The sequence below is a fragment of the Talpa occidentalis genome, unplaced genomic scaffold (assembly GCF_014898055.3).
Source record: "Talpa occidentalis isolate TD23 unplaced genomic scaffold, MPIMG_talOcc4v2.1 talOcc4.17, whole genome shotgun sequence".
NCBI classification, from domain to species: Eukaryota; Metazoa; Chordata; class Mammalia; order Eulipotyphla; family Talpidae; genus Talpa; species Talpa occidentalis.
Genome location: NW_023601754.1, coordinates 57865023 through 58001397, shown reverse-complemented (window position 1 = coordinate 58001397; position 136375 = coordinate 57865023). Strand labels below are relative to the sequence as shown.

The following is a 136375-nucleotide window of genomic DNA, read 5'->3' as shown; positions in this document are numbered from 1 at the left end:
CCTTCGCGGTGGAACTTGTATTTCCCCCTTGTATTTCCGTGGTAGCCCCTGGAAGGCTGTGTCCCCAGTGGCTCCTGCCCAGGAGGAGACATCCCTGTGACCTCAGCTGGACCCGTTCCCCGAGGCTGAAGCAGTTTAGACCCGTATGCGTGAGAATTCATGACTGTTTTCAAGCTACTGTGCTCATTTCATTGCAACATTCATTGCCTAACACCCCTTCAGAGCTGTGACAGAGCAGCCTCCAGCTCGAAGAGCTCCAGAGGACAGACACTAGGGGCCCAGCACAGTGGTGGGTGCTCTATGCAGAGAGCACTTCCCCTCCGGGACTCATGATAGCACCTGGTGTTTGGGAGGCGATGACCAGGTCTTCATCTAAACCCAGGTAGATTTGGGGGAAACCAGTCTGACGGCTGCATTTGAAACCCAGCCCCATCACTGACATGCTGTGTGACCTTGAACAGGTCACTTCACCTCTCTGGGCCTCAGGTTCCTTATCTGTGAGATGAAGATGATAATAATAGCACCTACCTCTGTCATGCAGATGAAACTAGTTTGTGTCAAATGTGTAAAGCCAAGCCTGGCAGTAGTCAACATTATGTAAGTGTGAGCTCCTATTATTAAGTTCGCTCCATGCATTTCTTTCTCAACAAAGCAACCAGAGAGCCTTATCACTGCTCCTCTTAACTGAGGTTAAGAGAAGTCAGCTGAGTTGCTCAAGGTCACACAACATGAGTCACTGAGTCAAGGTATGAAAACACTTCCGTTTGATTCCAAACCATTTTCTACTTCTCATCCCCCGCTTTCAGTGCCAACTTGGTGCTTATCCGGCAGCAATGAAGGCTGAAAAAGGAATGAATGAATGAATATGCATGAATGAATATTCCTCAGTGGAAAGCAGGCTGGACTAGAACTCCTTGTCCAGTGCTCTTTACTTCTCCTGGCTTTTAATTGGACTGGGGACTGGTTGACAAGTGGGGACCACCCCCAGGATGAGTTGGGGGTGGGGTGCAAAGGAAGCTGGGTTGAGAAGCTTTCAAGTCCTGCATTTGAGTTCTGGCTCTGCCACACCGGGCTGTGTGTTCCAGAGCCAGTTGCTTCCAAAACTCTGAGACTCGGTTTACTCCCAAGTGGAGCAGGATCCTGCAGTGAGGAGAGCCAGGGAGCGGCAGCCGCCAAAGCATCCGCCTTCCAAGCCCAAAGCCTCCCTCCCTTCCCCGAGAGAAACCCGAGCCCAGCTGAGCAGGCGTGTTCTGGGGTCTGGACAGCCCTGTCCCCTACACTGCAGCCCAGAGTGAATGTCTAGCCCTCCCAAGGCAAGGGCAGGTGCAGGGCCGCCTCAGGGCAGTGTGCCCAAAGCTTGGCGTAGGCTGGGCCCAGAGGACGCCGGGGCCAGATATGTGAGCCCCTCCTGATGGAGAAGGGCAGGCAGAGCCCGTGGCCTGGCATGGGGGAGAGTGAAAGGACCTGGAGGCAGCCACCAGGGGCCATTCCCCAGCCCTGGTCACCAGCCACGTGCAGCCTCAGCTTCCTTGAAATGGAACCATCAAGCCTGCATCTTGGCTGAGTAGAAGTTCCAAAGGTCGGGGGGTGAAGACCCTGGATGAAGACCCTCTGTAAACCACAAGGTTTACGCTCCAGGAGGCTGTTCTTTGGCCCTATTTCCATGTCTATACGATAGAGAAAGGAGCCGGGAGTGCTGCAGCTACACCTCCATGAAGGGGTGGTACCATTCCCCAGCCCCCCTTGCATACAGCCCCCTAGGGCCGTGGGTGCCAGTGCACCATGGGCTGGACTTCCTGTGGGGTGGGGGGACGGGGCTGTTAGAGCTAGGGCTGAGCTAAGCAGCCAGGTGATGCTACATACCACAGAATGCAGGTGGCCTCCCAGGCTCCTGCCTCTCCAGCTCTCACTTGCACCGGGGATTCGGGGGGACTTGGAAGGAGATGTATAGAGGAAAGATGTGTAGAGATACTTGGAAAGACATGGGTGGGTGAGAGGCAACAAGGGAACTGACAATGGCAGCTGTTATCTTGACGTATTTCCTTCCATCCTAGCTCTTTGGGACCTACTTTAGAACCCCTTTCTTCTTGTTCTCTGGCCAGAAGGGGCCTTAGACTTGTGGCAAGCTTTTGGGTCTCGGTGGCCCCACTACAGGCCAACCCTGTTTTGCTAGGCCTTTGCCCATGAGAGGATGGGTAATTTTCAGAGTTTTGTTAAGCCTTTCTTCTCTATGCATGTTAATTCTATTAAAGATCTGGCACACTGAGAGTCTGCTTCCTTTTGTCTTTATGCTCAGATGGTCAGATCCCTTCCAGAGCAGGTACCTCTTAAAGGTTTGGGGTCCCTTGGTACCCCTCAGTTGCACACTGCTAGAGGGTTCCTGCTAACTGCTAAGAAGCTTCAGCATTTCAGATGTAAGAAATCCACACCTACTGAGGGTCACTGAGAGATACTAATGTGACCACCCACAATGCAGCCTCAGCCCAGATGCCTCATAACGTGAGGCCAACAAATTTACTGGAGATTCAAGAGATGACAGGATGGACTTAGCCAGACCTGAGGGAAACAAGGAGACATCCTGAAGGGGGAGTATTCTGTTCACTCTTCCAAAGTCATTGTCACAAAAAGGGACCAACCAGATGGAGAGGTCCCAAGGGCATCCAACTGATGGGCTGGGAGGGAGGGAAGCCGCACACACAGCACAGATGCACGGACTCTGTGACTAATGATCTGTTTTGTTAAATTCTTTACTTTTTATTTTATTTGTTTAAGATTTATTTATGTATACAAGAACTGGGGTACAGGCCAGAGGTGCAGGGAGGTGAGAGGATTCACCAGAGACAGAGTGGGGAGCAGAATAGGTGGATCTACTGAAATACACTGCTGAGGGGAGCAGTGGGTGAGACAGGAGAGGTCTGCTGCGCCATGTGGGCTGGGGATCGAACTCATGCTGCAGTGGCTGCAGATAGCTTCATAATGCTGAGTCTTAACCCCTTGTGCCACCAAGGAGGCCTCTCAAACTCTTGCCTTAAACTGAGATTCCTGCCCTGATGATGCCTGAATGAGTGCCAGACACTGATGCCATCAGAAATGAACCAGAATCAGCAGATCAGGATATACCTGGGTCAGGTAACCAGGAGGCTGATAACAAACTCTGGGAACTGAATATGACTCACATCAGGAATGTCAGCTTCGATGGGCTGTTCTGATGGGGCTATTTGCTTGACTATTTTTGTTTAACTCAATATAGAAAGGGCAGCTTGAGATGAGACGTCAGAACGGCTTCTCCAGGGTGTCATACCCACCGTTCTCTCAGATCTCTGGCCAGGTGTCTGAAAATAAAAGCACTTCTTAGACATTCAACTCCTGCCTCTGCTCATTGGCTTTCTGTGGTGACAGCACCAAGAACTGGTCTATTCCAGTATCACAAGCAGAGGGTCCTGGCTGCCCCCTAGTTTGCACAAATCAGCATAAAGGACACTTGTGGAACAATGAAGGAACTTGAATATGAACTTCAGGTAGATAAGCTAAAGATGTGTTGACAGGGAGAGGTGGAGGTTATTAACTGGAAAAACAGATTACAACTGCAACAAGGACAGTATGATCTTGCTTTGATATGAGAAATTATGTATGCATAAAGAGATCTGAGAGGAGAGAGACAGCCAGGGTATGTGCAGGAATATTCCCCCAGTGGCGGGTTTTGTTTTCTTATTTTGCTGTGTGTACCAACTTTCCACGGTGTGCCTATACAGCATCGTTGAGCATCATTGTTGATAATTTTAAACTGGGGAGGTTCTCTGCACAGCCCCTAACTTGGGCAGTCCCCACTGGCCTCAGCCTCCTTTCCCAGCTCCTGCCCCATTTGGGACCCACCACCAAAGGGACCCCAGCCTCCCTCCCTACAAGAATCGCACCTGCTCCCCCACCATCATATTTCCTGGTCGGGGAGTGGTCTCTGGATTACAGCAACAGTCCAGCCTCTCCTTGCCCTCCTTCCTACTTTGTTCCTACAGAGAACTGACCTATGTGAAGGTCAAGTTTGGAAAGAGCTGCTGGGCACCCCAGGTCCAGCTCCACCTTTTTGGAAGCCCTTCTGGTCTGCTCTTGCCTGGTTGTCCGGAACCTCCTACATCCCCACTTGAGCTGGAGACTGGGTGGTTTCAGCGTGTAAATGTCAAGTTCAAGAGTAGGAGGGTATGAAGCAGCCTTGGCTACTGATCTGGAATCACAGAGAAATATTTTGATCTGCGTCTGGCTGGCTGTTAAGTGTCTCTTTCAGTCTATTAGTGAGTAGACTGAGGGGCACACTGGGACACCCCAGACTTGCACGCTCTAACGCAGTCATCCATGCACACAAAGACAAAGGAGACTTAGTGCAAAATGACTTTAATAGGATTAGTGTACATCGAGAGAGTGAAAAAGAAAGGATGATAGTTTACTGATGAAACACCCAAAGTTACCTGTCCTCTTTTGCGTAAATGCCCAGCCAAACAGCTTGGCCCAAAACGAGGCTAGTAAGGACAGAAAACTTGCCACGAGCCTAAGGCACCTCTGGAGGGGACCCAAAGGGAAGGGGCAGACAGGGCCAGGTAAGCCTGGAAAGAAAAGGGCAAAATCAAAATACAAGTCAAGATCCAGGCTGCCATTGTCAGCCCTCCCAAGACCTCAAGTCCTTGGTGCAAACCCAAAGCCAAGAACCGAGCGGCCTTTTTCTCCACGCGTCTCTCTGCCTCTCTCCCTCTGTCTCTCCTCTCTGTGTCTCTGTGTCTTACAGAGCTGCACCTGCCCGCTCCGCTCTGTCCAGCTCTAGATGGGGCAGGGAACATGGAAATTCCCCTTTTTATGGCGATGTCACTGTTGGAGATTTCTGTGGTTAAGAGCAGTGTCCTTGGAGTGGCAGGAGGACACGGAGCAGGATCTCTATGATCCGAGCAGACAGGGTAAGAAGAAGGCTTGGAGCCCTGGGTGGCTTTTGCAGGCTTTTATTGGGATTTACCAGGTACATCGCAGGCAGGAGTGCTGGGGGGGCGGGAGGCTGGCAGTTCTCCCAGCCCCCAGCAAGTCTCCACTCTGTCTCTGCTTCTCTGCTCTCCTGCTCATTCTGCTGGCGTCTCCATGACACCGCCCTCATAAGCCCAGTCTCTCAGCCCAGGTGTACCCGCTTACGCATGCGCACACCCCACTCCAGGCGCCCGCCGTCAGGCACGCGTTCGGGACCGCAGGGATCTATCACCAACCCTAACTGCGGGAGGGCAGAAAAGCCTGATACTTTTTCACTTACCCTACAGTCCTTCACTGAAACCTCCAAAACCCAACTTCTTGCTTTCCCTCCCCCAATGCCCACGTCCTCCCTGCTCAACACCAGGCCCAGGCGAAGTCGCTCTGTTAGAGCCATCCTCTGGAGATGGAAGTGTCTAATAACAAGGAAAAGAATAGGGAAGCCCTGGTGCCCGCAGTGGAGGTAGGGCGGGGGCAGAGGTTGGCCCTCAACAGAGGAGCAGCGTGGCAATAGCCCAGAGGTTGTATGACAGGATGGGAGGGCAGGAGTGGGCCGGGATGACCCGAGGGAGGCCCTGTGGACCAGACCGTGAGACTCACACTGGAGCCACGAGTGCTGTGGGGCCACAGAGGGTGGTAAGCTGAGTGTACGTTGGAAATATCTCTGGGGCTTCTGTGAAGACTGGCCAAGCGGGGAGAGGCTGGGGGCGAGGAGACCACAGTGGAAATGTTCACCCAGAACATTTATAGGGGAGAGAAAAGAGCTCTTTAAAAGACATTGGAGCCAGGGCCTCCCTGGTGGCGCAGGGGGTTAAGACACAACCTAGGAAGCTATCCACAGCCACTGCAGCACAAGTTTGATCCCCGGCCAGGGAGCCACCCACATGGCACAGCAGACCTCTCCTGCCGCCCGCTGCTCCCCTCAGCAGTGTATTTCAGTCAGTCTGCCTGTTCTGTTCCCCGCTCTGTCTCTGGTGAATCCTCTCACCCTTCACCCCTCTGCCCTGTACCCCAGGTCTTGTATGCATATATAAATAAATATTAAAAAAAAAAATACTTTGGAGCCAGCTGGGAACTTCGCTGTTCTGGCCAAAGCTCAGAAACAGGTTTCTCGAATTATGCAAGGGTGGGCCCATGAGAAGTGGCTCGAATTCTTGCCAGCCCCGGAGCCCCCTTGGATGACAAATATTTGGTGGAAATGAAATTCATAATTACACATGCTTTAAAAACATCAGCATAGTACTCTAACCAAGATATGAAGGAGAAATGTATAATAAAATTATTTCGGCATGGGGACACGCAGCTGACTGCAGCAGGGGCCGTGGTGACGTGGCCGACACCCGCTCCCCAAGGGGGGGACAGCCGGGATGGCGCAGCCACCGAGGCAGACGGACCCAGGTGGTCCCGCTGATGACTCAGACACCGCACGCAGCGTTGCTGCTGGTGATGAAATGGGCAGCGAGTCTTGGCAAGATTCCGAACCAGACAAAGTACAATCTTCCCTTTCCGCGTACATAATAGTCACATTCCTGGTAAATTCTGTGTGTATTGAAAGCAAGCAAAAATTACTTCGTGTTTATATATAAACAGGTTAGACACACACACAGTGACAAAGCGGCCTGGCCTGGCCTCATGGAGCCCTTTGTCGGCAGCTTCTTCTATAATGATAGCAATTCAGACCAAACTGTCGATGCTTTGCAGAATTGTCACTGTGAGGTCACGCAGAGACGCCAAGCCTTTTCGCAGGAAGGTGAGATTGAACTGTGGCCCCAGGCCTGGGCCAACTGGTTAATCCAAGGTGGTGGCCCAGCACCCTTCAGAGAAAAGGGACAGAGTACGCCATGCGTGGGGAGTCCTGCACCTGACCCTCCAGATTCCACCCTGAGTCTGTGAAGTACCAGTCCCCCAAAACAAAGTGTACCCCTCCCTGAAGCTTGGGGAGAGGGTGGTTTGAACTTTAACATGAGTTCTTCCTTCTTCATCGCTTGTCAGGCAATGAAGTTCTTGATCTGTTAAACTTGCTTTCTGAATCTTTTGCTTTCGGTCACCAATCAGGCAAAAGCGGACCTTCACCTTAACGTGGAGGTAGGTCGGGAACAAATTCAGTTTTGCATCTTGTCCCGGTGGCTGTGGAACTGGGGGCAGGTTCTCTGTGAGGGTCTGGTAAGCAGGACCGAGAATGGCATCTGGCTCAGCCAGAGGAGACAGCTGCTTGGTAAGACCTTTCCTGGGTTGGGGATGGACCAGAGATACCCAGTCATGGTGAGGCCCATGATGATTCAGTGGGAAGTTGTTTCAAGCTGGCCTATAACCCTCGTCTGCTCTCCCCCAGATTTCCATCACAGTCAATTATACCCAGTAGTGCTTGCTGGAGGGGTAAATAAAAACGGTGACTCCTCCCCCTAATGACCAGGCACGGCTGGTTTACTCACATCGATTTATATGACTCTGAACCTGCCCAGAGAAGAGGGGCCACACTCACCCCCATTTTATAAGGAGAAAACTCAAGCCCAGAGAGACAGAGGAGGTGAGTCAGCTCGACAGCAGTAGACTGGGCTTTGCACTCTGGCAATCTGGCCAGATCACCCATCAGCAAGGGCCGGGCCTGTGCTTGAGGGGCACAAGCAGGAGGTGGGAGCTGGGTGAGGGTGCAGAAATAAGAGGTAAGAGGGGGTCATAAGCCCCACAGGAGAGTCTCAGGGACAGAGAAGGAGGCTGGACCCCCAAGGCACAAAGAAGCGGGACTCAAGCCATTTCTAGGAGATCTAACAGGAAAGGGGGGGCTCCAGGGAGGTAGGAGACTTCAGGATTCTGTCCCCTCCATTTGGGGAACCCCGAAGTAGTCGTCCAGGCTTATACCCAGGGCCCAGCGCAACTCTTTGTTTTCTGAACTCTCATATTTCTACCATTTCCCCTGTTCTCTTTCCGTTTGTTAACGGCTGTATCTTTATGTATTCGTTGGCTGAGAAGCTATAACACAAAAGACTGCTGTGAGTTCAGAAAAGCTTTTAGTGAATTTGAATGTTATTAATCACAATGGCATCCACATACATTTGAAAAACATTACATATGCAGAAGCCAAATGCTTTCCAGCTACAATGCTTGAGGAAATTACACACAACGCAGGCTAAGGGCAGAGGTGGGACTAGGAAAAGGCGCAGAAGGGACAGCCACAATCCCCCAGGTCCCAGATGGCTCAGGGTCACCACCATAGTTCTGATCCAGGTCACCTGCTCCCTGCTGATATGTGTTCTGAAGAAAGTTTGTGATTGGTCCTAAAGTCACCCATTATGGAGCAACTCCAAGGGGTGATGTTTAGACCACACCCTGCCAGGGGTTAACTTTCTCCTGCTCAGCTCTGGTAGAGGTTCCTTCTGTTGGGGGCCAGCCCAGGGCAGTTGACCTGCTCAGAGGAGCCACTGCAGTGGATGCAGGGCAGGACCACATTCCATGAAAGGTGACTGGAGGGCCTCCCTGGTGGCGCAAGGGGTTAAGACACAACCGATGAAGCTATCTGCAGCCACTGCAGCATGAGTTTTATCCCTGGCCAGGGAGCGACCTACACGGTGCAGCAGACCTCTCCTGACTCCCCCGCTGCTCCCCTCAGTAGTGTACTTCAGTTAATCTGCCTATTCTGCTCCCTACTCTGTCTCTGGTGAATTCTCTCACCACCCCCCACCCCTCTGACCTGTACCCCAACTCTTGTATGCATAAATAAATAAATCTTTAAAAAAAATGGTTACTGGAAAATGGGCTAAAATTTTCAGGAACCATAGCAAATGTTGGCGAGGATATAGAGCAACTAGAATGCTCATACTTAGTTGGTGGGAGTGTAGATTGGCCAAGTCACTTTGGAAAACTGGAAGAACTGGCTAAGCATAACATTCATATATCCTATCACCCAGCAAATCTATTTCTAGGAATACACTCAACAGAAGTGGATGCATATGCTCACCAAGACATACACACAAATGCTCAGTTGCAAACATCCATCAACAACAGAATAGATATGTGTTTGGTTTGGCAGTACATATACTAACACAATAGAATAGATACATATTAAGTAGAATCTTAAGCAATGGTTGTTTGGGGGTAGATTAAAAAGGTTGAAAACTAGCAACTTCTTGCGAGTAAACCTAATAAAGTATAGTGTCACATAAGGACAGGGACCTTCTGGGAAATGCATCATTAGGTCATGGTCACTCTACTCAAATGTCATATTGTGTCATTATACAAATCTAGGTGGTAGGTAGAGCCTTCTATGCACTTAAGCTGCATAATACAGCCTGTTGGGACCATGGTCATATGTGAAGTCTTTTTTTTTTTTTTTTTACATTTTTAAAAGGAGAGGTTTATTAGGAAAAGGAAAAAAAGAGGCATCTGCATAGTCACAGGTGGCCAGGAGAGCTGTCTGTGAGGTCCATCATTGACTGAAATGTTGCTAAGCAACACCCGACTATATTCTTGGCAGTGGAATACAACACAGCAGTGGAAAAGAATGTTCAGTTGCTATATGGCATGATATGAATGAATCTCACAGATAAACAATGAGTGAAAAAAGCCAGTCACAAAAACAACCACCCTCTGTGATTCCATTTATTTGTATTCTAGAGCAGGTAGCATTATCTAAGGCCACAGAAGAAGAGAATGGTGCCTTTCTTCTGGGCATCAAGGACTCTTTCACGATGCAAGAATGTTCTAAATCTTAATCTGGATGATGGGTACCCAGTAGATTAGTAAATTAAAACCCTGCTTAAAAATGACCATTAGTCACACACTCAATATTAGTAACCATCAGACAAATCTAAACCAAAGCCACAATGAGATACCACCTCACATCCACTAGGATGGCAATTATAAAAAACAGAAAACAACAAATGTTGGCATGGAAGTGGAGAAAGTGGAATCCTGGTGGATTCCTGGTGGGAATGGGAAGTTTGCAATTGTTATGGGAAATAGTATGGCGTTTCCTCAAAAAAAAATTGCACACACAATTCTCAGAGGATCCAGCAATTCTGTTCGTGGATGTATACTCAAAAGAATTAAAATCAGGGCCTCCCTCGTGGCGCAGGCAGATGAGTGCCACACTGCAAAGCTGTCCGCAGCCTCTGCAGTGCCGCTTCTATCCCAACCGGCCGGCGAGAATCCCACATGGCGCGGCAGACCTCTCCTGTCTCCCCCGCTGCTCCCCTCAGCACTGTATTTCATTAGTCTGCCTGTTCTGTTCCCCAATCGGTCTCTGGTGAATCCTCTCACTGCACATGTGGCCTGTACCCCGGTTCTTGTATAAATAAATAAATCTTAAAAAAAAAAAGAATTAAAATCAGGGACTTGACATACTTCTCGATCATTCTTTTTAGTGTTTTCTTGGAGATATTATTTACACAGAGGGGTAAGTTGATACAACAGTCACACATTATAGCAGTTTCAGCTATGCCACGTGATGCTGTGACATGTGTATGTATTCCAACATGATCACCCCAATAAGTCAGTTAACATCCCTCACCACACAGTTACAATTTTTTTCTTGTGATGAGAGCTTTTAAGATCCATTCTTATTAGATAGTCACAACGTGCTTATCTTACAACTGGAAGTCTGTGCCTTACATGATTGTTTTAATAAACATTTTATGCACTCCCAAAAAAAAGTCAGGGACTTGACCAGATATTTGTAGCATTATTATTGTTTTTGTTATTATTGTTATTATTATAACTAAAAAGTGGAAATAACATTAATGTCCATTTTGCATGAAATGTGATATATACCTACAAAGGAATATTACTCAGCCTTCAAAAGGATTGAAATTGACACATACCACATAGATGAATCTTGAAGATCTGCTAAATGAATAAGTCAGACACAAAAGGACAAATATTGTATGAGTCCAACTATTTGAGATTGCTAAATTAAGCAAATTCATAGTGTCAGAAACTAGGGAGGTAGTTAAGAGGGTCTGAAAGAGAGGGGAATGGGGGGGGTGATTGTTTAATGGACCCAATTCCTGTGTGAGATGATGAAAATTTCTGGAGAGTTTACACAACAATGTGAATGTAGCCAATGCCATGGGACCGGACTTTTAAACTGGGTTTTGATGGCTTATTTCATGATACATATATTTTATCACAATAAATTAAAAAAAAAAAAAACCTGCTAAGCAAAAAGTGTCTGAGATCTGTCAGGGTGTGGGGAACCATTTTCCCAGCTCTCTGGGTTTTTCTCAGGTAAAATGAGCAAATTAACATCAGACAGAAAGTAGGAGAAAAAGACCAAATTGAATGACATCCATACGGGGAACAGACATGGCTAACCTCACATGGCTGTCAATTCTGGAGTAAACGGGCCAAATGGGGGCATCATGTCCTATGCTAAAGGGCTGGGTAGGGGCCTGGGGTGTCAAGGAGAGAGGAAGGAGTCTCATGGCACGAGGGGGAGTAGACATCATGTGACAAAACCTTGCCTCCAGGTGTGAGCCCCATGCCCAGACAGGCTGCTTTTGGAACCAACGCCGCAGCAGGGTAATCTGCCTGCTTTAAGGCTACAGTGACCGTTTCTCCCTGTGGGCATGGGACCTTACTTCCACATGCCAAGGTGATGTGCCTTAGAAAAAGCCAACTTGGAACATCTGGGAAAAGACTGAACATTTTTGGGGCAACCCATCCTGCAGCTCCAATGTGCCCTGCAGGTCCCTGGGCTCCCCCACTGGCTGTAGCCTGCCTGGTTCTGTCCTGTTTGAGACCTGCCCCCCAGGGAGGCCCACCACACCCCTGCCTCCAGGGCCCTGGGTGCCAGCTGTGCCCACCCTTCTTGATAGCAAGTTCAAAAGGCAGGGAAATTTGCAAGTTCTCTTTGGATCCATGAGGACGCCCTTGGCATTTGTGAATTTACCAAAAAGGCCACCTCCTGCCACACCCAGGAGGGAACCCACGTCATTAGCTTGCCCAATCAGCCGGGTCGAAGTGGAATTTCTGCTGATGACATCCAAGTTTCGCCTTAGAATATTGCCAAAACCCCAGGGTGGGGAGACCTACTATGCACCAAGTGCCATGCCTGGAATCCTTGTCACCACCAACCACGGGCAGCTCGCTAGACTCATTTTCCTGGTTAGGAAACTGAGTCTCCAAGAGGGTCTCATAGCTACAAAAGGGGGAGGGGGTTTTCAGCCTTGAGCATTAGCCCATTTGGCTCCAAATCCTGCTGGTGGCCTGCCCAGCTTCCTGCTGGCCTGGGGAAAAGCAGGCTTGTGAGTAGGTGGCAGCGCATGCCTTACTCAAAGATAAGAAGCTGGTAGAGATGGCAGAGTCCACTCCTGAAGCCTATCAAAATAGGAGTCCCTGCTCCCTCCCTGCCCGCAGGGTTCCTCACCCAGAAGGCTGTTTGATAGAGAGAGCAGGCTAGAGAGACTTATGGGGTCACCCACAGAATATAGCTCTCCTCCTGCCTCTGCCTGTCTCCCAAACCAAAGCCACATCACCCTGACCCTTCCCAGAAAGCAAAGCCTTGGAGAGATAAAGAACGTGTATATGGAGGAAGGGGCCGGGGGAGATAGGGGACAGTGGGAGGTGGGTTATTCTTGAATAGAAGAGAAACTGTTGGCTCAGAAGGACAGAGAAGGGTGGAGGGCGGGAATGGAGGTGGAGGTCCTCATGGGACTGAGGGGAAAGCCCTGGAATGGGAATCTGGGTATCAGCCTTGAGTTCCAGTCCTGACTCAGCCTCCACCATGCTGTGCAGGATGGGGTAGGTCCCTTTCCCCTCTGTGCCTATCTCCTTATCTGGGCAAGGGTGGGGCTGCAGTTCTTGGACTTGATTATGTAGCTACGCATTGACCCTGGGCTGCAAGCACCGGGGACACGGCGGCAGACCCGTCCCCTGCTCCCCGGAGTTGAGTCCAGTGGGGAAGCCTGACAAGTAATCATAAGGGTGTGGTATGCTCTGGGGAGAGGTACGGGGTGCTACAGAGACCCCCCAGAGATAGGTTCGGCCCCATCTCTAGGACTGGGCTGCAAGAACAAAGAAGCAGCTCAAAGAACAATCCTCTTTCTGCCTGGTCTTTACTCTGGACCCTCAGAGATCCAGAACCCCCTGGCCTGTGGGGCAGGAGGCACTGAGATCTCAAGGGCACAGAGATCCCAAGGGGGGGGGGTCCTCCCACCCCTGCTTCCTGATGAACCTGGGGACAGACAGGAACTATCATTTTCTGAATCCAAAACTCCTCAGAATCAACCACAAGGGCCGAGAAGAGCCAGGGCCAAAGGGATGCAGGGGGGTGGCTTGAAATGGGGAGCAGCTGAGCTGAGGAGCTTCCTTAGTCTCCTCCAGAAGCCAAAGCAGAGCGAATGGAATGTTCGAAGCAAACCCGCGCACCCCGCCAGCAAAGGATGCTCGAACCCAGCTGCCACCAGGCACTGAAAAAACCTGTGATGCCCAAGTCTGACCCTTGAGGGGTCTGCCTTTGCGACCCGGGGTGCCCCTGGGGGCATGCGAGGTACAGAGCCAGTGACCTGGCAGACTCAAGGAGGCTGAACAGGTGTGGGGGTGGGAGGACAGCTCTGCCCAGGGGACCAGGAAGCTGCATTCTGGCCAGCTGGGGACATGGGTGCCCAAGGACCTGCGTGCTAGTGAAGCAGGGGTAACCTCCCTCCCCCACAGCCTTTGCCCACCCCCCCCCAACTGGGATGGTCAGATAAAATTCCAATTTCAGAGGAGCAATGACAATTCCTTAGCCTAAGTACAGCCCACGGGATATTTGGATATACCAGCGTGCTAACGCACTCAGACTAAACGTTTGTTTGTTGTTCATCTGAAATTCAAGTGGAAGGAGGCATCGTGTTTTTCAAGAGCCCCAGTTTGCGGTCCCAACTCTGCTTCCAACATGCTGGGGCGCACTGGGCAACTCACGGCCCCTCACCTGCTGAAGGTCTCCCTCCTTCCTCCGGGCCAGGCGGGCTGTTTCCAAGGCAGTGAGCGTGAGTCACGGGTCCCTGGGAAGGCATCGCGCTGTCTGCACAGGATCACAGGCCTTTCGCTCAGAGATCAGCGTCTTCCTCCCGCGGCCTGCTCCTCGCGGATTTGCAAGAATCTTTTGCCCTGGAGATGCTGGTGAGATGAGACTGTAACCGAGGCAGAAAATGGGCCCTGGAGAGCACTGGGGTACAGGGCTCCCTCTCTGTCCCCTCTCCCATTCCTCTCCTCTCTGCACCCCGCCCCGCCTCTCCTCTCCTCCTCTTACTCCCGCAGGTACCCTCACCACATCCATGTGACACACCTCCCCCTACCAAACAGTGCAAGGAGCAGCTGGGTCTGACCGCACCAGGCACTGGGGTTGAGTGCTGGGGACACAGGGGGTGCCCCAAGGCCTGCACCAAAGGAGCTTCTAGTCTGGGGGTGTGGTGTGGAGGGATAACTCAGCCACTAACAGGACTATCGTGGCCAACCTCGACGTGTGCCCTGGAGGAAAAGAGGAGAGCGCTGGAGGAGCACACGGGTCACAGAACCTGCCTGAGGGTGGTCCTTGAACTGACACCTAAAGAGTGGGGGAGGGGAGTCACCCCGGAAGAGGAACCACACATACAAAGCCCTCTGAGACACAGCACGGCTGGCCTGGCTGGAGCACGCAGGGCAAAGCCCAGTGCCATGATGGGAGTGGGCGTGTTGGCAGGGCCAGACAAGTGAGGAACTGGAGACCACCAGACCTGGCGTCTTTAGCCCATCCTCTCACCCAGACATTCCGCTCCTAAGCATCTGCCTGTATCAGTTTCCAGCTGCTGCTGTAACAAATTGCCACAAACTTGGTGACCTAAAATCCAGGTGTCAGAAGGCTGCGCATCTCCTGGATGTTCATTGGGACCATCTGTTTCCCACCCTTTCCTGCCCTTACTGGCAGCCCGGGGTCCCCAGCTCGTCTTCAAAGCCAGCGATGGCTGGTTCAGGCTTTCTCACGCTGTCTTCTCTCTGGTTCTCTCCCTAGGTTTCCCTCTTCTCCTTTTGAAAACCCTTGCGATTCCACTGGACTCATCTAGATAATCCAAGATAGTCTCCCCATCTCCAGTTGAGTTGATCAGCCACATTAACTCCATCTGCAACTTTAATTCCCCTTTGCATGTGATCTAAGATAGTCACAGTTTCTGGGGATGAGGGTGTGGACATCACTGGAGAACCATTATTCTGCTCACTGTGCTGTTCAAGAGAAAAAAGCACAATGCCCACCAAAGGACTTGTACAAGAATGTTCAGGTCAGCCTCATCAGCAGATGTCAGGCTCCAGCCTGGAAAGAGACCACATATCTACCAACAGCACAAACCACAAAGAAATGGTATATTTATCTAACGAAATAGCACACAACAATAAAAAAGAATGACGTTCTGGCACACAGAATAACATGAATGAATCTTGTCAAGCAAAACAAGCCACATCAAATCAGAACATATTATATGATTCCCTTTATAGGACGTTTAAGAACAGACGAAATTAATGTAGGACATAAAAGCATGAATAGTTGTTACTTGTGGGGGGTGCGCATTGACTGTGAAAGGAGATAGAACTGGAAGCGTTCTCTATCTTCAATTGGGTGTAGTCCCAGATACATAGCTAGAAATTTTCAATCTGGACACTTTTACTGTCTGTAAATTATGCCTTTAAAAAATTGGGGGTCTGGGCCTCCCCGGTGGCGCAGCGGTTGAGCGCTGGGTTGCGAAGCTGCCCGCGGCCTCTGCGGCGCTGGTTCGATCCCCGGCTGCTCCCCAGCCACCAGAGGAGGGTCCCACATGGCGCGCAGACCTCTCCTGCCGCCCGCTGCTCCCCTCAGCAGTGTACTTCGGTCCTTCTGCCTGCTCTGCTCCCCGCTCTGGCTCTGGTGAATTCTCTCACCCTCCCGCGCTTCTGACTGTACCCAGTGCATGTAAAAACAAAACAAACAAACAAATAAAATAAATAAATAAAACATGCCTCTATAAAAAAAAAAAATTGGGGGTCTATATTTTAAGAGCAATAAGAAGCCACAGCAAGGTTTTAAGCAGTGACATGACATAATCTGATGTTCATTTATAAAGGTCACTACCAGTTGGGTAGAAAATAGATGAGAAGTGTGAGCAGTTAGGAGACTGCCTCAGTTGCTCTGGAGAGAGATGAAAGTTCTCTGGACTTGGGTGATACTTGTGCAAATAGACAAAAGTGGGTAGTTTCAAAGGCATCTTGGAGGAAGAAACCACAGGGTATGATACAGAGGATAATTGGCTGGATGGATGGGTGGATGGGTGGAAAAATTGATGGATAGGTGGGTGGATGGAAAGTTGGGTGGGTGGATGAGTGGATACGGGTGGGTGGGTGAGTAGGTGGAGGAGGGGTAGGTGGGTGAATAAATGGATGGGGGTGGGTAGGTGTGTAATGAACAGATTGGGTGAAAGGATGGGTGGGTGGATGGGTGGGTGGTGAAGAGGCAGGAGACTGAATGAGTGGGTGGGTGAATGGGTGAACACCTCAAGAGGACAGACTCTCAACTCTCCTTATGGGTGTCCACGAAGTGCAGATGGATGGCACTAGTCAGTAGCACGCAGGCTTTCCCCCGAGACATTTGTGTTTACACGCCTGCATCTCCCCAGTGCTCCGAGGAGAAAAACTAGTTACTACAATGCCCATCAGGGAGCAGACACTCACAAATAGGCTGGTTTAATGAGATGCAAGGATCCCCCAATCCTCTGGGCATGACAGCAAAAGCACTGGTGATACCCAAGTGATTGGAGGATGAGGCAAGAATGGAAAAACCTCCCAGAACTCCCCCTTGGAAGCCACTGGTCCTTCTCCTCCCTGTCATCACCTGCGCCTGAACCTCCTGCAACATCTCCACCATCATCACCCTCTGCCACAGGATCTGCCGGGACCCCCAATGCAAATGTCACTTACTCAGGTGAAAGGTATGGGCTGGGCTGGGGGGTTCCCCTCTGGTCAGAGGGAGCAACTTGGCTCTTGTCAGGACCTCAGCACGTTCCAGGGGTGGCTGATCTTTTAATCTCTGGGTGACGGAGTCCTACTACCAGGCTGTTTTACCCTCTCCCCCAGACCCCCTCCCCAGACCCATTCCTGTATCTCCTAGCAGGAAGAAGACGATGGCAGCAGTTTCTGGAAGGAACAGGGCTGGAACCTTGCTAGGAGATGCCCTGAGCGCCCCTGAGCTGCTCCAGGTGCCCCGAGTCACATGTATTTCCTAGACCCCCTTGCGACTGGCTAATTTCTCTCCCTGTGGGAGTCTGACAGCTCAGCCTCTGGAGCTTTGCTCTCGCCTCCCCAGGCAAACTGAGTGTGTGCTATTTGGGTAAACAACATTCTCCTCGGTTGTGAGAGGCAGACTTATTTACCTGGTGGGGGGACTGAGCAATTCCTTCCCACTCACCCCATCACGCTACCAGGACTCAAGGTGGGAGCCAGCACCTCATAACACTCAGGGGTAGGGGACCCAGCAACTGGAGGTGGGCAATGATCTCATACCAGCCACTGGGAAAGTCTCACTCACTGTCTAACTCAGGGGCCTCAAGGGCCTTTGTGCATCTGGGAACATGCTAAGCTCAGGTCCCCATGCCCCAAAGCGGTGACCTCATCCCGTTATCCTACACCCTGCACCCCAGCTAAAATAAAGTCATTGGATCTCCCTGGGCCTTAAGCAGATACTTTATACTTTAAAAACCCTGCATGCTTTGAATTCCCCCAGCCCTCAGCCAGGGTGCTGCCTGGCTGCCCCTCCCTCGGGCTGGAAAGAATGGTGACCGCTGGAAGGACAGGGGCCCACTCAGTTCTCAGGACCACGAGGCCGGGCCGCGCAGTCAGGGCTGGGTGCCCCACTCAGGAATTCAGCAACTGTCTTTCTGCAGGAAGCTCTGCCCTGATGCAATCACTGGCTAACCCGTCCCATTCTGCAGCTGCCGGGAGCCCAAGGCTGGGCAGGGCACAGCTGTGCCAGCTGTCGGAGACATTACGTTGTGAAGCTCAGCTCGGCCCGTGACTCACATCCCAGTTCAGGGGAAATGCGCAAAAGTTCTTCGCTCGCTGTCTTGGGGGTGCCAAAAATCATCTTGGTTTTGTCTTGCAAGATGTTCAGCTTGCAGAGTGTGGGGCAGACGGAGGGAGGGGGTGGGGAGGAGGCGAGGGGAGCAGATCTGTCTCCAGTCGCTCTGCCTGTCACACACCCTCCGTCGCTCTAATAACAACACTCAGCATTTAATCAGCCCCTTTGTGGAAGCAGCCGATGTCACACTCATTAATTAGTTAATCCGCACAGCTCCCCCTGGGAGGAGGAGCCATGTTATTATCCCCACTGAGACCCAGAGGGAAACTGAGGCCAGAGTGGGAATTTGGCAGTGAGCAGAGGGAACACAGCCCGGCTGCTGGACCAGGACCAGTCTGTGGTGTGTGCCCACTTGGTGCCCTTGCTTTTGCCCTTGTCCCAGCCCGGCGCTCACCACCCTGGAAGCTGCCTCCAAAGGCAACTGACCGAACTCCCAGACTGGGCCCGAAGGCATTCGGAGGGAAGCACCGGCATGGCTGGGGTGGAGGGGGTGTGCCCAGCAGAGGGGCAGGCCAGGCCCCCAAGGGAGAGGTGCTGTGCAGAGGGCATCTGCTATGGTGGTGTCCGCCGTAGGGTCTGGGAACCAGGCATGGAGGCGACGCTGGCGACTGGCACAGCATCAGTGTGTCTGCTGTCTGCTTCCTGTGCGGGCAACTCTGGGTCTGGATTGTCGGGTGGCTTTAGAATGGAGGGGGGCACATCCCCGCCAGCAGATGCAGTGGTGGTTACGCTGAATGGAAGCTGTGACTGCAACCGGCCTTTCGGGGATCACAGAGCCCGCACGTACATAAACGCACACGAGGGGTGTGGGTGCAGCCGGGGTCCCCGGGGAGTGCCTCCTCTATCAGGGTGCCCAGTGATAATGGAAGCCGGGATCACCTCAGAGATGAAGCCTCGGGGCATTCCATCAGGCAAAGAGCCCGGACACTGGGGTGCGGGCAGGAAGCAAGTGGAACAAGGAGAAAGATGTGAGAGGAAGGAGGTCACCCGAGAGCAGAAATAAGGACGCAGCCTTTGCGTGTAAGGACTGCGTGTCTTTGCTGGAGTGGCTGAGAATGAAATGAGCCTATCCCCCCTTTCATTTTAAATAAGGAGTAGACAATCCTCCAAGTGGCCAAATTCTCTTCCGTGCCTTTCCCTGGATGGTGGAAGAGCGGGCGGCCGGTCTGTATTACACGGGGCTCCCTCCCCTGCTCACAGCTGCTTGACCGTGACCCAAGTGGGACCAGGAAGATGCTTTCTCCTGGACAGCTAGAACTCTGAGCCAAGAGACGTTCAGTTTGGCAGTTCTGATTCTGATTAACTGCAATGGTTTAAACAGAAGCTCCCTAAACTTCCGATCCCTACAGTCTGTCCTTCATTGTCGCCCAGGGCCCCGCCCCTTCTGAGGTTGGAAGGGGTTAACTGCTTCTTGAATCCCCTGAAGTATCCCACTCACTATTTGTCCTTCTCCTGTCCCCAATTTCCTTTTTACCTAAGCTGGAGTTGGCCTTCAAAATAAGCACAGGTAACACAACTCCTTCCAGAAGCAGCCCCCGCCTGCCGGCACAGAAGGACGGCCGCTCTGTGTTCAGTCTCACTTTGAATGCAAATGTCCAGGCCACCTTCAGGCTGTGGCTCCACTTCAGTCAACCCCCAGAACACATGGCTCCTTCTGCCTGACCCGCTGCTGCTCAGCACTCTGTTTTCTTGGGGTGAGAACAGGGTCCAGGAAACATTTCAGAGGCACTTCCCCTGCTGAGACATTGCCTCTGATGACTATCTCGTCAGCCTCGGAGGCCCAGCTGGGTGAGCATGTCCTCCAGACCCCATTCCCTCCCCACACCTTGTGGAATGCAGCGGCCCAGCCCTACCAAGAGCTCCGCCAGCCTCTCTGCGGGGCTCCTGCGCCCCAACACCCTATATTGTAATGGGCAGCCTTGCAGGCAGGACCTGGATTCTGTTTGTCCCGTGGGACGGCCACTCCCCAGTTCCGCACAAGGCTGAGAGGGGCAGCAGGACTCCCGCTCCTCAGGAAGGGTGTTCAGTGACTTCAACCTTCAATGGATGGGCGTGTGTCAGGCGGAAATGGAGGGACCATCGTCTTCATTTACCAGGAGCTCAAAATGGACCGAGGGGCCCCTTGGCCGCCCTGCACCGCGCTGGGCACCGTGGGGAGGCGGGTAGGGGGTGCACCCAGATGATGAGGAGCTCCGAGCCCCCCAAAGGAGCGCTCAGTCACTCAGGAGGTGGAACCCATTTCTCTCCTCCCCCCAAATGAACCAGTTTCCCAGTGATCCTACTTGCTTTTCTGCTTCTCCCACGCTAAACCCGGTCACGCGGGGCCTGAAGGAGGGGCACCGGGCGGCTCCCTTCCCCGCCTGCAGCGCGGCCCCGCCCGCCCCGCCCGGTCGCCCCCGGGGTCCCCGCCGCGGCCGAGTGGGGCGCCCACCGCCCCCACGCGCGGGGCGGGCGCCCGCGAAGCCCGGGCTGCGGGGCCGCGGCGCGCTCCCCCTCCCTGGCACCAGGGGGCGCTGCCGCCCCGCGGCCGTCGCCATGGTCACCGCTGGCGGCGGAGTGGGGTTTACGTAAAGGACGCAGCGTCCCCCGGGGGGCGGAGGCGGCCTTCGCGCCGGCGCCGGCGCCCTGCGGAAGCGGCGTTAGTGAATCGGGGCCTTGGGGAGCCCAGGATGGAGGTGGCGGGCGCGCTGGCGGCGGCGGGCCGAGCCCTGCGGCGGGCGGGAGGTAAGGGGCGCGCGGGCCGGGCGGGGCGCGGGCGGGCGGCGCGCGGGGGCCGGGCAGGGTCGGGGCGCGCGGACCGGCCCGACGGGTCCGCGCGCGAGGTGCGGCTGCCACGCGCGCCCGCGGCAGGTGTGAGGTCGGGGAGCCCCGGCGCCGGGGGGGCAGGTGAGACCCGCGGCCCGGGCATGGGCAGCGGGTCTGGCGCGGGCAGCGTGGCTTCCCGGGCGCGGTGTCAGAAGACTCGCCCCCACCTTGGGGTGGTCGTGGCCGCCCAGGTGTGAGGCGGGTGCAGCCCTCCGTGGAGGTAGGCGCTGGGCCCGGCGCTCGCACGGGTTCTCGGGGTTCTCGGGCGGCGGCGGTCCTCTCGTGGGCACATGGTGGTGCCCCTGGCATGGGCGTGAAGAGCTCTCTTTGCTAGGGTGTGGATGGCTGTGGCCTTGCTGTGGTCGGGCAGGTCGTCCCGGGGCTGGAGGAATCGGTGTCCTCAGCCTGGTGGGAGTTCCCGGTGTGACTGTGAGAAATGGCCTTGGCACAGCGGGGTGCCAGGGACACCCGGCCCTGTTGGAGAGAATCTGTGGCCAGGGCCCTCCGACTCTGGTGGATCAAGAGGGTAAATGCCCATCCTCCCACTCTGGTGATGATGAGGGGGCATTGCCTGTTTCAGGGGCCCACCTTTAATGCCTGCTGGGCACCCTGACCGGAGGAGGGCAGAAGGCTGGGAGCAGGTTGGCGTCCTTTATAATGGACATGAAAAACAGATGTCAGGAGGTGCTGCTATCATGAGAAGCTTGATGGTGACCAGACAGGCCTGTCCAGATCCAGCACCGTCCTGGCTCATGAATTAGGCAGCAGAGCTGAGGTGTTCCTGGGAGAGCGTCGGGTTTGAGGCTGCAGGGGGCCCGGTGGCATGGTGCATGGATGCTGATTTACAGTAGATTCCGGCCTGGGCAGGGGCAGTAGAGGGAAGGGGTGGCTGGCCCTTGCTGGTGATCACTGTCCCTGAGTGCGTGTTCTGAGAAGAGTGTAGGACCGAGAGGGGCTAGCAGGCAGGAGAGGTGCACTCCAATACCTCTCCCAAGTCGCGGGGCTTGGCCTTCTCATGTCGACGACTTGCTCCGGGGTGTCTGGGAGTTGCCCCTCTTCTTGGATGCTTGGAAGCCTTCGGGTCTAGAGGATTGTTTGGCGGTGCTTGCTAGAAGAGTGCAGCAGTGTGCTAGGATTGCGTGTGCCCCCACCCATCCTCTGGGAAGCTTCGGGTGAGGGTCCCACACAATGTCACATGGTGTTTCACTCAGCAGAGGGGAAACTTACAGACCCCCAGAAGAGTCTCAGGAAATCTTTAGGTCTTTGTGGCTCTCTTGGGCAAGCGTATTTGGGGTCGAAGAACAAATGGGATAAGGTTGGGCTGGGTCTGGGGAAGGCATGGAGGAATCCAGAAAGACCGCGTGGAGGGTATAGGAGACAAGGGTGGTGGTGGCAGCTCATTTGCCAATGTGGGTTACTTGGAGATGCTGCTGAGCGAGATTGTTTAAAACTGGAGTGCCTGGTGCTGTGGAGCCGGAAAACTTGGATCCCAGTCTTGGCTGTGTGACCTTGAGCAGGTGAATTTACCTCCCAGAGCCAAGGCCTAAGGTGGTCACAGAGGAGCAAAGACACCTGTGCATGTGGTTTTTAGGGTTTGAAAGGCTGTACAAAGGTCAGAGGCTCTCAGCAGGTAAAGAGGCCAGGACAGGACACTGTAGGAAGTGGAAGCTGGCGTGAGGTTGGGGAGGGAGGCAGCCAGAGGTCGTGGGCCAGTCACGGGGAATTAGAGGGCCTGAGCAGGCAGGCTTCTGGTGGGGACAGTGGGATCTGTTGGCATTGTGAGTCAGCTGCTGAGCTGGAACCAGGCCCCAGGTCTCCCGAGGATGGGCCGGAGCGGGGCCGCAGTGACTGGAGTCCTGCAGGAGTAGCCGGAGCAGGTGGAAGGCAGGAGCTTGGCTGCAGACATGCCCATGGGCCGCGCAGGGCTGGGCGGTGTCTGAGGCTGACAGATCTGGGGTACCTGTGTGGGAGGGAGACTTGGAAGTGTATGTTTTCTCTTGAGAATTTCCTTTGGCTCCTAGTTCTGAGGATGGGGGCGGGGAGCAGTCTCATCAGCCTTTGGGGGGCTGTGGCCTGAGAAAAGCAAAGTGGGTCAGAGCTGGCTGGTGCCGGCGAGGGAGGTTGAGTCTGGATGGCAGGAGGACTGGGAAGAGGGCGGAGGTCCTCAAACACACACAGGAAGCAAGGAGGAAGAAGAACAGTGTGTGGCCTAGAGTCCCTAGGATGTGTCTCCCCACACTCGCACCTGGGCCCCCTTCTGTTGGAAGGACCTTCCCAGGTGGAGAAAATGAGGGTGCAACTGCTTTGCTTCCTGCCACCAGGGGCCAGTTCTTGAGAACAGGCTGCAGAGTCTGAATTAGAGACCCCCCACAGCTCGGAGGCTTCCCATGGGAAGGCGTTTCTGGAATATTCCTTTGCCAGAACCTCTGTCACAAGCTTGCTCCCAAAGCAGAAAGTTTTTTCCCGTGTCCTGGCTGCAGTGTCAAGCCACGTGGGTAGACTAAGGAGGACCCGGCCCTGCTCACGTCAGGGTGGTGAGCTGACTTTTCCATGCCAAGGGACGCGCCCTGCCCAGGGACTGCAGCCCGCATTTCGAGGGCTTCCTCAGCCATTCATTCCCTCGTCAATGTCAGAGGGATGCCGGGGGCTTGTCCCCACACCCTCAGCATGGCCTTTCTCTGTCTCCCCAGGAGCTGCCAGTACCTCAGTTCCTGTGTGGAAAGCTCTCCTGCATGCAAGTCTAAGAGGGAGCCTCCGGCCTCCCGGGGTGAACATTCAGCTTTCCAGTCCCCTCAGCTCACCCTCCACACCTCCGCCTGTCTGTTCTGAATTGTGGCTCAGCCGTATGGTTTGGGGCTCCAGGAGCCCTTTGCAGCCACCCCTTGCCATCTGCTTGGGATGCTGGGGCTCTGTGCAGCAGAGCTGGGTGGCAGGTGGGACAGATCAGAGCTGCTGAGAGGAGGAATTGGCCTCTGTTCCCCAAAAGCAGGGCTGAGTCTTTCTATGGAGCCCTGTGGGTCTGAGGCCAGCGGGAGCCCAGCCAGGCCGCCACCTCTGTCTTGTGCGCGATGCTGATGTTGAGCAGATTCCAGCTGGGGTGGGGGCAGTGACGTGGTCCGAGGGCGCTCCCCTCTCAGGCTGAGACATTTTCAACTCGGGCACTCAGTCTTAGTCCCGCTGCTTTGTCCATGTTGCTCGCAAAGTTGCTGAACTCAGCTGCTGGCAACCTGTCCTTCCTCAGCTACCTCATCAGTCACGTTGCCGGGCCGCTCTGCTGCAGGGGTGCCAGGGATCAGGCCTCTCTGGGCAGAGGATCCTGGGTTAGTCTGGGAGCACACAGCCCACGGTTCCTACTAAAGGCACAGCCGCCCTCCCTCCAGCCTGTCTCCCCCAGACCGAGGGGACCCTGGGCTCAGTCACCTGTTGGCCAGTGCTGCACCCGAGTTCAGCGCTCGCTGGAATAGCTTTACATTGCCCGCCCTGGGCGGACAAGTGGCGCTGGGGGAAATATCAATGAGCGTGTGGTCAGAGGGAGATAAATGTTTCAGAACCGCCGAGCCCAGGCCCTTGCAGGATGTGGTTACCTCCCCAGCGGGCAGGACTGAAACTGTTTTATCTTGATTTTCTTTTTTCCTTTCTGATCCCGGCGCTGGCTCGGTTGAATCTCTGTGGGGTGGACAGGGGAGGCTGTGAGTCTGCGAGGGAGACCCTGCAAACTGTTCCCCCCATCCCCCAACCTCTGGCGGTTGGGGGGCTGAGGACTCTGGGAGGGGACATGGAGGGAGGAGGTATTTGGCAGGAACGACCAGATGCCTGAGGCCAAGACCGAGGGAGAGATGTGCAGGGGTGAGGCTGTCACCGTGGTGGGGTTGCCCAGGGATTGCACATGTGTGAAGCCACGTGTGCCCGTAGCGTTTCTGTGGGAAGTGCGGGCTGAGGGGGTGTGGAGCGCCTGGCGGTGTGGGAGCTCGCGGGCTTTGGTGTCTGGCTGGCCTGGTGTTGGTGGGTGTGAGCAGCAGGGTGGTGCTGGGCTCCACCTAACAGGAGAGAACAGTGGGGGCAGGGAGCAGGCTGCCTTGGGGTGGGAGGGAGGGGATTAACCTCTCCTCTGCGATCTTGCAAGAGGAACCCTCTGCTTTCTCAGTATTCCTTCCTTAGAAGGATGCCCAGGCAGAGGCGTGGCAAGCGTGCGCACACACACACACACACACACACACACACACACTCGCATATGCCAGCTTCCGAGCTCCCCCTCAAGCCCACCTGGAAGTCAGCTGGGGACATCCTACCCCCAACAGAAGATAGCATGGTAGCCCAGAGGCGTTCCAACTTGGGGCTCCGGAGTCAAGCAGACCCAGAGTTGGGTCCTGCTGCCTCTCCACACCTCAGTTTCCACAGCTGTGGGATGGGCACAGTCAAGCCCTCCACCGGCACGGTGGTTAGAGATCTGGCGATGCCGGGCGAGTGGGGAGAGCTGGGTGAAAGGGACACCCTCACGCAGTAATGCTTTTGCTGCCGCAGGCCAGATCTTTTCCTTAGAAAAGCGGCTATGGGTTACATCACGATCTGCATACATTAGCACAGGGAAGATGGAATAGGTCACGTCCCATTTCTTGATAAGAACTTAGCTCCACCCGGCCCTTGGCATGGACGGAATCTTGTCTGTGTGTCAACACAAAAATAACATCGTGGGCCTGGGGACAGTTTCCTCTGGGTTCAGTCATTATTTCTTGAGCCCCCTTTGGAGGTTGGGGTTACCAAGGGCAGTGAAAGTGATTTGGACACACTGAGCCTACGGGGTGCAGATGCTGCCCTCAGGGTGCTCTAGTCTGTTAAGAAGACGCAAGATGGGCATTGAGGTCTACACTGCAGTTTTAAGAGGTGGGTGTTATTAGAGATCAAAAGAGAGAGAGTGACTAGAGTCAGAGAGCTCAGGGGAGACTGGGAGGTGATGGCCTGTCACCTGGGCCACCCAGGCGATGACAGAGGAAGCAGAAGCTGCTGGGAAAGTGAGTTGGAGCTGGGTGCCCGAGCGCCCCGACTGCAGCCCTGGAGGTGGTCCGCAGAGACGTGGGCGGTCACCAAAGTGCTCTGGGCACCAACGAGGGCCTGGTACCCTAGGAAGGAGTGTCTGGCAGCGGGCAGCAGAGGGTTGGGGGTTGGGGCCTGGGACTTGCAGCCAGACGGTGACTGCCGGGGCGGGCGGGGAGAGACCAGCCTTACTGATTCTGGCGGGGAAGGTGGAGGCAGTGAGACTTGCCAGTTTGGTCAGTGAGACGTGGGCCTGGACAAGGCTCTGGGGGGGAGTCAGAGCGGGCCTTGGGCTCCCAGCTTGGGGTGCCTTCCCCACACTTTCATCAGCTTTGACTCCATGGGCCAGCGGGATCTCTGGCAGGCTGTTCTCATCCCCCAGGACCCACCAAGGGGTTTCCAGTATTCCTAGCACTTATTTCCAAGCACTTGATCATTTTCTCAACAAATTACCCCTTGAAATTTCGCCTGCCTGAGTTCAGCCCAGGAGGTTACTATTCTGGGAAGTTTCATCAAAACCCTTTCAGCATTTGAGAGTTCTCCGAGCTGGGGGGTGGGTGGGAGGAGAACAGGGCTCGTCTCCACCTGTGTTTTGGGGGGCCGCTCCCCAGAGCTCGTCCTCCACCTGGAGCTGCCCCTGGCTGGCTGGGGGCGGGCGGGCCGTGACCGAGCGGCAAGGCAGGATGCCGCTTCCGACACATCCTCCACAGGCCCCTGGCCCTCGCCTCTCCTGGAGCCATTTAATTAATTTATGATTGATGTCGCTGGGCTGACTGCAGGTTAATTTATTATTGATGTCCCTTCATTATACACAACCCACCCTGCACTCCCTGTGCGTGGCCACTCTCTGCTACCCCATGGGGGGTGCGCTCTGGCCCTTACCCGGGGGACAGAACCTGGGCCTGCCTGGGTGTTTGTCAAACCCCTTCCAGGGCCCAGGCTCTGGCAGAATGGCTTTGCTCAGCCACAAAATAACAGTCGTAGTAACAACACTTCCCATTTGGGAAGGCAGAGGGCTAAAGTGGACACAGTGTATCTGAGAACCTCATTGACTCTCAGCAGCCTGCGTTTTCTCCACTCCACCATCTGTCCAAACCCCTCTTCAGGAGGCACAGAGAGGTTGAGTGCCCCGCACAACCACACACAGCAATGAGGCAGGGGCCAGGCTTTGAACACAGGATGGATTCATTTCGACTTCCCACCCAGACCCTTCTCTCTCCTCTCCAAGCCCCACACGAGCCCCCTCCTGCCCGAAGCCTGTCGTCCTCATGTCCTGCTGAACTCCAGGACAGTCAGACCCAACGTTGCTGGGGGGTGAGCGCAGCACCCCTCTGAGTGTGTGTGCTGTTAAGTGTCTGACCTGCCCACCTCACCAGTCCAGGTCCTCATTGCCGATAACAGCAACGCCCAGAGCACTGAGTGAGCCAGCCACAGGCGCCATACCGCCCCTTGTCTGCACTAGTGCGTCGTCCTCACAGCCACCCCAGAGGCAGGTGGCACAAACCCGCTGCACAGGCGAGGCCTGGAAATGTGCACATAGAAACGCAGGTTTAGAAACACAGCTCACTGACGGCAGTGCCAGGCTTTGGGCCCCGGGAGTCATGAGGTTTGGGGTCCTTGTCTGAGACTCTGTGGTTCCCATCTCTTCAGGCCTGTTTACCAGCGGTCTGTGTACTCACCCTAAGCTCCAGACCCTCCTCCTGTCCGACCTGAAATGCTGGCCGTTGTCAGCGCCCTCATTTGCCTTGGGGGTCACTGACGTGAGATGGGTGATTTTAAGGAAACAGCGAGGGGTCTGCATTCTGCTCCTAGCTTTGCCTGGCAACCTCAGATGGATCACTCGGCCTTTCTGAGCTCAGGTGCCTGGTGCGTGTAAGACGCCATCGTATTTCTCGTCTCGCCATCACGGGCTGCCCCATGCTCAAAGGTGAGGCTGAATGGGAAAGATGTGTGAATCAAGGGTTAGATTTGCTTGCCTGTGAGCGTCTGGCTGGCATGAAGGCCAGGAGCAAAGAGCCAGGCCAGGACCTTTGTACCCACTCTCCCAGCCGCCTAGGACATGCACATGAATTCCATGGTGTGCCAGCTGGCAGGCACCTTCTGGAGGACCCTATGTGGTCAAGGGTGGGGCAGGAGGTCCCTTGGGGTGGGGAGACAGGCCCCAGTCTTGTGTCCTGGTTGGCTGACCTGGCTGGGTCCTTGGAGGGGGCCCCACCTGCATGGGAGCCTTGAGTTGTGCCAGAGCACAAGGGGCCTGGCTGCTCTCTCAGCCCCGCATGCCCAGGCAGCCTGACGAGGTCGATTCAGGCTGGGTTTGGTGAGGAAGGAGAGCTTGCCAAGTGGCCACCTGGCCCTCCCCTCACCCCTCCAGAAATGAGGAAGGCCTGGTGAAGAGGTGAGCTCTGCGTCTGTTCCGGAAAGCGCTGAGACTGCCAGCCCCTCCGTGGCAGGCTTCCCAGGGCATTGGCTAGGAACCCTCTGCCTTCTCGTCAGCTGTACTCCCAGCACACTTCCATGCTGGCCCATCCCGGGGAACGCCTCACGCTCCTGGGGCTCCCCTGGGGCCCTGAAACACAGGGTAGGGGCCTCGGACTGTGGGTTGGGGTGAGGCAGGCCTGGCTTGCTCTTTGGAAATCTGTAGCTGGACAGCCATTAGGTGACGTTTTGTTTCACTTCCCAAAGTTTCCGCGTGCTGAGGCCCGGATGACATCAGGCTCTCCTGGCACGCCTCTCTCTCCAACTGCTGCTTCACCCCAGCTCTGACACTGCCCTGGGACAGCTGCCCCGCTGCAGTCTTGGGGCTGGTTGCGGAATCTCAGGCAGCCTTAGGCCCAGCAGCCGGGGACTGCCCGGCCTTTCCAGCCTAAGCTGCAGGGCCCAGCCACCCTCAGGGCCCTGCCTGCCAGTTAGCACCTGCCCTCTCCCCCACTCAGGACCACCTGGGCTCCGAGGCCATGCCACTCCATGTTTCCTCTGATTACCCACCTAGGATTTACTCTCTCGGGGTTTAGTGTGGGACAGGCCTGCAAGCATGGACATTAGCATAAAGCCAGGGCTTCATATGGGTCCACTACCACTTGGGCAAGTCCCTTAATCTCTCTGATCCTTAGATTTATCATCAATAAAATGGAGGATCTAATGGGATGGGACACTCTGGCTGCTGTCAGGACCTCATGAGACATCATCTCGCAAGTGGTGCCAGAGAACGGGGCACTTGGCCCGGTGCCAACAACATCGCAGAACTCAGTAAACTTTACATGCAGGGAGAAAGGATCATGTTTCTCTGGACTATTCCTTGCCTGCCCAGGCGGGTGCCCTGCTGAGAGGACCCTCCTTTTACTGAGGCTGCATGGCCTGGGCAGCTGGGCAGTCCTGCACCACTCCTGCCAGGCAGGCTGGCCTGGACTTTCTTCTCTCCCCTCGGGCTCAGCGCTGGCATTGTCCCACCGTCCCTCTGGCATCTCTGCTGATCCTGCCCCAAACCTCTCCAAACCCAGTTCCTTTTGCTTCCTCTCCTGTTTTGTTTCCTTCCCTTTGGCACCGCTTCCATCTGGCAGCCTTTTCTTTGTCCACCTTTTCCTCCCCTGAGGGCTTTGGGGGAAGCCAGTGTCTCTCAGACACGCTCGGAACCTCCTGTGCAAAACTGCGCCCCCAAGCCCCAAGGCCATGGGCAGAGCCGGTGCAGCACTGAGCCCCGAGTGTGCGTCAGGACCAGCTCACCAGCCCCTCACTAGACCCAGAGTCTCATGTCCTCTGCAGCCCCTGGAGTCTGTCACTCGGGCAGGCAGTGCAGCCTCTCCCATGACCAGGGTTGGAGGCCAGCGGGCTGGCAGCTGTGCTGAACCCAGCCTGAGGGGCCCCAGCTGAGGCTGGATAGGAGTCCTGGTCTCAGTGGACCCTCTGGGATTCCCAGGATGCGCAGGAGAAGGTCAGAGTCAACCCCTGGGCCCCAGGGGCAGAAGCCGGCTGTGTCTGGAGTCTGCATCCTCCCAGGAAGTCAGGAATTTCTCAGTTTCATACCTTTGAGAAGAACTTGCTCATCCTCCAGCGCATCCCCTGGGACACGGGCCAGACCACAAAGCAGAGAATGGTTTTCCTCCCTGTTCTGACCTGTTGCTCGCTCGTCAAGGGCATCTCTCAGGCACCTGCTGCGTGCTAGCTAAGCTCTGTGCCTGGAGTTGTAGAATTATAGAAAAATTATCACCTCGGCCTTGGGAAGTTCCCGGGTAGTGACTGACACGCAAGGGACACAACAACTGCAGCAGAGGGGAGCACTCCCAGCCAGTCGGCTCTGCCGCCCCCAGCTCTGAGTGCCTTTGGGTTGTAACTCATTTAATGCAGACAGTGGCCACTTGCCGGCCCTGCGCTCTGCCCAGGGAGTGCCTGTGGGAGGCCCTCGTGTCTCAGGGCAGGGGGCAGCTGTGGGACCTCAGCTTCCTTGCAGAACTGGAGGAACCTTCTCTGGACCACATCTTTGCAGCTGGCGGGTTGGGACTCAGCCCCATCTGTCAGGCCCCTGCTCTCAGGGTGCTCTTCCTACCCTTCCACCTGGCATTGAGTTGGCGAACCCAGCAAGCTGTGGGAAGAACAGATTCCTATAAAGATGAACCCCCCCCCCGCCTTTTGGCCACAGGGCCAGACTCTTCAACTTCCGGAAGCCTAGCCGCTCCCGGTGGGCGGATCTGGCTGGGGCTTGCAGCCCTCCTCAGACCGCTCACCTCACCAACCTTGACAAGCGGCTTTGGGGTTCACGCAACTTGGCTCCTTTCACCCCACAGGCCCCCTGCCAGTCGTGTTGAGCTGTTGTGTTTGCCCGCCTTGCCGCCTGCTGCTCATACTGTACAGTTTAACAAACAGACTAATGGAGGGCCTGGTTCTCCAAAGCCGCCTTCTCCATTTCTTGGCCCTTTAGCGAGCCTGACCCCCTCCCTTCCCCAGGTGAACCCCATTCAGCAGGCTTCCGGCAGTGGTAACTAAGCCGGGCGGCCAGCCCACCACCTGCTCAGCACTTTATAAAAGTTTAGCCTTAATGGTGTAATGAACTCCCATCATAAAGCAGCTGGAGCAGTGCATCCTGGGATGTATAAATTATAGGCGCCTCTGAAGTTGTAATTGGAAATGGCAGCAACTGGAAGGTTGAAAGAGGCGGCCTCGTTGGGCTGAGCACAGCTATTCTCTACTTCCTTTCAAAAGGCAGAGAGCTGAGTCTGGCTGAGAAAAAAGAATGTCCTCACAGCAAACTGAGCTCCTGGTTCCCCGCCCCAGTTCCCACTTCCTGCCCCCGACTGTGTCCCAGAGCCTGCAGGCTGTGGAGGTTGTGGAGGCGGGACCCCCACCCAGGCCCTCCCTGTGCTCTGGCTCTGGGCTGCAGACAGAGTGGGGGCGGGCCCTGAACGGGCAGCCGGGGTGAGCTCCAGCCCCAACCGTTCCCAGGGAGAGTCTGACCTCCCCCGGTCTCTGAGGGCTCATCTGTGAAGTGGAGAGTTCGAGCCCCTGGGGCGTGGTTGTGGAGATTGAGCAGGAAGCTGCAGGAGGTGCTGCGGGGTCAGGAGCTCAGGCTCTGGAGCGGGGCCAGCTGACTTCCTGACGGAGCTCCTGCCTGGGGTGCTTGTGAACCTTAACCAAGTTGTGCTCCTGCCTGGAGAACTGTTGCTCTGCCTCTGAAGAGGGTGATATGGGTGAGGCTTGTCAAGACTGGCCATAGAGCTCCTTTAAGGGGGGCCCAGGTTTGCTGGGGGCCTTGCCAGTGCAGATCTCCACTGAGGCTGCAAGCGATGTGGCTCAGGGACTAGCCCCACGGTGGCCAGGGCAGCGTGTGCGACCTGCAGGAAGGGCTCGGTGTGAGTGAGTCTCCCATCCAGGCGAAACCCCGCTGCCTGTGCTTGGCCAACACGCTTGTCTCCCAATCAGGATCTCTGGGAGGGTGGCCTGGGGTGTGCCATGCCACCAGCCAGAGGTGCAGCTTCTCCACTGAAGTAGGAGTAGGGGATGGGGCTCAGCCTCTGAATAGGGCTTCCCTGAGTGCAGGTGGGCAGCCCCAGCATCCCTAGCGGTTGGCCAGGGTGAGGCTGGTTCAAAATACAGCTTCCTGGGGCTGGCCTGGGAATCAGCGTTTTACCCAGCACCATGCATTCCAATGTGTGAGTCACTGGACTCTCTCGCTGCCTGTCAGAGCTGGACCCCCACTGCCTGCGGCCTCCCTACTGCCTGTGCAGAAGGCTCTGCCTCTGCCGGGGAAGGATCCCTGGCCAGGCTCCGGCCCCGTCCGGCCTGCGGCCCAGCTGCAGGACCGGCTGGCAGGCAGAGCCGGAAACGGCCGAGTGGCCCCCAGTCAGGAATTGGCTGGATCAGCTCCCAAACACTGTACACATGGAGCGCCCCACAACAATGAGGAAAGATTGGGCTGGAAACACGTTTAATGAAGACACAGGTTCACCACCTCGCGCTCAGGGCAAGTAAGCGCTAGGTACAGGGTGACCCCGCGCTGGCCAGAGGTCAAGGGAGGACCGCACAGGTGCCACCCGGTAATCATTTCCCGAGAGGGATTTCGGCAGTTTCTCTTTTCGTTTGATTTTTTTCTGTGGAGAACATGTATTTTGTGAGAAGAAGAAAAAGTCAACCTAGTTGCGTGTGTCTAGTCTGGGGCCTCAGGTCGCCGGTGGCAGGCCCAGGCCCCCAGAACAGTGCTGTCCCCACTCGCTCGCTCAGCCTGCCCGCTGGGGTGACCCTCGCCCGAAGCACCTCCCCTAGTCGGGGTCCACTGTTCCCCAGACCCTCACACGGCGTCTCCCACCTTTATCCTGCCTCTGTTTTGTGTCTTTATTGGCCACAACTAGGTCTCCCCGCCATTTTCCACCCGAGGAAGGGGACGGGGGAGCCCAGCTGGGAAGGTTCCTTTCTCAAGGCCTGAACCCGAGTTTGAGTCCAGGCACGTGGAATGTGCTCGGGAAGCGGCAGCCGAACGACAGCGCCTGGACACGCGGCCCCCGACTGGCCGGGAGCCCAGGGCTGTGTGACCTTGGCCCGGCAGCGTCCCTCTCTGGGCTTAGGAATGTCCGCTCTAAGATTCGGGGAGTTAAGGCGCCTTCTGCTCTGGTCTCCGGTCCCCCCGGCCGTCCAGCTCTAATCCCTGGGGAGTCCCCTGCTCGGGCCCCCTGTCCTGGCTTTCTAAGCATGTCGTGCTGTCCACGAGGCCCCCTGAGCAGCTCCCAGGAGCTGTGTTTGCAGAAGCGGCTGCTCAGGGCAGGGCCTTCCAGGTCAGGGTGGCAGGAAGAGGGGAGCCCGATGGTGGAGGGGGGCCCGATGGCGGAGGCTTGCAGGCAGCCAGGCCTCCGTGGCTCTGATATTGGCCCCCCGAGAGCCCGTGGTAGCCCTTGCGCTGCCTGTGGTCAGGAGTCCGCTCGCCTCCTTCCTCTGACCAGAGCGCCCCGTGTCCCGGTGTCCGCTGCGCGGCTCTGTGGCTGAGACTGGGTTTCCAGCGCGCCCAGCAGCCCGCGCCTCGGGCCCCCGTGCTGTGCTCCGGTGAGTGGCTCGGCAGAGGAGGGCAGGGGGATCCGCTCAAGCCTTTTGTTCTAATGACATTTAAGTAACCCCTTGGGATTTGTGCGGTCACATCTCTTCAGCCTTTTCTCAAAGAAATGGATGGCTTTCTGGGTCTCCCACCGCCACCCTCCTTCCCTGCCTGGGCAGTGCAGGAGGCGCAGTCTCCAGGAAGGACGCGGGAGGGGAAGCCCAAGGCTGGGAGATCAAAGCTGGGGCCTGGGGCACCCCGCACTGAGCTTCCAGCTCCCTGATTGTCCAATGCGGGGCGCAGGGGTATGGCTGGGTGATGCCCAGGAGGCCGCCCTGTGGGCCCGCTGGGCATTCATGAACGTGTTTTTCTTGGCACAGGTAGCCCACAGAAACCAGCTTTGCCAGCACCCCCCGGGCAGGAGGTGGGGCTCCTGGTTGCTCAGCGCAGAGCCCCGCAAGGGCAGAGGCCAAGGAGCGGGCATCTGTGCCCTCTGGGCTCCAGTCCTGCACACCATGCATCTGCCTGAGGGCCTCCAGGGGTCCTTTGTGCAGGGGGGGAGGGGGAAAGGATGGAGGGGTGGGGGGAGGAGGCGAGGACCTGCGCATCTTGCTTCTCCCTTTTCTGCCCAGTGTGCACTGCTCGGCTCCTGCCTGCCTTGGGCTGAGGAGCGGGGTTCCGGCGCTGTAGCTCTGAGCACGTGCGGGTTTTCGTGTCACTCTGCACTGTGGGTGCCTAAAGGGTGAGGCTTGTCCTCTCCGAGTTCCGCTCCCCAGGAGCTCCTTAAGGTCCTGTCAGTGGGGGAAGCCTCGGCTGGGGTCTCCCCAGGCAGTGGGTGTTGTGGGCTCCAAGCACTCCCTTCCCCTTTCTCTCCTCGCCTACACCTCGAAGGTGACCTTACCTGGGTAGGAGTCAGGCTGACTGGAACGGGGTGACAGGGTGGGTGAAGTGACAGTGAGGCAGACAGAGGCGGATCCAGCGGCCTGCCCCCCCCTGCACCCTGGGCAGCCAGCGGCAATGAATAGGCGCTAAAGCCAACCGGTCTGGCGGGTTGTGGGAACCTGGCCGGTTTCTCCAGGGACAGGATGTCCTGCTGGAGCAGCTTTGTGCCTGTCCTTTCTGTTGCTGCTCCTCCCCGACTTACCCTCCTCTCCTCTCCCGAGAGCACCGTGTCCCTCCTGGGGACCCAGGCAGTGTGGAGTGGGGTGTCCAGCAGGAGACAGAGGCCAGGGTCCCATAGGAACAAGATGGGTGCCCTGCGAGGATGCCCAGTGGCTGGGGCGCTGGGCAGGAACTGGCGGGGGCCGTGGTACCCGTTCCCCATCTCCCCACTACTGGTGAAATGGACCTGGGAGGCCCCAAGCTTGGCCCAGGACACTCCCCCCTCTTGGAGGGCTCCTGGGCTCCGTGATTCTTCCCTGCCCCACGCCCGCTTGCAGGGAGCAGGGAGGGGGGGTGGGAGAGCTGGGGTGTTCCTCTCGCCCCCTGCTGGGAGGGGCCGGGTGCCCCACTCCGTAGGTGTCAGCGGAACTGTCACCCAGCAGCGGGCGCGGGTGCCGGGATTCCCCTGGCTGACTCACCCTGGCCTGGCTGCGCCTCAGCCGCAGCAGGAGCTGTTTGTGAAGGTGTCTGGGTAGCGGCGGCAGCAGCGGCTCACACGAGGGAGCCCCTGGAACAGGGAGCTGGGCCAAAGGGTCGACTGGCTGTGGGCAGGTCCCCCCAGAGCTCTGCCCTCCTGCTCCACTGCCCACCCCAGTGCTTTCCCCCCACACTCGGGGAACCTGGCCAGAGGCCCAGCCTTCCCAACATTGGAGGGCCACTGAGGACCCCTCCTGGGGTCCTGGTGATGTTGTTTTTGGGGGGCTGGTAGGTTTCGAGAGCAGTGTCCTTGGGTTCACTCTGGGAAAGCTTTCACTAGAGCACCCCTCCCAGTGGCACGAGCTTCTCCACGAGAGAGAGACACTAGTTGTATTTAAGGAGCAGGGCTGTTAGGAAAAGGATAGAAGAATAAAGGACACTTCCTTGGACACAAGTGGGCAGGAAGAGCTGCTCCTCTGTGGGGCAGCATCTGGTTTTAGCCTCCCCCTTTGGTGGGGATGTAACAGGGTGGTCCCCAGGAAAGGGGCGCGTCTTTGTGAGCTCGTTTGTTGCTGATTTGGGACAACTATGCAGAATCTGAAAGGGTCCAGAGAGACTACAATGGGCTCAGTCCCCACATCTTTACCTTTGGGTCTGCGCTCCTGCCACCCCAGCGGCATCTGGCATCTGACACCTGCTCGGATCTTATGCTTTGGGAGCTGGGCATTGGCGCCCAAGGATCTTGGTTTCTATAGCTGGGTCAATGGCTGTGCTAATCCCCTACCCCCACCTCGTGTGTGAGTCAGGTTTTAGTCTTGTGATGCCTCCTTGAAGTTTTCTATTCTTTTCTTCCATCACTGAGACTCCCTCCCGGGCCGTGCTAGATCAGCGAGCAGATAGAGGCGTCACTGACCGCCCGATCCCAGGCCTGCTGGGCCTCCAAGTAGGTGCTTCGCACATGGGGCCACCCCGTGGGGGACTGAGAGAGGCAGGAAGTAGGGTCAACACGGTGGGTGACCTAGCCAGGCCAAGGACCCTGGCGACAGGGAGAAAGCTGCAAGCTCCCTCCTGAAAAGGCCCACACAAGTCTGCTTAACTTCCGGGCCCCCAGATGCCCCAGCAGGGCTTCGCCCCCCACCACCCCCCAGCCCCCAGCTGGTTGTGCAGCCCTCAGATCGGGTGGAGGTGTCGCAATTACGGTGTGTGGGGGGCTGGGGGAGGGCTGAGCAGACAGAAATGTGGAGCTCGGCTTGCGAGCAGGCCTGTGGGGGCGGTGGCAGCAGAGCCTCGTGGGGCGAGCTGGGAGGGGGCAGGACAGGATCTTTGGTTCTGGGTGATTGCCCCATTCCCTGCCTTCCCGTTGCCCATGGGAGGCAGAGTCACCCCCTGCCCCAGCCCCCTTCCTGGCTGGAATAGCAGGAACTAGAGCCCCAGGGCTGGGGTGGGGCCGACTGCCGGGGCTGGGGTTCACAGGGTGACTTTTGGATCCTGGCTGGCTCCGTCTCAGCAGGCCGATTCCGCAGCCCCTGGCCCCCGTGAGAACCGTCACCTGGCCTGCTGGGAAGCGCAGCAGTCCCTGTTGGCCGGGTGCCCCATGCAGCTCCGCATCCCTGATGAGCAGGCCCCAAGCCTCACTGCACAGCCCACTGGCACGGCTCGCCCTCCCTGTGAGCGGGAGTAGAGCAGGGCGGCCCAGGGAAGGAATGTGGCCTGTGGGCCCAGCCTCCTGAGCGCCAGGACTGGGGGTGCAGCCAAGAGGGCAGGACTCACCCTACCTACAGGCTGCCGGCTCTGCCCATGTGCAGCCCAGGCGCAGCTGCCAGTCTGCGAGGCCTGAGCAAGCAGCTGGAATGAGTGGGGCTGGGGGAGGCCTGGCCTAACTGGGAGGGGCCCTCAAGGCAGGGCCAGCACCACCCCAGCCGACCAGGGGTGTCTCTCTTGAGAGGACAAAGGACCGCCCAACTGAGGGCCTGCTGAGCCCCAGGGAGCCAGACTGCAGGCCAGAGTTCCTGGTTCTGCTCCTGGCCTCCGGCTGACCTCAGTGTGGCCCAGTGGGCTCCTTCCCCCTCACATAGTCTCCTGCTGTGTATGAAGTCCCCAGCTTTGGAGGACAGGGGAGGCGCTAGGACCACCTTCTGATGGGCCTTAAGTGCCTCTGCAGTGGGGACCAGGGCAGGGGTCCCCTCCTGACCGCTCCCTTTCCTTTTCCCTCCTCCTTATGGTGCTGGGATGAGGTGAGACAATGGTGAGAAGTCTCCCTCCAGGGCCTTCCAGCAGGTCGTTGGGCGTTGGTTAAACGAGAGTCGAGAGTCGTTACCCTGGTTACTGTACTGGAGTTATCATCATCCCTGCCTCAGGTTGGTTTCTCCGAGCCTGCAGGAGGCTCCCTGCATGAGGTGGTGGGGCTCCTGTTCCGGGCTGGCATCCTGGCCCCCGCCCCGTTGGAGAATCAGAAGGTCAGATGGGGGCAGCCGGAGGGCCTGGGTGGGAGGGAGGTGGTCCTGGCACCTTGTGGGCTTGGCTGAGCCACCAGCTCCCATCTGCAGAGGGGCGGCCCGCCCTCCCGGAGTTGGCTGGGAGACCTCAGAACTGAGGAGTGCGTGTTCTCCAAACATCTTGTTCACCCACAGCAGATGGCAGCCACAACTCCCTTCTCCCTGCAGTTCCGATGCACTTCCCTTCCCTTTGCTCACCCCTCCTGTTAACTTTGATTTCTGCTTTTGGAGATGGGGAGGCAGCCTGCAAGCCCCCAGAGCCGCCTCTGACTGTGGGTGAAGCTTGGTGCTCAGAGCCTGGACAGTTTCCAAAGGAGACGAAACCTCAGCCTCACCTGCGCCATCAGCTCGCCAGGTCCCGAGTCTCCGTGGCCAAATGACCCAGCGGCGTGATCGCAGAGGGACGAGGGACGAGGGAGCAGAGCCTGAGCTGATGTTTCTCGAGCAGCTGCCAAGCTCCAGGCGCTGAGCTGCATGTGGCGGACAGGGGAGCTCCCCGTGGAGGGGAACTGGGGGCTCGGGACTGCTTCGCAGGTCAGGTCGTCAGGCTCCTGGGGACTTCACAGAGGAGCTGGTGCTTGGGCAAAGCCCTGAAAGGCTGAGGAATTTCCAGGAGAGCAAGATTGGGAAAGGCATTCTGGGCAAAGAGAGCAGCCTGTGCAAAGGCACGGAGGCATGGAGAGCCCCAACCGCAGCTTGCTGGGCTTGTAGCGCAGGTGAAGGCTGAGCTGCCTCCTCAGCATGTGTTCACTCAGGGTGGGGACCCTGAGGGGGAAATACCGTCCTCTGCCTGCTGGTGGAGTGGGTTCAGCCTGAAGCAGAAACCCCGTGTGGGGGCCAGTGAGGGCACAGGCCTTTCTCAGCAGCAGGGAATCTGGGACCCGGCTCAGGGCTGCCCTGAGTTTGGGGGCAGTAGGAACACCTGCTCTGCTGGTGGAGTAGCCCCTGCTGGTGGAGTAACTTTGCTATTAGAACAGAACTAAACTGTCCCCTCCTGACCCACCCATGAACCACAAGTCCCCTCAGGGTACTGGAGCCAGGGGGTCATGGAGTCCCTGAGGGAGCACATCCCCAGATTTCCTTACTCTGTGGCCCTGGCTCCATCCCACATCCATGTGGGCACTCGGCAGAGCCTCCATGTAGGGAGAGCCTCTTCTGTGCCAAACTCTGTGCTGCATTCCCACGCGGCTCTCCTCCCATTTCACCGTCGCCAGGGCTGTGTATGACCTGGCCCCAAGGTCCCACCCCTTGTTCACAGTCAGCCAGGCAGGACATGGCAAGCAGACCCCAGACCCAGGTCAGCTTGGCCCTCCCCAGCATGCCTCCTGCTCCTAGAGAAGGCTCAGTGTGCACAGGGGTGGGCTGCACCCAGCCATTCATTCTGCTCCCTGAGGGGTGCACCTGCCCATTCTCCCCTAGTGCCCCCTCCCTGCCCTCACACTGAGGCTCCTCTGGGGTGGGGGGGGGGTTAGAAAGGGAAGTCCAAGCCCTTCACCTCAGGGGCCCTGGCGGCAGCTGCAGGAGAGCACCGGCCCCCACCCCCACCCCTGCATTGGCTGAGTGTCATTTGTTGGGCAGAGCTGTGGCCCTCAATGTTTGCTTTTCCCAGCCCCGCGTTTGCTGTGCTGCTTACACCTGGCTCCCTGTTTGCCCAAGAATTTGTCCTCCAGAAATATGGGTGGGACCAGGTGAGGTTGGCAGGCAGGTGGTCCTCTGCTTCTGGGCTCCCAGCTCTTCTGCGCAAGCAGGGAGGCTGCACTGCCCGTAAGCACCACACGCTGAAGGCACCGATGCTGACCCGGCGCTGCCCGGCCTGGCCCGCACAGGGCATGTGATTTCGCAGTGCCGGGTCTGGCATGCCTGGCGAGCCGGGTCTGGCATGCCTGGCGTGCCAAAGCAGCAGTGGTGGCGGCAGCTGGACAGTCAGCAAGGAGGAGCAGGAGAGGCCCCCGAGTTCTTGTGTTGGCCCACTGGCCCTGGGGCATGGGGGTGCGGGGTGGCATCAATGGAACTTTTGTGCAGCCGGGGCCAGAGTAGCACATGGCCCAGGCCAGGAACTTCCTGCACAGACACATCTGCCCCTTTCTTTCCGGGAGTGGCTGTGCTGGCCTGCTGCCCCCACCCTTCTTTCAGCGAGGGAGCTTGCCTTGATTTAACCAACCCCTGCCCTGCCCTTCACCCCCTTTCAGATGACTCAGCCCCAGGGACTTGAGGATTTCTCCTCTGGCTGCAGACCTGCCCTCCAGAGCAAGGCCTTCTAGCACCCTGCCCCTGGCCTGACAGCTGCGCCCTGTGTGGGCAGTCATTGGCAGGAGTGACTCCTTGAGGTCTCAGGCCTGCACCTCAGGGCTGAGGACTCGATTAGGGACAGAGGTCAGGAGGCTCTGTCTTCCCAGGGCAGAAGGAGCCATTTTCCCCTGCAGCTAAGCCCCCGGGAAGAGGCTGCATTAGCTGGGGTGGCAGCCAGCGCCTCCTTCCCTGCAGTCTCCCTGGTGGCTCTGTCCTGTGAGGATGAGCAATCTCAGCCCTGGCCTTGGGCCGCCCACCCTGCTTTGCAACTTGGCCTTTAGCAGCCTCCCTTGTTCTGGCCTGTGGTCTCTGCCACTTGGTATCTGTCACTCAAGCTGTGAGTCTGAGCAGGTGGTCACCCAGAGACCATGCTGTGGCCTCTGTGTAAACAGGGCAGCTGGGAGGGCATCATCCTGGGGTGGAGACGGCCTTCCCAAGCGGACACCTCAGCAGGTGGCCTGGTCCCTCCCATGCTAGCCCCTGGGCCCATGCTCTGGGGCTAGGGGGCAGCCTGGCCTGGTCAGGGTAGCCTCTGGCTCCTGGCTGTGGGGAGCCTCCACCACACATCCAAGCTGGAGCACAGGTCTGCTATAGAAGAAGGGAGGGCTGGCTCCTGAGGCCTCCCAGCCCTCTCTCCTGCTGCTGACTGGGGTGGACAGAGCCTGCAAGCTGAGCAGCACTACAAATAACGCCATTCTCAGGCCTTTCACCACAAAACTATTCCTCCAGCAGCACCAAGCGTCCCTAACATGTGGGCACAGCCCAGCGCCAAGCTCTGTGCCACAGTAACACGGGCAAGCTGGCACCCTCGAGATCCCCATTTGCATTTGGGTCACGCTTGAAAGTGTCACATAGATGTGATTAACCCCCTTTTACAGGAACCGGGGCTTCGAGAGGTTACGACTTGCCCGCACCCATTCAATGGCCAAGCCTGTGTTCTCGCCACCAGGCCTTCTGCTCTCCGAGCCTGCAGTAAACAGATGTGCTAATAAATGAGCATGTTAATACATAATTGATCCACCTTGGGTCCCTCTGGCCTCTTCTCTCCCAGGAGCTTTGAGCACTTCCCAGACGTGATCTCATGCATCCTCCCGAGGCCCAGAGAGCCAGTGAGTGTGGAGCAGGCAGAGGGCACGGAGCAGGCCCTGCGCCCTGGCCCTGCCTCGAAGATGCTGGGATCTGTCTCCCTGCCCGTGCCCCCTTCCTCTGGGCTCCTCTGGACATGCAGGTGTGATTCGGGAGAAGGAGAGAAGCTGGGAGGATGGGATGAGCCAGGACCCAGGAACCAGCAGACCCGGGACCTGCTTCCTGGGGCTTCTGGCCTTGCTTTCCTTCTCACCGCCTAGGCTTGTCGGCTTGTCGGCTTGTCAGCTTGTCTTGTTTGTTCTCCTCACATTCCTAGGAAGTTGGCGGAGAGCAGATTGGGGTCACGGGAGGGAGGTGACTGGGACTCTGGGGGGCAGGCCTTTCACCAGGTCGCCTCCTCCTCCAGCAGCCCGGAAGCAGGGCTGCTCATTGTCTGCAGAGGAGCCTAGACTTAGATGCCCGAGGTCACAGGCAAGTCTGTGACAGGGCAGGCTTTGAACTTGGTTTTGCAGCTTCACCACTGGTGCCCATAAAATGTTGGGCCGTGGCCTGGGAACTTCTGGCCCCTCTGCATCCCAGGGTGGCCCATAGGTGGTCTCACCAGTAATTCTGAGTCTCTGGGGGGTTGTTTCTCCAAGCCAGAGGGAAAGTGAGTGCTCAGGGGAAATAAAAGAAGCAAATCTCAGGGAAATTGGAGATACTCTGGCCACCCTCCTCATTTCAGATGAAGACACACGGGCTCTAAAAGGGGAAGTCCTCTCCCCAGACCTTGCTGCTGACTGGCTTCTCTCTTGCTGACACCTGGGTGGCAGGGCCTGGCCCAGTCCCCCTGAGAGGTCCCACCTCTCCCGCTGGGAGAGGGCTCGAGTCCTCTGCTCTCCCCAGGGAGGGCCTTCCCTGCAGTTCCGGCTTTGCAGAAATGGACACAAATCTCTCTTCCTCTGAGGCGCGGGGAGGCCACGGAGCTGGGCGCAGAGGGCCAGGCTGCTCGCTGTGGTGCCCTGAGGCAGCAGGGCCCCATAACTGGTCGTGGACCAGACTCTGCTGCCCCCATGTCACCTCAGCAAACAACCCCACACCCCCTTCCCACCACAGTTTCCGCATCAGTGAAACAGAGCTGCCACACTGCTTCCCTGTCTCGCCCACACGGGCTGGGACTGCCGGGCGCCCATGAAGCCCCGTATGTGGCTGTCGCTGCAGGAGAGCAGTCAGGGTGGAGCTGGGAGCCCAGCGGGGGGAGAGGGGTGCTGCCAGTGGCCTGGGGGCTGGGCGCTCTGGCCTGGGGGCCCTGCACACACATGGCTCCCAGGCTTGGGCCCCTGCAGGCCCTTTGCTGGTGTTGAGGTCTTAGCAGGGCCCTGGGGAGCCACACCCGGTGGGGGATGGGGGTAGAGGGAACAAATAGTAAACATGTTAACAAACTGGATTGTGGATTGAGTCTGGCAAGCAGGTGGGAGGGTTGTGCACAAGGAACCACTGACAGCCGAGAGCCACTGCGAGGTGGGAGGCGGGAGGCCTGGGCGTGGAGGCAGGAGACGCGGCTGTCTGAGGTCCAGGGAGAAGGCCCTTCCGCTTGGAAGGCCGTGAGCGAGGGTGCCCGGGAGGCGAGCGGGCAGGCTGCCAGCAGCAGGAGGGCAGGGTTCTTGAAGTGGGAACCCTGTGGGGTGATCAGAAATGGGGGGTTGACCAGCAGAGGTCCCCTCCTTGACCTCCACTTCTCCCGCTTGGGGTTTGCTTCAGCTCTGACAGCTCCCATCCTAGGTGAAGGCTCCTCCTCGGGTCCTAATTGTGACCCAAGGCAGTGGCAGGAAGAGGGAGGAGTCGAGTGCTCAGGGGATATGCCTCCAACCTCAATTTCCTTATGGGGGACCCTCGCTGTAAGAGCAGAGCTCAGCCCCCGCCCCGAACTGTCCCGCCACACATCTGTGGGCAGCACTGGGCTGAGCTGAGACATCGGGAGTCCCGCTGGCGGGGCTGGCCTTGTTCTCACGGCTCCCCTCCAGGACCCGGGGCCCAGCCCATCCATCCTCCCCTACCAGAGTGAGGGCCAGAGTGAGGGCCCCTTGGCCGTCCAGCTACACAGGCCACTGAGCCGGGCCGCTCCCCTCCTGCCCCTCCCATCTCTGCCGATTCTCAGGCTGGGCTCCCCCCTTCTCTCCAGCTCATGCCCGCCTGGCGCAGAGTTCCCCACCACTCTCAGGTTAAAGCTTGCTCTCCTCGCCCACTCTTCCTACCCTGGCCACCTTCCTCTTGCAGGGCTGGACTGGTCTTTGCTTGTCCTCCAAGTCCTCATGGGCATGGGCCTCCTGCTGGGGGTCAGCCTCCATGTCATCGTCCTGCCGCCCCTTCTCGTGGCCTCTCTGCTCTCACTGATGCTCTGGCTCTCAGCTCCAGCTCCTAGGCCTTGCAGCAGCTGGCCCGCCCCTCCCAGCAGACTCTGAGCCCCCCACCATACACACACGTGTCATAGGTGATGATGAGCTGCAAGTCTTTCCTCTGGCCTGGATGCTGCCCGAGAACTGGCCCCACCTTGGCTTCTACTTACTGCACATGGCAGGCCCACTGATTACGTGTTGGCTGGGTGGAGAATGTCTGATGCGTGAGTTTAATTTTAACTAGACTTCACCTGCGTTCACACACTTAGGGCCTCCCAGAGCAGCTTCCAGCCTTTTCTCCTCAGCTCCTGGCCCTGCCGGAGCCATGTGTGTGGGCGGGTCCTCCAGCTGCAGGCCCTCCCGTGCTGTGCTCCCAGCCCAGCCAGGCTGGGCTCTCACGCAGAGAAGCACACTGGCAACCGAAGAGCCAAGTCGTGGGGGGCTTTTCTGAACCACTGCCACCGGGCCCCTGTCCGAGCAGTGCGTGCCTGGGGAGATTTCCAGGGTGGTGACAGCCAGGTCAGGTCACGGAGGAAACACGGGGCTGAGAAGAGAGCTCGCCACCCAGGCTGTGTGGGCGGCCACTCCTCTGGGCCAGGCTGGCAGGTGGGGCACTGTGTCCCCTCTGAAGGCTGACCTTTGCTCTCCAGGAACCCGGCGTCTTTGGCGCTTGCCAAGAAGCTGGAAGACAGGCTGGAGTAGAAGGCTCGGGTTTAGAGGTGCGGCCCTCGCCTGGGGGTTGGGGTCCCGTCCTGGCAGCGGGGGCTGGCTCTCAGGCGGCAGGGATGTGCTGGTCAGGCAGCTGGGTCGCTCACTGGTGGGGAGGGGCCCCCCAGGAGGCCCTCGAGCCCACAATTCTAGGTCACCTTCTGCAGCATCCAGAAGCAGGAGTGGTATTTATAGCAGCCAGCGGCCACCGAGGGTGGGGAGTCAGCAGGAGCTATGACGCAGGCCGCCCCCCTCCCGGGTCCCCTAGCTCTTACTGGCTCCCTCATCGCCACCCCCCTCCCCACCCCACTCTGGAGCTTTCCTGGGACCAGCACTGAAGGGCTGGATGTGCGAGGGAACAGACATTGTCACACCGCCTCCCCAAGCCCTGGAGGACACGAGGTGCCACTTTCTGCCTGGCAGGGGCCTCTTCTCTACCAGTCTGGCCCGGACCTTGTCTGTCTCCATGGCCCCAGGTGGGCATCCCATTAGCACTGGCGGCTGGCCTCCTGCTCTCTCTCCATGGTGCTGTCAGCTCTTTGCTGGAAGGTTCATCTCCTGGAGTCACCAGCAGCTTTGCCAACCTCCCTGGGCCTGGCAGGGGTGAGCAAAAGGCCTGCCTCCTCCCGACTGGTAGCAGGCAGTTAATGGGGTCACCAGCACCCGCCCCAGGGTGATGGGATGAGGCCCTGCCAAATGCCTGTTACCTCCCTGCAGTGTCCTTGTTAAAGCAGTTGTGAAGCAGCAGTCCCAGTCCATGGCCACCAGAGTCACGCCGGGCTGTGCCCCAGCCCCATCTCCGCCACACCCAGGGCACAGACGGAGAAACAGAGGCCACGGAAGTGACGGTGGGACAAGGCAGGGGCCTCGGCCTCTGAGGGTGCGTCCCCTGGGAAGGAAAGTGACGCCAGGCTCTGGAGTCCAGGTGGGGCCCGCAGCCCTTACAGCCAGATACAAAGTTTGTCCTTTGTCCTGCCAGTGTGCGCTGGCTGAGGCCGGGTTTTTCAGCTACCCAATAGTGTTGTCACATGGCGGGGGCCTGTGCTCCCCTCTTGGGCTCCCTAACCCCCATTTCCTGTCTGTTTCCCAGACTCCTGGGCCTGGAGAGACACAGGGGCACCGAGTTGTCTCCTCAGGAGCCTGCAGTATAACCAGGTGGCGCATCTGGCCCCCCGGGAGGGCGGGCCAGGCCTTCACTGACCGCTGGGCTGGTGCCTCGGTCCAAACTCGTGCTGGTCCCATCAGGGAGGAGCCCCAGGAGTAAGCAGGCCATCTAGAGAGGGGGGCCTAGAGAGAGGGGGGAGCGCCCTGCAGCGGGCTCAGCGGGTGGGAGAGGGCACCGGTGCAGGAAGTGGGATGGCTTGCTGTGGGGCACGGCTGGGCCTTGTGGGTGGGGAGCTGGTGGCTAATGGTTGGGAGTTCTAATCCTATTTAAAGTGCACTTAGAAGTCGTAATACGCTTTTGAGGAGGAGATTGATTTCATTAGTGTGTGAGCTGTGTGCCTGTAGCCAGTGCTGCCCGGTGCCGGGCCCTGCGTTCCTCGGCTTTGAACCCCCTCTGTCCTCCCAGCAGCCCCATCAGGGAGGCGCTGTCAGCACGACTGCTGTTACAGATGAGGAGGTGGGGACTGGCACGTCCTGGAGAGTGGCCCCTGCCCTGTCCAGCGTGGCTCAGTGGGCATCGGAGTCCAGGTAGGCCCTGGGAGCAGAGCCAGGCCCACTTTGTCATGGCAAGGAGCTAGGAGGGCATGGGTTGGAGGGACAGAAGAGTCAGCCACAGTCTCTGAGCTCCCGGTGTTTTCTGTGGCCCCTTCTGCCCTCATGGCTCAGCCAGGCCAACACATGGATGGTCCAGCGAGCTCAGGCTCCTGCCTGGAGCCCCCGGCTCTCTCTCTGGCCGTCCTGTACCACACTGCAAGTGCAACTCTGAAAGTCAAGGCCAGGGTGGCCTGAGAGGTCATCCTGTCCAGAGCCTCAAAAGCATTTGAAAGTGCCAAGGTGTTCCTGTCTGGTCTCTTGCAAACATTTTTAAGCACAGTGACAGTTTAATTCAAACACAGTGGCACAAGGGACCCCAATATGTAAAACAAGTAAAAGCTGCTATGGCTGAAATAGCTGGCCACCCCACCTGCTGTGACCACCTCTCCTCATCCAGGGCCCTCCAGGGCTTTAGAAACCCACTTGGAAGAGCACCGACATCCCCTCATTGGGTACAGGCGGGGAGGGCCACAGAGGGGAGGGGTCTGGCCTCCCTGTGTGCCGTGGGTGGCAGCACATGCACCCCCACCCATGCTGCATGGGGGCAGGGGATGCTGCCCTTCCTGGAGCATACGGGGACTCTGTGCACCTCCTCCCTGGGAAGGAGCTCCTGTTACGCAGTCACTCGATCCCTGCCTGCTTCCGAGATGCCCAGGGAATGGTCGGAGTGAAACCCAATAGCCCAAGCGGCGGGCCTGTGCCCTAGATGGCCGTGCTGCCTGGGGAGTGGCCCCTCCGTGGCCCCGTGGCCCACGCAGCTCTCTCCTAGAGCCCACAAGGCTTCCCCCCATGCAGGCCAGACCTGACCGGAGGCGTGGCTCACAGCCTGAGGAGGCGCACCAGGACCCGTGGCACAGGGTATGCGGGGCAAGGAGGTGGAGGGTCCCCAGAGGGGAGGTGTCAGACTAGGTGTGCCCACTTAGCATCCTCATTAACGGCCTTGTTAGAGGGCCCCTAATGAAGTGGAAGGTGCTAATTCCTCCAGGAGGTGTTGCCAGCACCCAGGACAGGGAGTCTCCTCCCGGGGAAGCTCTGAGAAGCCAGGCCAGAGCACTGCTGATGACTGGCCTGGCAGGGGGCTCCCAGCAAGTGCCTGGCAGAGGGAAGAGGCCCTGGGGCCTCTGGAGGTGGGGAGCAGAGCTGGGCAGGAGGAGACGCTGGACTGGGTGTGAGTGGCGGGCCTCTGCAGCTCGGGGCATCCTCAGTTTGAGCTGGGACGCCCTAAGCCCAGACTGACAGACGCAGGGGATTACGGCAAGAGCAGAAGCCTGGCGGTGGGCCAGAGCTCCGTGGCCTTGGTGGGCCCTGGGGTGTGGTTCCCAGCTCACTGAAGGAGCCAGGGCCACAGAAGGCCTCAGTGTGGGCAGGCGGGGCCCCTTGGCGATGCCACCTGTCCTGCTTAAGAAGGTGAGTCAGGGCTTTAATGGGTGGGCAGGGGTCAGCTGGGGCCCCAGAGATGGCGAGCAGGGCCTTTCTGTTTGCGGGCGACTTCGCTGGCAGAGATTAGCGCCCCTGCCACACCGCAGGGGCAGGGGCTCGGCAGCGAGGCAAGGTCTGAGCGAGGCAAGGTCTGGGCTCTCGGGAGGGATGACTAATAAATAATGATGGCGCTGATGCTTTCGATAAGCCGTCTCTGTATGCGTTATTTCACTCCTACGACTCCCTGTGAAGTGGGCCCTTCCTTATCTAACCTCCCTTCAGATAAGGAAACTGAGGCTCAGAAAAATGAAGGAACCAAGACTCAAACCCAGCATTTGAGAGAGCATGGGTTCCGGGGTGAAGGTGGTAGAGCCTGAGGAGAAGTGAGGAGGCCCCAATGGGAACCCGCCTGCCGGTCACCCCCACAGACAGGGAGGAGGAGGGAGACCCAGGCTCAGAGACCCAGGCGGCGGGCAGTGCCCGTCGGACGTCAGCAGCGCCCACTTCTCTGGGCTGCTCCCCAGTGCCAGAAGCAGTGTGGGACAAGGACCTATTCCTAGTTTCTGGAAAATGGTCTCCAAGGAAGAATTCAGAAGCCAAACCCTTCCAACATTGGCAGGCAGTTGGGGCGGTGGCTGAGTGAGCCCCAGTGTGAAGCCCTGGGAGGAGAGGACCAGGGCCGCCGGTGGGTGGGAGGAGCGCCCAGTCTGGCTCCAGGCCCCCCTCCCCGTTCCCCAGCAGCCAGCCACCTCCCAGAACAACTAGCAGGAAACCAAAGGCCCCGACTGATTCCCAGGGACTTGGCTGGTGTCAGTGACAGGGCCGGTGGCAGATGGCAAATTCTGCTTGTTGTAGACGAGTGGAAAATAATTAGCGTGAGAACGAGAAGCTGGAGCCTGGGTGATAAATGGAGCCTGATGAGGCTTTTGGGGAGGGACTGGGAGCGCAGACGGCGCCTCTGGGCCTGGCCCTGCCACTTCCTGGCTGGGTGACCTCAGGCGAGTTGCTTAACCGCTCTGGGCCTTGCTTCCTCATCCTAAGGTGGAGGTAAGAATAGCACACAGAGGGTGGTAAAGTGAGTCAATGAAACCAAGGGAGCTAATACCTGAGCTGCTCGCTATTGTAAATGCTGTTCAAAAAAGTTTTTTTAAGAAATCAACAGCATAGAATGCCTGGGAGCACTTTCCGGCTCCAGACCAGGCTGACCGTGGACATGGCCTCAGTAGCCCGGCCCTTTCAGCCTCCGCCCTGAGCTCCACCCCCCGCCCCCAGACTGTGGTCTTGCAGGCCGGGCGAGAAAACACCCCGTAGACCTGGCCGCAAACCCCAGCTTGTCCCTCGCTGTGTGACTTGACCTGCACGGGCCTGGGTCTCCCCATCTGTGCCCCGCCACGGGGTGGGTGGGAAGGTGCTTGTCGGTCTGCACCCCGGGGGCCCCATGGCCTGTGCCCCCAGGGCATGCAGGCTGGTCCCAGGGCCTGGGCATGTGAGGCCCCATCTCACGCTGAAGCCCCAGCCCTGGGCGGACGTGGCGCTGCCTTCTGCTCCGGCACAGCTGATGCGTGAAAAGCAACAGCTTTCGGGCCCCTAACTTGGGTTGCACACACCCGGGCACAGGCTGGTGGCGCACGCGGCCCCCAGCCCACGCACGCTCTCGCTGTCGCCTCCTCTGCCGCCTCCCCCTGCCTGTGCCTCTCGGAGCCCAGCCCTCTGTGTGGGGCCTCGGACCGCGGGAGAAGGAGGTCCCAGGGCGGAGGGACGTGGGGGCCTGCATGCGTGGGGGGCAGGAGTCCGACCAGTGGGCAGAGGTTTTTTTCCTTTCAAGTAACACAAGGAGGCTGCTTGAAATCCCAGCTCTGCCTCCTCCGGGATCTTCCAGCAAGTGCTGCATCTCCAGGGTCTTGCTTTCTCCACCGGGAAGGCTGACCTGATGAGGTCACGAAAGGGACATACAAGGTGCTTCTTTGCCAGCTCTGTCTGGGCTCCACTGAGCCTGTCCCCCCACCCAGGATGGTGCCACAGCCCACTCGCCTCCAGATAGACGCAGCCCCCAGCTCCGGGACGGGGCCCCAAGCTGCGGGACAGGGCTCTGCCCACGCTTGCCACACAGTGGTAGAACCATGAGTCTGGAGCCAAACGAGGACCCAGACTCTTCACAGCCTCTAAGGCCCCATCTCCTCTCTGCAAGGACGTGTTTAGAGCCAGCTCTCGGGTTCTAAGCAGACTGTTATAGCTGAATCCCGCCCCTGCCTCTCAGGCGAGCGCATGGAGGTTAGGACATGGGCCCTGGCTCTGACTGTGTGACTCTGGGCAGGCCTGTCAAATGCGGTGATGGCAGTGCCCACCTCAAGGGGGTCGTGAGAACTGAATGTGTTTGCAAAGTGCCTAGATGAGACCTAAGACTTAGTGGGCGACTTACGATCACTAGGGGTCCCTGACCCACAGGGGGCAGTCCCCTCCCTCTGCAGGCTCTCTCATGGAGCCTCATTAGCAAGCAGAAGTTAACTAGCTGTCTCACTGGCCATGAGGCTGGGAAGTGGAACAGCTGGGATTTGACGGCTGTGCTCTGGATTCTGCTAGAGAGCAGAAGCCAGCTGCTGGCCCAGTTTGGGTGGCCCTTTGGTAAGCCTGACCCAGCTAGGAGGTGCCTCTGGGGGCCATCACGTGCCCTACAGGCTGCCCAGGCACAGCCTCACAGTGGCCACTGCTCCCAGGTTGGATGCTCCACCCAATGAGAGATAAGCTCCAGGGCCCAATGTAGCTACTGTGAGTCCCGACAGGCCAAGAGGGCCTAGCAGGCAGCAGGTGCGCAGCCTGCTCCCCTTTTCTGGAGCATCTTTCCATGTGCAAGCCCTTGCACATGGGCATCCTGTTTTTCACGGGCATCAAGGGTCAAAAGACCCTGCAGAGTTAAAAGAACCCCCCAGAGACTCCCCCACTTTCTCTTTTCACTCAGGCCGCCAGGAAGCTCAGAGCCTAATGATTTACAGCTCTTGAATGGGCCTTTATGTCTTGCACACATACACCAGGTTCCTCCAGTCTTCTCTCATTATTAGTTTTTGTTCTGATGTTTGCTTTAAAGTTTATACTTTAACTTTTCATTGTGGTTTCTGGAAGACACATGTAGCCGTTTGTCGTAAATACAAATAAATACTATCATAGCTACAAACATAAAGCCTCCATCAGTCCAGGCTCCTTATTTTTCAGGGGAAAAAATTGAGGCACTGAGGGATGGTGACTTTCTGAGTTGGGGATGCGCCTCTTGGCCTGGGACTGGCAGCTCCAGGGCAGAGGTGGCCCCATCGGCAGCCTTAGCAGGTGGGGGAACAGGGCCCGGGGAGAGGGAGCTTGGGTCTCAGGTCTCCGCTCCACAGCCAGCGGAGCTGCAGTGTGACGGGCCCCAGCGGCTGGGAGGGGCAACTCAGACATAGGTGATTCTGTGTGAAACCGTCTAAATGGTTGATGCCTTCTTGCTGATTGATCTCCAGTGAGGGAGCTCATGTGGATTTTGCTGGCTTTCAAGAGGGTTATGCATCTTCAAGAATGTGAAAGGATCTCATCCCAGGCTCCCTGGGGTGACACTCTGCTAATGGCTGTGTCACGAGGGGAGTTTGAGTGGGGCGTGCTGGCTCAGGGCATACAGGAATTGTATGTCCAGCAGGATGGGCTGTGTGGAAAAGCTGAGAGCCTGGCAGCCTCCAGGGCCTTTCTGAATCTCAGTTTTCTTCACCCCTAAAAGAAGACAGCAGTCTGTTTCCGAAGCCACAGCACCTGGGATCCCAGGGGCTGGGGAGTGTCCTCTTGTCCCAGGACTCAGAGAGGGCTAGGTGTCTGCCCAGGGTTGCACAGCCTGCCTGCCAGAAACCTGAGACCTGAGACCTTCTGCCACTCATTTGAGGGGCTTGCACTTTATCTTACAGACTGTGGGAAGCCGTGGGAGGTTTGAAAGTAGGGGGCAGCATGTGCGTTTTTGGAAAGAGGAACTGCCGAAGTGTCAATATTTAACAGAGGAACTGAATCACCAGAGGGGAAACTGAGCCTTATGGGGTGGGTGGAGCAAGGGGCACCCTAGGACCACTTGAGTCATTCCATCATATGGGGCCCCAGCACCCCATTCACACTTGCCTGGGCTGGGGACCACTTGGGTTCCCTGCAGTGCCCTTTGTCTCTCCAGTGGAGGGATGTCAGCTGCCCAGAAAGTGTCCCTCGACTGTGGTAGGAGGGGAGGTTGCATGCCCCCCACTGTGGCTGCCATGGGCACCCACCCTATGCCCCAGGGAAGGAGAGGCAAGGAGGAGCTGAGCCCAGTAAGTGGCCTCTGCCCTGCCCCCTCCTGAGACATTTCCTCCAGATGAAATCACATCTCCAGCAGGGGAACAGGCCCCCATTGTGAAGGGCTGGGGTCCCCAGAGAAAGGGCGCCTTTCAGCCCCTTAAAAGCAGCTGTCCTGGGATTTATGAATCTGTATGGCATGGAGTCCAGCCCCCGCCCCAGCAGCAACACAGGCCTCCTGTCACCCCCATCCCAGACCACGACCTGTTGGTGACCAGCTGGGGAGGGGCTGCTAGTCCTCCAGGAACTCAAGCTCCCCCTGCCTCACCCACCCCAGCTGCGACCCCGGCTTTGTCCCTTCCGCCCAGGGCCCCTGCGGGTGGTCCTCAGCAGGGATCGTTGGCGTTGGGCAGATGAGGAGACTGAGGCACAATTTGTAAGTCATTGCGTAGGCGGAGCCAGGGCCGCAGCAGCTGCCCGCGCTCTTGTGCTGTGCTAGGGTCCCGCGGAGGTGGGCCGGCCGGTGTAGGGCCTGGTTCCCAGGCACCCGGGGGTAGCAGCCCGCAGGAACCTTGCCACATGACCCAGGTGGGCACCTGCCCTGACCGTGACTTGGCCTCAGGTGGATGGGCCCAGGGCCGGGGGCGGCCTACTTCTCCCTGAGGGCAGGGAGGGCAGGACTGCATGAGTTTGAGGGTGTTGGGTGAACGATGCGCGTGAGTTGAAGACTCCAAGATGTGAAGGGTGGGGCGAAAGGAGGGCATCCCTCAAGGGGCCTGGGAAGGGCCCTCCGCAGGGCTCACCTGGGAACCAGGTGTGCAGGGCTAGCAGGGACTGCTGGCTGCCGGGACCCTCACTTTCCTCTGCTGGGATCTGCACGGATGTGAGCGCGCGGGGCTGCTGGGACTTCTCATTCCCTCGTGGGGGTGGCTGGGGGCGCACTCCCCGGTGCCCTCCTGAGCCACATGGACGTGCTCCAGAGCCAGGGTGACGCAAACACCGGCTGCCGGCCACACGGCCCGGCCCCGGCCCCACTGCCGCCCTCGGTGCCGGCGTTTCCAGCCTGAGCAAAGCCGCTGCTGTTAGCCGCTGGTCCTGGGCATGCAGCCCTGGGCAGCCCCAGACCCGCACCCACCCCCGGCCCCTGCCACCGGCTGGCTGCCGAACGCCTTCATCCTTCTCCAGCCTCCCGGATCCATGCTCCGACTCCTCCTTGGAGAGACAGGGATGATGTCACTTCCTGGGGGTGGGGGGAGGAGGAGGCACGACCCGCAGGCCAGCCCGCCGGCTCGCAGAGCAGCCCAGCAGCGGCTCACTGTGCGGCTGTACCAGGGCGCTGGGCCGGCCATGCCCCCAGCAGGCCACTCGGCCCCACGCCCCCTCGCCCACCCTGAGGGCGGTGCCCACCGGCCCAGGCAGACCTGGCTTCTTTGCCAAGTGATGCTGGTCTCCGCGGGCACTTGTTTTCCCCGGAGCTGTCACTAGGGAGACTTGCTGCCCGCCCCTGGACCTGGTGCCATGTAAGCCTCTGCCAGCCGGCGGGGGCAGCCGGTCACAAGTGGGGTGCCCAGCCCCCGTGGCAGGGCTTCTGCGCACTTCAGAGCAGGCTCTCCCGGAGCCCCTCCCCAAGACCTCCCAGGACCCACCCACGGTGGGGTCATCTCAGTCTGTGTCGTTCCCCTTGTTCCTGGGGCAACGTGGAGTGGGTACCCAGGTCCCCGGTGTGCCTCCCTGGCCTGAGCTGGCTGGGGCAAATTCGAATCCAGCTACTTAGAGTTGGGGTCGGGGCTGTCAAGACCACATTGCTCTTGATGGGCGTGGGGGGTGTGGCTGCGGGAGGTGGGTGACCTGCCGGGAGGGCTCACCCGCCAGCCTTCCGGCAGGAGGACTGGGCGCCCCGGCCATCCTCCAGACCTCAAATCTAGCACGTCCTTCCTGCCAAGAGATGCAGCTGCGGTTGGGCTTTCTGTCAGCTGGGGGCAAGACCAAGTCACAGGCGTGCCCGCGGGCAAGGAGCTAGAGACCTCATTCCAGAAATATCTACTGAGCACCTACTGTGCGCAGGGTGCCCCTCCCTCCATGCTGTCCCAGCCCCACACACGCGCCCCTCTGCCCTATGGCCTTCAGCCTTGCCCTGGCCTGTTCATGCTGACGGCCAGTTCTGGGAACCCCCGGGAATCCCCCCAGGACTGTGTGCACTGGGCCAGGTCTCGCAGAAAGGCGATAGGGGTGGAGGGCTCCCCTGATCCCATGGAGGGGAGGCAGAGGTTGAGCCCAGATCTTTAATAAAGCTGAGCAATCCTGAGCGACCAGTGCCAGTCTTGGGGCACCGCAGGAATAAGGCTGGAGCCAGTGTCTGGCTGCTGAGTCCTTTATGTGAGCTCTGGGAGTGAATGGGGTGGGACTCGGCTGCTGCCCGGGGATGGAGCAGTATTTCAGGGACCTGGAGAGAGCCCAGGGAGAGAGCCCAGGGAGAGATGCATGTGCTGCCGGCCACATCTGACAGAAGTGTGGTTCCCCTGGGTGCCACGTGAAACAGGAGCCACAGGGTCCTCTGCTGTGTTCCAGGAGGTGAGCGCCAGGCCCGCTGAGCCTCCGCAGAGCCGCCAGCCATGCCCGGGATTGTGGTATTCCGGAGGCGCTGGTCTGTGGGCAGCGATGACCTCGTCCTGCCAGCCATCTTCCTCTTCCTGCTGCACACCACCTGGTGAGTCTGGGACACGCCGCAGGCCTGGGTTAGAGAAAGGGCTGCAAAGAGCTTTCCGGCCATCTGGCCATGCTCCAGCCCCCACAAGGGTCCAGAGAACCCTGCCTGGCACCTGAGACCTGGCCCCACCCTGGGCAGAGCTGCTGCCTACCCTGCTGCCATGTCCCTGTCCCTGTCTGGCCATGTCCTCAGAGGCACTCCATGCCAGTCGCGGTGAAGCCAGGCTGCCGGTGCCCCTCACTCTCACCTGGTGTCCCCCAGGTTTGTGATCCTGTCCGTGGTGCTCTTCGGCCTGGTCTACAATCCCCACGAGGCCTGCTCTCTGAACCTGGTGGACCACGGCCGCGGCTACCTGGGCATCCTGCTGAGCTGCATGATCGCCGAGATGGCCATCATCTGGCTGAGCATGCGCGGGGGCATCCTCTACACGGAGCCCCGCGAATCCATGCAGTACGTGCTCTACGTGCGCCTGGGTAAGGGCCACCAGCTTGGGTGGGAGGCTGCTCTGGACCACCCTCCTCCACCCTCCACCCGGGCTCCCTCACGCGTCCAGGCCCCGTCGATGAGGTGCCAGCACTGGGTACAACAAGGAACCGGCAGGCTCACCGGGCTTCCGTTCTAGACCGGGAAGGGCAGACTTTGGACCCAGGGCCAGAACTGCCCTACTGTGTGTTTTTGTAAATAAAGGTTTCCTGGATCCCAGATTCATTCATTTGTACACACACTGGACACTTTTGCACGACCTGAGCAGAGCTGAGTCGTTGCAACAGAGAGTCGGACCCGGACCTGCAGAGTCTACGATACCTTTACAGGAACAGTCTGCCCACCCCATCCTACGCTGCGTGCTTCTCTTTACCTGCTTTGAGATCCATCTCCAAACAGACCCCCCTTTCCTGGGAAGCGCTTAGGGGCCTGCTCTACCTCCCCAGAGGCGAGGCTGGGCCTCATCCTGGGCTCGGGTTCCAGCCTTCTCCAGGCCATTCCCAGCGAGCCGTGTCCCTGATAACTCAGGCAGGAGCTATTTGGCCTCCGTTTGTTTGCAGATGGGCTCCAAGGGGCGCATTAGTCTCCTCGGGCTCACAATGAGTATCTGAGCTGAGATGGGAACCCAGGCCGTCTGGCTGCAGAGCCCACGCTCCCAGCTGCCATGCCGCGCCCCCGGGCACCAGGACTTTGAGCCGCCCTCTTCCCCAGCCTGGGCTCTGCTCACTGCCTGACCCATAGCTGCTGGGGCTCCTCTCCCCTCCTGCCCCGAGTGCCCAGGCCTGATCCTGGGAAATAGCAGTTTCTGTGAAATGAACTCCTGGTCTAAGTCTCGCACAGGCCCAAGACAGGTCTGACCCCAGAGTTGGCAGGTGTAATCCTGCAGGCCTTGTCATCGCCCGCCTTGGCAGTCACTAGCTGGGGGGCACCAATAGGTTGTGGGTCCATGTCAACAATACAGATGTGGGGGACTGCTCCCTGGGCCTCTGAGGGGGTCTGTCACCAAGCTGGCAAGGCCCAGGTTAGGAAGGTCCAGGCCACACCCAGGGCCCGTCCCAGCAGACGACAGCAGCTCCCTGCAGCCAGTCACTCTCCTTGCAGCGATTCTGGTCATCGAGTTCATCTACGCCATTGTGGGCATCGTCTGGCTCACCCAGTACTACACCTCCTGCAATGACCTGACGGCCAAGAACGTCACCCTGGGTACGTGAGCAGTCCAGGGGGGAGGGCCTGCTTAGAGAAGAGGAACTCAGGCTCCACTAGGGGGAGGCCCTTCTGTGGGGCGCCCAGCGGGTTGACAGGCAAGGCCCTAGCTTCCCCTTGGGGTCTGCCATCAGCTGCAGGCAACCTGGGTCATGTGGGTGACACAGGCAGAGCTGCCTGGGCAGCTGCTGAGGGCTTCCCAGCACCTCAGGAACCCGCAGGGCCGCCTGCTCTATGCCAGGGGTGGGCCTTGCCCCTCAGCAAGGGGCAGCAGGTGGCCAGAGGCTGGGACCTGGAGGCTTTGGAGTTGCTGTCTGTCCCAGAAACAGTTGGGTGGGGGGAGACCCCAGCACCAGTGAGGTGTCCCAGCACCTCCTCCTCTTGTTCCCACCACTGCCCGTGCAGGGATGGTCGTCTGCAACTGGGTGGTCATCCTTAGCGTCTGCATCACCGTCCTCTGCGTTTTCGACCCCACGGGCCGCACCTTCGTCAAACTGAGGGCCACCAAGAGAAGGCAGCGCAACCTGCGGACCTACAACCTGCGGTCAGTCAGCAGGGCCGTCCCCTGGGGTTTGCTGGGGTGGGCAGCCCAGACGAGGCCCCTGTGTCCAGAAGGCTGGCCCCACGCTCCAAAACTGCATCTGGACCTGTGTGAACTGGGGGCACCCATCCCAGACTGAGCACCTTCCTGCCTCGGTCTCTTGAGCTGTACAGTGGGAGCCACAACCGTGGTGAGGCTCAGGAGTTGTGCCATGTTGAAGACTGGGCAGACAGCTGCTTGGTGCTCAGGGCATGGTGGTCCTCGCCGTCACCTTCCCTCCTGCAGCCCCCGCCATAGTCATAGCAGGGTGTGCGGGTGCATGGGCTTGTTCACTTACAACGGCTCCATCATCATCCCCCAAATACAGATGAGGAAACAGAAAGCTGTTGAGACGTGCCTGAGGTGACTCTACTAGTCAGTGATGGGGCTGGGGTCAAACCCTGGCAGTGTGGCTGTAGCAGTTTAGAGTTCTTGCTCTTAACCACTAGGCTGTGCTGCCTCTGGGGTGAAATAGACTGGAGGAAGGTAATCAAGGAAGGCTTCCTGGAGGAAGCAGACCTTACACAGTGTTTTAAATAGGAGAGAGATGACCATGTCATGGCAGAGAAAATAAAGGCTGGCATCCAGGCCAGGTCACAGTCGTTCCTGTTATGGAAAGAAAAGGTGGGGGGAGGGGGTTACAAGGTGGGTCACAAATTCCCGCTAATCAAGCTTCTACTCTGAGATAGACGGGCCCTACACCGAGCCCCACACCGAGCCCCTTCTACCCTCGGTCCACTTGCTCCATTGTCGACTCTGGGGTGACTGTGAGACCCATCCTGCAGAGGGGGCGTACCAGTCCTATAGAGGGCTGGTCCCTTGGGGGAGTGGAGAGGGCACTTGATGCCCAGCCCAGATGGTGCAGGAGCCCTCAGCCAAGGGAGTGGGCTGCCCAGGCCCCCTGTCCAGCAGAGTTCTCCCCACCTTCCTTAGTCCCGCCAGGTCAGCCAGGCACGGCACCAGCACCACACCCTCGCCTGGGCTGCCATGTCCCAGCCCAAAATGCCAGGTCTTGGAGCCACGGTCCCATTGCCTGTCTGCCCTCTCAGTGCTGCTGGCCACCACCCACCCCATTTTGCTCACTCTGGGCCCACACCCACACCTGACCTGGTTTCTGGGCTCTTGGGGCCCTGGAATAAAATCTCCCCTCTGGCTCTGGGTAATTGCCTTTGGGGCCCAGGGCAACCAGGGCTGTGCAGCTGGGGGTTGGCAGCGACTGGCATTTTAATTTGAAAGTTTTCCTGCGGTTCCAGGCCCAGGGCGGGTAAGAGGCCAAGTGCCCACAGGTCCCGACCTGCTGTGGTTTCTCGGCACCGGGCAGGACCGGGCGGACAGGGTAACCTGTCTGGTGACCCGCCAACCCTCTCTCTGCTCTGAAGCCAACAGGCAGCTTTTCTAGCAAGGACATTTTCAGGCCTGCTGACCCTCATCCACTTCCAGGGTCGGGAAAGCACACAGCCCTCCGCCCCACCCCTGGGCCGTTCTCGCTTCTGGAAGGCGGGAAGCTGCTTGAATCCTTGGTCATTTCTCCTTGCAGCGAAGTTAGGTGAGGGGTGGGCGATGGGTTCCTCCCTGCTGCTCCTGGGGGTGTCTATGCTCCACTCGCTTTAGAGAGCCTGGGGTAGAGGACTCTGGGTCCATGAACTTGTGCAGACTTGGATGTCTCCCCACCTTGGTGGCTGGATGCAGCCACCAACTCCGTCTGCCCCCTGGTGGGCATACAGGATAGTGCAGGCGGTGTGCAGTCAGCCCTTGCGCGGCCCAAGGTCCTGCAGGAAATTCTCTTGTGAAAGCCATTAGATTAAAAGGGTTAAAGAACATGATGCTCTGAGAGCCCAACTTGGCCAGCAGGCTGTCCCTTTGTCAGGCCCCTGGCGGTGGATGTCGGTTTAGAATGTAAGGCTGCCCCAGTCCCTTCTGACAGCAGGTCCCCCAAACAGCCATTCTCTGACACCCTCTCCTGACCCCCTGCGGCCCTGAAGGCCCTGCCTGCCCTGTGACTTGTCCTGCCTTCGTGGCGCACTCACTGCCTGACCAGGGCTGGGGGCAGGAAGCAACCTTTAGCCAGAGAAGAGCCCGGAGGGCTGAGAGTGCAGGCCGGCCTGCCATCCCGAGGGACGCTAAGTGCCTGGGGTGCGTTCACAGCCTCCCCATCTCCAGCGACCGCCAGCATCGGGCTCTGACAGGGCCGGCGGGAGGCGCATGTCACCAGGGCACGTCAGCCTCTCTTGCTGGGTCTGGAAATGGACACTTGAAATGTCGACTCGATTACCTTGATGTTCCAGACACACTGACTTCTGGGCCCCTGGCTGTGGAAGGGCCCTCACAGAGCAGCCGGGACTACAGGGGCCGGGGGTGGGCATGGAGAGGGGCCAGTCCTGCAGATAAAGAGTGGGTGCCCTCTCCCCTCTAAGGTCACAGATGCAAGGCACTGGGTAATTTCACAGCCTCAACCAGCTTCTTAAACTCCCCCAAACAGGGAACACAAGTCTCTGAAAGCCCTTCCCAGGGGGGCAAGGCTCTTGACTGGTCTGCTCCAGCCGTGGAGAACCCCAGAACCCTGCTGCCTTGTTCAGGGCTCTGGCTTTGAGCCTTTGGATACCTGGCTGCAGAGAAGCCCCCGCTCTGGGCCCCCAGCCAGAGCCCCCAAGGCCTGCTAGTGTTGGCTGCCAAAAGCCCGGAACGGGCCCAGCCTGAGCCAGGGGAACACACCATCCCAGGCCAGCGGGAATCTGCCAGGAGTGCCCCGCTGGCAGCCAGCCAGGCCGCTGGCCACCCAGCTTTGGCAGGGCCTGGGCCCCGGCCCTGTTCTCCCCTAGACTCCCCTGCCCTCGGTGGGGTCCTGGGAACAGGCCGCCCTGTTTCACCAGCGTCAGGGCCCCCGGCTGTTCTGGCCCAGCCCTCTGACCTCACACATACCAACTCTCCCCCTTTGCAGACACCGCTTAGAGGAGGGTCAGGCCACCAGCTGGTCGCGCCGGCTCAAAGTGTTTCTTTGCTGCACTCGGACAAAGGATTCCCAGTCAGTAAGTACCGGGGGTCGCTTCCCTGGGGTGCACATCCTGCCTTGGCCGGCCATTCAGCGGCCTCAGCTCCTCAGGCAGAGCTGGTAGAAGGCAGCTGGGTTTGAGCAGGGACAGGGTGACAGTCAGTTCACACCAGGCCATCATCCACGGCCCTGGCAGGGCCAGCATGTGACACAGCCCAGCCCTGGCTGTCAAGGCACCGGGAAGATTTTAAGACCTTTCCTAGACCCCCTTGGGACGTAGCTTAGAAGAAAGCCTCAGAAATCAGGGCAGCCTGAAGACAAAGAAGAGCAGCTTATCACCAGCAGCAAAAGACTCTGGACGATTCCATGGGGCTATCCAGTGCCTGCGTGGGCCGTCCTTGTCAGGAAGGCAGGCAGAGTCAGCGTGGACCGCCCCTGGAGGGGAAGGGGGGCAGAGCCCCCAGCCCTGGCAGGGCCTCAGAGATTGCCCAGTCCCACCCCTCATTTTGCAGATCAGGCAGCGGAGGCCCAGAGAGGTGGAGTGCTTCGCTCAGCGCCCCACAGCTAGTTAGTGCCAGAGCCAGTGAGGCCAGGAGACTACTCCTCCCTGAGCCAGACAGCAGAGTGCCCTCCACGGAAGCCACCAGAAGCCTGAGTGGCTCCTTCCCACCAGAAGCCCCTGGTGAGCTGTAGAGTGAGTAACCGAGTGTAAGAAAGCCCCCCACCCCGCCCCAGCCCAACCCCAGGATCCCTGGTGGGCGGGGAGCACCCTCACAGGCCGTGGACCGGGGTCTGGGCCTCAGGCAGGCCGTGCAAGGGGGCAGGGAGCCCTGGTAGAGGGGGGCTGGGCCTGCCAGGCCTGTGGAGGGCGTGTCCCCCCACCAGGCACTCAGGGGGAAAGGCGCCAAGTTGTTGCTGGTTCTGTTGGGCCCTGTTAGGTTTGTGAGTTTGCAACCTTGATTTCATCCCCTCCGACAAGTGCCAGGCGCTGAGGGTGAGCCCAGGGCAAAAGAACCGTGAGCTCATGCCCGACAGGGTGGGAAGCAGCTGTGAGGACGAGGGGGTGAGGAAGTCAGGGGCGGGCTCAGAGCTGCCTGCCTCCTGCCCGAGGCTGAGGCCCACGCTGTCCCGCTGTCCCGAGGACAGGGCTGCCGGGAAGCCAGGGACCGCTGCCTACATCACACCTTCCCCCGGCACACGGTGGGGGCCCTGAGCCTGCAGCTGTGGGCAGATGGAGGTCTCAGCTCGAGACCTGGGCGGCTCCGTGGAACCCTTTCAAGGTCATGCTGGCAGGAAGTGGGGAAGTTCCGTGAGGGGAGGAAGCAGCCAGGCCCTTCGTTTCGGCTCTTCTGCTAGAGAGAAGGCTGGGGGAGAGACAAACCCAGCCTCGCGGGCCCCGTGTCCTCCTTTCTGGGAAAGAACAGGAAGTGGCTCAAGTTGGCATCTGCATGTGGACGGAGGCCAGGAGAGGAGCGGAGGTGGAGGTCGAGAAGGGCCAGTGGTGACCCGAGGCAGCTACGCCCGGTGTGGGGGGCCCTGGGCGCAGGACAGGGCCACCCAGGGTGGGTCAGGCCTAGAGGCAGAGGAGGGCGAGTGTGCGCAGGGCGCCCACAGCGCCCGGAGTGACGCCAGCGGGGGAGTGACGCCTGGTCTCTCCTCTCCTGCTCCCCTGCCCTGCTGCCTGCCTCCCCGGCCTCCCAGGATGCCTACTCGGAAATCGCCTACCTCTTCGCCGAGTTCTTCCGGGACCTTGACATTGTGCCATCCGACATCATCGCGGGCCTGGTGCTGCTCCGGCAGCGGCAGCGGGCCAAGCGCAACGCCGTGCTGGACGAGGTAGTGGCCTCGGCTGCCTCCCAGCTGCCCTGGCTCCCCGGCTCTGTGCACTCTCTGGGCCCAAGGCCCCCCCTTCAGTGCCCCCACTTGTCCCTCCAGCCAGCCAGTCCCAGCTCTTCCTGTGCGATTTCTGCTGGGCCCCATGTGGCTGCTTCCTTCTGGGAGGGCCACAAGGAGCTTCTCATCCCAGAGGACTCTGGGTGCAGCAGCTCCTGTTCTAGCCTCCTGCATTGGCTTCTCCATCCCACCCCCTTATACTCCATGCCTGGGGAGGGTCTCCCCCAATCTCACACAAAATGTGTTTCCTCCTGGCCTGGGCTAGCAACACTGGAGGTTTGATGTCCTGGGGAAAATTATTGGAAATTATTGGAAATGAGAAGAGATTACAGTTTGGAAAATCAGGGGGCTGAGGAGAACTAGAGATGACACACTCCTTTGGGCTTTGGGGAGATGGGCAGAGTGCTGAGCCGGGGCCTGCACCCCTTTCTCAGCTGCCTCCCCACCACGCCCTGTGTTACAGGCCAATAATGACATCTTGGCCTTCCTGTCCGGGATGCCTGTGACCAGAAACACCAAGTACCTGGACCTGAAGAACTCGGTAAGTCAGAATCCACCCACCATGGCCGCGGCCTCCCCCTTCTGCCTGAACAACCTTGGCCAACCCCCTCCCAGCTCCCCTGCCCTCTCCACCTGTTCTGCCATGAGACACCCCCACCTTGGCTCCCCAGACAGCCTCTCAGCTCTCACCCCCTTCCTCCCGAGGACGCCCATCACGCAGGCCGGCAGATGAAAACCCTGGCGGCCCAGCCACCCTCAGAAGGCTGGTCCCGGCCTCTGGGACCACCAAGTGCGTCCCCAGGATGCACAGCTGCTGTCGCTGCTGCCCGCCCTGTGGTCAGAGGACCCAGCTCTCTGGGCCGTGCGCTCCTTTCAGTACTCTTCTCATGCGCCTCTAGTAGAAACCCAGTGTGACCCGTAGAAACCAAGCTTATCACTGGCAAAGGTGGGTTGCCCTGTGGCAGGGGGCACCCCTGGCCCAGGCCCTGCCCCAGATGCACAAGCGGCTTCTGCCTGTGCCTGCTGCTGTGGCCCTGAGGGGCCCCTGACTCCACGAGGCTGTTCCGGGCTGGTGGTGCAGCACCTGGTCCAGCCAGCGCCATGGAGGTGGAGGAAGGGGGGTCAGCCATCCTGAGTCCAGTCCAGCACAGGGTGCCAGCCAGAAGCTGCAGAAGGATCCATCCCTGGCCTCTCACCCCCAGAGAGGCCTTCACAATCTCCTCTCGCCTGACACCTGAAACAGGAGTGTGTCCCCTCCGGGAGAACGGCCAGGCTGCAGCAGGGCCCGGCCACCCCCATCCCCACATCCCTGCCCTGCAGAGGAAGTGGGCAGAGGCCATAGCCCAGCCTCCAACGCCGTGCCGGTGTCCCTGCCTGCCACCTGGCAGCCGCTGCCAGCGCCCTGCCCCACAGCCGGCGGAGCGCTCCGACACAGAGAGAGGATAATTGCCTTCCCCAGCCGTTCCTGAAGAGCAGAGGAGCGGCCGGGGACGCTGCCTCCCCTCTGGGCCCTGATTAAGGCGTACCTACTTCACTTCACACGATGACTAATCACCCTCTTTAAGTTTTACAAGGTGACTAATTCCCTCTAAGTGAGGAGCCCTCCAGTGCCCGCGGCGCCCGGACACTGGGAGCCGCTGGGCTGGGACACCCGTGTGCCCGCCCCACCCCCCCAGCCTGGCAGGCGGCAGCAGCCCCGGCCTGTGTCTTCCTTCCACACCGGCGCCTCTCCCCAGAGATGCCAATCTGCCCCGACGCCTGGGGAGCTGTGACTCAAGCCAGAATCTCCAACTCACAAAGAAGCCCGGGGCGAGGGAGGTACCCCACTCTGGTCACCAAGCGTGTCCGTGGGTCTGTCCCCGGCGCCTGTCTCAGGCCTGGCCCCCCGCCCCTGGGAGGGCGGACCGGAGGGGGGATGCTCGGGGCCAGAGCTCCTTCCCAGACCAGCTGCTGCGGAGGGCGACTGCCACGCACACTGCCCCCTCTTCTCCAGGAAAGCAGGCGAGGAAATCGATCCAGTGCTCCGAGTGTTTTTCTGTCCCCAAATCATTAATTCTGAGATTGGAACAACAGGACAGGTCTCGGGAGGATTCGTGCCCTGGTTGCATGGAGATAATTAGGGAAATGCAATTATCATCTGGAGGGGCGGCCTGCGCCAAGGCGGAAGGGGCCCCACTCCAGGGAGGCTTGCAGCGCAGCTCCCACCGGCCTTCCCCGGGCACCCCCTTGCCTGCCCCCAGGCTGCAGCTGGAAGGGCCAGGAAGTGACCCCTCCCCCCTCCTCTCTTCCAGCAAGAGATGCTCCGCTACAAGGAAGTCTGCTACTACATGCTCTTCGCTCTGGCCGCCTACGGGTGGCCCATGTACCTGATGCGGAAGCCGGCCTGCGGCCTGTGCCAGCTGGCCCGGTCCTGCTCGTGAGTACCCACGCCCTGCCCCACCTTTGCAGTCGGCCCCTGGAGGCCCTTCCACCCTGCCCGCCTCCCTGCACCTGTCTGGCTTCTCCTAGGCAGGCACTGGCTCTGTCTTCCCGGCTCGGCTTCTGCCTGGGCTGGGAAGAGCTTTGGAATCATGCAGTTGGGTTTGAATTTGAATCCCCACTTTGTCACGTGTAGCCTCTGGAAGGTCCGTCTGCCTCTCTGAGCCTCAGTCTTCGTCTGGTAGATGGGGGTGGTAGTACCGCCGCCAGGAATTGCTTGGGAGGGCCCAGTGAAACCCAGTGCCAGTGCCTGGCACTGCTGCTTCCCTGCCACCCGCTCTACCCCTCTCTTCTGCCCGCGTGTCCCATCTCCTGGCCCCCTGCCTGAACTCTGCCTTTCTGAAAGAAAGGGCCTCCCTGGTAGAGAGGCCTGATCCATGGAGGATCCATGGAAGTCCTGGAAAAGCGTCAAGAGGGCCTGTAGTTAGACTCCATCCCTGCTCATGGGGAACTGGCCCGCCTCAGCCCCAGCTGGGGGTGCCTTCCTAAGTGGGCCAGGAAGGGCACAGCTCCATGGGCCCCTCCCTCCCAGCCTTGCCGTCAGCCCAGGCAGGAGGAGGACAGCTCCCTGGGCACCCTATTCTGGAAAGGCCACCTGCCCGGAGGCAGCTTCCATCCTGCTGCTGCACCCTTGGGGCTCCGCAGCCAAACACCTTCCTCTCTGCAGGAAACTGGGTGTTCTCACCACCCCCTTGGCAAAGGGTCCCCCAGAGAACCAGGCCCCCATTCTCCTCCTCATGTCTCCAGCCAGCACCCTGGAGACCCTGGGGTTGATGAGATGTCTCCCAGGTGAGCACTGGACCCAGGAGTCCTGTGCCCGGGGACCCACAGGACTCCATTACCTGCTGGCAAGGTGTGGGCATCTTTGTATAGACAGTCATTGTTTCTGCCATTCGCCACATACAGGAGCCATTGCAGGCAAGCTGGCGTTCTGCAGACAGGAGAGAGGTTGGCTTTTCTGTCAGCCTCATGGTGCAGCAGGGTGACAAGCAGCTGGTCCTTGGACCCCACCCCCAAGGGCCCATCTAGGACCTTCCTGGAAGAATCAGGCTCCTGGGAGTGGAGAAGAGGCAGCCTGAAGTCAGTCTGTGGGGCAGAGGCTGCCCCACCTCGGAGTCCCTGCCTGTCCACGGCGGCCCAGGGACTGAGTGCCCACTGAGGCAGGGGGCTGCTCGCTCACCTGGACACCAGGTCCTGCACTGGCAGTGGTTAACCATCCCACAAGGAGCTTAACCGCCTCTGGCCTTACCACCTAGGAGGTCCCTCTCAGCCCCAGCGCTGCCCGGGATTTGTGGGCTGGGTGCCCGTGGGCAGGGTGCTGCCCTGGAAGGTGCCTGGGCCCAGTGTCCAGGCAACTGGCCTTATCACTCTCAGGTCACCCGTGCAGAGAGCAGGCGAGCCGGCGTTTATTAAGTGCCTGCTGTGTGCCAGGCCCTTTCTGCATCTCTCACCTGCCTTGTGAAGGACAGCTCAGCACCTACTCTTCCAGAGGAGGAAACTGAGGCTTAGGATGGCTGAGTGCCCCCCAAGAAGGGACACAGCAGAGCAAGAATTTGAGCCCAGGCTCTGTCCCCAAGGCCACTCTGGTGGCCTCAGGCTCAGGCTGGAGGACAGGGCTGAAGTCCGAGAGAGCTGACAGCTCCCGGCCTCTAGACTCAAGCCTGCCCCCTACTGGTGGGAGTGAGGACTCTCATCCCAGAAGCCAGGGGACCCCCAGTGTGCATGGAGATGGTCACCCACCCCCAGACCTGGTGGCTTCAGAGGCTTGTTTTGACCCTAGGTGTTCTCAATGACACCTCTCCCCATTGGGAAGGTAGGATGGTCCCCCAGGTGCTGCTTGAGTGAAGCCAAATCTCTCAGCAGCACCAAAATCCAGGATTCTTAATAGAATCTCAGCTGTCATCTTCTGACAGCTGGCAGGCGCAGGTCACATGCACCGGCTTCTGGGCCCCCATCTGTTGGGTGCTGGCTCCCTCTGGTGGCTGGAGGAGCAGCTGCACCCTGCGCTGCCACCCAGCCTGGCTGCTCACCCAGGTCTTTCTTACGCGGAGCCTACTGTGTGCCTGACGCTGTTTTGGGTGCTGGGGCCCCTGTTCTGAGGCAGGCAGGGCAAGGCCTGCCCTGTGGGGCCCAGGGCCTGGTACGGAGGCACGAACAGCACACAGATTGGAAGTGCCGTGTGGGAGCGGGTGGGTGCTCTAGAGGAGAGAAAGCCAGGCCACCCCGAGGAGGGTATTGACTGGGCGAGACAAGGTGGCTGAGGGGCCTCACCATGGTGTCCTGTTTGCACAGAAGCCTGAAGGGAGTGAGTTGGGCTGCCCGATATCTGGGAGCATTTCAGGCTGAGGGAACCAGGTGCAGAGAGGTGAGGCAGGACGTGGAAGTTGTCCAGGGGGAGGCGGGAAGGCCACGTGGCCCAAGGGCATCAGGGCCAGGCAGGGGGAAGGGCCCTCAGCCCCAGCTGACTCCACCTTTCATCCTGGAGGAGTGACTTACCTTCACCTGGCTGCTGAGTTGAGAAGGTGTGGGGCAAGGCTAGGCGAGGGGGCCAGGCCAGAGGCCATCCTGACACCCAGGGCAGAATGATGTGTTCCCTGACCGCCCGGATGTGGCTGCACGTGCGCCTGTGTGCGAGGGCGCAGGTGGCAGACCCGGCAGGCCTGAAGGGTGGCCGTCGGGCTGGGGCTCGGAAAGGTTGCCACCCTGTAGTTGTGGGGGGGGCCCATGGAAGTCAGGAGCAGGTCAGGCAGCTCATTAGCACTTGGTGGGGTTTGAAGACTACATGAGCCAGTGTGGCCAGAGGGAAGAGGACCATGGGCCTTGGGGTAGAGGCTGGGCCCACAGGAGGCCCGCAGAGCCCAGGAGTAAGGTGCTCTGGCCAAGCAGAGTGAGCGCCTCCAGAAAGGAGGACCCAGTGGCTGCAGGCCGCTAGGAGGCCAAGCGGGAGGAGGGCTGGGGCCACCTCTGCTTGGCAAGGGCGGTTTGGGGGAGGGCCCTGCAGGTACCAGAAGGGTGGGAGGAAACGGCTGCATCGAGGGACCTGGCCCTCAACGCTGTGCCACCTGCCCCAGGTGCTGCCTGTGCCCCACACGGCCCCGGTTCGCGCCCGGAGTCACAATCGAGGAGGACAACTGCTGCGGCTGCAACGCCATCGCCATCCGGCGCCACTTCCTGGACGAGAACATGACGGCGGTCGACATCGTCTACACCTCCTGCCACGACGCGGTGAGGGCCAGCACCGTCTGGGCAGGCGGGGCGGCACCCGCCCTGTGCTCTCTGCAGTCCCTCTGCCGGGGCACGCGGGCTGGGTGGGCAGCGTGCTAGCAGGAGCCCCTGGCCTTGCAGGGGTCAGCGGCTGATGGAGCCGGATTTCCAGGCCTGGAAGGAGAGAGGCTGAGGCCGGGCCCCGCCCCCAACCCATCAGGCTCATGAGCTGCCCTCCCCCTTAGGTGTATGAAACCCCCTTCTATGTGGCCGTGGACCATGACAAGAAAAAGGTGGTGATCAGCATCCGGGGAACCCTGTCCCCCAAGGTACGCTGCCGGTGACTCCCAGCCCCCAAGGCTGGCCGCCTCCCCCTTCCCCGCCCCTTACCTGTCGCCTCCCCCACAAGGATGCCCTGACGGACCTGACCGGCGACGCGGAGCGCCTCCCTGTGGAGGGACACCATGGCACCTGGCTGGGACACAAGGTACCCTCCCGTGGGTCCCCCTGGCCTGCCCTCCTGCCCCGCCAGTGTGAAGCCCGCCTTGTTACTGGGGCGAGGGGCTGGACTCTCTGGGCTCATGGGGAGAGACGGGTCAAGAGAGGTGTGGATTTGGCTGGCATGTCCACTGCAGCCCACCCACCAGGACTCCCACAACCCTGTGCACCCCAAATCCTGTTCCAGAAGAGCCTGTGGAGGCAGCTGGGAAGAGTTCATTCTGGTTTCTGTTAAACACAGACCACGAACCTCAGTTTCACCATCTGTGAAATGGAAATGCGTCCACCGGCCCCACAGCCAGGCTGCTGTGAGGACCAGCGGAGACATGTGGGCCAGTGAGCCACTGACCACGGTGGCCTTGCTGGTCCCAGGAGGACTCCCTGCCCCGACACTCTCCTCTGCCCCCTCCCCAGGGCATGGTCCTCTCGGCTGAGTACATCAAGAAGAAGCTGGAGCAAGAGATGGTCCTGTCCCAGGCGTTCGGACGAGACCTGGTGAGGCGTTTTCCATGCCACCAGCACTGGCCACCCTCGCTGTCCCTCGGAGGGTTACAGATTGAGGATAGCACCCCACGGGCAGGCTCCCTGCTCACTCAGCCCCTCCCACGCCCCCTGGTCCCTTCCTCTTTGGTACCAGCTGCCCTTGGGTGCCCCTGCTTGGCCACACCTGCTCGAGCCAGGCACCGCAGGCACAGGGATGTCTGGGGGCTTCCAAAATTTAGAGCAGAGACAAAGAAGATAATTCTAGAGGTGCTGCCTGTGGGGGTGAACTGGGCCCTGCCCACTGGCCTCTCCCTGTGCAGGCAGCTCCACAATGCTGCCGGCAGCCCTTCCCGAGGCCAGCACAGCAGCCCCTGGCCTTGGGAGATCATCGGCTCACAGGGGTGAGGTCGGTGGCCCACGACGACAATGCTGTTGCACCAGCTTGGGCACGTGGCGTGATGGCTGCGTGTACAGGTCTGTGTCAGGAGCAGAGGCAGCAGGGGGGCGGGAGCCTCTTTGGGAAATCAGGAGGGACTTCTCCAAGGAAGTCACCTCCGAGCAAGATTTTGAGGGATGAGTAGTTCGCTAGTATTGTCCCCCTGAGAAGTGGTCTCTGGAGATCTCGCTTGGCTCCCCCTCTGACCCAGCAACTGCGCAGCGCAGGCAGGATCAGGACTCTGGGGGAGCCCCAGCCTCGCTGGTGTCAGCTAAGCCAGTTTGACAGGAGTGGGCGGGGCGCTCAGGCTCGATTCTGTCCCCAGGGCCGAGGAACCAAACACTATGGCCTGATCGTGGTTGGCCACTCGCTGGGCGCAGGCACCGCTGCCATCCTCTCCTTCCTCCTGCGCCCCCAGTACCCGACCCTCAAGTGCTTTGCCTACTCCCCACCGGGGGGCCTGCTGAGGTCAGCACCCTGGGCCCTCTGGGAGGGCTGGGTGGGTGGGGCCGGGGCCGGTGGGGCTCAGGACTGAGGGGCAATCTGACTTCCGGTCACGCGGGGTCTGGGAATGAGCTTGTAGGTGGAGAGTGTGCATGGGGATGCTGGAAAATGGCAGGGGGACCCCGGGATCTACTCCCGGCATCGTCTTATTGGTAGGAAGGTGGGGCAGGGAGCAGGAGGCCCAGCCTGGCTCCTGTGAGCTCCCCAGGGGGCCTTGAATGAAGAAACCCCCCTCCACACCCGAGTTGGAGCTGAGGCCCCTCTGCCCCCTCAGCCCCCCTGCTTTCCTTGCAGCGAGGATGCCATGGAGTACTCCAAGGAGTTCGTGACGGCCGTGGTGCTGGGCAAAGACCTGGTTCCCAGGTGCGTGCTGTTCTCGCCACCTTTCCCGCCGGGGCTGCGCCTCCCTCCTAGGGCCTCACCCCTGCACCATGTCTCTCACTCAGAATCCCCTTGCCCCACCCGTCCCCAAGCCCCTCCCTGCCTCAGGCTCCAGGACAAGAGACACCCGAGGACGCCCGCCCTGCCTGACCTCCCCTCCCCTGTCCGCCCCTGGCTGGGCCCTGCTGGGCAGCAGCTCCCCCCACCCAGTGCGGCCCGGGCAGCTGTGTCCGGGGGGCCCGTGTACGCCTGCCCCTCTTCCCACACCTCTCCAGTCCCGGGCCAGGCCAGGCTGACGCCCCGTCTTCTCCACCCCCAGGATCGGGCTCTCCCAGCTGGAAGGCTTCCGCAGACAGCTCCTGGATGTCCTGCAACGGAGCACCAAGCCCAAAGTGAGCACCCAACCCTCCTGGACCCGGCGCCCTGGCCTCGCTCCTCTTTGATCCCTGGGTGCAAAGCCGGGGAGGCCCCAGCACGTGAGGCCGGCTGGGCTGTGGAGGGTGTCACGGGACCCCCCAGGCCCTCAGACCTTCAGCATCTACCCCACCCCTGAGCAGATGGGGAAACTGAGGCCCAGAGTGGGTAAGGGAGTCGCTTTACTCACACAAGTTGTTGCTGAGTATTGGAGCCCAGGCCCCCTGAGTCCCCTCAGGTCACACAGGAGTCCGGGTAGGAAGAGGCCCCAGGCTGGGAGGCGTCTCCTGCAGGAGGGCCTGGGGCAGTTCATTCTGATTTTTCCCTGCAGCTGAGGAGAGGGCTGATCAGCTTTGGGGAGGGAATGGGGCTTCTTCCTGTGGCCAAATGGCCCCCAGCATGCTGGGCCAGGGTGGGGTGCTGAGGCCAGGCATCCCGAGGCAGGAAGGAGGGGCTGACTGGACCAGTGGCTTCTGTGCCCCCCACATCAACCCTCACCCATTCACCATCCCAGCCCGCTTTGCTCTATTCCCAGCTTTGGTGCCATGGCTAAGGCAGGCAAGGCCCTGGGCACTGTGTCCGCCTGGAGGAGCTGCTCCAGGGGGGAGAAACTACCTGCGGGACCCTGCACCTGCCAGCGCAGTGGCTGGGCACCACCCTAGACACAGCCAGCCCTGCCTCTGGCCTGCACAGGGGCCTGGAACAAGGCCCTTCCCTCTCTGGGCCTCTTTCCCCCTCTGGGGTCTGCCGGCCCTTGCCAGCCTGAAGTTCCCCAACTCCAGGCCCTCGGCCTCTGCCTCTTCAAAAGGACACCGCCCTTCCCGCTGCCCCACAGCCACCCCGCTCCCACCCCTCACCTCTGAGCACCCTTCTGCCCCTGCCTCCCAGCCAGCGTGGCTCAGCTCTGTCCCCTCTCCCTGCCCCTCATAGTGGCGGATCATCGTGGGGGCCACCAAGTGCATCCCCAAGTCGGAGTTGCCTGAGGAGGTGGAGGTGACCACGCTGGCCAGCACGCGGCTCTGGACGCACCCCAGCGACCTGACCATCGCCCTGTCGGCCAGCACCCCACTCTACCCGCCCGGCCGCATCATCCACGTGGTCCACAACCACCCAGCTGAGCAGTGCTGGTGGGTGCTGCGGTGCCGCTGGGCCCCATCAGCCAGGAAGTGGCAGAGGCCGGGGGGTGGGGGGACAGGCTGGCCTGCGCTCAGTCACCCCTCAGGGCTGTGGCAGACACTGGCCTCTCCAGCCCTGGCCCAGAAGTGGGACACAAGGCCAGAGCCAAACTCCAGGGTGCTCTCTTGACAGATCTGGCCTTTGCCCCCAGTATCAGGCCTTCCCTGGTGGCCCCCACAGGGCAGCAACCCCCTTGTGTTCCTTCTAAAAGTAAATGCCCTGGGGGTCACCCTAGCCGTAGCCAGCTCACACCTCCATTGTCACTGGGCACCAGTGAGGGCTTAGTTGGCAGAGAAAGGGAGAGGGCATATCAATAGGCATCCCCCCTCTTTGTGCTCCTTTGGGGATCTGGGCCTGGACCCTCCTTCCAGCGTGGGCTGCCTGCCCTGCCCTGACCAGAGGCTGGCGAGCTGCCCCCTATGGGGGCAGAGCAGAGTGGCCCAGGCAGTGAGGGGCCACACAGGGACTATGGCCAAGGCTCGGCTCAGCCTTTCCTGGCTGGGACAGCGGCTGAGGGTGACACAGCAGGGGGCACAGTGCTGTGGGCCAGCCAGGCAGGGACCACCAAACTGACCTACCCTGCTGGGCAAGAGCAAAGAACAGGGCTGCAGCTTCCCGCTGGCACCATGTCCCTTCAGCTGCTGCGAGCAGGAGGAACCCACGTACTTTGCCATCTGGGGCGACAACAAGGCCTTCAACGAGGTGATCATCTCGCCGGCCATGCTGCACGAACACCTCCCCTACGTGGTCATGGAGGGCCTCAACAAGGTGAGCCCCAGCCCCGCGGCGCCTCACACCCTGGTCTCCATCCCGTGTCCCAGCTGAGTCCCCAGCGGGCCCCTCAGGCCTGGGCCCCCTCACTCCTGCTCCTGCCATGCGGCCAGGGGTGGCGAGTTTAGGACACCCCTGGGGACCTGTCCCTAAGGCAGGCTGAGCTCAGAGGCCCCATAGGCCCCCTGGGCCGTCTCAGTGGCCACCCGCCCACCGAGGAAGGGCTGACCACGGGGAGAGGGAACTCCGGCCCTCGCAGTGGTGGGTGAAGCGTGATCACAGGGGCAGACCCATATTTCCGGGAGGAGGAGAGGGTGCCCGCTGACCCCAAAGGCTCTGTTGGCCTGAGTGCCTGGCCTGCCTCCCTGCCCCCCACATGATTGTCACCCCTCCGCCACCACCAGCTCCCCCGTCCTGTCCCCAGGTGCTGGAGAACTACAACAAGGGGAAGACCGCCCTGCTCTCTGCCGCGAAGATCATGGTGAGCCCGACTGAGGTGGACCTGACCCCCGAGCTCATCTTCCAGCACCAGCCACTGCCCACAGGGCCCCCTGTCCCTGCCGGTGTCGCCCTGGAGCTGCCCGCCGCCGACCACCGGAACAGCAGCGTCAGGTGAGCCCCGACCCCCCAGCCTCCCAGAGGACGAGTGTGGGCCCAGAGCAAGAGTGCCCGTGCACATGTGCACTCAGGGGCATGCTGGGCACGCTGGGGCACGGCTGCTCCATGGCACTGCGCAAGGGAGGGGGTGAGCTGAGCCCCGTGCCTGGGATCTCTCCTGCTGTGCTTCCTCAGCCCCACAACCTGTCCTTGCCACGCCCACAAGGGCTAGAAGGCATCTAGGGACACATGGACCCATCTCCATCCTTTTGGGTTCCCCCAAGCCTACTGGGACCCCAAGAGGTGGTCCAGCACCTGCACACCCTCACGTATGTTTGTGTTGAGATGACATGGGCACATAAGTGTGCACGCACAGAGGACATGCTCACACGCAGCCGTGGGTGTGCACGCATGGAGGCACCTGTGCCGGGAACCCCACACACAGACACAGACACTACACCACACACACCCGAGGGTCACACACGCAGAGCAGTCCATATTCACACCCTTTTGCCAGGAGTGGGGTTGTCAGGCTCTTAGGGAGGCTCTGCCAAGAAGGGATCGTCCTGCCTCTCTGGGACCTTTCCTGCCGGACCCCAGCTGACCCCAAGGCTGCTGAGAGGGCGGTTGCTGCCCGGGTGGTTGCTCTCTCCCTGCTGTCCACGCATCGTGCTCCTGCATGGCCAGAGGAGGAGTCAGTGTCCACTTGCAGCCGAAGTCCCTGCTGTACCCCCACTCCCGAGACCTTCACTCACCCCCTGCAGGCTACTGTGCACCGTGCAGGACTCCCCCCCAGGCCCCTGCCCCTACTCCCCATCTAGCAGAGGACCACATGCCATGGCACAGGCGGGAGAACCCCGCTGATGGGGCCCTGGGAGGGGTACAGAGCAGCTCTCGCTGCTGGCCCTGAAAGGGAGGGCAGCCCCTGGACGCGGCTCTGGGCAGCAGCCCCCTTCCTCCCGGACCTCAGTCCCCCTTGCAGTGACAAGGACCCTGGCGCCCCATCAGTGCTCCGAGAGCCTAGTGCTCCCCATGGGGCCTTAACCCTCAGAACCCTGACCCTGTCCCAGCCAACAGGGCCCCTTGTCTTTTATCTTGGGTTCTTGGAGCTGTTTTTTGGAACTAAGGGTTCCCCGCCCCGAACTGACCAGCAACCACTAAACTCACTTTCCCTCCTCCCCCTCCCCAAGTTCCCTGCAGCCTGGGCGCTGGGGGTCACTCTCTCTGCCCCTCCTGAGTCTCACGCCCTCCCTGCCCTGCCCTCTGCAGGAGCAAGTCCCAGTCTGAGATGAGCCTGGAGGGCTTCTCGGAGGGGCGGCTGCTGTCCCCGGCGGCGGCGGCGGCGGCCCGGCAGGACCCCGTGGAGCTGCTGCTGCTGTCCACCCAGGAGCGGCTGGCGGCCGAGCTGCAGGCCCGCCGGGCGCCGCTGGCCACCATGGAGAGCCTGTCGGACACGGAGTCGCTGTACAGCTTCGACTCGCGCCGCTCCTCGGGCTTCCGCAGCATCCGGGGCTCGCCCAGCCTGCACGCCGTGCTGGAGCGCGAGGAGGGCCACCTCTTCTACATCGACCCCGCCATCCCCGAGGAGAACCCGTCGCTGAGCTCGCGCACCGAGCTGCTGGCGGCCGACAGCCTGTCCAAGCACTCGCAGGACACGCAGCCCCTGGAGGCGCCCCTGGGCAGCGGGGGTGCCACCCCCGAGCGGCCCCCCAGCGCCGTGGCCCGGGTGGAGGAGGAGGAAGAGGGGGGCGGGGGGGCGGCCCCCCGCGGGGAGCTGGCGCTGCACAATGGCCGCCTGGGGGACTCGCCCAGCCCCCAGGTGCTGGAGTTCGCCGAGTTCATCGACAGCCTCTTCAACCTGGACAGCAAGAGCAGCTCCTTCCAGGACCTCTACTGCATGGTGGTGCCCGAGAGCCCCACCAGCGACTACGCCGAGGGCCCCAAGTCCCCCAGCCAGCAGGAGATCCTGCTCCGCGCCCAGTTCGAGCCCAACCTGGTGCCCAAGCCCCCGAGGCTCTTTGCTGGCTCCACCGACCCCTCCTCAGGCATCTCGCTCTCGCCCTCCTTCCCGCTCAGCTCCTCGGGCGAGCTCATGGACCTGACGCCCACGGGCCTCAGCAGCCAGGAGTGCCTGGCGGTGGACAAGATCCGGACTTCCACCCCCACCGGCCACGGGGCCAGCCCCGTCAAGCAGGATGAGCTGGTCATCTCGGCCCGCTAGCGCCCAGGGCGGCTGCCTGCTCGGCCAGGCAGCTCTGAGGAGAGGCCCCCTGGGGCCGGTTTAGCCTCCGCCCAGCCTGGGGCGCTGCTGTCAAGCTGGGGGTCCGCATCCCTACCTCAGCTTAGGACCCCCAGAGCCCAGGGGCTGGGATCTGGGCCCAGCAGACTGGGAATGATGGGGAGAGGTGTGGAGCAGGGGGACGCCTGGAGCAGCGTGCCGGGTAGGCCCCCTCAGCCTGACTGCCCCCGGGGGCATCTTGGCAGCCCCTGCTCCAGGATGGGCGTGGGCATCCTGACCCCCATCACTGCCCACTGGTTGCTCTCCCTGGACCGAGACAGAGAGCAGCCCCCTCTCCACGTTCTCATCTGTAGTCCAGGTTGGTGTCTGCCCTGGTTATCCCCCAGATCTGGTGCCTGCTGGCCAGTCCCCTGGGTGAACCCCCAACCATGGTGGCCCACAGTGCTGTGTATGTTTACAGAGGCTACTGGGCTGGGCTCGGGAGGTGATCTGGGCTTGCAAGCACCCCTGCATCAGGTGTTCGTCAGTGCCCCCTCTGAGCAGGGAGGGGCCAGCCCCCAGGGGCCCCGGTCAGACATGGGCCCAGAAGGGTGGGATCAGGACCCCCCTTCTCTGCCGGCTGCCTGCAACGCAGGCACCCATCCCTCCCGTGGGTCCTGGGCACCCAGATCTGCCCCACCTGCTCTTTACCTCCTGGCTTGTCTGCTCCCTGGGATCCTGCCCTCTCAGAGTGGAGGGCACAGGTGTGACCACCCCTGACTGCAGGATCAGTCCCTGGGAGGAAGGAGAGCCCCCAAACCCTCTCCCTTGGAGGATCCCACCTGGCCCCTTTCTGTCATCTCCCCTCTGCACCTAGGCAGTCAGGCTCTGGGACCTGAAACCAAACACACCTTCATCCCCCGGCTCCCGCTGGCCTGGGCCTTCTCCCCTCCTCCCCCCGGCACTGTCCTGGTGGCAGGAAGTGGGGCAAAGAGTGGGGTATGGTGGGGCCTGGCTAGAAACCCCTGCCCAGTGCTGGGGAAGGGGCCAGGGGCTCTGGGGCTGTCCCGATTCAGCCCGAGACGCCCGTAGCCTCTCTCCAGGGCTTCCTGCCCTGCTGGGTTGGGAAGCAGAGGGGAGGTCGTGCATGCTAGCGTGGGGCGTGCGTGTGCATGTGCATGAGTGTGCGCCCGTCCTGAGGAAGGGGCTGCTGGGCACCCACCCCCACCCCCGCCTGCCTGCCACCCGTCCAGCCTGCCAAGAAAACAGCCCGTAACCTTGACAAGGGCCTGTGCAGGGGCCGCGGGCCCAGTTCAGTGTCAGGGACTTGACCTGTTCCCCTCGTCCCCGTCTCACCTGCTGTCCAGCCCCCTGGGTAGGAGAGCTGCTGTGTGCCCAGGCGTTGGCTGCCCCTTCTTCGTGCCTTCGTCTCCTTGGAGGCATGGTCCCCCCCGACCCCACCCACTGCCTCCCTGGGTCAGCGAGGCTCCCCTGGACAAGACCCTCCACCTTATGGTCACCGTTATTTGGGGCCCAGACCTGCCCCGGGCCCCGACCCACCCGCTGTCTCATGGGCACAGAGACCCGGGAGCTGGGCTCCCTCACTCTGACTCCTGCCCCTCACCAGCCCCCTCCCAGCCCTCGCTGAAGCCCAGCTGCTGGCATAGCCTGGGCCCAGCACAAAGCAAGACCCAACCAGTGGCTCCTCGAATTTCACACGGGACAAATTGCAAATCAGTAGAGTTCCAATAGGTACCCGGCAGACAGCAGGGAGAGACTTGGTGTCTGGCCTTTTCGTTTCTCCTCCACCTAGGTGGGCCCTGGCACCCCAAAGCTGGGCGGGTTGTCCACCCAGACCCAGGACTGAGCCATCAGGGACAGACTCCCCACCCCCAAGGCTGCAGCCTGGGGCTGGGGTAGGCTCGGACTCAGCCCTGGACGCCCCACTCCCCGCCGGCCCTCTCCCCGCCTCATTCCCAAAGGACGGTCCTGCTGCCGGTCTCTGCCCCCTTCCCATACCACACTCGGGGGGTCTGAGCCACCCCCCTCCGCCCAGTGCGGCTCAGACGTCTCCCCCTCTGTCCCCCAGACCCGCAGCACAAGCTCTCTGGCCAATTGCTGGCCTGTCCTCCCAGGGACCTGGGTGACCTCCATATGCAACGGGTGGGGCGCAGCCGGGCCTCCCAGACATGCCTGCACCCTGCGTGCCATTCTCCCACGACTTTTTGTACTTAATGTATGAAAGATCCAAACTAATATTGCTGTAAAAAGGAGAGACAAATTAATATAGCTTATTCTATAAATATATCTGTATATAAGGTTTCTGTATATTGTATAGAGCTGTGTATAAACTGGATGTAGATGCAAGCGTGCTGGCTGCCTGCGTGACCTCTCTTCCCCATAGATGGGATGGGGGTGGGGCTGCTGGGGTTGGGGGGCCTTCTGAGACGGGCCTCCATGCTGTTGATGAGGCCCTGGCGGGGCAGGACTACACTTGGAGTCTCAGCGAGGACCAGAAGACCCTCAAAGCCCCATCTGAATAGGGGCGGCCTGTGAGCTGTGCCAGAGGATCCTCAGCCTGGCTTGAAAGGTGGGATTTGTTCACCCCTTTTCCCTCCCTGCGGGGCCTGGGACTCAGAGAGTGTAAGTTTGCTGCCCCACACCACAGAGCCAGCAATTAGGGTACCAGGCTGGTATAACTGTGCCCACCCCAATCCCCAGTGCTAAGACCTAGAGCAAGGGAGGACTCCAACACACCCCCCCTCTGTGGGGAAGGTCGAAATGCAAGGGGCATTGGAGGACTTTGCTGAGGACTTCCCTGGAGGGCACCCCGTCCCACCTGGGCTCCCGGGCAGTGAAGCTTTGGGGGCATCTGCAGGACCTTGTGGGCAACTGAGCCTCCCGCTGGGCCCATGCTCAGTCCCTCCACACAGCAGGGGGCGCTCTTCCTCTAGCCAACCCCACCGTGACCTGCAGGGTCTGGCCTAGGCACAAACCCAGCCAAATTTTGACCTAACCTTGACCTTCCCCTTGGTCACACGCGCACAGTCACACTACATGGTGGGTGTTGAGGAGGTGATAGCACAGTGTCTGTTTTCACCTTTGGCCTCTAAACAGAAGAGGAAACTGAGGCCAGATCAGGGCAAAGATGTCATGAAGGTCACTCGGGTGTGGGGGTGGGCACAGACCCAGCACCAGAATCCACGTCTCCCTTAACCTAATGGTTTGCAGAGGGTCTTTGCACTCTACCCTCTACCCTCGTCTCCTGGTTTACAAGTCCCCATCCAAGTAGTGGGGCAGAAGCAGAAGAAACTGAGGGCCAGAGAGGGTCTGTGGCTTGCCCAAGGTCACACAACTGAGCGCAGCTCACCGAGGTTCTCTAAGGAGGGTGAGGCTGGTGGGCGGCGCTGCCTCCCTGTCCCTTCCCCATTCAGGACCCAGGGCTGCCCCTCCTGTCACAGCGGGAGGAGGTGGGGGGATGGTCCCCTTTAGGGTCCCAGGTAGGGAGCCCCTTCCCCAGGGCAGGGCGCTGCGCCTCTGGCTTCTTTGGTCTTCCCTCTCTTCCTCCAAAATGGGCAGATGGCAGGGCTGTGTGGACCCAGGGAGGCCAGGAGCCCTGCCCTAGGGAGGCCGGTTCGCCTGGCCAGTGGGCAGAGCCCCACCCTCGCTGGGCCGGCCGCCACACTGGTGGAGTCCCCTCCAGTCCCCGCCTCCCTTTCCCCAGGACTGCCTTTGGTCCTGCTGCCTCCTCCTGGCGCTACTGCCGCTCCAGCCGGAGCTGGGAACTGACCCGGAATCTAGAAGGCACCGTTGATCCATCTCTTTCTTAGCAGGCACTTCAGAGCAGGAAGCAGGAACGGTGGGCTAGCGTGGAACTGAAGCCTGTGACCCGCCCACACTGTGACGGGTGGGGAGGGAGTGCGGGGTGTGGGGGGGTGTCCTCAAGGTCCAGTTATTCAAGACGCTCTGGGGCTCCTTCACCGGCCACCACCCTCTCTCAGCCTCTGTTCCAGTCAGGCTGGGTCCCCAACTTTGTTATGGACTTGGGGCTGGCAATCTCAACTCTTGGCTAATGCCTAGACTCTGGGACATCTCAGGCACCCCTCTCCCTGGGCCTAGAGATGAACGTTCCTGGGGACACTGCATCCTGGTGAAGTCGGATGGCAGGGACGGGACCCCTTAGCCAGCTGCCATGGGATTCACAGGAGCCTGCATTCTCCCCCACCCCCCGTCCAACCTCAAGGCTACCCCAAAGACTTGATCATCCAACCTGAGTAGCTGTGGGTTGGGGACGAGATCTGCATGTCCCTGCTCCCCTCACACTCCCCCCACCCCCTACCCCCATGACCAAGATAAGGCTAGGGCGATGCTTGGCTCCCCCCATCAGGACGGTCCTCAAATAGTGGACATTTAGCCCCCATGTAGGGTGGAAAGACCTGTAAGGGGCAGGGGGCTTATGAAGAACTGGGTTCTCCAGGTGGTCCAGCAACTCCTAAAATAAATTCATTGGGAAAAAAATCACCCCGTAGGTAGGTAGGCTGTGGCCACTGTGGCCACTGTGTCCAAGGCAGGCCTGACTCGGGTGGGGGCAGGGGCAGAGCAGAGAATAACAATTGTCTTAAGGGCGGCTGCAGAGGGAGAAAAACCTCTGGGGTGTCAGCTAGAAAAGAAAAGGCATCTCAGTGTTGCCCTCTCCCCCCTCTGCTGCCCTGGGGGGGCACCGGTCAGCACACACAGCTGGGGCCTCCGGCAAAACCCCGTCTATATATCTAAGAGCAACAACCCAGCGATCTGCCCCCAGAGTGACAAAACCTCATTGTGAGCCCCGCCGGCCTGGGCAGCCCCTCCCCCGGGCCCAGAACTGTCGTGGCATTGACCCTCCTCAGCGGGCCGCCGCTTGTCCTGCTGACTGGGCCACATCTGGGCTCAGGCCCTGGCCACCCCTCCCCCCTGGCTGGCCGGGAGCAACTTGGCAAGCTGTCCCCCCAGCCCCACTGGGTGACCCAGCTGGCTGGCCGCTCTCCTCTGGGGGCCACCACCTGGCAGAGCCGAGACCACTGGGTTAGGCTGGTGTTTTGAGCTACCAGCAGGTCCTGCCACACTGGGCCTCAGGGTATACTCTCAGGTCTGGGGTGGGGCAGGTTTGATCTGCTGTATCTGAGTGTCCCAAGAGGCAGTGAGTTGAACCACTATAGTGAGATGATTCTCCAGGTTCAGGATTCTAGAACTGTCTGCTTCCGAGGTTTCAGAGTCCAGGATTTGCTGTTTGAAGATGCCACTGTCCATTCATTCTATGCATATTCATGTAGCCCTACTGTGTGCCAGGTGGTATTCTTGGTGTTGAAGTGACAGCAGTGACCAAGCCAGAGTAGCCTTGCACACTCACAGGGCTTCCACTTTGGAGTGGGGAGGAGGATAGTAACAAAAAGTAAGTAATTTTTTTTTTTAACCTGGTGAGGAGGGAAGGCCTGGGTAGAAGGAACCGCTGGATTGAAGTAGGATGGTCAGAGAGGTGATGTGTGAGCTGAGACCTGCCTCCTGAGAAAGAACCCAGCTATGTGGGGACAAGCATTAGAGATGGATGGAACAGCATGTGCCAAGGCCCCAAGGCAGGTGTGGCCCTGATATGTTGGAGTGAGGCCAAGGAGGTCACGATGACTGTGACTTAGGGAGCAGTGGAGACAAGGCTAGAGACGGGGGTCAGTGGTCCAGGCGGAGGCAGCTCCCCTGAGTCCTTGGAAACCAGAGCCAAAGGTTGAGATGCTGTTGTAAGTGCAAAAGGAAACCACTGGTCTTAGCAAAGGAATAACATGATCTGATTTCCATTTTTAAAAAAGTGATTTGAGAAGATGGTAGAGTTCAGGGAGGAGAAAGTCTGGGCAGTTTGGCTGGGTCGGGAGCGGCACATAATAGGTGTTCATTAAACGCAGGTGGCTGTTCCTGCCGGGCCTGGCCGGGCGATGTGTGAGGACTGGTTCTGCAATCTAAGCTTCAGACCCCGAATCCTCTCCTCCCTGCCCAAGGGGAGGGCAGGGGCTTGGGGCACCTGGGAGCGGCCGCCCGCCCCAGCCCCAGCCCCAGCCCCCGGCCACCGGCGGCGGCTGGCCCCGCGCCCGCCCCTCTCCGCAGCGAGGCCGCCCGCGGAGCCCCAGCCCCGGCCCCGCCGGGCCTCCCGGGGGGCCGAGCCCGGAGCGGGGCGGCGCGCGGGCCGGCCGGCAGGGGGCGCCGTGCGCGGCGGCGGGCGGGGCGCCGGGGCGGGCGGGGGCCGGGCCAGCCGCGCGGGGGCGAGCTCCGCGGCGGGCCGGGCGGGACGGCGGCCGGAGCCGAGCCGGGACTGTCGCGCGGGCCGCGCCGGCGATGCCGCGCCCCCGGGCCGGGCTGTAGCGGGGCCGGGCGAGCGCGCCGGGCGGCCAGACATGGAGGTGGTGGACGAGACCGAGGCGCTGCAGCGCTTCTTTGAAGGTGAGGGGTGCGGGGCTGGGGGCGGCGGGGCCCCCTCGGGCGCTGGGACACCCCCGCGATCGCCGGGCACTGGGACCTCCGACTGAGACCCCCCAGCTCAGAAGGTCCCCTCGCTGCGCCCCTCCGGTGGGCGGCCTCCCTCCGAGACCTGGGAGTCCCCGCTGAAGTTGGGCGCCCCCCCACCCCAGCCCCAAACACGACTTCCCCGGAGCTGTGTTTCCTTTCATACCCGGGCCTCCCTCATGCCTTCTGGGACCTGCAGTCCCCCCTAAGTTCTGACCCCTCGCCCCAGGTCCAGAGTCTGGGGACCTTCTGCTCTGCTTCCTTGAACCTCATCCAGACCCAGACCCCTGTGAGGACCAGATGGTCCACGCCTCCTGATGCCTGCGCTGGAGCCCCTACTCTCAGAGATTAGGACCCCCACTAGGGACCCCGGCCCCCCCGTACCTTTCATGTTGGCCCCCGCCCCCTAGCCTGACTTGGGGAGCTGGGTCCTGCCTGCTGTGCTCCCTGAGCCTAGGACCTCCTTTGAGACGCAACCCCCTTCAGAGCTGCCACTACCTTGTCAAGGCTGCGCCGCCCTGGCGTGCGGATCCCCTGGAGGCAGCCAGGAGCCCCTCTGCAATGTTCTTCCTGTAGCTGGATCCCCCCCACCCCTTCCGAGGGCTGGAAGCTTCTTGTAGTTGACATCTCTGCTGCCAGCCACCTTCGTGCCGAGACCCTTCCAAAGCTATGCCCCAAATCTGCCAGCAGAGCTGTGTCCCCCACACCTATCCTGGAGCTGGACCCCTCACCCCCTCACCTTAACCCCCGGGACCTCCCCAGAACTGGAATCTGCACACAATATTTCCTTCTCCCCCATCCCTGGTTTTGGAGGTCTGCTCCCAGAGCAATGCAGCTCCCCTCCCCTTTTCCTGAGTAGCCCCTGCCCCTCCTGAGGGCTGTCCCCATCCCCCCAATCTGAAGGATGGGCCAGTGCGCAAGTGGGGGGGGAGGGCAAAGGTGCAGGCTGACCTGTCCCAGGCCCTCGGCTCCTCAGACCTGAGTGGAGCATCTAGCCTGGTCCTCTGGCCCCTTTGTTCCCCTCTTTACCAACTTGGGGAGCTAAAAGCCTGCCCGTGCCCTCCCCAGCCCCCTAGTATAGTCTGCGCCTCGAGGCCTGGGGAACACAGAGCAAAGTGATCCAGAGCCTTCCCAAGCGTGATCCTGCCCTTGGGGGTGGCGATGGTCCAGGGCAGTGTGCTGGGGTTCTTGGGTGTGGGGCAGGGAATTGGAGGCCAGGTTCAAGCCCAGCGCCCACATTTTGGAGTCCCATGAGGGAGCGAAGAAGGCCTTCCTGTGCCTCAGTTCCTCCCTTTTTGTGATTGGGGCCAGGAGCCCTTGTCCACTCCTGCTTAGTGAGCTGCCTGGGTAAGGGCATCCCCAAGCCTCAGGATATGAACACCGCAGTAGCCCCAGGCCCCCAGAAATCAAGTCTGGACTGGATCAGATGGTTGACCTGGGAGTAGAAGGGCTTTTGGAGGCTCCTAGGCAACCCCCGTCCATCCCATGGGCTCATTCTCCCCAGGCACTGTTTGTTCACCCCGCAGGAGGCACAGAGGGGCTTTATGGGGGGCGAGGGGATCTGAGGAGGTAGGAAGGGGGCACTAGTCCTTGTTTGGGGGGCACTGTTTTCTGGTGCCTTGAGCCTACCAGATATCCCGGAGGACCCACAGGTCAAGCCCCCTTGCTTCCTGCAGATACCCCACGCCCCCTCCTCCAGGACCCTGGGCCCCCTGTGAGGGTGGGCCTGCCTGGCCTGGGCTCCCTTCTGCTGAGCCAAGCTCTCCCTCCTGGCCGTGGGTGGGGGGTGGGGGCTGACGCCACAGCTCAGCCATGCGCTGCTCCCTCCAGAGAGATAAGAGGAGACTCAAGAATGTCTGTGGGGAGCAGGGGCGGGGTGTGGGGCTGCCTGCCTCTCCCGAGGGAGCTGGGTCTGGGAAAGTGTTCCCCAAGCCCAGATTTGGGGGGTGGGAGACCTGGATGCTGAGGGCCAGGGGCGCTGGGGCCATTTGGCCCCTGGGAGGGAGTCAGGTGGGCTGTGGGGTGTGGGGGACCAGTGTGGCTGGCGATAGGGAGCACCCCGGAAGGCCGGGCCCGCGTGTGTTCCTGAGAATAGGGTGGGAAGCGTGCTTTGTGGTGTGGACGACTTCCTGCCCTTGTGGGAGCAACAGGCGCTTTTTGACTCGGGACAGGGGACCCCTGAATTGTCATCCTGGTCCCCTGCTTGGCCTTGGTCACTGCCTCTGAACAGGGGCACAGGGCGAGGGTCTATGCTTTGGGCTGTGGGCTTGCAGATGGGAAAGGGCTTCGCTGAAGGAACAGGGACACACGGAGGCCCCTCTCCTGGCAGGGCCACACCAAGGCACGCCAGCGCAGGTCCTGGGCCCGCCTGTGCGGTGGCCTGGGACAGTGGGCCAGGGGCTAAGGCGCTTTGGATCTCGGGTGGGAGGCAAGGTAGGGCAGTCCTCGAGGCTGGCACAGCCAGGTCCCCGTGACCTCCCAGTTAATCCTCCAGAGGGAAGCCATGCCTCCCAGACTGGCGGGCACAGGCCTGCAGAGAGGGGCTCTCCGCGCAGGATGCACTGGCTCCCAGCAGGTAACTGGATCGCGGCGCAGGTGGCTCTGGCACCAGGCAGCATCAGGGGATCCTGAGGACCTCAGCGGCGACCGTGAGGCTTGGCCGCAGAGAGCTTTGTGACCCTGTGCGGAGCTCCTACGCTCTGGGCTGCTTTTCTTTTCTTTTTTTATTTATGCATGCATACAAGAACTGGGGTACAGGCCAGAGGTGCCAGGGGGTGAGAGGATTCACCAAAGACAGAGTGGGGAGCAGAACAGGCAGATCCACTGAAATCCACTGCTGAGGGGAGCAGCGGGCGAGACAGGAGAGGTCTGCTGTGCCATGTGTGTTGCTCCCTGGCCGGGAATGGAACTCGTGCTGCAGAGGCTGCGGATTGCCCCGTAGTGCGGTGCTTAACCACTTGCACCACCAGGGAGGCCCCTGGGCTGCTTTTCTTCCCTGCAGGGCAGGAGGGGGTGGCAGAGAAGGTCTTTTCTCCCAGACACAGAAGCAGGATGTTTTAAATTTTAAAGCATGCAGGGGAGGGTGTCGTCCAGGGGCATGTGGGGCTTGAGTGACTAGCCAGCGCCCCCAGAAAGCAGGTGAGTGTGGAGGAATCTTGACAGACTGAGAGAAACTGCTGACTTCCAGAAAGTGCTGCACAGGTTGGGGAACCTGCACTCAGACCCCAGAACCTCATCAGGCCCCCGGTGGAAAGCAGGGTTTCGCCCTTTCTAGACCTCACCTGGGCTGGCTACTTCCCTCCAACCCCACGTCCCCCCCAGGTAGTCAGCGGCTCCCCCAGAGTAGGGCCTTTCACTGTGATCTTCCCAAGAGGACCTGTACCATGGACACAGAGGGGCTGGGCTCCCCACAGCCCCCCAGGGCACCAGGATGTGGCTTGAAGCTACCTTTCCTGCACCTCCCCGATAGGGGTGGGGAAGGCTGGCATGGACCCCTGGCATCAAGACTGCTCGGGAGAAGTTGTCAGGCAGAGTGAGCCAGGGCTGACCCCAGCCCCACCCCTGCTCTCTCCCCTGCCAGCAGGGCCTGGAGGCAGGGGCCTGCTTCTCTGCCCCCTGAGGGCAGAAGGCCCAGAAATCACTGACCACTGGAGGAGAAGACGTCCACCCAACAGGAGTCCGACTGAGCTGGGGTGTGGGGGTGGCATGGTGCCTCATCTCAGCCTGTCTACAGTGTGCCCGGGCGTAAATAGAAGGCGGGAGGCAGCCAAACCCCAGACTCCCAAGGAAATGAGATGGTTCTACCCATAGCCCCCCAACGCCTCCTACCCCAGTCCCAGTTCATCTAACTGATGGCAGCCCCACCTCCCAGGTGTCCAGAGGGAGGGCAGCGCGGGGTGTCTGACTCATCCCATGTCCTGGACACCCAGCACAGGGCCACCCCAACAGGGTGGGGGGAAGGAAATGCTCTCAGGTTCAATGGAGGCAACAATGGCTATGAGAACAGGGGCGGGGGTGGGGGTTGGGGGTGGGGTGCACCCCAGGAAGCCAGCTCTCTGGGAGGGCCTGGGGTCAGTGCAGGGGAGAGGAACAGGAATGGGCTGTTTCCAGCCTGCTGGTCTCAAGGCCTGTCCTGAGTCGGGGCAGAGTGCCCCTGGGGGTCTCAGGTAGAGCCAAGCATGGTGTTGCAGGAGGGGGAATGACAGGACACTCTGGGGACCTGGCCCCCGACTCCCTCACTCTTCAGAGCTTATGGGACGTGTGGGGGGGGGGGCAGGTGCCTAGCAGCAGAGGCTGCTGGGAAATAGCCCAGCAAAGCTGCTGATTGGCTACAGCGCTTGGACTTTACCCTCCAGATAAGCTCCGGGGAGCAGAAATCATTAACTGAATGGTTAACCTGGTGTGTGTGTGGGGGGGACCCGCCCCACCCAGGCCGCCTGCCCTTCCTTTCTACTTTCTTCCTGCTTGCAGCCCAGCTCCCTCCTCTGGGCCTCAGTTTCCCTCACAGCCCAGGGTGCTGGGGTGGGTGGGGGCCTCCTCTCCCTCCTGGAGTTCTCCAGCCCCTGCAGCTTTTGGGTGCCCGTGGCCTGTGGCTGCGGGCGGGGGACATCCTCTAGGAACTGGCTGCCCGTCCGTTCCCAGCTCTGCTGCTCCCCAAGCCCATCTCCTGGCCTTGGCCCTGCTCTGCTTCGCTCCTCGCCTCTGCTGGCAAGTGGGAATGTGGCTGTGGTCCCGGGGCTCGCCTCGCAGGCTTCCGGGGGGAAACAGCGCCTAGTGCGGGTCGCCCTCCCTAAGCGTCAGCCAGGCTGGCGATTCCCATCCCGCGGGGCTTGTGCAGCCCCGTTGGGCAGGCTCACGGTGGTGCTGTGCTCCCCACTTTGAGCATTTACTGGTCCATAGAGAGAGTTGAGCCTCAGACTTGGCCTGGGACCCGTGGCTGGGGCTGGGTACCTTGGGAAAGCCCCTCACCCCCCCCCCGAGCTGCCTAGCCAGGCATGAGGGGCATCTCCAGCCCTGTGGGGTGAGCTCTGTCTCGGGACCCTCCAGGTGGGGCACCTCAGAGATGCGGAACTTGGGCCGGGGCCAGCAGGCCAGGGGGATGGGGCTTGACTGTCCTTTGTCTTTGCTTGCCACACCCAGGCCAGGGGTATTGGCCTATGTCATCTCCTGGGAGTACTGGGGCTGCCAGGAAGCGTGGGTGGTGTCCCCTTGTTTCTGAAAGAGGAGTGCTGAGGCAGGACAGGGAGGTGAGGGCGGCCGCAGCAGAGCTGAACGGGGTCCCGAGCCTTCCAGCCTGCAGCCCATCACAGCCAGAGCAGCCTGGCTTGGGGCCAGGAAGGCGCCTCTCCTTGCTTCTGAGGGTCCGGATCCACCACCGATGGCTGTGCTGGGTGACTTTGTTCGACCCCTGACCTCTCTGGGCTGCAGAGCCCTCAGGGTGTCAAGTTTGCGGGATGTAAGCAGTGAGACCTCGAGACGCTTAGGCCTGGAGTAGGAGGGTGAGGAAGGACAATCTCCGGGTGGGGGAGAGGACAGTTGGGTCCAGACCCCCACTGGCCTGGACTGTGACAGGGAACTCCACAGCATCCTGTCCTGCCCCTGTGTCCAGGCTAAAGTGGCCAGAAAATTCTCCCTCCATCTGACCTGGATCCCTCCAGTCTCTGTCTCTCCACTGCGGAGTCTGGGGTTCCCACCTACTTTGGAGCCTTCCCTCACACCCCTCTTCATCTTCTCAGTCCCCGAGTCTCATTTCTCCCTCCTGTGTTACTCCCCGTTTCCTGTCCTGCTAGCTTGGAGACAGTGTGGGGGGCGCGGGGGCTGCTGTCTTTGGTAGGGGACTCCATGGTCTATGGAACAGTTTGCTCGGTTGGATCTGGCTCCGGCTGGAGCCGATGAGGAGATGTGTTGGCCTGCGTCATTCATGAGCATTTATGTGCACATGTAGACACGTGCCTGAGGCGTGTTGGGATACATGCACACATGTGCTTGTGCCTCAGGGCCTTTGCACTGGCACCTCATCACCTGGGATGTGTTTTCCCAGAAAGCCACGTGGCTCACCTGCTTCATATCTTGCCTTAGGGAGGCCGTCCCTGATCACCTTATTTAAAATTACAATTCATTCCCTGGTCCTCTGGCACCCCACCCCACCCCTCTTTTTCTTCTCCAAGGTATTTGTCACCTTCCAGAATGGCGTGGATTTTACCCATCTCTTTTGTCATCTGAGTCTTCTCCTCAAATGTCAGCTCCGTGTGGGCAGGAGGTTTTGTCTGTTTTGTTTATTGCTGGATCCCCAGGGCCTTACACTATGTCTGACCCATAGTAGTGGCTCAATAAAGAATTGAATGACTGAATGAATGAGCGAGCACATGTGGAGCAGGCTAGTGTGTGTCAGTATGGGAGGATACGCTATGTGTACATGTGTTTGTATGTACACGATCACCCATGTGTTGGTGGATGTATGCCTGGGGTGTGCCCGCATATACACGTGCATTGGGACGGGCTGGTATGTGAACACAATGGCAGAGGTAACCCTGGTGGACACCTGCCCTTGTCCCCACTTCTCCCATCCTAGTGCCTGTGGATACAGACTGAGGACACCAGATGGGAGCTAACTTTACCCTGTAGAGTCTGGGCTGGGGACCCCCCCAAGCAATGGGGACCTCCCTAGAGACCAATGTGGGTTCCCTCCTATGAGCATGTGATAGCTGCTGGCCTCCGTTCTTTTGCACGTAACTTGGGAGCACTTGAAACTGACAGCTCAGCCTTATGATCAACTGGACAAGGTGGCATCCATGTGGGACTTTGGGAGGACAGAGTTGTCACCCAGGGTGGCTGAAGATCCCTGGAGGAGATGGGTCCTTGTAGGAGGGATGCTGGATTCTGTTTCATTTTGTCAAGAAGTTGAGAGGGAACAAAAACCACTCTAGCTTTGATCTGTGAACCTGATGGGCAGTGACTCAAGAGCCACATCCTCATCAGTTGACCCAACACTAACTGGGAATTGGATGCAGAGAGGCAAGAGTAACTTGCAAACCAAGCATCTGACCTAAAGGCATGTTGAGTGAGGAGACGGTAGCCACAAGTTAAAGCCTGAAGCAGGGACAACTAACAATTATATTAATCAAAGATCATATTAGTAAAGAGAAAAAAATCCAAACCAAAGGAGGTAAAAGCCCACTGTGTCCCATCCTAGAGTGAACTGCTTTGGAGCATGTTGATTAGCTTTGTAATATAGGGGTGCTCTGTGACTGGGGTGATGGCAGAGGGGCTGCTGGGCCAGGCAGGCCATCACAGAAGGTTGATTCACTGGAGGATGGCTAGAGCTGAGGCCTGGAGGCTAGACTGTGTTGTGCATGTGCCAGTGAGCTGGTCCTGCTCTGGAGAAGGTTTGGAGGCCCCCAGAGCAGGAATGCAATAAGGCATGGGTGGAGGCTTGGGGGCAAGAAGTGGGAGTCCCCAGAGAAATAGAAACAGAGCAGTTAACACTGGCTGAGGAATGGCCTCCCAGGCCAGGAGCTTTCCCACCACCCACTGAAGACTCACAGCCACCCAGGGTGCAGGGATTCCTGCTCTACTTGATAGAGAGGGAAGCCGGGGTTCAGCGAGGTAAGGTCACTTGCAGAGGGCCATATAGCAGTGAAGTAGGGGTCCCACCTTAGCAGCCGGACCTCTTTGACCTCAGGAGTCCCTTAGGGCCTCATGGGGGAGCTAAGGTAGGCAGTGCCTGACCACACCTTCCTGAAACCAGGGTACCCCTCAGATTCAGATGCCTGGGGAGGACAGGCTTGGGCCCTGTGCCCTCTCAGCCCCAGGTTCAGATCAGCGAGCCCTGGCCAGCCTCCTGAGGCCTGGCCTGCCCTGCCGATGGCCACGTGGCCGATGGGATTTCCGCCATGTTTGGGGCATGAATTGACAAGTGCCCCATTGACGGGCAGGGGGTGTGTGGGCAGGGCACAAGCCTCCCACTGTGCCGCGTCCCCACCCTCCCCCGTTCTCCAGGACAATGACCGAGACTCAGCCAGTGGCCACAGCTGGTGGGGAGGGGGGTGCATGAGCACAAGGAGGGGGCTGGGAGGGGCCACCTGGGCTCGCACTCACCCTCGTCCCACACCTGGCCTGTGTCCCCTGGGCGCCTCTCCTGCCCAGCAGGGAGACCTTAACAGGAGACAAGGGGAGGGGAGGGACCTTCCTTCCCACAGCCCAGACCCAGCCTGCCTGGGAAGGCCGAGTCTGGCCGCTGTTCGATGACAGGTGATACAGGGCCTAGTAGTGAGGAGCAGCGGGGAGCACAGCTCAGCAGGTGGGGGCAGTACCTGGTGGGGCCCTTCCAACCCAGACCCCAACCACCGCAAGCCTGGCGGAAGTCCCCAGACACAGGCCTCACTCCGGTGCCCCCCTTTGCCTCTTTGCGCATTCATTCCATGAGCATTTACTGCATGCCTACTGCATGCTTAGACGCTTATGTCCCAGAGGAACAGAACAGGGCAGGGCCCCTACTGTAAGCTGCGGCACCGCCCTTACGCTTCCTGAGTCTCAGTTTCCTCACCTGTAAAATGGAGAACCAGAAAACACCTGTCCTGGGGGGCTGTTCCAACAGTTCCGTCCATGTGGGCCAAGTGTGCGCGTGCAGCCGGCCGGGTGCAGTGACTGCTGGGGGGGTCGGGGGGAGTGACGGGCTGCGACAGATGCCCACGGGCCCGTGAGACCTGTGCTAGGAGAGCAGAGCGCGTGCAGGGGGGGGGAGAGGGAGGAGAGGAAGCGGGTGCCGTGCACTCAAGAGGATGGGCCGTCTGAGTGGGACCCACACTTCTGACGAGACCTACAGCGTGAACAGGAACCGTCTTCGTGCAGCAGAGGCAAGGACAGGTGCCAAGGCCCTGGTGTGCGAGGGGCAGTCTCTCTGGCTGGCCCCGAAGAGTTGTCGGGGGAGCTGGGGCGGGAGAAGAGGTAGTGCTGAGAGGTCGTTGAAAGATCTCGGGGAAGGACAGGGCTGCTGGTTTGTGATCTTGTGGTGCCCTTTTCTGGTTGGGGACGTTGGTCTTGAGGACCAGCATGAGACAGGCTTAGTGCCTACCTGGCAGGTATCTGTGGTCCTGATGCAGTGAAGCAGCGGGGGAAGAGGGCGCCCGAGTATGCCCAGAGGGCCCTGCCTTCTCCTCACTTCTAGGGGCTCTTCTCCAGCCGCAGGAATCCCTTGGCTCTCAAAAGCCCTCACTCCCACCCTGTGCTCCCAGACTGTTGGGTTGGAAAGCCCCCAGGCAGTTTGCAGGGCACCTGGGGGTGGCCGTCCCCCGTAGATTGCCCGTGGGGACACGAGGCCGGCCTCTAGGGCTCCCAGAGAAGAGCGTGTAGGGTCAGTGTCCCTTAAGAGGCCCTCCAGGGCCCCTCACCTCACGCCCCCACGGCCCTACCCCCCCTACCCCGCCCTAGTGGTTCCCCACCCCCGCCCTCCTCCACCCTCCGGTGCTCCCGGCCCCTGGCACGGAGGGTCTCTCCTCCCCCTACCACATCTGGTTCTCATTAGGGTCTCCCAGGATGCCTCCGCCTGAGGCCCCCCTATTCCGGGGGGAGGTGGGCAGGAGGATTAGGGGTGATTAGGAGGGCTCCTGGCCAGGGGAGGAGGCGGAGGAAGGGAGGAGGGCAGGAGGAGCCGCCCTGTTATAAATAGCAACACCGTGAACCATCACCCCATCATTCACTGTGGATTCCAAGTTCAGTCTCAAAAACCTGCAACTTCAGCAGCCAGGGTGGGCGTGACGCTGCAGTACCCCCTCCCTCCCCTTCCCCCGGCTTGACCCTCCCTCAGGAACCCCAGACCCAGCCTCTGGGGCAGCCCAGGATGGGGAGGCTCGGCAGCCACCTCCCCATCTCCCCTTCGCAGCCAGCCCTTGCTGGGGTGCCTGGAGCAGAGACTTGATCTCTTGGGGCAAAGGGGGTGACCTTAGTCAGGCCAAGTTTCCTGGGTGACAGGGAGGTAAACCAGAGAGCTCTTAGGAGAGTGCCGGGCTGGTGGGCACTCAGTCCCCAGCAGCCATTACAGGCTGGGAGGAGTCCGTGTCATTCTGCCTATAAACGCCTGTAGTCGTGTGCTTGGCTCCGGAAGTCCCTGGCACACAGTAGGCACTCAATAAATGGGCCCTTCATGTAATTGGGGTGGGAGCTGGAGTGGAGATGGGTGCCCTGGAACCCCGGGCAGGCAGAGTGTCACTCCTGGCTTGAGAACTCTTGTCCAGGCCGCACAGGGCCCAGCGGGCTCGGTGGGTGCCCCTTGTTCCCGCTGGGTGAGGGCGGGGGGCCGCAGGAGGCTGTCGCGGGCAGCGCGTGACTCCTAGGAGGGCTTAGCCACACATTAATCACCTAAGCGGGGCTCAGCATTCTTGAAATGCCGGCCAGGGCCAGGAAGGGGCCTGGGATGGGGGCTCCTGAGGACCCCAGGCTCTAGGGACTGCCACTCCCTTGGCTGAGCACCCACCAGGCTGGACACTTCCCATACCCGAAAACGACCTGGAAAGTGTTAGCTGTTCATGTTCCCATTTTACTGATGAGGTGACTGAGGCTCAGAGAGGGGATGTCACCTGCCCAAGGTCACACAGCAGGAGTGCCCCAGCCAGGTCTGGGCTCCACAGGGGAGGAGCAGGAGGTGCGAACCCTAGATGTGTGGTTCCGGGGGTCTGCGGGAGGGGCGCCTCCTGCCTCAGTGGGGCTAGCCAGCCTAGGTCAGCGGCGTGGGTGGGGCCGTCCTCTATTATCGGGGTTGACGCATCTCTCACGTCAGCCCCCTTATCACCCCACCCGCCGGCTCCCCCCCTGCAAGGTGACCCGGGGAGGGGAGAGGCCAGCGCCTCCCCCTCTCCTCCCCTCTCGATGCCCAAATGCGCTGGGTACTTTGCTGGGAGATGATTGGGGCTGGGCCAACTGGGAGGGCCGGGAGAGGGCGGGGCGGAGGCGCCAGCTGAGGCCATCCTCTCTGCCGTGTGGCCAGGGCAAGCCCTCGGCTCTCCGGGCCCTTTCTTCCTCTGAAAAGCTGTGCTAGGCACCCCATCCCCTGCTATGGGGGTGAAGGGAAGATCCAAGAATGGGCTGCTCTGAGCACCCCTGATTTTGTGATCCTGCTCCCTCTCTATCTGCACCTGGGGCCTGTGGTATAGAAGGCTCCCCCAGCCCCCTGGGCCCCCCAGGGTGTACGTTCAGCCCAGTCCAGCCACCTGCTCCCATGCGTCCATGTGCCATCTGGGACCCCCAGGGCAGGAGAGTCATGGGGTCTGGGTCCAAGTCACTGGGGGTGATCGGCAGCCACGAGGCTCCCAACTCAATAAAATGCCTTATTTGCACCTCACAGCACCCCAAGGATATGTGTTCATGTCAGGAGGCTAAAAGGGGATACCGAGGTGCAAGAGGGTACTGTCTGTGCCAGATCTGCACTCGGGGCCCCGCCCCTCGGGGACTGGACTGGGGGAGCAACCTCAGTGTTCCTGGATGGGGTCAGTGTGGACGCTGAAGGGCTCCCCAACCTGCATGCACAGGGGGAGGACCTGCGGGCATATGTGTGGGACAGCCTGGTCTGGGGAAGGATGGAGGGTTGGAGGTCTGGGCCCCGGACCCCGAGGCCTAGGAGTCCAGAGGAGCGGCCCTTCCTCAAGCTAGGCCCCTCTGCCCTGCAGGCCATGACATCAACGGTGCCCTGGAACCTTCCAGCATAGACACCAGCATTCTGGAGGAGTACATCAGCAAGGAGGATGCCTCCGACCTGTGAGTGCCCCACCGCCTCGGCCCCACCCAGCCCCTCGGCCCCCACCCTTCACCTGGGCGGTGTGATGTGGCCCCACCGCTGAAGGCCGCTCCCCCTCCCTTCGCAGCCCTGACCCCTCTGCAACTCCACCCTGCCCTGCGGATGGGGACCTGGGGCGGCTGGGGTCCCGGTGGCCACTGAGCCTCCTCCCTTCTCCGCAGCTGCTTCCCTGACATCTCTGCTCCAGCCAGTGCGGCCTCCTACCCCCACGGGCAGCCAGCGATCCCCGGCTCCAGTGGGGTCCACCACCTGAGCCCCCCTGGGGGTGGACCCTCCCCAGGGCGCCATGGGCCCCTCCCACCCCCGAGCTACAGCGCCCCGCTCAACTGCAACAACAACAACGGCATGGGTGCCATGCCCAAGCCCTTCCTGGGGGGTGCAGGGCCTCCCATCAAGGCGGAGCCCAAGGCTCCCTATGCCCCAGGGTGAGTGAGGGCCCGGAGTGCGGAAGGGGGTGGGCACAGGGGGCAGGCAGGGTGCGGGGGCAGTGACCGTGGGCCTGGGGCTGGCTGAGGCCTAGCGGTGGGAAGGGCCAGGTGCCAGGGCTGCCCTGTGGGGAGGTGAGGATGGGTCAGACTGGGGCCCGGCCGAGGAGGGGACCGGCTTTCTCCTGAGGCAGTGGACAGCCACCCAGGGTTCTGGGCCGGGGAGTGATGAGGGCTGGCGTGAGTGCTAGAAAAATCTGAGTGTTGTGTAGAGAGTGGACAGGAGGGGGCTGTTTACCTGCACGGAACACCGACACATACGTGCACACACAAGGCACGCATGTGCATACACGGCATGCACATCCCCTCCCTGCGCCATGCCAGCTGCTCCACCACTCTCCACCGTGGCCACAGGGCGCAGGCTAAGGAGCCCACACCGGCAGCCTGACTCAAGGTTCAGCATGGGCCTGGCTGTGACCAAAGACTGGGGACACCAAGTCAGGGGGAGAGGCAAGGAGCAAGGATGGCCTGCTAGCTTCTGCAGGGGGGCTCAGAGGACGTTCTGGGCCCACCAGCCTGGGGCAGGAGCTGGTGATCCCATCTCAGCCTGGAGGAATATTCGGGGTGGAGCGTGACGCTGTTCAGATAGCCCGGCTCCATCTTGGCTCCCCCACTCCCCAGCCTTCTGCCTCAGCAACCCACAAGCCTCCAGGGCCTCAGCATCTTGCATGTAAAGTGGGCTACTTAGGAGGACAGAGGAAGCCAGCTAGGGGTGCCAGGGCGAGCCTTGGCTGCGGGAGGCAGACAGCTGCTGGGGGTGAGGGGCTGTCCCTAAGCCACAGACCCCAGGGGCAAGGCAGTTGGAAGTCACAGAACTTCAGGACATGTGTGTGCCTGCCGCGGCCCGATGCTGTTCCACAAGCCTCATCAACCCTCCCCAGGGACCCTCTCTGGGAACCCCAAAACTGGCCTTTGAGGAAAGCTCTGCTACCCCTCACAGCAGGATCTGATGGACATGCAGAGGCCATTTCTCAGAGAGACTGAAAGGGTCATGTGGGGACCCTGGCCCTGCGAGCTGCCGCCCTCACCCTCGTTCTGGGGTACAGGGGCCAGCCCATAGCTCCCTTGGTGGGTGCTGCTGTCTAGTTGGGAGGGAGTGTATTCATCAGTAACCCGCAGAGCCGAGGAATAATGAACACGGTGAGGAGTTACAAGGAAGGCACGCAGGGGCCTCTGGACTTAGGGCATTTGATTGTGGGGACCTGAATGGGTGAAAGACCTTGACCCACTAGGGACCCCAAGATCACTGGCAGGGAAGTGCAGGTTGCAGGTGGAGCCGGTGGAGGGAGCTGGAGACACCAGGCGGCCCTCAGGCCTGGCGGCCCAGCAGGGATTGGGGCCCAGCACTTTTTTCTGACTCGGCCTGCGGGGTTGGGTGGGTGGCTTGTCTGGAGAGCCAGGGGGCTCTGGGGCCAGCGCGGGGCCACCTTGGTCAGTAGCCTGAGCTTGCCGGCCGGCAGTCTCTCCAGAGGCGGGGACCTGGATGGCCGACGAACAGGACCCCGTGTGGCCTTGGCCGCCCCCTCTCTGGGCCAGCGCAGTCTTCACGCAGGACGTGTTGACCTCTCAGGGCTGAGTTTGTTCTTTTCCCCGAACCACTGATAAAACAAAACCTGCAAGAAGAAAATAAACCCAGGCTTGGTGAAGCTGGCGCCTTGCCCAGCCCACACCTGCCCCTGGCGGGCAGCCCCTGGCGACCCACTGAGGCTCCCCAGGCCCAGCCTCCCAGAGCCCTGCGTTTCCAGGAAGTGGGGCTTTGGTGGGTGCGGGCAGGCAGGCCAGGCCCGGCCCGTGGGTGCGGGGAGGGAGCCCTAAAAGCCCAGCACCATCGCCAGAGACAATGCCCACTGATTCCAAATACCCAGTAGGTCTGAGGGGACGCTGGGCAGACCCCCCGGCCCACAGTGCAGCCCCGGCCCTGCCAGACACCCCAAGGGTGAGGGTGGGGGCTCCGCGGCCCACCCAATAGCCCTTTCCTCCCGCTCCACAGCACGCTCCCGGACTCTCCCCCAGACTCGGGCTCCGAGGCCTACTCCCCCCAGCAGGTGAATGGTGAGTCCAGTGGGCACCGCCCTCCCCCTCTGGGGTTTGGGCAAGTGGTTGGGGCGGCCTTATCGGGGAGGGAGGGAACAGGGGAGGGAGGGGGCCAGCGGCCGCCCTACAGGCCTAGATTATCGCTGGTCAAATACTCCCCGGCGCTGGCTATTGTTTCCCCACGGGCGGGTGGGGAGCCCAGCTCTGCTGTGAGCAAGTGTCCCCGCTGGTGATGCCACCCGCCTGCCGCCTGCGCCACCATGGACGTGCCCTTCGGTAAGTGGACGTGTGGGGAAGGCCCGAGTGCAAGCCCCATCTGCCAGCCGGACCCATCTCACCTTGGGTGGTGCTGGGGCGCAGCGGCCCCCAGGTGGCCCAGAGCAGCAGGATCACAGGCAGCCAGCTCCCCACAGCCCCGAGAGGGGTCAAGAGTTGTGTTTATCTTACCCAAAACATGTCTGGAATGCCTCCTGGGGAACAAAGGGAGCTGGGCCTCCCCCCTCAGGCTGGGGGCTGGCCCCTGGGAGCCTGGCGGAGGGGCTGCTGGAGGGAGGGCGAAGCCCCCGCCGCTGCCACTGGCAGGACTGTGCAAGGGGACCGGGGAGACTCTTCCTGAGGCTCCGAGGAGGATCTGGGAGGGAAACTGGGATGGTCCGGGGAAGGTGCTGGCTAGGATGCGGGGAAAGGCCGCTCACCCCTGGCCCGTGTCTCACCTCCTAACACGTGGGGTGGGCGGGAAGGCAGCCTCCAAGTTTGGCTCAGGAGGGGGTGGGAATCAGGAGGCCCTGTCCCCGGGAGACCTGGTGCCCGGGACCCGAGTGAGGTAGGTCTCTGACGCCCACCCCCTCTCTCCCACAGACCCCCATCTCCTGCGCACCATAACCCCTGAGACCCTCTGCCATGTAGGAGTGCCCTCTCGCCTGGAGCACCCGCCCCCACCTCCAGCCCACCTGCCAGGCCCCCCGCCCCCGCCGCCCCCGCCTCACTACCCCATCCTGCAGCGGGACCTGTACATGAAGGCCGAGCCCCCGATGCCCCCCTACGCTGCCATGGGGCAAGGTCTGGTGCCCACCGATCTGCACCACACCCAGCAGTCCCAGATGTTGCACCAGCTGCTGCAGCAGCATGGAGCAGAGTAAGACTTGAGCACGCCCCCCCCACCAGGAGGAGGGGTCGGGGGCCGGCCGGGCAGAGAGGGAGGTAGCAACAGCGATGAGAAGGGCAGCAGCTCTAACCCCAGGCGATGGGGTCACCGCGTGGGTATCAGTGCGCCCGCAGCGTGTGGGGGATGACGGCTGCCACCAGCGGCCCACGCTACCTTATGGAGGGGGGGCAGGGCTATCTCTGTCGCACAGATAGGTAAAGTGGGGCCCTGACTGGGGGAGATGCTGGTCCAGGTCACGAACTCGGAGGGCAGAGCCTGACTTGACCCAGGGGCTGTGTTCTTACCCAGCTGAAGTCTCGGTCATTTTAGCAGTTTTACATTCACAAAAGCTTTCTTGCTTTCTTTTTTTGAAAGATTTATTTATTTATTTTTGCATAGAAGAACTGGGGTACAGGCCAGAGGTATGTGGGAGGGGCGAGAGGATTCATTAGAGACAGAGTGGGGAGCAGAGCAGGCAGCTTTACTGAAATACACTGCTGAGGGGAGCTGTGGGGGAGACAGGAGAGGGCTGCAGCGCCATGTGGGTAGCTCCCTGGCCGGGGATCGAATTCAGGCCTTAGTGGTGACAGCACTGAGACTTAACCCCTAGGCCACCAGCAAGGCCCCTACATTCACAAAAGCTTTCATTGAAGCAAAGTTTCTACTGCCCAAACTTTCTGTAAGCCAGAAGGGGCAGGAGTGCTATGCAGACTCACAAATCTTCAGCCTCCCCAACCCCCAGAAACCCCTTCCCAGCCTCTGTGGCCCAGGAGGCTGCTTGTTTCTAACCCAGGGGGCTGCTCTCTTGTCCCCACTGTAAAGGTGACACTGAGGTGACACCAGAGGGAAGGGAACTACTCATCCATTCGACAAGTGATTCTAAGTGCCAGGCTTGGTGCTTGGTGTGGTGAGGAGGCAACAAGTCAAGTGTGGCTCCTGCCCTCCTGGGCTCACAGTCTGGGGGTCAGGGGGTCATTACAGAGAACAAGAACATGGAGTGATGGGAGAGCACAGAGGAGGCAAAGCCTGCAGGCTTCCTGTAGGAGGTGTCCTCTGGGCTGGGCCTCTCCTGCTGAAATGGTGGAGAGGGAGGCAGTGTTACCCAGAGGGACGGGGCTCGGGGAGAGCCAACCCCCATGGTGTGTACCTCTATCCCCCAGGCTTCCCACACACCCGTCCAAGAAGAGGAAGCACTCTGAATCACCCCCCAATACCCTCAATGCCCAGATGCTGAATGGAATGATCAAACAGGAGCCTGGGACCGTGTCAGCTCTGCCCCCACACCCTGCTCGAGCCCCATCCCCGCCCTGGCCTCCCCAGGGCCCGCTCTCCCCAGGCCCTGGCTCCTTGCCCCTCAGCATCGCCCGGGTGCAGACGCCGCCTTGGCACCCGCCAGGTGCACCCTCACCAGGTACATGGCTGGCCTGCCCTACCCCCAGGGGTTGGTATAGGGTGCTGGGGCCTAGGGCCCACAGGGGTGTTCCCTCCCCCCAGGCCTCCTGCAGGACAGTGACAGCCTCAGTGGCTCCTACCTGGACCCCAACTACCAGTCCATCAAGTGGCAGCCGCATCAGCAGAACAAGTGGGCGACACTGTATGATGCCAACTGCAAGGAGCTGTGAGTGATGAGGCCCTCCCTGCCCACCCCCCCCCACCCTGGGACCCCAGCAGGGGGTTGAGTCCTTGCATAGGGCCTGGGGGCACGTGGTACAAGAGGGTCCCAGCTGACGGAAGGGCCAGCAGGCCCTGGCAGAGCTGGGACTGGCACTTGGGTTCCTGCACCAGGGCCTGCCCGAGGCCTCCTTAAGAAGGTGGCTCTGCCCAGGAGGGGCCTGGGGGGGCAGGCAGGAGAAGTGGGTGGGTCCACATTTTCTGGCTCCTCCTTTCCCTCCACCTCTTCCTCTCCTCCTGCATTCCTGGAAGGGAAGCAGGAAGCTAAATGTCAGCAAGGCCCTTCCAGCTGCCCCCTCCCTGGAGGGGAGAAATGGGGAAGGGGGGGCAACGCTGGGTCAGAGGCTGTCCCACCATTCCTAGCTCTCCCTCAACATCCACCCCTGCCTGCCAGGAACACCTGGACCACTGCCCTCCCCCCTCCAGAGGGAAAGGGATGGGGGGCTGAGAGCACCTCACCTCACTTTGGACATGGCCTGGCCTGGGCAGGTAGCTGAGACCAGCCTCCTGGAACTGGGCACACCAGGCTGTGGGGGACTCTTAGCCAGAGCCCTCAGAGCCGGGGTCAGCCAGCTGCTGTGGTGGCTGAAGCATCCCTTTGAAGCCCTGCCATGGTGGGGGGGGGGTCCCTACCGCAGCCATCAGATGAGTGACCCCTCCCCCACTCTTACTCCCCCACTTCTCAGGCCAACCCTGCCTCCCAGGTCCCAAGGCTAGGAGCTGGCAGCAGAGGCCCCCAGGAAGGCTCAGAAACTTCCTGGGTGTTCCCCTAGGCAGGCAGGTGGGTGGAGCTCTGTGAGGCAGAAGGCGTGAGCCCAGGGCCTGTCTGTAGAAGTAAACCAGGCCCAAAGGCTTCTTCCCACAAGCTGGAAACATTTCTCCTGCCTGGCTTCCTCCAGCCAGGCCCCAGGCATGGGGGGCACTGCCTGTGCCTGGGGACCTGGTGAGGGTGGGCCAGCAATCGCCTCATTCCGCCCGAAGGGTCCAGACTTGGAACACTTTCCCAGCACCAGATGGGTCAACTGAAGCCGAGTCCAGGCTGCTCAGAGTGCCCCTCTCCCACCCAGGAGGATGGAGGGGTCACAGTGAGGATGTCTGGGGGCTTGAGCAAGCCGGTGGGCAGGGGCTGCGCTGGCAGCAGAGCCGGCGCCTGGTTCCACCGTTTCCATGGCAACCGGCTGTCAGGCGGCAGTGAGGTTCTGCAGATGCATCCCCTCTCACCCTGTCTCCTGCGAGGGAGGGGGCTTCGGGCAGCCTTCTGGGAAGGAGCCAAGTGTGGTGAGGGGCCATCAAGCCCCTTGTCAGGCGTTCTCTGCTGTCCAGCGGACCCACGGGTCTTGCCCTGCTCCCCCATCACCAGGGCCTGGTGGCCCCAGCCATGCAAGGAAGGAGGTGTTGGCAGACCTGAGCTCAAAGCCTCCTGGGGACACAGTTTCCATTTCTGAAAAGTGGGAGCAGCCCCATGAATGATTTCAAGATGGGGGGGGGGCAGTTCTGGAAAAGGGAACTGCTTTGGAACGCAGGCCTATGGCAGGGCTGGACACCCCAGACCCCTCTCGGAGGGGCCTTGCGTGAGTGCCATCCCCTGCCCCCAGGCCCATGCTCACCTACCGCGTGGACGCTGACAAAGGTTTCAACTTCTCGGTGGGTGACGACGCCTTCGTGTGCCAGAAGAAGAACCACTTCCAGGTGACGGTGTACATCGGCATGCTGGGCGAGCCCAAGTACGTCAAGACGCCCGAAGGCCTCAAGCCCCTCGACTGCTTCTACCTGAAGCTGCACGGAGTGAAGGCAGGTTTGGGGCTCGGCAGGGACGGGTCGAGAGGGCCAGGAAGGCTTGGGGGCATGGAAAGACCAGAGGTGAAGTGAGTGTGAGGAAACCCCTCAGGACTGAATCCACCTTCCTCCCGGCGCCCACCCCTTAAATGTCCTGCTCCTCAGCCCTCTTCCTGCTTCTGCTCCCTGTTTCCTTTGCTCCCTGGGACCGACCCCACGTCTTGGCCTCTTCAACTAAGACCCTTTTCCCGATCCCTCTGTCAGCTGCCTCAGCTCCACGCCCCAACATGAGCTCTCCTTGGCCTCCTCTACAGAAACAGGGCAGCAGCGCCCTGGTTACCCAAGCCATAGATCCAGGACCCAGTCGTCCTCACCTCACATGCACCGGGCCCTGCTATCCTTCGACCCAGTGCCCTCCTCTCCTCCCCTCTGCCTCTCCTCAGGCCAGGCCGCTGCCCTCCTTGTTTGAATATGCTCAGAACTTCCGCTCCAGGGGCCTACTCGCCCTCCGCCGGAGTTTCAGGGACAGGGAGGGCCGGCCTGTAGGCATGCTGGGCAGTGCCCGGAAGGGCTGGTGGGGTGTGGCGGGAGAGGTCTGGGGGGTGAGAGGGTTTGGGTGTGAGCGGGTGTTGTGAGGGTTGGCTTGGGGTGTATGCTCAGAGGGTGTAGGTGTGGAAGAGGGTATGGGCTGGGAGTGTGACTGTGGGGGGCTCACATACAGAGGCGGGGGGAGTGGTATGGATACCAGCCACTGCCAACAACATGGCTATGTCCGGAAGGCATCTGAGTGTTGGGGAAGTGAGGACGTGGGTTTGTTCCTCATGAGCTCCAGCTGGGCCAGGCCTGAGGGGCGGGAGGAGGGCAGGGCCAGGTGGGAGCCTGAGGTGCCACGGGCTCCGCTCCTCCCCAGCTGGAGGCCCTGAACCAGTCCATCAACATCGAGCAGTCGCAGTCGGACAGAAGCAAGCGGCCCTTCAACCCCGTCACGTGAGAGTTTGATCCCCTGGGGGTGGTGCCAGGAGGGCTGACTCAGGGACTGGCGGGGCACTGAGGAGGCCAGGCAGCCCCTGCAGTGTCACTCCCCACACACTCCTGTGCTGGTGCCCCCTATGGCCAGGCTCTCCACAGCCGCCTCCCTGCCCCCTGAGTACCCTCCTCTCCTCCACAGGGTCAATCTGCCCCCTGAGCAGGTCACGAAGGTGACTGTGGGGAGGCTGCACTTCAGCGAGACCACTGCCAACAACATGCGCAAGAAGGGCAAGCCCAACCCTGACCAGAGGTGAGAGGCCGGCGCCCCTCTGTCTCTGAGTGGGGGGCAGTCATCTCAGACTGACCCATTCTACAGACCTGAGACTTCGAGCCCACCATTGGCTCCTGGTGGGCGCGCAAAAGCTGGGCTTCTGGACTGAGGAACATTGCTATGGGCCTCCCTCTGGGCCTTGGGGAGCTTCTGCCCCCTGGTGGAGACTCAGGCTCCTCTGCTGTTGGAGGGGGTGTTCGTGCCTCTGGCTGAGGCCCCGGAGCTGGGGAGATGATTGAGTGGGAGGTTCTGTGCTCTGTACATCCCACCTGGGAAGGGTGGCAGAGGCAGGGGCAGGTGGGGCGGGATCCTGGGTGGCTCCAAGACCCCTGTGTGCCCCAGGTACTTCATGCTGGTGGTGGCCCTCCAGGCCCACGCCCAGAACCAGAACTACACGCTGGCCGCCCAGATTTCTGAGCGCATCATTGTGCGGGTAAGGGCCCCCAGAACTGGGAGAAACAGCCCCCAGGAGCAACACTGGGGTACTGGCGTACTGAGCTGGGTGTGGATCCTGCTGGACACTGGCTGTGTGGCCCTGGGCAAGGCTCCCACCCTCTCTGGGCCTCAGGGTCCTTCACAGTAAAGCATAGAGGTGCACAAGTCCTGGTAGCCTTCTCGGATCCTACAAGAGCCTGCAGGCTGCCGCAATGGGCCGGACATTTTAAGTTGGGGTGGGGTGGAGTGATGCTAAGATGGGGTGAAGAGGCCTGGCTGGAGTAGGAAGGGTGCCTGCTGTGGCAGGGCTTCCCCTTTTCAGGGCGCTACAGCCCTCCCACCCCCAGGACTGATCCGATCCCAATCCAAATCGTGCCAGGCCTCCAATCCCGGCCAGTTTGAGAGTGACAGCGACGTGCTGTGGCAGCGGGCGCAGGTGCCTGACACCGTCTTCCACCATGGCCGTGTGGGCATCAATACCGACCGGCCGGATGAGGCGCTGGTGGTGCACGGCAACGTCAAGGTCATGGGCTCACTCATGCACCCCTCAGACCTGCGGGCCAAGGAGCACGTGCAAGAGGTGGGCGCGGGGCTGCAGGGGCGGGGCCAGCGGGAGGGGCGAGGCCGGGTGGAAGGGCAGGCTGCGGGGAAGGAGGCAGGGATCTGGATCCTGGATCAATTCACCCCGTAGCAGGGGTTCACCCCCCTCCTCGCCCCACACTGCAGCCTCTGGGCTCCGGTCGGGCCTGCTCTGGACAGACCCACTCCGAGCGTGCCTGGCAGCGGTTCAGTCCGGGCCCTGGCTCTCCCGCAGGTGGACACCACGGAACAGCTGAAGCGGATCGCGCGCATGCGGCTGGTGCACTACAGGTACAAGCCGGAGTTCGCCGCCAGCGCGGGCCTCGAGACCACAGCGCCAGAAACCGGTACGCGCCCCCTGCAGGGGCTGGGGCCAGGAGCCGGTCACCCCGCCCCCTGAGTCCCCTTTTTTAGCAGTTCTGGCCGGGTCCCTGGAAACCCTACCCCCAGGACCCCCTCCCCCTGACCCCTGGAATCTTGCCTTCTAGACTCTGCTCCTCAGTGTAGGGGCAGGATGACGCAGAGCAGGTTTTCTATGATCCGAGCAGATGGGGTAAAGGAGGAGAGAGTCCTGGAGCCCTCGGTGGCTTTTGCAGGCTTATATTGGGATTTTACTGGGTACACGGCAGGCAGGGGTGCTGGGGGGCCAGGAGGCTGGCAGGCCTCCCAGCCTCCTGCAAGTCTTCACTCTGGGCTCTCCAGTGTCCTCTGCTTCTCTGCTCGACTGGCATCCCCGAGATGCCGCCCTTGTAAGCCCAGTCTCTCAGCCCAGGTGTACCCTCTTACGCATGCCCACACCCCGCTCCAGGTGCCCGCCGTCAGGCACGCGTTCAGGACCGCAGGGATCCGTCATCCATCCTAATGGTGGGAGGGCAGAAAAGCCTGATGCTTTTTATTTACCCTACACTCAGCCCCTAGAAAATCAGGGTGCTGGGAACCTCGCCTCCTAGAGGGTGCTTGGCCTCCTAGACGAGCCAGCCTTCAACCTCCTGGTTCTCTGACCCCCGTCTTCTGGGATTCTAACTCCCAGGAATCAGTCCCACCTTTCAGCAGGAGAACCCCACATCTTAGACCCCCCCTTTCCCACCCCAACTGTGGTTTGTGTCTCGGGGATGCCCCCTGCTCCAAGATCCTTGGAAACCAAATTTCTAGCCTCCAGAACCTCTCTCCACTTCCTGCCCTCTCCTTACATTAGGGTGCAGTGGGCAGTTCCCCCTCCCCGCCACATTGGCTTGTCCCCCCGCCCCAGGTGTCATTGCTCAGGAGGTGAAGGAAATCCTGCCTGAGGCGGTGAAGGACACTGGAGATGTGGTCTTCGCCAACGGGAAGACCATAGAGAACTTCCTGGTGGTGAACAAGGTCTGCAGGCTTGGGGCAACTGGAGGGACCCCAAAAGGTAGAAGGGTGGGCCAACTGGAGGAGCACTCCCCCCTCCCATAGAGACTGGGGGCACTGAAATGCGGAAGGCAGGAGCCACCCAGTCTTCCCTCTGCTTCCTCCAGCGCCCCCTCCCACCCCATAGGTTCAAGGGGGGTGGGGAGCGGGTCACGGGGGTTGGCTGCTGTGGCTGCGTGCTCAAGGCAAGAGGACCCTCGCTGAGGGCCATGTGCCCGTGCAGGAGGGTAACAGCAGTGAATGCTGAGCCATCCCCTTGTGGTTACTACCTGAAAGCGAGGTTTAGAAGCTAGGCACGGGTGGGGGATGGGGGGCGGGGGGGTGGCCTCCGATGAGTAGTGAAGCGCTCAAGTCTGAGGCGCAGGTCCATCAGGGAGGGGACATCAGAGGACATTCTCACAAGGGGCGGGAAGCGAAGGTACAGAGGTGGGATGCTGTTGGGAGGCAGGCCCTGGGAGCTGGGGAGCAGAGGCAGCACTGGGGGTGGGAGGCTGGGAGGGGCTCCCAGGCGGCGCTGACTGTGCCTCAACCTTGAGCCCCGGCCCTCGGCAGGAGCGCATCTTCATGGAGAACGTGGGTGCCGTGAAGGAGCTGTGCAAGCTGACGGACAACCTGGAGACGCGCATTGACGAGCTGGAGCGCTGGAGCCACAAGCTGGCCAAGCTGCGGCGACTGGACAGCCTCAAGTCCACTGGCAGCTCGGGTGCCTTCAGGTGGGGGCGCAGGGCGGGGGAGGGCAAGATCCTTTTCCCTGAGGCACCTCTGATCCTGGCCCTCTTGCTGCAGCCATGCCGGGAGCCAGTTCAGCCGGGCAGGCAGTGTCCCCCACAAAAAGAGGCCCCCCAAGATGGCCAGCAAGGTGAGGGTAGGCAAGGAAGGGAGGCAGGTTGGACTGGGGGGGCTTCCCCATCTCCATGACCACTCTTGGCAGCTTGCACCTCTCTGGGCTCATGTCCCCTCCCTGGCCAATCTTGGGCCCTCCTGGAGGAATGATTAGACCACAGCACCCCGCCTTCAGCAGAGTCCACAGTGGGTGGTATCAGGGATACCCTAAGTCTGGCCCTTTCCTGCTTTTCCTCTTGGTCCTCAGTCATCGTCTGTGGCCCCAGACCAGGCCTGCATCAGCCAACGCTTCCTGCAGGGGACCATCGTCGCCCTGGTGGTGGTCATGGCCTTCAGGTGACTCGCGCTCCACGTTCTGGGGGGCTGGCTGGGGTTTTCGAGCTCCCCCTGGGCTCAGGCCTGGGGAGGAACATGTGGCCCTGGAGGTGGAGCTGCTGACATCTCCAGGAGGGAGGCGGCTCCCTCAGTCGGACCCGGGGGGTGGGCGAGAGCCCCTTACAGGCATCATCTGGGAACCCACCCCTGGGGCACTGCCCCAGAGAGAGGGCGCTGGACGGTGATGCCAGCTCTAACAGTGGCCCTTTCCTGTGGCTCCCAGCGTGGTGTCCATGTCCACCCTGTACGTGCTAAGCCTGCGCACCGAGGAGGACGTGGTAGAGACTGATGGGTATGTCCCCGGAGGCGCAGTGCCCGCCAGGCCAGGCCAGACTCAGGGTCAGAGGAGTCCCTAGGCTATCTTCCCTAGAGGCTTCCCCTCAGCCTGTGGGGTTTGCAGGGGCGGGTGGGGGTCTCCCCGGTGGGCAGGCAGCCCTGCTGAAGCCGATGCTGTTTTCTGCTCTGCTCAGCGTTGCTCCAAGGCAGCTGGGCACTGAGAGGCAGGGGTGCCTTGCGGAACCCAGGGTGGGGTGAGGGTGGAGAGGAGGGCCAGGCTGGGACCTCGGGCTCTGTCTGCCCACTGTCACCCACAGCTCCTGGGGCGACCTCTGACTGTGTCTTCTCTCTCCTCCCTTGCGCCTGTCCCCTCCTCTTCATCTCTGCTGCCCCCTAGCTCTCTTGCCGTGTCCACTTCCTGTCTTCTGGCCCTGCTCCGGCCCCAGCACCCTGGGCGGGGTGAGGCCATGTGCCCATGGTACGTGTCTGGACCAAGCCTCTGCCTCTTACTGCCCTTCTTCCTGCCTCCTCTGCGCCGTTCTTGTCCACCTCCTCCTGCCCCTCCTGCTTCTCCGGGATGCCCAGGCGCCCCCTTCAGGCTGTCCCAGGCCCTGAGCTCAGCTCTTGCTTCCCCAGCAGGTTCAGCCAGAGCTTTGGGACCACTGAGCGCCGACAGTCCCCTGGGACCACTGGGCTGCCAGGCACACAGCCCTCTCTGCTGCTGGGTGTGTGCTGGTGGGCCTGGCCAGGGGTGGGGGGAATGCAAGACTGAGGGCTGTGCTCTGTTCCCCCAACCCCACCCCACCCACGACTCACATAGCCTCTGGCTTCCTCAGTTACCACCAGCCTGACCAGCATGGCCCCGGGTCCAGCCCTCCGCACCTTGGACCTGTGCTCCAGCCAGTCCTGCCCCATCATCTGCTGCTCCTCACCTGCCCCCAAACCCACCACCGACCCAGGTTTTGGCTCCAGCTTGCACCCCGGCCACAGTCCCAACCCCTCCACCAACCGCTCAGGTATCTCTGGAAGGGGGCCCTAAAGTCTCGCTGGCTAGTGGCTGGGTCTCCGAGAGCCCAGAATAAGGCTCTGGAGAAAGACTGGGTTTCCCTGAGGGGACCAAGGGACAGATGGGCATCACCCAAGTCCACTGGGGACAGCTGGGCAGGAGACAGCCAGTTCCCTCTTGTCAGCCTGTCCTGGTTCTATCCACAGGCCCCAGCCAGATGGCCCTGCTGCCGGTCACCAACATCAGAGCCAAGTCCTGGGGCCTCTCGGCCAATGGCATTGATCACTCCAAGCATCCAAAGAGCTTGGAGCCTGTGGCCAGCCCTGCAGTCCCCTTCCCTGGGGCGCAAGGCAAAGCCAAGAACAGCCCCAGCCTTGGTCTCCATGGCCGGGCCCGCCGAGGGGCTCCCCAGCCCAGCCTGAGCCCTGCCCAGCCCACTCGGGCCCAGGGCCAGCCAGGTACTGGTCCTGCCCCCTACACCTGGGCCACTGACCTGGGCCCATTTCGGGGCAAGGCCTGGGTACAGAACTGCCAGTCAGCAGGTATCTGCTGAGCCCGTGCAGCAGGCCCCGCGCAGCTTCCCTCCACGTCATTCATAGTAACATTGACGCGGGATAAACAATCCTGGCTGACGTCAAATGAGAGTGTTGTGCAAGCACCTGCTTTGTTTTGCTCTGCTTGCAGCCCGCATTTTCAGAAGCCTGGTGATGTTAAGGGAGGACTTACTGGAATGTCCAGGGGTCAGGCAGGAACCTTATATAGATTGTCCCATTGACAGTCCTGCAAAGGAGGGAATTTTCTACCTTATTCGGAGGAGGAAACAGGCTTGTGTGCAGTGACTTGCCCAGGGCGGCACAGCCCATTAACTGCAGAGCTAGAACTTGACCCCAAGTCCCCCGGCTGCTTCTATGTCACCACCAGGGCAACCAGGGTACTGTACAGGGTCCCCTCAAGTTTTCCAAACCTCAAGCTTTTGGTTTTCAAAACGCTAAACCTTTTATCGCAGTGGTTTTCAAACTGGGTTCCTGGAGCTGCTGGGTGGGCTGCTCGGAAGTCGAAGAGGCCAAGAGCCTTCCGTGCTTTACCAGGCAGCTCTGCTTTAGGTATCAGGCCACCTCATCAACTTTCATTTGATGGGTTTTGTGGCTTATAGTGGAAAAAAAAAACCTTCAGAAACTGGCTTGCAGAGATTGAAGTTCAAGGTGATGGGGAAACCCCAGGCAGCTGTTTCCTGAGCCGCTGCTTTGACTGGCTCGGGACGGGGCACTCAGGGTAATGAAGACAGACACGCTCCTGTGCCCAAAGGCTCCCAGACACAAAAACACAGCAGCATGAAAAGCCTCTGTGGGGAGTCTTAGGCAGCATGCCGACTGGCGAGGGCACTGAGTCCAGGCTGAGGTGGGGTAGAAATTAGGGAAGAGCCCCTGGAGGGGCTGACTTTGGACCAGTCTCTGAAGGACCGTCGCTGTATGTCTTAAAGAGAATTGGGACGGGCCCCTCCCATCTCGTCGGTATATGATCATGGGCGTGCTGGGTCCGGCTGGGGTCCTTGGGTGTGGTGCCTAAGCTGTGGTATTTGTCCCGCTCCAGCAAACGTTCAGTGCCAGGGACCCCAGCTGCCCCTGGGGAGGGAGGGATGGTGAAGTCAGCAAGCCTGTAGGGGAACGGAGGTGGACAAGAAAGTCTCCTCCACCCCGTGTTATTCTTCAGCTCCATCCCCACCCAGCCAGCAGTCCGGGCTAGCCCCTCGGCACAGGGCCACGGCGTGTGCTTACATACACGTCTCACCAATGGCTCCGAGGGGAGGTGGGGAAAGGGCCCTGATTTGTGTGCCTCCTTCCACCATGGCTGACCTGAAGCTACTGGCTGGACGTTGCTGAACTGAGTCGGGAAGATATGCATGCGATCAGGAAGAGAAGCCAATAAGCTGATCCCTCTGCAAGCAGGGATGTGGAAGACCCATCCTTGCTCCTGGGAGTTGTGGGTCTGTCAAGGAGGCAGACCTCAGGTTCATGGAAACTGACTAGCCTTTGGGATTCTGGGGAAGTAGGTGGTGTGGCCCCAGCCATTGTGGGGGTCTGGAAAGAGTAATCTGAAACGTATACTAACGTGTGTGACTGATCCAAGTTTAGCAAGGAAAGACTTGGCTGCTGCTCATTTGTGTCCTGCCTTGTCACCCTCCTCCCTGCCCAAACAGCCTCTCTACTTGCAGAGCCAGTGCCCTCCCTGACCTCCATCCAGGTGCTGGAGAATTCAATGCCCATCACCTCCCAGTACTGCGCTCCAGGGGATACCTGCAGGTGGGCTTGGCTCAGGATAGGTTCCTCAGGTGCTAAGAGCCCAGGCAGGACAGCTGGCCATTGCACCTCCCCCCGCCAGCCAACTCTTTTCCAGGCCTTGACGGGCTCTGTTATTGACGGGCCTGAGGAATATGGGGGGGAAGGAGGGATTGGTAGGGTGGCTTTCGGCTAAGGAGCCAGCTTTGTCCTTTCAGGCCTGGAAACTTCACCTACCACATCCCTGTCAGCAGTAGCACCCCACTGCACCTCAGCCTGACCCTGCAGATGAAGTAAGTGCTGGCATGGGGATCCCATGCAACTCGGGGGAGGGGGCAGAGGAGAGATGCAAACTTTATCATCTGTTCTCTGCTTAACTGGCCTTGTGACCCTGGCAATCTCTGGGCTCCAGTTCTTCACCCCAAAAGAGCTGCTGCCTCACAGGCATGTGGGCTGGTGGACGGGAAAGGGGAGCATCTGGACTGTCATGCTTCCTTTCCCGGCTTGTTTCAGCAGGGCGGGGAGATGCAGTGGAGGGAGCTTGGGCGGAGGGACTCTGGAACCCCACTTCCCTGCTAACTGGGCCTTTCCCCAGCTCCTCGTCCCCTGTGTCTGTGGTGCTGTGCAGCCTGATGTCAAAGGAGGAGCCGTGTGAAGAGGGGGACTCTCCACAGGGCCTCCACAACCACCAGGACACCCAGGTAGGGGTGACTGGGAGGCTGGGTGCAGCCAAGCCCCAAAACTTCCTCTCCCCTGGTACAACTGAGCCCCCAAACTGGCGAGGAGGGGGAGCTGGGGTCAGCATGCAGGCACCCCATACGAAACATACCAGGGCCTGGGCCTTCGCACCCTGTGGGGTGAATGGGTGCGCTGCTCACTGCCGAGCACCTCTTGGCCATGTCTCGGCCATGACAGCCCACGCAGTCCCCAGGGACCAAGCCTGGACTCTGGCGTCCTGGGCAAGGAGAGCTGACCTGTGGCCTGCGGTCTCCGTCCTCCGCTGCCCCACGCGCCAGCCTGCAGCCCCTCACAGCCACACCCAAAGTCATGTTTGATTGAGACCTGAGGACGATTTGAGGTCGGCTGGGGAAGGAAAAAGGGGGTGGTGTCCCAGGAGTAGGGGAGCTCCGGAGGCGAGAGGACATAGCGGAAGGGCGAGGACTAAGGGAGGAGGCAAGACGCCTGGACTTGGGCCCAGGCTGGGAGGTTCCATTTGTGATGGGGGCAAGATCCGCATGTCGACGGCTAACCCCCGCTCAGGGGACCAAATGGCTGGACCTCTTCACTGACCGGCTCCCCCGCAGCCAGGGGGCCTGCAGTTATGAGGCTGAGCACAAATGAAGGGAATTTTTCTCACTCACTCTCTGTCCCAGGCCCATGCTGGGCCCAGCTGGGAGACAAAGGTGAAGTGGGCACAGCTTTGCCTTCCAAGGATACTTAGGGAGAAACACCGCAGAAATGCACTCTTGTGGGGATAGCGAGGGTGAGAGCCCCGAACAGGCCAGGCCTTGGGGTGCCAGAGGGAGGGAGGCCAGCCTGATACCTGTTAGCAGTGGAGGTCAGGCTTGGACCCATGTGCCCAAAGCTCAGCTGCGCAAGTCGAGGCAGCTGGCCTCACACGCCCCTGCCAGGAAGAGCCGGACAGGCCTGGCCCTGAGCCCCGCTCTGCCGACATCTGCAAGTGACCAAGCTCTCCTGCCTGGACGCAGACAGCACCCTTAGCGGGCTGTAGCGAGGATGGGATGACAGACGTGTGCCCCAGAGTATTGTGGGTGATGAGGCAGGGAGGCAGTGGCCAGGTGTGGACCACTGGCACAGAGATACCAGGCAGGAAGTTGACTGCAGTTCCCCAAAGCCCCCTCCGGTCTCGCTACGGGGCTCTCTGCTTTTATCCTCATAAACCTCGCCATGAGCCAAGGCTGCCGTGGCCCTGGTGAGGGCTGCCACTGACCCCTCTCCCCCCTCTCTCCAGGGCACCTCCCACCAGTGGCCAGTAACCATCCTGTCCTTCCGCGAATTCACCTACCACTTCCGGGTGGCACTGCTGGTAAGCACAGGCAATCCCTCTGCCTCCTACCCACCCCCTCCCCCTGACCCCTGCACTTATATCTCAGTGTGGGGCTGGGGGAGGAGCAGGAACTGGTCTGCAGAGCTCTTGGGAGAACTTGGGCAGCCTCAGGTGACGTCAGCAAGGGGTGTGCCTCCTGCCCTGTACCACCAGAGCCTCCTGACCCCTTCCCACTGCCCTTCCACCCAGGGTCAGGCCAACTGCAGTTCAGAAGCCCTGGGCCGGCCAGCCACAGACTACTACTTCCACTTCTACCGCCTGTGTGACTGAGCTGCCCTCCCCGGGCAGCTGTACAGCAGGGCCCTGGGTCCCCAGGTGTCACCGCCACACGCACTGGATGTCATGGTGTTACACTGGAGCCTGCGCCCCAGCTCTCTCCACTCACTGGCGCTCTCTTGGAGAGACTGAGCTGGGCTCGGCCCTCCCCACGACTGGTGAAACTGGAAGTCCTCACACTGGAGCTGCTGTCCTGCTGGTGGCCCCTCATCCCACGGCAGAGCTGGACAGGGACCTCCTGGGGCAGGACAGGCCCAATTCCCACCTGTCCACTCTGGTGGTTGGAGGGCTGGCTTCAGGCACCCTGGAGGCAAGGGGAAGCCTGTGACTGTACAAGCCCCCTCCCCGCCTCCCCTTCGAGACTGGAAGCACCCCTCATTTGGAGTGGACCTTTGAAATCAACAGGGGTCTTGGATTGAGCCCTAAGAGACTTGGCTCAGACCCCAGTGAGTGGAGGGCAGATGCCCCCATCCTTGAAGCTGCTCCCCAGAGTGGGTTGGGAAGCAAGGTAGTGGACTTTTTTAGGGTTTGACTGTTACGCTGACTTGGACTTCTAAGCTTTAAGCAAGGCCCAGGAGGTCCCTTTCCCCTGGGAGAGCGGAGTTCCCATGAGCCCCTGGGGTAGCAGAAGCCAGCCCTAGGTGAGTTGGAGAAACTGACCATGTGCCTGTGAGTTGGAGAGACTGATCATGTAACCGGATACCTAGTGCCTGGCTGAACCAGGGGGGCCAGCGGGCCAGGTAAGCCTTGCGCTCTTGAACCTGGAGTCCCCTGGGAAGGAAGGTCCCTGTAAGCCCCAGACGGTGTCGCAGCCCTATGGCCTAGGTTTGTGGAAGCTTCCAGAATGTGTGTGGTATAGGGGACCCATCATTTTCTGAGCAGAGGAGCAGGAATCCCTGCAAGGCAGGCTGGTCTTGTTTGGTGGGTGGATGCAGAGCTTCTGCCATTAGTAGCGGAGTGATGACTAAAATGCACTTGAACCTGGGCAGGAGTGGCAGGATGGAAGCCAGAGTGGGCCTGCTGGTGGTCACTCGCCAGGACAAGGCCCTGACGGCTCTGTCCCAGGGAGCCTGGAGACGCGCCTCCCAACCCCGAGCAGGACTCTGGCGTCCCCCTCCACTCTTGTCTGCTAGTGGCCTTGTCTCCCCAAATCAGAAGCTTGGAGAGCTAGAGAGACCCCTCTGCTCACTCCTCCTGGGAGGGGGCCAGCAGGCTTGGGTTAGGGATAAAGGCTTACGTCAAGTGGCACTGTGAACCTTTCTTAGTGGCTGTCTGGAGCAATCTGAAGCCACATCCCGACCCGCGGAAGGATTGCCCAAATCATGGAGTACGGCTGCTGTGGGTTTGAAGAGGGGTGGGAACTGCCGACCCTGGGTGTTGTTCTGCCCTTTTGGGGGAGCCAGGCCTTGCCCTCCTACCTCTCATTCTCCACTTTGAACGGGAGGCTTTTCTGTGGAGGAGCTGACTCTCAAAGAAGCCTAGGAACTGCGGGTCCCCTCTGCGCTGGCTCTCAAAGCACTTATCCTCAGGACGGGCAACACCAGCGAGCCCCACGCCCCGCCGTCCGCGGTGCGCCTCCACGCCCTCATTCTGACATAGGAATTACATGGCCTTCCACACCATGCAGGGGGCCACGCCTTATGACTACTGTCCACCCTTCTCCCACTGGGGAGACCCTCCCTAGGCCTTAAAACAGCCTTTTCCCAGCCCCTGTGATAGGGATCCTGGGGCTTCCTCAGTGGGGAGCATGTCCGTGGACTGTGGCCCCCTCAGTCCTTTACTGGAAAGTGGCCCTCCCCCTCCCCTGGAGCCCACGTGGACATAGCAGAGCCCCAATCTAGTGAGCACTGGATGTCTCCATGCCTGGGGAGGGTCCTCAGGGCAGGGGTGGGGGCCAAGCTGGGGCTCCAAGCTGCTCTAAGGGGGTCAACCTCGGACCAAAGTTGCCTTAAGCCCAGTAAATTCAAAGGGCTTCCAGGAAGGTGAGTGGTCACCTGCTGGAGGCCGACAGTGGCCTGGCGCTGGTGAGTGGGTGTCTTGGCCCCAACCCCCACCCGGGGTCCAGCAGCCTGTCCCTTACTCCACGTACTCCCATAGCCACTGGGCTAATCTCCCCCAAGCTTCAAGCTGTACATAGGGCCTCTAGATGCCCAGGTCCCCCTGCCCACATTATGTCCCCCTAAAAGCCGGCATGTGCCTAGAGCTCCCCCTCGCTCCCAGTTAACTCCCAGCCCCCCGCCCCCCGTCCCTGAGCAGTGACTCATATTTATCACGTACCCACTCTGACGCCGAGGCGGGCAGAGGCTTGCTTCCTGTCTGCTGAACTGTTCTTTTCTTCTGAAATATACATATATAAATAAATGTATAAATACTGCTTTGTATCTGGGTCTGCTTCCCCATCTGTTCTTGAGGCTGTTATGGTGGAAGATGGAGTTGCTCATGGGCCTGACACCAACTGAAATAGCAGAGCGCCCTGAGCCAGATGGACCCCTTGTACCCGGTCACCCTTCTTAGCATCACGCGAGGCTTGGGAATAGGACTCGGCGCACCCCGCTACCCACTGACCTACTGCTTCCTGGCCTGCCTGGGTTAAAAATAGGGACAGTCTTGCAAGGGTCCCCCACTCATAGAAGGGTGGCTGCATTGAGAGGAGGAGACTGGGCCAGGAAGGGTTCTAGTCCATTGGAGGTTCCCACTGAGGCCTGCCCTAGAAAACAAGTGGCAGGCCTTAACTTCCAAGGACAGGCGCCCTCGCACCCACCCCTCAGCGGGACAGAGCTGGGCTTCCCAACAACAGGAACCAACTGAAAGGCAGAAGAGAAGTAGGGAGAGGAGGGGCTGGGAAGCCCCACAGCATCAGCCCTCCTTCACAGAACAGGCACCAGACTGGGCGGTCGTGCATCTGCCTTTATTGTGAGCGGCAGGGGGGACACGTCTGGCAATAATACAAAAAAATTAATTTACAAAAGCGGGAATTCCGTGAAGCCTCCTGGTGGGAACCTGAAAGAGGAGAGGGGTATCAGTGAGACCAGTGCCTTCTTGATCTCTTCTCACTGACTGGCTGCCTCAGCCCATTCTCAGGGACCTGCGTGGTGGATTGGGGGAGGGGTGTGTGTGTGTGTGTGTGTCTGTGTGTGTTTTAATCAGTCAGTGAAGTAGCAGGATGTCTGACACTCAGACTGACCGAGATGGTACATACGACTTGCAGCGAGCTGTGAGTCCCACATCCTGAGTCCCTGCAAACCCATTTCCCAGAAGCCTCTCCACGTCATGGATGTATGAGAGGAGACTTAACCCCTCTGGGTCTTCCCACGTGTATGGCCCTGGGAAGGGTAGTCAGAGCCTAAAGCCAGATCGAGGCCCAAATCTCCATGAGCCAGATGAAGAGGCACATGTGCCCCGTCTGCTGAGCCATCTCCATTAACCAAGGTCAGCTGTCTGACGCCAGTGTGGGGAGGTTTCTCCAGTGTCCCGCCCCATCACGGTTCTTACCTGTGGGAGCTCAGACATAGATGCCGACCCAAAGAAGCAGGAAGAGGACGCCAAAGCCCATGAAGAGCGAGGCCACCAGGGAGATGAGGAGCTCTTTGTAGATATCCCGAGTGTACTTGGTGGAGGTGACCTCGTAACTGGCAGGGCAGTTAAGCAAAGGCATGGACTGTGCAAGAGGCTTCCTGGCTGATGCCGTTCTGGAGGCCAGGCAGAGGGGCCCAAGAGATGACCTGGACTCCACAGTCTGCACTCAAGAAGAAACTGCGGCCCAGAGGGGTTCACTTGCCCTGGGCCACACAGCAAATGAATGGTGCAGCCACTCAGAGCCCTCTTCTCTCCCAACACTCCTCCTCACAGAACTTTTCCAACTTCAGGTCCCCTCGCCCCAGTCTCCAGTCTTGCCAGGCCCTCTGCTTATGTCCTGGAAATCTGAAGAGCAAAGTGAACTCACCTGAACCTGATCTTGGGTCTCTCCTCGACTGCCTTAACCTCCCCCACCCCCCACCAGAGTTCAGATCCCCAGCCCGGTTCTGTTCCCACATCACTAATTCAGGCCCACTGGCTGCACAGCGAAAGGATACACGAAGAACCATGCAGTGAAGAACATGCCAATGGCCAATAGCACCACGGTCAGGTGAGGGAAGACAGCTGGGTTGACCGGGCTGGTGTATCTGCTCATGGCCTCGAGTTCCTGGGGGAGGGCACGAGATGAGAGCCATCAAAAACCTCATGACGTCATCCTGGGGGGAACGTGGGTTATCAAAGAGCCTCTAGCCGCTGTGACTGCTAGAGGCCTATTTCAGACTGGGAAACATGGCAATCCTTCAGGACAACATCAAGGGATTCAGTTTGGGAATGCAACTACAATTGCATCTTCGACTCCGGTGGTGCTTTGTCTTTTCAAAAAGGTAACTGAGATGCAAGGACTGAGACAAGTGACTGATGAGCTACAGATCCATGTTCCTTAACATTTTCTGAGGTCACTGACACCATGACCGGGGAAGAACCACATGCGAGAAAGTCTGTCGAAATTTTTAGGAGCTTCACGGAACCGTGTCTTTAAACACCAAGCCTAGAATCCCTGCTGCAAGTCACAGAGCCTGGACCAGTATCCAGAGCTCAGGTGCGAAGTCTATATTCTCCCCAATACACTATTATGGAATCTCAGGAAAGGCATCAGTTAGAATTCTGGCTCTACGAAGATGAATCTCAGTAAACTGTTATAGTATCTACCCCCCCCCCCCCGGGGTTGCTGGATGATCTAAGATGATAATGTACAAGCATGTGGCTCACTCATCTGGCTCACTAGGTGTTTGTTTCCTTCCTAAGGTGACAGGGGAGACTATGAGATAATGCCTGTGAATGAGAGTTGTGAGTGACAAGTTCCGTACAAATGTTAACGTCCATTGTCACCCACCCAATGCTTCCAAAACCCAGAACATAACAACTCTGGACAAGTAAACCGACCCCATTGTTCTAAGAGACACTAGAATTCAATTCAATAAGCATGTATGCACCCCCCCATGGTAAAGACAATGGCTGCCATTTATTGAGCCTCTAATTGCAGGCCCTGTGTTTGGCCCTGAGAACACAAAGATGAATAGACATCATCCCAGGGCTGGAGGCACGTCAGATGGCGGTCACTGGGAGGCGTGACAGATAACAAACAAATCCAAGAAACGTGGCACGAGGTCTGTCATGAGCTTGGGAAGCTCCCAGGAGAGAGCTCCCAGGCCCAGGGGCTGAGCGAGTTGAAAGCGCTTCCCTAAGAAGACAATTGCCAGGGGCGCCGTGAGATGAACACGGGTGGGGCGGGGGGAAGAGCATTCCTGACAGAGATTAGAAGTTGATCACAGGTAAAAAATTTAAAAGCTCTGAAATGTGAAAAATGACCCCGAAGCCCCTCACTCTTATAAACCGCGAGATCAGAGTCCAGGGCGATCAAAATCTCAAGCTAAGGCGTCCATGGATGGCCAGGAGCTTCCCTTCCCGCCCCTCAGCCCAAGCGGAGGACCCAGGGGCCTTCTGGCTTCTGGATCTCGGGGGTCTGAAGCCTTTGCGAGGGCAGCGAGGTGTGGGTCAGGTTGGAGGCATCCTCACTGCCCGGTCTGGAGCTTCCCTCAACCCTCTCACCATTTTGCCGACCACAGGGTAGTCCGCCGCTCCGCACCGGAAGAACACGTCGGCAGCAACTGGCGCTGTTGAGCCGGAAGGGGAAGTGCGTCTGCCGAATGGCATTGTGGGACTTGTAGTCCTGGGGCTTAGGGGGGGCCCCGAGAGCTGGGGCCTGCGGAGGCTCTGGTGTGGAGTAAGCGCAGGAAGTGGGCACGAGCAGGGTCGGCTCGCTGACAGAGCCAGCTGACCGTCGCTGTACAGCTCGCCATGAGAGAAGCGGGCAGAGGGGGCGAAGGGCTGCACTACACTCCCCAGGAGTCTGTGCGCGGCGATAGGTCACGTGACGCGAGCGCGGGCTTCTGAAGGCGGTGAAGCGAGAGGCGACCCGCGGCGGCGCTGAAGCGGGAGCGGTGCTGACCAAGCGCCAACGGCCGAGGCCTCGCGCCCCAGAGACCAGGTAGGTGCGAGCCCATGGGGCGCGCCTTGGAGGGTGACGTGGCCGCCGGGCGCGGAAGCCCGAGCCCCCCGCTCCGGGGGTGGGAAGAGGCCGGAGCGCCCGCGTCGTGGTCGCTGCGTCTCTAGGGCCAGGGTGAGAGCGTTCTTCAAGCCTCACGCTCTCCTGCCCGCCTCTGAGGGATGCGGTGGGGGCGTCGCTGCCGACGGGGAGACGCGCCCTGCCGAGAGGCCGAGCGGCCGGCTGGACGCGCGCACCCCGGGAGCGGAGGGGTTCCGGAGGGGAGACCCCGCGGGCTCCTGGTGTGTGTGTCGGGACCCCGGCATCTGCGACCCCGTGCCCCGGGCAGGCCTCGCCGCCGCGTCTGGTCGCCCGCCCGGTGGCTTGTGCTGCCCCCGGATGGTGACTGCTGGCGCCGGGCTGGAGGCCGCAGCCCCGCCGTGGGCAGGGAACTAACTTGAGCTGCACCCGAGAGCGCTGCAGGGGCGCAGAGGAGAGGGCGCGAGAAAGGACAGTTCCGCGCCCGCGCTCTGTCCTGGGTTTCCCGGTGGGCACCGTAAACTGGGGACCAGGGTGTGGAAGACCTGGTGCCAGGGGCGGGTGTTTGCACTTAATCATTATCAGAAGGGAACGAGGTCAATGAAAAAGCCCGCGAAGGAAGGGGGGGCGGTGTGTAGTATTGGTGGTGGTGACTTAAGTAGCACCCCAGAAATGCTTCTTAATGACACATTTAAAAATATAATATTTAAAAATATAACAGGTACTACTGCTTCAGATGAGGTTCCCCCCCCCCTAATTTGGCTTTTTTAAAAGCAGTTGAAGGAAACTAAGTGAGTATAAAGTACAGGTTTTAGTTGGAAGTAGCAGAAAGCTGGTGCTGGTGCGGCCAACGCTGCCCTATTTTAAGCGGCCCGAACCCCACGCGTGCAGTTCTGGACTGGGTGACTACAGCATGCCAGGCCCCTAGATCAGGACCTGGGCTTGGGTAGACGCCATGGACTTCGCTATTGAGACTTAGTGATGAGAGAAAAGACAAAGGGAAAGACGAAGCTCCCAGCAACGTGATGGTGGAAGGAGAAATACCCCAGCGCAAGGAAGGCTGAGGGGAGAGGAGAGCAGTGCGCGAGAAAGATACTGCTCTTCCATGTTTCATCACCCCTTCAAGGCTGCTCTGTCAGTCAGGATTCTTGAAAGAAATAGAACGAGGGCCTCCCTGGTGGCTCAGTGGTTGAGTGCTGGGTTGCGAAGCTGCCCGCAGCCTCTGCAGCACCGGTTCAATCCCCGGCTGCTCCCCGGCCACTGGAGGAGGGTCCCACATGGCGCGCAGACCTCTCCTGCCGCCCGCTGCTCCCCTCAGCAGTGTACTTCGGTCCTTCTGCCTGCTCTGCTCCCCCCTCTGGCTCTGGTGAATTCTCTCACCCTCCCGCGCTTCTGACTGTACCCAGTGCTTGCATAAATAAATAAAATTTAAAAAAAAGAAAGAAATAGAACGAATTGGATGTGGCTGTAGAGAGAGGGGCTTATTTTAAAGGAGTGGGTTCAGGTGATTGTGGGGGTTGACAAGTTTGAAAAATTGTAGGCCGTCTGGCTGGCCAGCAGCTCAGGCAGGTGCTGATGCTACTCTTGAGGCAGAATTTCTTCTTGGGAAACCTCCGCTTTTGCTTTTGGCTGATTGGAGGAGGCCCACCATGTGAGATAACCTCCTTAAAGTCAACTGATGGCCATTGGGAGCCGCCTCAACCAGACCTTCACAGCCACTCGGGGCTAGTGTTTGATTAAGTACTGGCACCGTGGCCTTGCCAAGGGGATGCACAGCCCCAACCATCGTGGCTGCTGACAGGGAGGAATGAGTTGACTTGGGAATGTTCAGTGAGGGTTTAAAGGGACAAAGAAGGAATGGCTGTGTTCACAAATCAGCACATGAATCGACATAGATGTGTTTCACCTTTGCACATTCGCCTGTGTTTATGCTCCTCTACCTGCCTCACCTCATCTTTGCTTCTTCACTGGTGTTTGCTTGTGCTTTGGGGCTCAGTTCTGTCGTTCTTGTCCCTGGACTTCTCGAGCTGGGCTGGGCGCTCTCCTGTGGATTGCATGGTGGCCCACCTGTGTCATGTACAAAACTAAGTTCCTTGAGGACAACCGCAGGTGTCTTGTGCCTCTTAGTACCCAGCTTGGCTTCTGATAATCCCGGAACCTTAGTATTAACTGAGTGAACTCCCTTGCTAAGCTGTAAATTTCTTGACAAATGGGAAACTGTCTTGTTCATCTTTCATCCTCTACCTTGCTGACCTGCTGTCCTTTTTGTTGGGTTAGATTTGTTTGTTTAGCTGCAGGCGGGGAAGTTGGTGAGATAGCACCAGCTGTGGCCCTTGTCCTTTTGTATCCTTTACATTCCTCCTTGTCTTACTGGCCCTTTTATTTTTTTTTTTAAGCCAGCCCTCCTCTGTTGCTATGGGAATTCAAGGCCTGGCCAAACTGATTGCCGATGTGGCCCCTGGTGCCATCCGAGAGAATGACATCAAGAGCTACTTTGGCCGCAAGGTGGCCATCGATGCTTCCATGAGCATTTATCAGTTCCTGATTGCCGTGCGCCAGGGTGGAGACGTGCTGCAGAATGAGGAGGGTGAGACCACCAGCCACCTGATGGGCATGTTCTACCGCACCATCCGCATGATGGAGAACGGCATCAAGCCCGTGTATGTCTTCGACGGCAAGCCACCGCAGCTCAAGTCAGGGGAGCTGGCCAAACGCAGTGAGCGGCGGGCTGAGGCGGAGAAGCAGCTGCAGCAGGCTCAGGCTGCTGGGGCCGAGGAGGAAGTGGAAAAGTTTACTAAGCGGCTGGTGAAGGTCACCAAGCAACACAACGATGAGTGCAAGCATCTGCTGAGCCTCATGGGCATCCCATTCCTCGACGCGCCCAGTGAGGCTGAAGCCAGCTGTGCTGCTCTGGTGAAGGCCGGCAAAGTCTATGCCGCAGCCACGGAGGACATGGATTGCCTGACCTTCGGCAGCCCCGTGCTCATGCGACACCTGACTGCCAGCGAGGCCAAGAAGCTGCCGATCCAGGAATTCCACCTGGGCCGGATTCTGCAGGATCTGGGCCTCAACCAGGAGCAGTTTGTGGATCTGTGCATCCTGCTGGGCAGTGACTACTGTGAGAGCATTCGGGGCATCGGGCCCAAGCGGGCCGTGGACCTCATCCAGAAGCACAAGAGCATTGAGGAGATTGTGCGTCGACTCGACCCCAACAAGTACCCCGTGCCGGAAAACTGGCTCCACAAGGAGGCCCAGCAGCTCTTTCTGGACCCGGAGGTGCTCGACCCCGAGTCAGTAGAGCTGAAGTGGAGCGAGCCCAATGAAGAAGAGCTCGTCAAGTTCATGTGTGGTGAAAAGCAGTTCTCTGAGGAGCGCATCCGCAGCGGGGTCAAGAGACTGAGCAAGAGCCGCCAGGGCAGCACCCAGGGCCGCCTGGATGACTTCTTCAAGGTGACTGGCTCGCTTTCTTCAGCTAAGCGCAAGGAGCCAGAATCCAAGGGACCCAATAAGAAGAAGGCAAAGACTGGGGCAGCAGGGAAGTTCAAAAGGGGGAAATAAATGAGTTTCCCCCCGTGATACCTTCTTGACCCCAGAATATCTGCCGTATTGCACCCTCAAGAGCTAGCGCTAGGGACCTCCGTGGGGGCGGGGAGGGGGTAGGGCTTCTCGCGCTACCCTTATCAGTAGTGCTTTTCCCTTTTTCACTTGATCTATGGCAGGAAGGCCACAGAGGTACTTTGTTTCCTCCCTTTTTAGCTCAGGAAAGTATGTCAGGCTCAAACCACCGCCCAGGCAACGTGATGGACACTGAATCCATTGTTACGTGACGGTGATGGCAACGAGATGGGAAGGAGGGAGAGGGAGAAAAATGGTGGAAACAAAGGACTGTACAGAAATGATTTTCTGGCGGGAGGTGATGGAAGCAGACTGTGCTGCTCTGGCTGTCCTGACCCACCTTGAAGGAGCGTCATCGGGAAGGCCCGGCGTGAGCCTGTGGGAAGAGCCACCGAGATGAGACTGACCGAGAGGTGGGGGTTCTGGAGTTGGCAGCAAGGTTAGAGTACTGGCTGTGTCGTGGGGGGGGGTGGGGCAGAAGCGTGAGCCTGAGCCTTTATAGTGGTTATTCAGTGGGGCGAGGTGGCAAAGTTTTTCTCATGGCTTCTCTGAGACCATCCAACTGAATTGAGACTTTGGGATAAAATGCTACTTTTGGTGTGATGTTTTTATTTCAAAGTTATGAGAAAAAAAGTCAATAAAATTATCAGAGTAACCAGAACGTTGTGTTTTTTTAGAAGTTGTAAACATGCCGAGCGCCCAGCCTTCGGGCAGAAGGTAGTGTTCCTTTTGCTCCTAGATGGCATGCTAAAATTGTAGCCTAGAAACAGGTGGGTTGAGGGTGGCCACAAGAGGGCGCCATGCCCCATGGAATGGCCAGGGCAGCTGGGGCACAAAGCTTAGTATCTGGCCGGGAAGGAAGTTTTAATACATTTAGTGAAACTCTACTTTTCTACCAATTGTGGGAGAGAAAGACGACTCCTTGAAGAACACCTCATAGTTTAGGTCAGCTACTCCATAGCATCCAAGCACTGACTCGTTTGTAAATTGTGAGAGCTGCCATTCAAAAATCATTCCCTTGTTCCTTTGTAACATCAGACTCAGCTGCTGCTTGAGATGGAATGTTGTTGTGTTGCAAGTTTGATGCTCCTGATAAAACTGGGATGGGGAGGTAGGGCTACTTGGTGTTTCTAACTTCTTAGCATTCCTATACTACGCATTGGAGGTTTTTAACAAGGACACTTAAGCGACTGAAATTTAAGTTAGCATTTTGACAGATTAAGCCTCAAGGCTAAAGACTTGTGGTTTTCAAATTTTTAAATGGAGCAATCTGTTTTTCAAGTGAAATCTTATGTGGAGCCTCAGATACAAGAGCTCTTCTCGTTGAAACAGGGAGGGGATAGTCTCCCCAGGGACACCCTCATAACTAGTGGGGATAGAAAGTTCTAGCCTGAAGGTAGGCTTCTTAGTTATGTTCACTGCCCAGATGGATGAAATCAGTGTTCCCAAAGTGAACAAGTCAAATGCTTACTAGGGGCCTCCCCTGGGGGCGCAGCGGTTGAGAGCTGGGCTGCGAAGCTGCCCACGGCCTCTGCAGTGCCGGTTCGATCCTCAGCTACCGGCGAGGGGCCCACATGGCGTGACAGACCTCTCCTGCCATGCCACTGCTCCCATCAGCAGTGTTTCGTCTGTCTGCCTGTTCTGCTCCCCTCTCTGGCTTTGTTGAATTCTTTCACCCTCCCGCGCTTCTGACTGTACCCAGTGCTTGTATAAATAAATAAATCTTTAAAAAGAAAAGAAACCCCAGATGCTTACTGGAAACTCCATTTCCTGATCCAAGTCCTGTGCAGCTAAGCCTGTGGGAATCACGGTTGGGCCCAGGGAACCTTCTTAGCTGTCACCTCCCTGCAGTCCAGCTAGTACCTTGCAGTCAAGCAAGTAGAGTGGTTTTTATTATTTGAAATTCTGGAAGTTTATTTACCACTGACACTTCAGGGAAAATCTATGCTGCTGCAAATTTTTATACCGCATGGTCTAATTTGCACAGCAAAGAGAGCCGTTCTAGTAGGATGAAGGTTAAAGGATTGCTTTGCAGGCCAGCTCTGAGAGATTTAAGCAAAAAGGAAAAGTTTGGGGACTGGTCATGTTGGGAGTAGAAATGAGTCAGACTGACTCACCATGTAGGATTCAGAAAGAGTGAGGATGTTGCCTCATGGCAGGAGGAAAGGAGGCACGTGGGAAGCGTATGAATGTGTGGGCGTCGGCTTTGCTTTTCTTACTGTACTTCCCCCTTGCCTAGATGTTTTCCTGAGGGTCCTGATACTCCTCCCTTTGTCCAAAAGGGTTATGCAAACGGGAGTCCATCTCCAGGGACTCATGTTCAGAAAGCAGTTAGAGCCACGCGAGTAGACAGGGCACAGCAGCCTGTGGAGGCCCTGTCGGCCCACGCGGGAGTGACAAGGAGGATCACAGGTTAACAGCCTTTATTTGGTCAGAATTAACTTTATTTCTCAATTGTACTTCACTGGGATGTAACAGGACTGGCACACACACAGAGGATACTGATATTGGACCTAATTAAAGAAATTGCCTCCAGGAAAGTCACAGGAAGATAAAGGGAACAAAGATAAACGTACAAGTTGGCGTTTTTAAAAATGTTACTCCTGCCACGACCTGTAAGAAAAGGTGCCCTGCCCACTAATCCTGTCCTCATCTGCCATCTGATTGGCTGAGACCACTCATCTGACTGTTACAAACAGTCTGAGCCTTTCGTCACTGGTCTGTCCCTTGGCCATGTGGGACCACGCTGGTCTAGGCTGAAGCGAGAAGGCCACAGTGGTTGAGATGCTTTGAGGAAGTTCCTAGAAGTTTGGACTTGGCTCAGTAAGCCTTGCTGGGTTTGCTCAGATTGGGCAGCCTGGGTCCTAAGCCAGATGGCTTGACAGCTGGCGACACTGCAGGGAACAGGGATGGAGAAAGGTCCGCACCTATTCTGGAGGGAGGAAGCCAATGACAGTGGAACTCCATTCAGTTTCTAGTTTGAGATCCCAACTCACAGCCAGGTCTCCACCTCTTTCTTAACCTGCCTGTATTTTGACAAACCTGGAAGTAATCATAAGCCTTTCCACAGGCGGTGCCTCTGGCCCCTGAACAACCCCTAGACCATCTCCCTGTCTGCCATTCTCTCCTGAAACAAAAGATGAACTTGCACAAGGCTCTGCTGCTTTTTCCTTCTTGAAGTCTGCAGTTGTCCCAGTGTCCAAAATGTTAATAATGCCTAAAGCAGATGCTGCTGAGCAGGTGCAGGAATAATCTCTTCCCTGGGGCGGAAAGTCTGTGGGCGTAGGGAGGGAAGCGTGGGTGCTGAGGACAGGCCCTGGGACCAGGAACGATTCCTGGGGCACATGGCACATGCCTATTTCTGCTCTCTAGAAGGAGGTTAAGCTGTTTTACTTTATAAAAACCAGAATTAAAAAACTGTATTTCCATATTAGACCATAGGAGATTATCTGAAATTCCTACCTGATTTCCCGCAGAGAAAGACACAGGGTGCCTGCAGAGAGCAGTGGCCATCATAAGCTTCTCTGTTTTGATCTTCCTGTTTCTGGCTTAGATCTACAGTTGGTCTGAGCAGGACCCACCGCTCCTGCTCAGGAGTAATGCGGTACCGCGGTGGTTCCGGCTGTGACGATCTCCCCTCTCCTTTACAGGCTTTGTGGCCGAGGCACCTGTGTTCCATGCAGTCCCTTGTGCTCACTGATGGCTATTTTATTAAACTTGCAATTATAGGCAGGGAAGCAGTGGACACCACCGGGGGTCATGTTTCCAGGGAGAGGACTGAGTTGTCCCACCTGCTTGTAGAGCAAGGAGCGGCCTCCCCTTCCTGGGCGCGCGGGTGGTGTCAGAAGTGACTCAAAAACTTAAGGGATTTTAATCAGTGACTTGTTTCGTCAAGACTAGGACCTGATGTTCCCCTGGCCCTCTGGACGGAGAGGCTCAGGATTCTAAGCACTAATGCTGTCTTCCTAAATCTTGCACAAAAGGCTAAGCTGCTTCATCTCCCTCCAGCCTGTGAACCTCTGAAGTCTGAAGCTGGTGTGCAAGGGTGGAGTAGGCACTGAGGGGTGGACCCGTGAGGCTGGCTCACCCCTACCCTGGGGCAGGTTTAGTGCTAAATCTTTCCCTAACTCCCTGTTCTCACACACCTCCTGGCTTCCTCTCCTCACCAGCCATCTGCATCTGCCAACCTGGAAGAAGCAGGGACCTCTCACGGCCCTGCCCACAGCTGTATCCCTTCTTCCAGGGGGTGTGCATGTTCCGCACCCCTTCAGGATCTGAGTTCTGTACCAGGAAGAGAAGGGGGAGGAGTTGGATTGGTCTCCCCCAATATTAGAAGTGTAGTGGTGCTGCCCCTCCGGCTCCCCGCTGCCTTGGCTCCAGAGGCTCCTCTCTCGGCTGCGCGGCTGTTACTGGTGCAGGTAGGCATCCAGCCAGAGCTGCCCCGACTCCTTCAGGGAGCTGCGGGGGCAAGAGAAGGACAGGCAGTGAGGAAGCTGAGCCCCGGAAGTGCAGTAGCGAGAAAGGCTCTTCCGAGGGATGGAGGCCCTTCTCCGCGGCCAGGCCCCTTCCACATGAAGGCTGTCCTCCCCAGGCTTCTGAGGAAGTGGGTGGGCACCGCCTGGGAGCAAAGGCCTGAGCTCGCCACAGACCAGCAGTGGCCATCCTTGGCCTTGGGGACCTCCATTCCAGACCACTGAGCAGGCCCTCCCGTCGCTCCCTCCACGTTTCGCCTCTTCCCAGGCCCGGTACTCACTGGACAATGTCGGCAAAGGCGGAGAGCAGAGGCTTGGACTGGTACGTGATGCCGTACTTGGCGCACAGGGACTGTACCAGGGGAGCCACCTTGTGGTAATTGTGCCGCGGCATCGTGGGGAACAGACTTCGGGAGGACAGGGGCAGTTAGTGGCTCCTACTCCTTGGCTCCCACCTGTCCCCCACATGTGCACCCTCCCAGGTCTCCCCACTCACTGGTGCTCAATCTGGAAGTTGAGATGTCCGCTGAACCAGTCGTTGAAGGGGGACTTGTGGACGTTGCAGGTGGCCTGGAGCTGGAAGACAGGGTCAGGGGAGAGCAGGCGCTGGGGACGGAGAGAAAGGCCCGCCTAGCCTTCTCCAGGTAAACTGGCTGAGGAGGGATGCTGGGGGCCCCACTCCCTTCTCCCCACAGCAGAGGCAGAGAAGCTTCAAGTGGATACACAGCTGACTGGGGCTTTTAGCACTGTCCGCCCCACCCCGACCCGGCGCCTGCAGCTTGTGATGAGTGGTGTGACGTCCAGAGTGACCGAGCGACCGTCCCTTACCTGGGTGGAGACCCAGTCTCTGTTCTGGTCGTGATCAATGTGCATGGGGATGTGGTTCATCTGTGTCACCCACACAAACCAATTGCTCTCCAGAAACCTGGTGGGTACATACAGCACACGGAGAGAAATAGTATCTGCAGAGCCCAGAGTTCTCAGACCCCCTCCCCCTGCGCCCTCCTAAGCCGACATCTGATACACCCCCTGCTCCCCAAAACACAGTCCCCAGATCTAACAGCTGGCTTTCCCTGTGCCCCATCAGATACAACCTGACCAGGAAGAAAAGGCCCAGGAAGCCCTTCAGCCCCAGCAGCGGCACATAAGTGAGGGAGATGCGGGCATAGAAGGAGATCATCCAGGCCAAGTCCTGTGGCGAGAGGCGGTGTGCGTTGGCGGCTCGGGCACCTCCGCTCCCACCCGGCTATTCCTTGCAAGGGGTGTCCTCCTAGGCCCTCCCAACTGGGACACTCAGCCACCACTGGCTTCTCCATTCAGCTGTCCTTCCTGCCACCCCCAAGCCACCTTGCTCTTCCTCTATAGGTCCCCTCGGGGTCTCCCTGCTGTCTGTACCACACCCCTGCACCCAAGCTACCGAAATCCTTCAACCTGCCCAGATCAAGACCCAGTCAGTCCCAGCACCCGATCAACTCTCCAGTTGTTTTTCTGCACCCTACTTGAGGACACTTGAGGTGCACTTGAGGACACTTTAGTCCTTCCCAACACATCCAGTGGCTGAGCACCCTCACATCCCAGTTTCTCTGCTCGAGGGCCATGCTCACCTGCCCCACTTCAGTCCTGTGCAACTAGAGTGGCTTCACGTGGCCTTTTCTCATGCCTCTTATCCAGCCAGGCCCTTTCTGGAACCCTAGAACTTTCTACCTGTAGCTCTTCTCTGATATCAACCACATCCTGCTTTATTAGAAGTTTCCTGAGAGGAGCTGCTGCCTCTTTCTCTACTTGCCTAGTCCCCAGCCCAGCCCTGGGCATTATGTCAGGAGATGCCAGCTTTATGAAATCAGGCGTGGGCATCAGGGTAGGGAAGAGCTGCGCCTGGTTCTCAAGTAAATCTTTGCCATTTCTCCTGGAGACGCCCTTCCCCCTCCCTCAGGGTGCAGGAGACAAAGGGACAGGGAGTCCTGGGCCATGCATACTCACCACCCACTTCTTCCGCTGGATGACAAAGTAGAAAATATACCACTGGAAGTAGAGCGGCAGCAAGGCTGGGGGCCCGACTAGGAGGCAGGGAGATGAGGTGGTGTGAGCAGCACCAGGTACTAAAAGGCTGGTCAGTGCTGGAGAGATGGCCTCCAGCCTGGAGCTGCCCCCTCTGCCATTTCCCCACCCCCGCCCCATGGGCACATCACCGCAGCTTCCCAGTCCACTGGAAGCAGCAGGATACCAGGATAGAGCTGCAAAAACTAGCTGGCCCTGGCACCGTGACCTTTGAGCAAACATTAGCCTGTGACAGCTCAGTGGAGACGGCAGAGAGCCCCCAGGGGGGAGTAAAGCACTGGGAGTTGCTTCTGCACCCCTCCCAAGGCAGTGCCCTGGAGGGTGCTAGTCGCAGACACTCACTCAGGAAGAAGTATTTGTGCTGGTGGTTGTAGGGCATGTACCTCTTCTTCTGTTTCCCGAGCTGTGAAGAGACGCAAACACAGATCAGTCACCCATTGTCCTCGCCCTTGACTTTGGCTTTTCCCTGTTCTGGAGTTTAGGCCCCTTTCTGGGAGGGTGAGGGCGGAAGCCTCCCAGGCATACTGGAAGGCTTCTGCAGGCCCAGCCCAGGCTGCTGTGTGCCTTTGCATCGTGACATGCAGCTCCATGGCCCCAGGTCCACAGAGACACCTGCGTCCCCTGGTCCTCAGGTCTCCTTTGTTCACTCAAAGGCATCCGCGTCACCAGGTCCCCCTTCCTTCCATCTGGCACTTGTGTGACATCAGAGTCTCCACAGACATTTTCACTTTGACACAGGAAAACCGTTCCTGTACATCCATCCAGGCCTTTCTCTTTCCCATCAAAATCTTCTTGGTCTCTTTGACTTCAACACGAGCTTTATAAAATCCCTTGAAAGCTAGGCAAAGTTTGGCATCTATTTGTAGGAAGTACGTGAAAAATAACTATGCAATCTGAAGGTTCTGGCAAGGTTTTTCCCCATGGTAGTGGTTATTTTGTAAGCCTCATGGCTCTAAGCCAGGCTGGGCCTGCCTGCCGGTCATCCAACCAGCCCAGAGGCCCCTGGCATGGGTTTCCAGGAACATGACAACAAAGCTCTCCTGTTGCCCTTGATGGCTCTCCCACCTCTGCCCCAACAAGTGCTGTTGATCAGATGACCGACCTCGGCACAGGGACTCAGTGCAGAGCAGAGCGCCACTCACCCTTCTCTCAAGTGTCCCCCTGCTGTGCAGGGCATTGCTGGACCGAGCGTTCTTTCTGTATTAACTCGAGTCATTCAACAAGTACTCTGAGCACCGCCTATGTGTCAGGCACTGTCGTCGGTGCTGAGAATACAGAGGTGAGTAATAAAGAGCTCCCATCCCTACTGAGCTTATGATAAATTTGTAAGCAGGGCCCAAGGTAATTAAGATCAAAACCAGGAAAACAAGACAGAGCGACCGATGCAGCATTTTGTGAGGGTGGTCGGTTGGACCTCCTTGAGCTACTGACATCTGAGAACTAAATGAGGAGAGGGAGCCAGCAAGGTGTAAATTCAGGGGAAGAGCCCTTAAGGCAGAGGGAACTGCCAGTACAAGGACTTGGGGTGCTCAAGGGCCAGGAAGAAGGCACGTGCCTGGGATGAACCAGCAGTGGGGAGAACAGCTGAAAGGCCAGAAAACTAGATGGGCCTTAGGGAGCCCAGGTCAGGACACTGGACTTGTGCCCAGGGCGGGGGGCAGGGGGTAGGCATGCAGGGCTTTTGCCAGGTGTGGCATAATCGAAAGGCTCACTGAGCTGGAGGCGGGGTCAGGTAGAGTTGCGGGGAGCTGCATAAGGCTGGAGATGGCCATGGATTTGGCATATCTGGAGGCAGTACTAACAAGGCTTGCTGATGATTCATATGTGGGGGTGAAATTACCCCATCCCACACATGAACAGGAAAAGTGGAAGAGCATCTGCCTTGTTTGGGAGGTAGGCGGCAGGACTCTGGAACTGTTCCCAAGGAGCCCTGTCCACTGCTGCCTCCTTGAACAGCAAGCAAACGCCATCAGGATCCTAGTAGCTGGACCCTAAGGTGTTTTGACTCCTGTGGAGGCCAGGATTTAGGGTGAAGTATCTGCACCCCCTGTCCTCCACGTGAGTGGAAAGGCCCTGGGGCGGACACAGTGGATCAGCACAGGGATCAGTGCTGGTAAGCTGTACCTGCTGGGCTGATCCGAGGCCTATAGCCTGTAGCCTGGGCATTTACTAACAGGCAGCCTACACTCAGCCTCATGAGTAGGCAACCAGGAGACAGCTATTTCGGTTCCAGATAATTCTCTATTTTTAAAAGTCTGTAGAGAGAACTTTCCAGAAACCCTTAGCACCAAGAAGCAATAAAAGCAGTAGAGTGAGAAAGTTCTCTTAAACTTAGACACTATCTAAGTTTGACAGAGTGCTCCCCAGATCCCCACACCAGAAGCAGCCAGCCGAGTGGGCGGGGCTGGGCGCCAGGATCAGAACACTGTGGCGCAAACCAGAATAAGATAGAAGGTAGGCTGCTCATCTCGGCCCAGGGGCTCCTGGTGGCAGAATAGTCTGTGCTGCCAAAGCCTTCCATAGAGCGCCTCTCACAGGAGAGAGGAGAGCCAAGCCACCTTCAACTTAGGCCTAGAACAGAAATGTGTTGAAGGACAACTCCGTGGCATGCTGCAATGTCACTTAGTGGTGGAGGGGGTCCTGGCAGGACTCCAGAGCTCCATCCCAGACCATCTCCCCTTAGCAGCTGCATTACAAGAACGCAACCTAATGCCCACCGCCCTGGAAGGCTGACTGGGGTCAGGTAGGTGGGGTCAGTGAACGAATGTTCTAGACACTGGGCATCAGAGAAGAGTAAGATGATCCTACTCTCGATGGAGAAGACCCTGACTGGTAGGCTCTCAAAATCTAACAAAGAGCAATACAAAGCCGGGCCTCCCCGGTGGCGCAGCGGTTGAGCGCTGGGCTGCGAGGCTGCCTGCAACCTCTACAGCGCTGGTTAGATCCCTGGCTGTCTGGCAAGGGCCCCACATGGCACGTAGACTTCTGCTGTGCCCACTGCTCCCCTCAGCAGTGTATTTCGTCAGTCTGCCTGTTCTGTTCCCCACTCTGGCTCTGGTGAATTCTCTCACCTTCCCGTGTTTCTGACTATACCCAGTGCTTGTATAAATAAATAAATCTTAAAAAAAAAAAAAAAAAAAAAATAGGGCCTCCCCGGTGGCGCAGTGGTTGAGCGCTGGGTTGCGAAGCTGCCCTCAGCCTCTGCAGCGCCGGCTCGATCCCCGGCTGCTCCCCGGCCACTGGAGGAGGGTCCCACATGGTGCGCAGACCTCTCCTGCCACCCGCTGCTCCCCTCAGCAGTGTCCTTCGGTCCCTCTGCCTGCTCTGCTCCCCGCTCTGGCTCTGGTGAATTCTCTCACCCTCCCTAGCTTCTGACTGTACCCAGTGCTTGTATAAACAAAACAAATGAACAAACAAATAAATAAATAAATAAAACATGCCTCTATAAAAGAAAAAAAAAAAATAGCAATACAAAGCCCAGGGGGTGCCTGACTGGGGTAGGTGTGTCCAGAAGGCACCCCCGAGGAGGGTCATCCATCAGCTTTGAGGATGAGCAGGGATTTTCAGGAAATCTGACCACAAGGGAGGATAGGTGATTCTGTCCTGGGCAGCGTGTTTACCGCCCAGTGCTTCGAAACTTCAAACAGCCCTCCAGCCAGGCTGTCAGACCCTGGCAGCATGGCGAGCACTTCCCATTCTAAAAGGCCCTGCCACTGACGCCTCTGCTTACCTCCACAGAGAGGATCTTGCCTAAGGCAAAGAAGAAGGGGTGCATGTTGATGTCTGGGTCTTTGCGAAAGCAGTTGGGCTTGGCATGGTGCTGGAAGTGCATGTGGTTCCACCAGCTGGCCGGGGCCCCCTGCGGAGAAGCAGGCCATGAGTATGACGGCGCAGTGTCCCCGCTGCCCCAGGCAGCCCGACTCCGATGGGTGCTCCAGAGCCCCCAACCCCATCCCACAGACCTTCAGGTGCCCAATCACAAAATGATGCAGTAGGTGGTTCCACGTTGAGGTCCTGAAGACAGATAGGTGTCCAAAGTCATGCTGCAGCCAGCCAGCCTGGGCCTGGGGAGAAGGTCAGTGCTGGGTGCGGCCCACGGCCCACAGCCCAGTGTCCCTCTCACCGACTCAGCAGGTCCTTCAGCCTCTCCCACTTCCTGCATCCACCTAGTCCTGTGACTTCTGACCGAATGAACACCCAAACTACAGAAAGGGACAGAGACGAACTCCAAGGCGAGCAGCAGGCTTGGCAACAGATCCTGACAGTCAGGTGTACCCCATTAATAGCATGTTGGGCAGTGTGAGGTGGGGAGTAAGCCAGGCTTTGCTGAGAAACTGAGAAGCCTGTGGCATGGGGCAGACAGCACAGACAGTGGGATGTGTGCTCTTTCTGCGCTAACTCGCAGGTGTACCCAGCTCTGCCCCGAGCAGAGACCAGGGCTCCCTGGCCCGAAGGGTACAGAGAACTTTAGCCAGGGATGCTGAGTTGGCCACGGTGGCCGCAAGCCCAGGGCTCTCACCTGAACTGTGCTCAGCAGCACGGCGCAGACGATGAAGGGCACAAAGGACGTCCCAAAGAACCAGAGAGTGAGCCAGGCGGCGACATCCATCAGCAGGATGTGCAGCAGGTACAGCAGGAAGAAGATGTGGTTGGCCTGCATGAGACCCATGCGCTCCACCGTGGCCCGCAGCTCCCGGAACTCATCGATCAGCTCTTTCTGCGCAAGAATGGAGGGGGGAGAAGGCTGCCATTCTGCCCAGCTGCCGCCCAACACTGCCGGAGACGCAGGCCCAGCAGCAACCTCCAGGGATGCTGTGGGAAGCCCTAGGTGAGGACAGCATAACACCACGGAAGGGTGACGGGAGGAGGTGCCATGGGACTCTGCCTAAGAACACGTGGGTGCGGTGATCCATGTCCCTGGGCCACCTGTGCAGCCCTGTGGTCCTGGCCACGCTGTGAAAGCATCTGCAGGTACGTGAGAGCCACGGGGGTGTTTGGCGAGGTGTCACGCCGCCGCTGCCGGCGGTGGTAGCAGCGGCCTAGTGAGATCTACAGGCTCCCAGGCTCTGCGACCAGTGACCCGCGCAAGAAGCAGGGGACCTCAGGCCTCCCGAGAACCACTGTCTGTGTCACCTGGGCTCATATCTAGGCTCTGCTCCGCCCCTCAACAACCACAGGGTCACCAAACAGCAAAGTGGCTCTCACATTCTTGGTGGGCTCGAAGCTGGGCTGCTCAGGAGACAGCTCTCCGATCAGGAGCGAGTTCATGTACTTCCTCACCAGGCCCTTGTCGATGTGGAATGCCTCGAAGGGGTCCTGCAAGAGCAGAAGGCAGAGGCTGAGCAAGGAAGCAGTGGCGCCCCCGCTCCCCAGGAGGAGGGCTCACCTCCAAGGTAGCCCCCAGATCCAGCCCCCGCAGTCCTGCCAGCAAGGGGCCTGTGCCCAAGTCCAAGCAAGACCCCGCCCCCCTCCAGCCAGTCACCCTTTGAGGGGGCTCACTCATTCCTTTTCCAGGATCACCCAGCACTGCGATTCTACGGGCTCCCCACGGAGGGATAGAAAGTGGTGGTGGGGAGACCAGGGAAGACCTGCCTGGGCGGCCCTTCCTTGTGTCTAGGGACCCCTTTCACGCGTGAATTTAGTCTAGGTTAGAAACAACCAGAAAGGGGGGGGCATGAAACTGTGGGACTTGTAACAAGCGCCTCTGGGGCAGCGTTCACCACAGCGTGATGAGGGAGACTCCCTGCGTGGAAACGGGAATTTTTACTTTGCTCCCCCTCCCCTGGTCGCTGGCGGCTGTGGCTGGGGCTCCACTGTTCCCAGCTCTCAGATCCCCGCCTGCCCCAGGGCCCTAGTTTTGGTTCCTGGAGGCGGGTGGCCCGGGAGATTCCAGTCCCCAGGTCAGCCCCCAGGCCCTGCTGGCAGCGGCCCGGAGGCGGGAGCCAGGGCGGGGCCGACGGCCGGTGGCACCACACACCCCAACCAATCGCTGTCCCCGCTGCGGCCATCCCGGGCCCCCAACTACCCGGCAGGAAGCCCCGGTCTGGGCGCCCACCCGGCCCGCGCATGCGCCAGCCCCCCTGGTCGGCCTTCGGCTCCCCGGGGGTCACTCCGGGTGACCCGCACTGGCGCCGGCCTCGCCCTCCAGGCGGCCGCGTGCGGTGGCGGGCAGGGTCCCCTTCCCGGGGCGTCCGCCCCGCTGCGCCAGGATGGGCCCCCGACGGCCCGAAGCGCGCCCTGGGATGGCGAGGGCGGGGAGTGGGGTACGGGACGGGTCACGCGACGGGGAGGTTGTAGGGGGAGGGGACTCGGCGGAGGGGGGCGGGGGGACTCGCGGGGGAGGGCGGGAGGGAGGGGACTCGGCGGAGGGGGGGGGAGGAGACTCGCCCCAGCCTTGGAGTCCCTAAAGGCCACCCCGGTTCTCGCATCCAGCAGGGAGGCGCCCGACGCTCAGCCCCCAGCGCAGGTCTGGAAAGACGAGCAACGGCGCGGGCAGGGGCGCGCTGGCCGCCCGCGGAGGCCCGGCTCGGCCGCAGCCCAGGCGCGCAGACAGGTCCCGCCCAACAAAGGCCGGCGGCTCCGAGCCCCGAGCGTGTGCACGGGGCGCGCCGCCCCCCGCAGTGCCCGCGGCCCCCGGGCCGGCCGCCCCTGCCCTGCCCTGCCCTGCCCTGGTCACCGGTGCCCGCCGCGCCGCGGCTGCCCCCGGGAGGGCCCCGCGCGCCCCTGCTCGCGGCCGTCCAGCCCGCGGCGCGGCGCTCCCTTCCCCCCGCCGCCATCGAGGCAGGTCGCGGCTCTGCCCTGGCCGGGCCGCGCCGGCGTCGGGTCTCCTCCGTCTCCTTCCACGCCCGGGCGCGGGCGCGGGCTCCAGACCCGAGGCCCGCAGGGGCGGCGCGACCCTTTGTGTCTGCACGACGCGGGCTCCATCCCACGCCCGGCTCCATTTCCCGCGGCCGCCTCGTGCCGCGGCGCGCGCAGTCGCGGGCAACAGGTTTGCTCGGGCGCCGGCCGGCCTCCCCCGAAAGCGCGGGGGCCGGGGTGCAGACTCCCCGGCCGCCCGGCCCCGCCCGCCCGCCGCGCTCACCGAGGCGTCCTGCCCGGCGTAGTGGCTGAGGACCCGCGAGCCCCCCGGGTGCCGGCGCGCGAACTCGCTGATGTCGTAAACCTTCCGCTCGACCACGAGCCAGCGCTCCCCCTCGCGCCCCGAGTGCTGCGCCACCTCGGCCCAGGTGAAGTGGCGCGGGCCCGGGGCGGGCCGCGGGGCCGGGGTCCCGGGGGCCATGGGGCCCGGCGACTCCGCGCACCGGCCGGGCAGGGCGCTCGGGCGCGCGCTCGGGCTCGCGGCCTCCGGGGCAGGTCGGCGGCGCGTGCCCGGAGCCCGCAGCCCGCGCGCCGGGTTTTCAGCCGCCGCGGCGCGGACCGCCGGGCCCCGCCGCGCGCGCTCCCATTGGCCCAGCCGCGTGGCGCGGGAGCGAACCCCCGCCCCCGCTCCCGCCCCCGCCCCCGCCCGGAGAGTGCCCCTCGCGGGCCCCAGAGCGCGGCGTGGGGTCCCGCTTCCCTCGCGGAGCCTGCTCCCCGGAATTACCGTTCTGGGGGAGGTGCTGGGGTGCCCACCGAGCGCGGGGCGGTCTCGGCATGGGGGATGTGCAGCCCGAGAACAGCGGAGAACCCTTGGCAGCTACTTAGTGAACAGCAGCATTAGCATTTATTGGGGTGAGGGGCCGGTGTTCATGCCTCACTTTGCTCAACAGAATATTAAAAGTGCCCAATTGTTGTGATCCTACTGGCCTTTTCTGTTTTTATTTTGGTTTTTAAAGTGAACTGTGCATCTCCTGGCGCCTGGGAGGCCCTAGGCTAGGAGGGAGCCTGCAGCTTCAAGCTCAGGCCTCTCTGCCCGCCCCTAAGGGGAGGCCTGAAAGTCTAGAGACTTGGGACTGAAATCTCTGGGCTGTGAGGGATGGGGATGGCATCCCCCAAGGTTTGGTCACCAGTCAAGACACTGTTGCAGTGTCAAGACACCTCAAGTTTATGTGCCAAGTTTTACTTATTCAGCAAACATTTTCAAAAACACTATCTTCGTGTCCAGGCCTCGTCCTTGGCGTCCAGCAGAGCCTAAACTCAACACTAGTAGGTAGGCGCTCATAGGAACCTCGCTTCCAGATGGAGAAACCACCGAGAGGCGAGAGGCGAAGTATTTGGTCACACAGCTGCTAAGTGGGAGGGCTGAGATTTCAACTGCTCAGTTGGAATCTGAACCCCTAGGTTGCTCCACAGCCCTAGGCTGTCAACTCTCTGCCAACCACACAAGTATTTAGGCTCTCCACTGCCAAGGAGATGCACAGGAGCTGCAACCCCTGCGCGGAGGTAGTGACGGAGCCCTTAGGAATCAGAAGAGCTACAGGACAGAGCAGGAGAAATGTGGCTGGATTTCTGGTGGAAAGGGATCGCAATTCATTTCCATCCGAATACTCACCTTGTAGATAAGAAAATGAAGGTTCCGAATGGTGAAGGGATTCCCAGGTTCTCATGGGAAAGCTCAGGTGTCCTGGGCCTTGTCTACGATGTGGTCCAGAAGCTGCCCTTCTGTGTGCTAATCCTCTTGTTTTAAAGAAAATCTTACCCAATAACCTGGTGATAGGTAACGAGAGCCATGAAATGACTTGCATTCTGATCAGATCATTCCACTCTTGGGAGTGAGGAACCAAGAGTAGGTGGGAGGCTGTGCAAAGGTGATAGCAAATGTAATAGCAAAAACTGGAAATTACTATATAAGCCCAGACAATCGGACTTGGTCAAGGTCTCTGGGGTATATTAGCACAATGAACCTCCTGCTGATTCTCAGCGCTTCAGTGGTTTGTACAACATGAATTTGCATGTATTTTCTAGGCCTGTTCTGGTCCCCACTCCGTCTGGTAAGTCCTCTCACCCCAGCACCTCTGGCTTATACCCTAGTTCTCATGTGCATAGAGTTTGGTGATGTGTTTGGCCCACCTCCCTAAAAGGACTGTAATCTGGGGCAAGGACTGTTAGTTCTACCTAAATGAGGTTCTGGTTGGAATCAATAAACTTGTTGAACTAACTGGTGTTTGTTTAGAAATGATCAAGATGTGAAATATGTTGATGGGTAGAAAGGACAGGGTTGAAAACGGCAGAACCCAAAGAAGTCTGTACTCACTAAGTACACTTATATAAGAAATCCATGGGTATTAAATCACAGAAGAGTATGTGCCAGGAGAACATTACATAGTTTAATAGTCTTTTTTTTTTAAAGATTTATTTATGCATACAAGAACTGGGGTATAGGCCAGAGGTGCGGGGGTTGAGATGTTCACCAGAGACAGAGTGGGGAACAGAACAGACGGATCCACTGAAATAACACTGCTGAGGGGAGCAGCAGGTGAGACAGGAGAGGTCTGCTGTGCCTTGGGGATACCTCCCTGGCTGGGGATCAAACTTGTGCTGCAGTGGCTGCCCATAGCTTCCTAGTG

General features: G+C 59.7%; 5 protein-coding genes across 13 annotated transcripts; 3 read left to right on the top strand and 2 right to left on the bottom strand.

Moving 5' to 3' along the window:
- The first annotated feature begins 53927 nt into the window (after positions 1-53927).
- DAGLA (diacylglycerol lipase alpha) lies at positions 53928-75611 on the top strand. Its single transcript, XM_037517691.1, has 19 exons — positions 53928-54085; positions 54347-54558; positions 55670-55771; positions 56177-56315; positions 59290-59377; positions 61042-61176; positions 61697-61774; positions 63525-63649; positions 66783-66936; positions 67161-67244; positions 67325-67402; positions 67828-67908; positions 68658-68800; positions 69131-69199; positions 69537-69609; positions 70562-70758; positions 71446-71575; positions 72003-72190; positions 73445-75611. Exons 1-19 carry the CDS (start codon positions 53991-53993, stop codon positions 74394-74396), a joined length of 3123 nt encoding a protein of 1040 aa, XP_037373588.1. The 5' UTR covers positions 53928-53990; the 3' UTR covers positions 74397-75611.
- Positions 75612-80772: 5161 nt separating this feature from the next.
- Positions 80773-113049, top strand: MYRF (myelin regulatory factor). Of its 8 annotated transcripts, XM_037517690.2 has the most exons (27): positions 80773-80855; positions 92579-92666; positions 92868-93131; positions 95182-95243; positions 96084-96360; positions 97530-97780; positions 97864-97987; positions 99636-99831; positions 100727-100803; positions 100985-101095; positions 101459-101549; positions 101931-102131; positions 102366-102477; positions 103380-103489; positions 104078-104238; positions 104312-104384; positions 104616-104704; positions 104967-105035; positions 105417-105497; positions 105659-105744; positions 105856-106035; positions 106232-106483; positions 108223-108325; positions 108520-108594; positions 108897-109002; positions 110274-110348; positions 110559-113049. In XM_037517690.2, the coding sequence occupies exons 1-27, from the start codon at positions 80810-80812 to the stop codon at positions 110637-110639; spliced, it is 3441 nt and encodes a 1146-aa protein (XP_037373587.1). In that variant the 5' UTR covers positions 80773-80809; the 3' UTR covers positions 110640-113049. The 8 variants fall into 8 exon arrangements, with proteins under 8 accessions (XP_037373587.1, XP_037373583.1, XP_037373584.1 ...); XM_037517686.2 differs by lacking the exon at positions 105417-105497; XM_037517687.2 differs by lacking the exon at positions 105417-105497 and having other exon boundaries at positions 105656-105744; positions 108238-108325.
- Positions 112908-116390, bottom strand: TMEM258 (transmembrane protein 258). The gene is made up of 4 exons (XM_054697597.1): positions 116271-116390; positions 114719-114828; positions 114138-114274; positions 112908-112982 (listed from the first exon to the last, which is right to left on the bottom strand). Exons 1-3 carry the CDS (start codon positions 116373-116375, stop codon positions 114148-114150), a joined length of 342 nt encoding a protein of 113 aa, XP_054553572.1. The 5' UTR covers positions 116376-116390; the 3' UTR covers positions 112908-112982; positions 114138-114147.
- On the top strand, positions 115843-122067 carry FEN1 (flap structure-specific endonuclease 1). 2 transcript variants are annotated; one of them, XM_054697578.1, is made up of 3 exons: positions 115843-115993; positions 116288-116709; positions 119142-122067. In XM_054697578.1, exon 3 carries the CDS (start codon positions 119161-119163, stop codon positions 120301-120303), a length of 1143 nt encoding a protein of 380 aa, XP_054553553.1. In that variant the 5' UTR covers positions 115843-115993; positions 116288-116709; positions 119142-119160; the 3' UTR covers positions 120304-122067. The 2 variants fall into 2 exon arrangements, with proteins under 2 accessions (XP_054553553.1, XP_037373661.1); XM_037517764.2 differs by lacking the exon at positions 116288-116709.
- A 687-nt stretch (positions 122068-122754) lies between these two features.
- On the bottom strand, positions 122755-134368 carry FADS1 (fatty acid desaturase 1). The gene is made up of 12 exons (XM_037517749.2): positions 133972-134368; positions 132096-132206; positions 131410-131607; positions 130853-130954; positions 130621-130749; positions 127233-127293; positions 126813-126889; positions 125927-126024; positions 125661-125757; positions 125329-125408; positions 125114-125239; positions 122755-124818 (listed from the first exon to the last, which is right to left on the bottom strand). The coding sequence occupies exons 1-12, from the start codon at positions 134167-134169 to the stop codon at positions 124767-124769; spliced, it is 1329 nt and encodes a 442-aa protein (XP_037373646.1). The 5' UTR covers positions 134170-134368; the 3' UTR covers positions 122755-124766.
- Positions 134369-136375: the final 2007 nt, after the last annotated feature.

Coding starts and splice junctions, on each gene's coding strand:
- DAGLA (XM_037517691.1), top strand. CDS start 53,991: ATGCCCGGGATTGTGGTATTCCGGAGGCGCTGGTCTGTGGGCAGCGAT. Junction 55,772..56,176: donor GGCCAAGAACGTCACCCTGG/GTACGTGAGCAG, acceptor CTGCCCGTGCAG/GGATGGTCGTCTGCAACTGG. Junction 56,316..59,289: donor CTGCGGACCTACAACCTGCG/GTCAGTCAGCAG, acceptor CCCCCTTTGCAG/ACACCGCTTAGAGGAGGGTC.
- MYRF (XM_037517690.2), top strand. CDS start 80,810: ATGGAGGTGGTGGACGAGACCGAGGCGCTGCAGCGCTTCTTTGAAG. Junction 96,361..97,529: donor CTGCAGCAGCATGGAGCAGA/GTAAGACTTGAG, acceptor TCTATCCCCCAG/GCTTCCCACACACCCGTCCA. Junction 104,239..104,311: donor GGCAGCTCGGGTGCCTTCAG/GTGGGGGCGCAG, acceptor CTCTTGCTGCAG/CCATGCCGGGAGCCAGTTCA.
- TMEM258 (XM_054697597.1), bottom strand. CDS start 116,375: ATGCCATTCGGCAGACGCACTTCCCCTTCCGGCTCAACAGCGCCAGTT. Junction 114,829..116,270: donor ACCCTGTGGTCGGCAAAATG/GTGAGAGGGTTG, acceptor GCCCTCCCCCAG/GAACTCGAGGCCATGAGCAG. Junction 114,275..114,718: donor TTCACTGCATGGTTCTTCGT/GTATCCTTTCGC, acceptor CTGCCCTGCCAG/TTACGAGGTCACCTCCACCA.
- FEN1 (XM_037517764.2), top strand. CDS start 119,161: ATGGGAATTCAAGGCCTGGCCAAACTGATTGCCGATGTGGCCCCTGGT.
- FADS1 (XM_037517749.2), bottom strand. CDS start 134,169: ATGGCCCCCGGGACCCCGGCCCCGCGGCCCGCCCCGGGCCCGCGCCAC. Junction 132,207..133,971: donor ACGCCGGGCAGGACGCCTCG/GTGAGCGCGGCG, acceptor CTGCTCTTGCAG/GACCCCTTCGAGGCATTCCA. Junction 125,409..125,660: donor GAGACTGGGTCTCCACCCAG/GTAAGGGACGGT, acceptor CCTGTCTTCCAG/CTCCAGGCCACCTGCAACGT.